Below are 144,179 nucleotides of genomic sequence, written 5' to 3' on the forward strand. Positions count from 1 at the left end.
CATCACAACACAACCCACGTTGAAGGGAATTTGGACAAGTAATTAGAAGGGTTTTACTGAATATTAGTAATATTTGTTGACCTCTAGTCGATCAAGAGGCTGCAAATACCGCGATATATTGTCAAAACTCAGAATATAGAACTACAGGAAATTATATGGTCGGCCCGTCCGTCTATACTGCCCCGCTCACTGGTTTTTTCTATAGAAAAAATTGGTAAGCCCGTAGAACTATTTTTTCTATAAAAAATTGTCAATCCTTCGGACTATTTACTATATTATATTTTTTTTTTTTATTTGGAAAACAATTCATTAGTCAGGACCATTTTCTATAGTAAAAAATTCGTCAATCCAATGGATGGATCCGATCTGTCCAATCCAGACAACATTTTGTACAGCTTACTGAAGTATGGGAAGTACTAATGTATGCGAAGTTTTGTTTAAATCGGTACAGATTAAGATATATCGCCCATATATAGTATCGTTCAATTTTATGTAAATGGTGCACGAAATTCCCAATATTTGTCCGATTGGGATACAATTGAATCATGAATGATTTGTGTTAAGGTTGAAATAGGTTCATATTTATATATAAGTCTTATGTATATTTTCGTCCGATTTTATGTAAATGGTGCACCGAAGATCTATTTTTTCGATTTACACGTAATTTGGCAGAGGATATTAAATTGAGTTTAGAGTGATGGGTATTAAAGTTGCAAAAAAGTATGCAATGGTTGCTCAATTCGGTCCATATTTACATATAGCTCCCATACATAATTTTGATCGATTTCATTCAAATGGTACACCAAAGACTCCAATCTGTCTGTTTTACATGCAATTTTTCATTGATTTCAGAATGGTACGTGTATGAGATTTTTTTTTATTGGTTAAAATATCTATGTATATAACACATTTCATTTCGCGCGATTCCATTTTAATGGTCCTCCAAAGATTCTATGTCTGTTCTAGGATATTAGCATCTCTTGTATGTACTCAAAGTGGTGAAGGGTATCATATAGTAGGCCCCATCCGATTTTTGAACTTTACTTACTGGTTTTTCTTTTAAAAAATTTCATCAGTCCGTCAGGATTATTTTTTTTTTTTTTTTTTTTTTGTAAAAAGTCGTCAATCCCTTAGGACTATATTTTTGTATTTTAGAAAAAAAAATACATCACTCTATTAGATACACAGAAAATTAGATAATGTTTCAAGTAGAACATTTCCTCGGTTATGAACAGAAGTCGTTTTTTATAAAACTAAAAAGGCCAACAAGGGATGTTTTATAGAAAATAGAAAATCAAAATTTGTGTAGGTGTTCAAAGGTGCAGAAGCACTCATAGAAATGCTGAAAATCCTCTTATGGAAGACTTAAAGATAATATAAGGCCTTTTTTGATCTAAGGAAGGAACGAAAGGATTTTTTCTCTAAGAGATCGCAATCGGATAGTCTAGTGAATTTAGAAATTACTATGGTTTTTGCTGATTGCTTAATTTTATTAAATTTTATACTAAAGTTTACATCATTTTATTAATAAAATTTAATAATATGATCAACAATTTCATAAAACATCATTTACACATTACAATGCTTTGCATATATGTCAAAGTTGTTGTTGCTACTGATGGTGATGTACTTCACAAAATAACAACAATCTGTACAAGTTTCTATCACAAACAGAAACAACAGCAACAATAAAAAAACTGCCTCTTTTAATTATGATTTAAACATTCAAGTGTTTTTAATTAAAACATTTTGTTAAACTATTACAACACGACGACGACTACCTGAACATTGTTACATACAAATAACAGCAACACATTTAATAAAAAAAAACATAACAAAGCAACCACAACATTAACACGCGACAGTGTTTTTTTGTACACTTTGTTTCCCAGTGGCAAGTGACGGTTGCAAAAAAGCAAAAAAAAAAAAAAAAATTAACAACAAATCTGAAGTGATGGCATCTGAATAAACAAAAAAGGTGAAAAATTGTAACAATCTCAAATGATTTATGAAAAACATAACTATGTAATGTGAAAGGTTTTTGTTTTACGTTAAAAAAATAAAAAAAATACTTGATTTATGAAAAAACAACTAGTGATATTGTACTTAGTTATTTCACATTGTTTGTTAAATATCTAAAATATTTATATCAATTGGGTCAATCGCGAAATCATGCTTAAGTAATTTTTTTATTTTATTTTAATTAATTTTTTTTAAGTTTAGTCGGAGTTTCTGATAGATAAATTATGAGATGTAGTATAGCTGGTAGTAGGAATGACTGGGTCATGTGCCCATTTTTTAATAGATCGATTTTAAGTTTTTATAAAGATCTATTGTTTCTATATAAAAAACATTTTCAGTACGTCAGAACTATTGTTTCTATAGAAAAAATTCAAATATAAAAGTTATTCTCAACAAGTGAAAAAGCGTTAAGTTCGGCCGGGCCGAACTTTGTATACCCTCCACCATAGATATACTGACAGGTACTAGAAATGAAAATAAAGGAAACATACCAAAAAGAGGACCTATACCGACATGTCTAAAATCGGATTATGTAAACCATAATAAAAATTTCAGAAATTTTTAATTGATAATTCAAATTCGAAGATGGGGAATATCGGTCCACTCCTTCTGAAACCTCCACAGAGGCTAGGTCTAAATGCGACTATAGTTCATTATCGAACCTTACGTTCTAATTTTTTACCTCGCTATCCTCTGCAGGTGAAATGATTACACTAGAGTCTTAGAACCAAACTCAAAACGCGGAACATATCAGATAACTATATTGATATAAAAAAAGGGGGTTATATGGGGACTACCCCAAAAAGGGGGCGAATATTAATAATTTTTGGTAGAGAGATTTGGTACCTATTAAGAACTCAAAATACTAAATTACAGCTAATTCGGCGGAAAAATACGATCAAAACTCCCAAAATTCTAAAAATTGGGAGGTACCATTATATAGGGGCTACCAGAAAAAGTGGACCTATATTTATAATTTGTGGAGACATTAAGGACCCAATAAGAACCCAATGTAGCAAAGTTCAGCGAAAAACGTGCTCAAAATACCGAAAATTGGGGGGTACCCTTATATGGGGGCTACCCGAAAAAATTGACCTATATACATAATTTTTTTTAGAGAGGTTTGGTACCTATTAATAACTCAAAACACTAAATTACAGCCAATTCGGCGGAAAAATACAACCAAAACCCCCAAAATACTGAAAATTAGGAGGTTCCGTTATATGGGGGCTGCCAGAAAATATGGACCTATACTTATAATTTTTTGTGGAGACATTTAGTATCCAATAAGAACCCAATGTACCAAATTTCAGCGAATTCGGCTGAAAAAGGCGCTCAAGAACCCTAAAATACCGAAATTTGCCGGGTACCCTTATATGGAAGCTATGCCTAAACGTGGACCGATATATCCCATCTTCGAACTTGACCTGCCTGCAGACAAAAGACAACCCTATGCAAAATTTCAGCACCCTATCTCAATTCCTTCAGAAGATAGCGTGATTACAACAGACGGACGGACGGACAGACGGACGGACATGGCTAGATCGTCTTAGAATTTTACCCTGATCATGAATATATATACTTTATAGGGTCGGAAATGAATATTTCGAGGAGTTACAAACGGAATGACAAAATTAATATACCCTCCATACTATGGTGGAGGGTATAAAAATATGAAATTTTGATTTTGACCTCACGCCATTTGTATATCGTGGCCCACAATGCTATAACATTTACTGGTGTAAAACTCAAAGTCCCCAGATTTTAATATATAACGTTTTATCGACTCTACCTGCCAAACTATTGGATTCCTGGCCAATAGTGCGACGAGACTTATTTTGCCTTATGCAAAATTATTTCTATAGAAAAATATCGTTTGTTTTCTTTAGAAACAAATTTTGATAGCAAAAAATGCGTGGGACGTTAGGCCACCATACGATTCAAATTTTGTTATTTTACACACAAAATTTTATTTCAGGTGACCCTCAAAATATTTCCGGACCATTTTTAAAACAACCCTTCTAAGTAGTTGACCAGATCTCTTATTCGTGTAAAATTGGTGATGTACAATAGAAGCCGCTATGACGTCTAGAAATCATACAATAATATGGCTTTAGGTTAATTCCTTTCCCAGAATATCATCTGATTGTCATTGAAATTGCATGCATTTTTTTATCAATTTAAAAAATAATAACAATTGTAACATAACATGTTCTTAACATACCTTACATTTACATCTGTTAAAATTACCCCCGCTTTCCATTGGATTTCCAATGTAAACTTCTTCGTGTTAATTCCAAAACACTTGTTGATTTATTTTGTTTACTTCGACGAGACACACTCCACATAAAGAGATAACCCGAAGATTTTCACCACAGTCCAATGCGCAGACTCATGTCCTGAAGTCACTCTCATCCAATCGTCGACAATTGTATAAATATCCATGATGTTCGTTGAATTCATGCATTCCGCTACTGGCGGGCAACATAGAGTAATGATGAAGCGTTAAATATTAAAGTAGGATATATTGTTTTGAAAAAATCCTCAGTGGGAATATAAAATATAACTTCCTCTATTTAAAAAATAGGCTGTTTAGCTTCGGAAACTGATTATTTATTTAAGATACTAATGAAACATTCAAATGTTTTGTTGTTAATTAAACATCTATATAATTTATTTATATTTTCAGTTATAAACTATGCGGACGAAATGTATTTCTACTATCTATCATAACATATAGAACTACACAGACATTTCAGAACTGTATAAATAAAGGTAAGCATCTATTATAATTTAAGCAATGAAAAAACCACATATCATTATATTTTGATTTCAAACTTAACCAATGACAGGGGCATATCGTAAGTTAGTTTTTTTTGCATACACTTATTTTGGAAAACGCGATTGCGGTTATCTATGAATTGTAATAGAATCCTATATTCTGTACATATATATTTATTACATTCGATTTCAAAATCTTTTAGACAGGATTTTACTTTTGGCAATAGAATGAAGCTCATTTTCGGGGGTGAAAATTCCTTATTTTTGTAAAACATCCGCCTTCTATCTAGACTCCATGAAATGCTTTTTATAATGCGACCTACAATTTTCCACGATAGACCCCGAAATGTGGTTTCGTAAATATATTACATTGTACGAAGTTTTAAAAAAGATATGATACTCTTTTCGCATAATATCCGATATGTGTTTTATACCTTCCACCATGCGATGGAGTGTATATTAAATTTGTCAATATTCACCGGAGACCCCATAAAGTATATATTCTTGATAAAAGTAAAATTTTGTGTCTGTTGAAATCACGATAGAGACCGCAATATTTGATATACAGCTTTGCACTGACATTTAGTTATAGCCCCCATGCAACGGTACTCCCAAATAGTATTTCTCACTGGGTATCAAATCTTCCTACCGATTATCAATATTTGCCCAATTTGTAAGGTACCCCCGGGATTTTCGTGGGGTTCCAGAAGGTTTTTAAACATAACCAGCTGCAAATTAGTATTTTGGATTTAGTTTGGACATCAGATCTGCCTACGAAAAAAAATCAATCCATTATTTTTATATAACCTTTATTTGACATGATTCGGAATGTCCGATTTGGACCAAATGTGCACCGTTTTGTTGTACGATTTCTTGCCATTTTAAAGGTGACTTCATAATGCCTTTCTCATAGAAGTCCTGCTCTCTATTTGCAGAAAAACTCTATAAGTCGATTTTCATAATACGAAATTTTATCATTAAAGAAATTTTGCAATGCAAGAAAAATATGATAATAGCTTCGTGCCAAGTCCTGACTGTATGGCAGATGCATAAAAACTTCCCACCAAGCTCCCGAAGTTTCTGGCGAGTCACTGTAGATGTGTGTGGCCTAGCGTTGTCCTGGTGGAACACGACACTTCTCTGGTTGGTCAATTCTGGCCGTTTCTGGACAATTGTAAATGGTGTAAAAAAGTTTTATGGTAAATTTTTAGCTCCTGGGCGATGTTACGATGTTACTAACATGCCGGTCAACTTCGATCATTTCTCCGATTTTATCGATATTTTCGACGACCGGCCTACCTGTGCGAGGTGCATCTTTATACGAATTCCTTTATCAAAAATTCCTGAACGGAAATCAAAATTGCAGCACATAATTGGCTGTTACAGTATCGGAACCATAAACACCGTTCACAATTTTAGCAGCTTGGCTTGCATATTCGCATTTGTCAAAGAAAAACTGTAAAATATACGCGAACCCTATTGAAATAGGGAAACATCGGTTCAGATTTAGATATAGCTCCCATATATATTTTCGTCCGATTTTATGTAAACGGTCTCTATATATCTTTCGAATTGCACGAAATTTGGCACAGCGTAATGAATTAGGTCTAGAATGATGTGCGTAAAATTTCATAAAAATCGTTTCAGATTTAGATATAGCTCCCATATACATTTTCGTCCGATTTTTCGTAAATGGTGCACCATAGTCCCTATATATCTTTCGATTTGCGCGAAATTTGGCACAGCGTAATGAATTAAGTCTAGAATGATGTTTGTTAAGTTTCATGAAAATCGGTTCAGATTTAGATAAAGCTCCCATATATATTTTCGTCCGATTTAAGGTAAATGGGGTACAAAAGTCCCTATATATCTTTCGATTTGCACGAAATTTGGCACAGCGTAATGAATTAGGTCTAGAAGGATGTGTGTAAAATTTCATGAAAATCGGTTCAAATTTGGATATAGCTCCCATATATATATTTTTGTCCAATTTTAGGTAAATGGTGCCCCAAAGTCCTATATATCCTTCGATTTGCACGAAATTTTGCATAGCGTACTGAATTAAGGGAACCCCACCCATTCTCGATTTTAATTTTTCAAGATTTTCAATGGGTTGGTGTTCACGTAGCGAACATGGTTTTTAAATAATAAAGATAGTGAACGTCTTGCTGTGGCTCTCTTGTGTAAAAGAGAGAACATTTAGTTAAGCAGGGATCTATTTTTGTATACAGTCCGCTTGAGATAAGAGCATTTTCTTGTTGAATATTTGTACACAATAATAAGATAGAAGTTTTCTATTGCCACATGTGGTATGTTTGGGTGAGATTACGGGGAGTAATCTTCACTACAGACTGATAAGCATGTGTAGCGTGCTTGCCACATGTGAGATAAAGAATTGTGTGTGTCTACTCCATGGGTTATGGCAGATGCACTCTCTCTCTCTCTCTCTCTTTTACACATTAGTCTAAGATAGGTTAAGTCATATTGTACTACTTAGTTCTAAAGGATCACATTTTAGTTCAATAAATTAGTGTGTAAATGCACCACATACAAAGAAGACGTGCTTTCACTCCGCGGACAGTATCCGCGTAAGATCCCTGGTTAACATTGGTCCTTCGAGCCGGATCAGTGACCGATTGTGGAGGAAATTGATGCTGAAGAATTTGCCTTAAAGGTCAAGGAAATTCTCTCAGATTGGAGGAAATCCAAATAGAAAAAAAATTTAATTGAAAACAGAATGCCGAGTCAAAAGGAGACTGCGGTGAGGAAAATGGCGGTGACGGCGAGACATTTAGCCAGTGAAGCTTCAAGTCTGAGCATAGCGGCTACAAATGAAGATAAGCTAGGCAGAGCCTCGGCACCGACCCTGGAGTGGGAGATAAACAATCTCCTAAATAATATTAACATGTTCGCAGAGAATATCGATCGACTAGATGCGACTGTGGTACCGAGCCTATATGACTTTATAGAAGGTCTAGTGAGGGACGCATCCGATGAAGTAAAACGCGATCCGGTGGTGCGTGATCGGTGGATGGAAATATTGGAGAAGAAATCCAATATGGCAGGTGGTTTTAGGCCAGTCCAAGAACAAATGGTCAACCTTCAAAGAGCATTGGAGGAGAAAACCCGTGACGTGGCGGAGTTGCGCGCAAGGAATAAAGAGCTAGAAGTTGCTCTAAAAAGATCAGAAGACGGCAATGGTTGCCTTAAAGAAAGGGCGCATCCAAGTTATAGAGAGGCCAGTGATACATACATCAAATGTTACTATCAAGTAAGTAAGCTTGAAGGTGAATTGGTAGCGGCTGCAGAGAAGGCCCAGGCAGCAGAAAAATCCTGTGAAGAAGAGAAAAGGAATCTGTTGAATGAACTGGATCTTTCGGAGAAGAACCGTCGATTAGCAGAGGCAGAACGTGACCAGTTGGCCAGACGAATGGTTGCCAATACCAATAAGCAGCGGCAAGAAATAGCTCCAGACGAGTTGGCCATGGAAAAGAACGATGGAGTGGCTGATGCGGAGATACCTGTTATGGAACAGGATTCGGATGTGACGATGAATCCGATGAAAAAGCAAAGGAAAGAGGGAATATATACTAAGAAGAAGAAGCCGCCAGTGGATAATTGTTTTGCCGATATGAAGGTAAAGCCGACGGACAATGACTGTTACCCGACAGCAACAAATGATTGGGGCTGTGAGTCGTTGGTTATTAATGTTCCGACGAGGAAAATTACGGCTAGAAATGCAGATATGAAGATGAAGCAGGCGGACAATTGCGAGGAACCGACAACACAAGATGATTGGAACAGTAAGCGAAAGCCGAAAATTATGAATCTTCCGGCCAGGAAGATTGTCGATATAAATCGTGGAAAGGCGGCCGGGAAGTTGGATCCAGCAGTCACATTCAATGGTGCACAACGTAATAAAGATGACGTTCTGCCGAAGAGGGACGAATTTGATGCCAAGAAAAATGCTGAAGAAGAAGGGGAAGGTTATCCCACAAAAATGAAGTCTGCGGTCAGAAGCGGGAACAAGCTGAAGAATGAAGCCGCGGCTATGATGAGGTTGGCAAATGGCGCAGCCTGGAGAATGATGCTGCTGGCCAAAGATGTGGACAAGCCATTTGGAAGCCGTATGACCGAGAAGCTGAGGATGACTATGGCCAATGGTTCTGGATGGAAGATGAAGCCGGCAGACAAAGGTGGAGGTGCCGATATTAGAAGCTGGTTGGGGAGATGGCGGTGGTACCTGGAGGCGATCACCTAGCTGTTCTTTTATTTCTTTATAATTCATTTTATATATTTTATATTCATTTTCTGGCCCGCAAGATGTTCACGTAGCGAACATGGTTTTTAAATAATAAAGATAGTAAACGTCTTGCTGTGGGTCTCTTGTGTAAAAGAGAGAACATTTAGTTAAGCAGGGATCTATTTTTGTATACAGTCCGCTTGAGATAAGAGCATTTTCTTGTTGAATATTTGTACACAATAATAAGATAGAAGTTTTCTATTGCCACATGTGGTATGTTTGGGTGAGATTACGGGGAGTAATCTTCACTACAGACTGATAAGCATGTGTAGCGTGCTTGCCACATGTGAGATAAAGAATTGTGTGTGTCTACTCCATGGGTTATGGCAGATGCACTCTCTCTCTCTCTTTTACACATTAGTCTAAGATAGGTTAAGTCATCTTGTACTACTTAGTTCTTAAGGATCACATTTTAGTTCAATAAATTAGTGTGTAAATGCACCACATACAAAGAAGACGTGCTTTCACTCCGCGGACAGTATCCGCGTAAGATCCCTGGTTAACAGTTGGTAAATCAATACCAATGCTTGTTAAGGTTTGCAACTTTGCACATATATATTTGAAGATTTAAAAGAGAAGAAATATAATTAACAAAACATTTTTGTTATTGCTTTGTTGTTGTTTTTTGTAATTAAAGAAAAGTCCTTATTTTTGATGGCGGGCATGATAACTCCTCGCTGGAACATCGGAATCCGAAAATTCCAACGGTGTTAGAAAGAGTACATGTCTGGCTCTCGTATGAACTAGGATTATTGACTTCGCTCTAAAATTAACGAAATGGCGGACCTTCGAAAAAATATTTTTGGAAAATCGCCGATTTTTGACCAAAAACCAAGTTAAATAATAGGGAAGATCTTCACCGATTGACTTTATCCTAGTTCATACGATAGCTATACACTCACAGAGAAACGTCTAAAAATTTGGAATCGATTAGTTATTAGTTTTTGAGTTATCGTGCCCGCCATTCGCAAAAGAGGAAAACGCGTTTAAAGTTTGAGAAGCCCTTTAGCCGCCACTTGGTGTTGACACAATAAATCGGCAATATTTTCAAGAGTTCTTGAGATTTTCACTTGAAATTTTGTAGAGACATTCTTGAATTAGTGTAGAATCGAATTAAAAAAAATACCCCGAGAATGGGGGGGTCCCTTTAAGTCTAGAAATGTGTGTTTTTAATTCCGTAAAAATCGGTTCAGATTTAGATATAGATGTCCGATTTTAAGTAAATGGTGCAAAGTCCCAATATGTTTTTATATATTTTTTTAATGGGAAATGCCACCAATTGGGAATGAGCATAAATCTGAAATTGTTTGATCAATAATTTACCAGAAATATGTCATGTCAATACAGCCATTTGCCGAAAATAATGGATTTATTTTTCCCAAACCTAATATTTTTATGATCAAATGGACCAGCAACTTTATTTTGGTCTGTTTTTCTAGTCTCTCTAGAAGTCACAATCATGACCCGACATCACAAAACTTAACACGGAGAACTAGAGTAAGAACGTGTCAAAAGTCCGAAAAGCTTGCCAATAATTAAAATAAATAGTGTTGACTTTTAGTCTAAGTATTGAATTTAATCTTGACTTTTAATCTTTACTGATTAAATATGAGAGATATACTAAGATATATATTCGCATATGATACATTATTATGCTAGAAGTTCCAAATATCTCGGATATTTGCAGGATTTTGATTTTCCTTCACAGAAAATTAATGTTGAACAGTATTTGTGTAGGGTACCATATGGTCGGCCCCATCCACATATACGTTTAATCGGCTTCTTATACTTCCGTTTAATCGGTTTATTATATATCGTGACATCTTCCTTTGAATTATAATATAGACTTAAACGGCATATATTATTACTTTTTACGAGGTTAACCTGCTTTATGAGGATTTATTTGACATATATGCAAAGGAATTGACAATTGAAACCCACTGGGTTAACGAAATCCGGTTAAATGTAAACGTACTATTACTGATTTTTATTTTACTAAAGATCTAAATATTAATTTTATCTATTTATTTTTTTTTTCAAAGAGTATAAGAATTTCAAAATGTTCGTATGTTTGTCATACAATACCCCGCTTCCTTATTGTTACCAAAAAGCCTTTTGTTGAGGCTATTTTCTTAATATACCAAACTTATTAGTTTTTTTAGTTGTATTAAATGTTTCAGTTCTCCTTTTTTCGGAATTTATATTCATTCCTATCATTTTGAGCGGTAGTAAATTCATAGAACTACATGAGACCCTAAACAAAACGATAATAACAACAACGAGAGAATATTGCGAAGAACCTAGGAAAACTGTTTCACTTTCATTATCCTTTTTGGTAATAACAAAAAAAGCAACAAAAAAGAAGAGACAATCCATAAAAACGACTACTGCTTGCTAGCACTTGAAGTACGACTACCAACAACCAAGTACGATGATTACGTTCTGCTTTGTTACATTTTTTCTAATTTTATGAAGTTTACTACCACCACGTTCCACTATATCCTCGACGCATAAAAACGCACAAACACACACACATTGCCATTTTTTCCAAATCATCGTATATGAATGAACATAGTTTCTCTTTATGTGGGAATGTGTGTGTGTTTCTTACGAACTTCAATATTTTATATGATTTTATGAATATTCCCGTTCATATTTTTGCACCAGCCAACCGTCTGAATGAATAGCAGTTAAGCCATCCTAGAGAAGATGGTTCTGGTATGGGGTTGTGTAGATTGTTGTTGTTGCTTGAAAGGCGGATGTGTAGTTTGTCATTTATAAGGAAATTATTATTACCGTTGTTCGTTGGGCGAAAATGTGGTGAGGTAGGTTTATGCGTGTGGACACAAATCCCACACACACACAAGAACCCACCCAGACACTTGCACAAAAAATATGGGAAGGCATCTCGAGTTCTTCACGTACGTTTACGTATACGCGTTATTATCTCGTTAAAGGAATAGCATAGCATCGTAGTATAGTGTGTGTGTGTGAAATATAGGCAAAGGGATATTCATACTAGGAATTATGTTTTTTGCGTGTCGGTTGTCCCTTCTTTCAAAACTAGTTTGTTTTTCGGCTTCTCATCATATTTTCTGTTTGCTCTATGAGTTTTACAAAGCGTGAAATTAAATTTCATTTACTTATTCATGACAATATTCATAAGAATGCGATTCGGAAATCTTTTCGGAACAAAATTTGCCTTTATAGTGATTGTTTTCATTTTATGCATATACAAATATTTGATGTGAAATTTAGTTTTATATTTTTTAGGTAGAATCACTTTTAATAAACTAAACGGCTATTGTTGTCGATTTCAGTTCAGCTTTATGCGATTTTCGAGATCCTCTTCCGTTAATATTTTATGGTGATGATGTATTTGTTTGTAATAAAATTAAAATTTATTTACTTAAATCATTCAAGATTTTGGGTTTAAATATAAGTGTGGAAATTGATTTAATTTGAATATACCAATAGCGTCTCCTTTTTACATTTCATTTAAAATACCACGAAATAATCATAAAACGCTTTATTACGAATTGTACAATATTTTTATATTAAAAACTTACATTTCACCTCTTTGGTATTCTGAAACGATTCGAAAGGCTTTTATATAACTCACTAGCAAAGTGCCCGATACTTCGTATGCGGAAAGGGAATACAAAAAAATAATAATAATAATATCATATAGAAATGAAAATCGTGAATAAGGTATAATTTGTTGTACCATAGTTTTGAATTTTACCTCTATCCCTACATCTAATATCAAGTTTATAATCATTTAGTATCCTTCATACACATAAGCACTTATTTCCGAAATCTCTTTCTTATTTCCATTACACAGATTAAAAGCATATCACAATTCCTATTATATATTTTAGCAAATACAGAGAGGTTCCAAATTTAGTTCCATTTAGCACGTTTTGAACACAGACTATCAAAAACCCTTTGGTACTTCTTTATAACTCTCCGTCAGTGACCCATATTCACTTCGACAGTAATATAAATTCTAAATCTAAGGATATAACCAAATCCAAATTGTTCCAAATTTAGTACCATTAAGTACTTTTCATAACCATAAGTAAAAATTTCAAAACTACTTTAATCCTATACTGTAACATTAATCTTAATTCCACCAAAGTCCAAAATGTAAAAAATGTAGTACTTTTCGTACTCGTAAGTACAAATTTACCTCAATCCTGCTTTCAAATAGTAATCGTAAGTTCAGATTTAAGAATTGCACCTCCCTCTGTTCATTAAAAACCAGATTATACCAGCTTTGGTACCATTCTGTACTTTTTGTAACCATATTCCAAAACCTACCTCAATATTCCAATCCGGCTTTCAAATAGTAATCATAAGTCGCCATTTAAGAATTCCAGCTCTGACTCTTCACTAAATTGTACCAGATTTGGTAACATACTATACTTTTCCTACACTCGCACAGTAGCCTATGTTGCAACTTTCAGGTTTCGAGTTCTATCCGTTTACTATAGTCCAAATTGTACCAAATTTTGTGCTTTTCGAACCCATAAGTCCGAATTTCCCGCTCACACAAACTGATTTGTACTATATTTAGTACTATTATCCATAAGTACGAAATTCCAATAATACTAAAACCTGTAATTTTCATTCCAAATTTAAGTTTTCCATCTCTATCCGTTCACCCAAATCAAAATCTAAATTGTGCCAAATTAAAACCATTTAGTACACATAATTAAGAATTTTAATACTACCGGCATATTTCAATCCTGCTCTCCAACTGTTATTTAAATTCAAAATTTCACACAAAATCAATTTGAAACTATTTAATACCATTATTACTTTTTGGTTCTATAATTAAGAATTTTCTAAACTACCTAGTCCTACTCTCCAACAGTAATTAGCTGTATCTTTATTCCAACAGCAACCATTATTCCATATCTAGGGTTTCCAGCTCTCTCCGTTCTCCCAATTCAAAATTGTACCAAATCTAGTGGTATTTAGTACTTTTCGTACTCATAAATACGAACTTCCAAATATTTTTCTATAGCTCAATCATCAACAGTAACCTTAATTCCAAATTTCAGGTTTTAAGCTCTATCCATTCAAGCAAAATCTAAATTGTACTAACGTTTGTACCATATAGTACTTTTCGTACCAATAAGTACGAATTTCTTAAATTACCTCAAGCCGACAGTCATTTTAATTCCTAATTTGAAGACTCCAGCTCTATCTGTTGACCTAAATCCAACTTGCACCAAATTTAGTACCATTTAGTACTTCTTGTACACATTAGTACGATTTTTTAAAGCTACCACAGTGCTGTACTCAAATTTTTAGGATTCCATCTCTATACACTCAACTAAATGCAAATAGTACCAAATTTAGTACTTTTGTACTTTTTATACACATAAGAACGAATTTCTTAAAACATTTCCATATATCCTAACCTGCATTGCATATAAAATTTCAAGATTTTAGCTATATATGTTAAATATATATACAATTAGACCTAAATTTAGTAAAGTTTAGTACTTTTTCGTACAATTTTAGGTCGCATTTCCAAAAACCCTTTTGTACACCTTTCTAAATTTCCACCAGTGTCAATATTTAGGGGGACAAATGGACCCAGATTTTTGTGTGAAAAGCGTATATATTTACCCCTGAAGGACATATACCCGAGAAGTGATAGAATATCCAAGAGGAGCGGTTTATGTTGATACCAATTATTTATTCAATATATGTACTTGTTAATACATTTATCCATGAGGATCCAGGTATGGTCAAGGACCACGCCTATAATTTTCGGTGATGATCAGATAATAATTTTGGGAAGAATTGGGCCGAAAACTTAATTTTTGTGTTTGAACATCACAACATAACCGTGTAGGTAATCTGAACCAGCAATTCGAAGTACTGTACTGAATATTAGAAGATAGTCGGCCTAGATGGTGCAAGTATCGCAAAATGAAAACACAGAAGGTTCGATTTTCGTGGAAGTTGTGTAGGGTATCATACGGTCGGCAGTCAATGGATAACGTGGAAAGTGGCGGACCTCGCACTTGTAGAAAAGCTTTGTCTGCTGTTACACCCTCTCTGGTAATTATATACAGGTAATATGATGAATTTGGGCCCTGATGCTGGTATATACTAATAAATCGTAGCATATTTCAAGCGGAAATATGTTCAATCAATATAACTGTAGAAAAAATTATCGGACTTAATATCAGCAAACACTTACTTACAATAGTTCTCTCGATACAGAACATTCTTTCCATAAGCCGAACATAAAAAGAATTCGAGGCTATATTGTGCGAATTTTTTTTAATTTTTTAAAGACCATGTTTTATGATACATCATAAACTTGGTCTTTCCATCGAATTTTCGATCGCATCAATAGGCTCGCTTTTATATGCCTTTTGGGCTGGGGCATCCCCATCCATTCGCAGCCCGATAAAAATGACCAAGTCCATGTCCGTGTACTTATGATATAGCTCCTGGTAAATTCGACACCAATATTCATCATCGACACAGATCGACCCATAGATCTTTCGGATAAATTTTCTCTCAAACAATCTAAGAGCTGTCTCACCTGCTTGCGCAATTACCCATGCTTCGGATCCATATTCCACCAAGTAGGTAGTATCAACGTCTTGTTTCGGAATTTCTTATTTAGACCATAATGCAACTGTTGGTCAATATTCCTCTTCCAAATCTCAAATATGATGCCATTTGTTTTATAAATATAGATAAAATCTCTGACTACTTCCGAGTCTATAAGACATCTTGTGCGTTGATACCTCGGCATTTACTGCCAGGGCCACTTTTTACAGACTCCTTGGTTTCCCATTATGGCGATGTCATAAGCATAGGAGGGTAAAATATGCAGTTTTGTGTACAGAGTATCATTTGTATTTACCTTTGAGTGACCTTTTCCAACAAGATGTTTGATTGACTGCTACCATGTTTGAACACTCGTTAGGTATTGAAGGGCTCCGAGAGGCCCCTTCCAACTTTATCTAATGATCTTGTACCTGCATAGCCGTATCGGCAAATAATATTACTATATATGTCCATGGTAGGGAGAGGATACGGCGAAAAAACGGGTATTAGTTGACAAACGAAAACTTGTTGGGGGATTTCCAATACCATCTGATCGGTGATCTTTTGTCTTAATAAATCCTAGATCTAAGTCACTGTGGTTTCATCGCTGGTCACTGCGTTTCCAAATGGCAATTATAAATTTCTACCTCCGACCTTTCATTCTGTACCATAGGTACGGATATTGAAGAAATGAAACGGATGTCCTCTTCTCCCATCATCAGCGAAATTTATGTAATATCCGTACCATTTAACTATAATATTGAAAAAGGTATGTTAAAAATTGTTTAAATTAAATACAAAGCTACTCACACAAATGTTTGATATAGCACGGTTAATGACTAAAAATATAATCTGCCTTATTATACTGCTTTAACTATTTGCATTCTTTCAAAGTGCATTCAAATAATTCTGACAACATCTACCTTTGTTTTAAAGTTCATCATTAAAAATATATAGTCAAGAAATGGGACAACAGCTATTTACTATGAGGTACATATGCAAAATGCCAACAAACAATTAACATTTTTTTGTTACAGAGAAAGAACAGCATTCTATTGTTTTTCATCAGATTACCAACAAGGATAAAAACTAAAAACAGTTTACTGGCCTTAACTTTTAATAAATTGCCTGCTGTAAATGAAAGGTCCCTCACAAAACATATTTCATTTTTTCGTTTATTTTCCTTTTTGTGAAAATCCAAAAGAAACCAAAACTGCCACTTATATTGTCCCCCCAAAACCCAACACACATCACACTGTCATCTACTGCACCTCTTTACACCTTCTTTATGGCTATGCTGATGATGATGATGGCCTTTTGCCACAACACTTTGCTTAAGTACAATACATCTAAGTAAATTTTCAGCCACTTAAGAATTCAGCAAAGGCAAGAAGTAATTCAAGTACTTACTCACCCAAAACCCAACCCCAGAAAAAAAACTGAAACACTCTCATTGCTCACTTTAGATTTTGTCGTCTCGTTTTTTTTTTTGTTTTCTCTTGCTCATCTACTTTTTAATTTACCTAGAAGGTTCTTTTGAACATAAGCCGGAAGTCATGATGTAAAACAGTAGAAAAATATATTTTTTGGTTTGAAAGGAAGTCTTGGTGTTGTTTCCAAAATTATTTCTTACCAGGAGTGCTACTGTTTTGGGCGAGGAAGAAAATTAAAAATATTGTTTGCAGTTATGCAAAATGTTGAATTAGAAAAATATTTATTGTTGGTTGTGAAAGTAGTTATATGAGTCGTCTTTAGAAGTATGTCAGTATTTTACTTAAATTCCAGTCCAAATTATTTAAATCGCTTCGTATTCGAAATGTACAAATTCTGCCATCATAATTATTATTAATTCTTTTAAAACAGAATATAGAGAATAATTTTTTCGTCGATTTTGCTTTTGGTTTTCTTGATATTGGGCTTTTATTTTTCAGAAAGAAAGTACTGTATCTCCCGAAATCAAGGATGTAGCGATGTCAAATTTTGTCCATATCCTATCTAGGATAGTTGCATTAAATCTGTGAAAAGAAAATTGTTCTATGAATACGGAAAAAAATTCGGGGCTCAAAGGGTTAAAAACTCATAACTTTACCAAAATTTTGATTTTTTGGATTTTTCTTTTCATATGTGTCATCCATAATCTGGTCTTGACATATGAAATCCAAATAATATATATTAAGTAGCTGTATATTAAATATAAGCTCTGAAAGGGTTAACTCGTCGTAATAATCATTTCCGACCCTATAAAGCAATTTTTTGATCACCGTAAAATTCTATGACGATTTAAGCATGCCCTGTTGTAATTACATCAAAATATTTCATGGAATTGTCTTTAGTCTGCAGAGAGGTCAAGTTCGAAGATGAGCTATATACCCCCAATTTTCGATATATTGGGGGTTCTTGTGCGCGCTATTCAAGCGAATTCGTTGAAATTTGCTACAATGGGTTCTTATTGGATACCAAATGTATCCACTAACCAGTAAGAAAAGTAGTAAAGTCGGACTGGGCCGACTATATGATACCCTTCACCACTTTGGGGATATTCTGCATCATTCGTGCAAATATATAGGGACTTTGATGTCTCATTTACATTAAATCGGATGAAAATATATACGGGAGCTATATCTAAATCTGGACCGATTTTCGCGAATCTTAGCACACATCATTCTAGACTTAATTCAGTACGCTGTGCCAAATTTCATGCAAATCGAAAGATAAAAAGGGACTTTGGTGTCCCATTTACCTTAAATCGGAGCTATATCTAAATCTGAACCGATTTTCTCGAAACTTGGCACACATCATTCTGGACTTAATTCAGTACGTTGTGCCGAATTTCGTGCAAATCGAATGATATATAGGGACTTTGGTGCACCATTTACCTTAAATCGGACGAAACTATATATGGGAACTATATCTAAATCTGAACCGATTTTCTCGAAACTTGGCACACATTATTGTGGAACTAAGTACGCTTTGCAATTTACCCATTTACCTTAAATCGGACGAAAATATATATGAGAGCTATATCTAAATCTGAACCGATTTTTTCCAATTTCAATAGGGTTCGTCCTGGGCCAAATAAGTGAGCTGTGCCAAATTTCATCCAAATCGGATAATAAATGCGACCTGTACTTTGTTTACAATTTAAATGGACAGACGGACGGACAGACAGACGGACGGACATGCATAAATCGACTTAAATAGTGATTCTATGCATATTCTCAAAAGGAACCATGTGTCTATCTCGTTTTCTTTTGCCTGTTACAAACATATGCACAAAGACATAATACCCTGTACCACAGTATGGTGAAGGGTATACAAATGGTGTATGCAACGGTTACTGAATTAGGTCCATGTGTTTATATATAGCTCCCAAAGAATCCCAGTCTGTCCGTTTGACATGCAATTTTTTATTGATTTGAGTATGGTATGTATTGTTTTTTATGGTCCTCCAAAGATGTCTTGCATGCTGAAGGGTATCATATAGTCGGCCCTGTCCGACTTTTGAACTTTCATTACTAGTTCTGGATGCATTAGTGGGTTGCTGACCTTCCCTCCAAAATGGGCAATTCTGTATATTTACGTACCGATTGAGCCCAAAATAAGCTGTCCATAAAATGGAAGAAGTGGACGATGACCTTTATTAACAATACATGCATTTTGATAAAAAGGAGCATTGTGATGGTTAACTTTTTCGCCAAAATGAAAAGTTGAGATAGTGAAATAAAACAAGAAACGTGAGTGAGTTTTTTAATCCACTGTTGCCAGAAAGAGAATACCCTAAAAATCACCCTTTAACTGGATTAATAATTATACTCTTCAGGTACAGTCCATGATCCAAAAAAAAAAATATAAATTTTTTCCCTTATTTCATATACCCCCTTTGCTTCAATCAATGGTCTATACTGGTCTTGATAAATCTTCCCCATAGAATTATTCCTTACAAGCAAATTTTAACATAACAATACCCAATATTCTATTAGAAACCTTACCAGCAAATGGTGGTAATAAGGAATTCCTGTTTTCAGGATATTTCATAAATATCCGCTTATTTTCGATTTTTTCTTTTCATTTTTTTGGCCACAAGCATTTTCTAGCAGACCACACCAAATTGATGTAAATTCTATACAAAAAAGGCAACCACGTAGTAGCCTAAGTGCGAATATGCACGTGTTGCAAGACATTTTCTATGCGGGTGTGTTTTCATGTCCGACAATACTGCCAATGTTGCCTCGCACTCAGCCATTGTTGTTATGTGTTCTCTTTTCGACACGTATTTTTATTATTCCTTCAACTTGTTTCACTACCAGGAACCATTTGCCTTCTTCTATTTCTACCATCTTGTAGACACATTTTGATGCAAGTCATTTTCGCATTAGCAGCATACTTTAAGTTTTTCATTGTTGCCACTTTGATAATAATGACTTGGCTGATGTTGCAGCTCCTGCCAAGCAAAGTTGCATGTTGAGTTGATGTTCGGTTGGTTGTGACGACCATTGCAGGTGGCGCTTGGCGTTTATTCATGGTTGCTCGCTTTGTTGATGATGGCCGCCGCACTCAAGAAGTTACATTAATTTGTGGCTCACCATTGTGCGATGTGTGGGTGTCTGTGTATACATTTCTTCCTCATTCCACCTATTACCGTGTTCGTTTATACAAAACATGTTGTTTCTTTTTTATTAAGATATGCAACAAAGGCATCGCAGTGAAAGTTGCGAAAAAGGTGTAAAAGTATAAATAGAAGGCGTTGGTAGGAAAAAAAGTAGTATTCGTGTTTCTGTTTTGTTGTTTGCTTTACTATTTTTCTGAACTTCTAATGAGTTTTTATTCCTCAGATTGAATGAAGTTAGCTTGTGGAAGGTACTCGCTCGTTGTAACATATTTTTAAGTGGTGCAATTAAATGTTGATATTTAAACGTTTAGTTTTGAGTTTATGAATAGCCCAAAGGTATGCTACAATTTATGTTGGATACATATTTATAATTAAACAGTGGTGTTCAGAAGATTGTTGATTTTCCAATAGTAATCAACAGTGAGTTTCATATTTGCGTGTTTGTTAAGTGATGTTGACTGAGTTTAATTATCGTCCAGACGAAACAAATAAAGCTAGAATCTTGAAAATGCATAACATATTTATTTTAAACTATAGTATGGTCCAAATGTAGTCCGTACTGCGTCTCAAATGGCCCATCCATTATTTCAACCGGCACAGCTCACGATTCAGTGTTACGTTACGATTCCAGCCCCTTTGAAAAAGGGTTTTGAATCCTTCTGTCTGATCATCACTCCAAAATCGGAAATTTAGCTCAACACAATTTTTCTATAAAAATTTTATCTTTAGCCATCTTTCCAAGCCAACTTTAAATTAAAGACCAATTTGCATATGTTTGACAGTTAAAAAAAGGATGAAACAATTAAAAAATCACCCTCTGTTTAAGTCTGTTGAAATCGCAATAGAGCTCCCAACATCTAGGATAGAGCTTTGAAACCACGGTTACGATGTTTGGTTTTAAAAATGGTCTCATATAACTGTCCCTCCAATATATGTATTTCGAATATTGTAAACATTATATTAAAGTCATAGTATTCATCATGAAATTTGGCCCAACTGATTTTTTTTTTTTTTTTTTTGTTACAAGAATGGTTATTGTTGAACTTGGAAGAAATCGATTCAAAGATATAGTTCATATATATTTTTTCGTCCGATTTTATGTAAATGGTGCACCAAACTGTCTATATTTGTCCGATTGAGACAGCGAACTGAATTAAGTACAGATTGGCGTACATGAAGTTTTTTTGAAATCGGTTCAGATTTAGATATATTTTTATATAAATATCTCCCTTCCATTTTATATAAATGGAGCTCCAAACTTTTCTCCGATTGAGACAAATCACATATTTTATTTAGTCCGATGTCAAGTTCCTTCAAAAATACTACGTCTGTTACAATAGAAAGCTTAGTAGCATCTCTTGTATGTTTTCAAAGTGGTGAAGGGAATGAAATAGTAGGTCCCGCCCGACAACTAATACTTACTGTTGTTTTTTGTAATTGAGACATATCGTTCCGAATAGAATGTAGAATGACGAGTTTTCAATTCTGTGTAATCCGGTGTCATGTAAATTTAAAATCGGTTAGCTGTGCGAGATATAGATAAATAACAGGGTCTGCTAATGAATGAAGTTAAGTTTGAAGTCTCCACATAATTATAAATATTTTCGGAACATAAAAACATATTGGACGAATCCAGTGAACCTAATCCAAAATAATCGCAATTTTTAAAAGGAAAAGATATTTTGTAATAGGTTTTTTATTTGGAAAAAGTTCTGACTGCAATATTTTTCGTGACTATAGAAGATTTGTTTCACCATTTAGTGTGTCACTGTAAGCTTAACAATGACTCGGAGGTATGTACTAATTTCAGCAGATGTAGGTCTTGGGTCGAACAAATAAACTCTACGCTATACAGATGTCTTGCCTTTGTCCCGAGTATGCGCAGATATCGAAAGCAACCAGTTTATAGTGAATTACAGTTTATAGTGAATAACAGTTTATAGTGAAATTTCAAGTCACGATGAATATGTGTAGGCGGTGGGGCTTTACTCATGCGCACGTGACTAATTGACATAATGTAATTTAATAAAATTAAATTTTAAGAAATTGTATTGCACCCGATAAAATTTTCATGTATGGGGATGTAGCTCAGATGGTAGAGCGCTCGCTTAGCATGTGAGAGGTACGGGGATCGATGCCCCGCATCTCCAAATTATATTTTTGTACTACACCATAAGGATCTCAGAGCATTGTTTCTGTTTCATACAGAGTATTCAATTATTACTGTTATTATTGAAACGACTCATAGATAAGCAAGTGGGAGGGTAAGTCCACCAGAATGTGTCCAGAATCTTTTTTGAAAGTTTCGCAATCATTACAAAATTTCAGCAATAATCCGGTTGTTATATGTGAAGTATGTCAAATCCATAACTATATCAGACTCCGATACAGGTCTTTAAGGTAGAGGTTGTCCTCTTAAAACTGAAATTACAATATTACAGAAAATACTTGTGGATATTATGTTTTAAATCCTTACTATTACAATTGAAATCGGGACTATTAAATATTTGTGGATATTCTATTTCCGGTTTTCAATTATGCAAATTTATGCAAATTTTCTATGTTAGGGTCATGGACGGTATGACAAATTAAATATACATTCCATTTGATGATGTAGGATATAAAAACCTGGAGATGCGGGGCATCGATCCCCGTACCTCTCACATGCTAAGCGAGCGCTCTACCATCTGAGCTACATCCCCAATTACAAATAGATTTCATTTTTAACATAATTAAATTTATTTTGTGTAAAAATTGTGTATTGAAAACACGCAACAAGAAATGCAAACACAGCGATATTGAAAACAAAGTATAACTACGCTATGGTATGATGACAATGAGTTCATGACGTTCATGGTCGTAAAAGAGAACTACGTGATATCTGAAAATAATATCAAGTAGTAATATGAAACTTATAAAAGTCTAAGGTTTTAGTCAAACCGTAGTCTTTAATTCATTAGTAACCCGAAATGACATCTTGTAACTAATTTGCAATTAGTACCTGGGAACTTGAAAGTAGAGGGAATAACTTACATGTTGGGCCATATAAAAATGCGGACCCGAAAATGCTAAACTATAGTCGGTGTTCCAATTATATTATGACAACAAAAATATATAACAGGACAAGCACTGTGAGCATAATAACTGAACTCAAAAAGTAGCTTAGCATAAAACCTTGGACAATTTTGAATACATGGCACGATGACTTGGTATAGGCGGTGCATGGTAATATTTATGCGTCCATTAATAGTAAATATACTGAATTGTTTATCAAATTGGATTGCACCGACATGCATATACGTATATGGGGATGTAGCTCAGATGGTAGAGCGCTCGCTTAGCATGTGAGAGGTACGGGGATCGATGCCCCGCATCTCCAGAAAACATTTTGGATTGATTGAAGATATATGGGCAGTAAAATCCGATGTACATTGTGATACGTCAAATTGCAGCGAATATGCAGTAAAGAACCTGCAAAATATCCACAAGAGATGTCTCATCAACATACGAGGACCTGTTTGGAGGATATATGTGCGCTAAAGGGTCTTTAGATATTCGGAAGAAAAAAAACAAGGAAGGGACAAACGGTGGGCGGGTACCGGCTATGTCATACCCTACATCACATTGTGTGTATAATATGGGAGCTCTACTTAAATTTGAACCCATTTCAATAAAACTAAGATCCTTCTATTTGGGTTATTTTATATGATAATGTCGTCTATTGAAGAAACCCTAAAACTCGTAAATCTGAGATTAATTTGGTACCCTCTGCAATATTTTGTCTCAATTGGACACAATCTTTGATGTCTTTGATGTCTTTGATGTTATCTGCGTCGTTCGCGATATCTCAAAGTTCGACGAAAGTATACTCACCTATTTCGATAGAGTGAGTGAAAATGGGAACATTTTATAATCAAATATATTGTTTAAAATTACGATAACTTTCATTGTAATGGTGTATTTTATTTAAACTGGTTATAAATTGACATTCCTGGTTACAATCTAGCACCACCACATAACGAAAGACCGGCATAAATCCAAAATCATGATATTTGAAAAAATGATGCAGAATAGTTCGCTATATTAGACTTGTGCTAAACAGTCAGATTAATATTGCTTACACCCTTTAATTGATAAACTGTAGATTATCCTTTTAATGTGTGAAAAAATTGAGAACTTAAAACACATTTTCTGCAAAATCATTTTTTTATATATTTATGACGGTCTTTGAGCAAATGAACGATATGTGGACAACGCCTAATTATGGAAAGTTTACGAGTCCCAATTACATGCATGGTGTCATTTGACATTTCAGAAAGTTTTAGCTTCCAATATATCTTTGATCCGGTCAAAAGATCGTCTGGAGATGCGGGGCATCGATCCCCGTACCTCTCACATGCTAAGCGAGCGCTCTACCATCTGAGCTACATCCCCATATATACATAAGGAATGATATCGAAATTGATAAGCAATTTTAATCATAAATTCCTACCATTAAAGACAATTTGACACTGGCGCATGCGCATTACAATGCAATACGCAGTCATCGTGACATGAATGTTCAAATAGTCCAAGGCCTTACGCCCAGGCCTTGCTGCGCTATATACTTTTAGTTGTCATTATTTTGACCGTATATTTGGAGTACTTCCTCCTATATTTGGATTGATTCCCCCAATATTGGGATTACTACCCCTTTTATATAATTCGCTGGTTAGCTGTAATTCATTATTTGGGTATAATGCAGGAATAGAGACTAAGATTTTTGTATTTGAATAATATCAGAAGGCATTGAAAATCATTGATTTCAACAAAGTCTTGTTAAAAAAAATACCTATACGTGATATGCATTTCTTTGACCGAATAAACAATGAAGGTAACGAACAATGAGTTCGAACATACCATTGCATAGTTGTAGCTTATGTCCACTATTGCTGTGTCTTTGTTTTTGCTGCACATTTCAATTTCATTATTGTGTTAATGAATGAATTAAATTAATTTTGGTAAAAATAAAATTTATTTTTAATTGGGGATGTAGCTCAGATGGTAGAGCGCTCGCTTAGCATGTGAGAGGTACGGGGATCGATGCCCCGCATCTCCAGATTTTTATAACTTTCGACATCAAATAGGAGGAAGATATATTTTAATTTTGTTGTTGTTGGAGACCTTTATATATTCTTGATATATTCTAGATATAGCTTTGAAAATTGGAGTAATTATTGAAAACCCGGTAATTAAATTTACGATTTTTGTGTAGCCCCAATAAAACGGTATAATCAAATTATAAACAGTTTTGAGGATTTCAACGACTATTTTTAATAAAATTAACTCAGACGTCGCAGTTATGGATTTTAAAGAAATTACATACCACACGGACGTGTGTTCAAAGTTTGGCATATATCCATAGACGGATTGTAATATGGCAAGTCAAAATAGAGTATTTTAGAGATTTACCTTTTAAGGGCCGGTTTGTGGGTATACTAAACAATAAAACCATAAATTGAAAGATACTCCCAGAACGGATTTGAGTTCTCACCATAAGTAATTTGGGGCTACACAGTCCAAATTCTGTATGGTACAGAAATTGCGCTCTGAGAGGCTTACTGGAGCGTTCCAAAAGATCTTCTGGAGATGCGGGGCATCGATCCCCGTGCCTCTCACATGCTAAGCGAGCGCTCTACCATCTGAGCTACATGCCCACTTATGTACGTTTTATAAACTGCAAACCAATTTTATAAAATTAATCTTATTCAATTGACAATAATGTAACTAGTCACGTATGCATGGGCATTATAATGCGCCACCTACACGCAGTCATCGTGACATGACTTTTCAAGTGGTCCAAAGTCTTAGACTTTGCTTCTTCAATTGAAGAATGGTTGGGTCATTGGTGAACAATTTAATAAAATCGATCGAATATATATATATATATATATATATATACTAGCGGGCCCGGCAAACGTTGTCTTGCCATAACAATATTGTTAAGGAATAGTTTTCGGTATTCCAAACTTGTTTTTGAATTTCTATTCATATTTGAATAAACAAACTTTCTGAGTAAGAAATATCTATGAAAATTGTTGGTATAGATAAACTTTTTCTATTTCTTCCCATATACCGATCTTGATCGTTACATCGGAAGCTATAACACATATTTTAATACAATTCTTTGCAGTATAGAGTTCAAAACACTTCGTTTATGGTAGCACAATGTTAAGTAAGCTATTTATACCTTTCACCATATGGTGAAGTGTATATTAAGTTTGCCATTCCCTTTGCAACCTTGAGCCCCAGAAAGTATTTGTATATATTATTGATCAGAATAAAATTCTATGTCGAAATCACGATAGTGATCGCAATATTTAAGATATATTTGATTGATTGTTTGGTAATGAAAATGGGATATATCGGGGATGTCGAGCACGTTTTTCAACGCATTGTCTGTAATTTGGCATTTTGGTTTTCCATATATAGCGAACCTTATTACCAAAGACATTAATATTGACCCAAGTTTAGGAGTAATCCCACATATAAAGGTGCCCCCAATATTCGGTATTTGGGGTTTTAGGTCACATTTTTCAACCGAATTGTCTGTAATTTGGTACTTTCAGTTTCCATTGTGTAGCAAATCTCCCTACAGAAAAATGGCGTCTACTCTCTTTTTACAATAGCCCCAATGGTACTAATTATAATTCGTAATTCGGCTATCATTTCTTATTTTCAATTCTCATATGGTAGCAAATCTTTCTACCAAAAATTAAGAATAATGGTTCACTTTTTGGGATTCTGGGAGTTTAGCCAATTTTTTAACCCAATTGGCTGTAATTATATACATTGAGTTCCCATTGGGAACAAACAACCTTACCAAAAGTTATCGATATCGGTCTATTTTTTAAGATATCCTTCATATAGTTGTACCCCAGTCCCGAACGACTACTTGTATAAAAGTTTGGTTCGGTAGAACTTAGAGACGTCTTTACTTGTTAATAGATTTCCTCATTTTATAAATCGGTGAATGACATGTAAAACATGTATTTTTAAAACAAATTGGCAACATCACATCATGAGACTCTATGTTATGTTTTTTACGGAATTTTTGGTATTTCCTTCACATTAGGTATTATGCCTATTATGCATTTTTTATATTGCTAGTTTACCAATATATCCCATTTTCTATACCAAACATCCTCGGAGTAATAGCAATGTATGTGCTAAATTTCAAAGATTCATATATTTCGAGCTCTTTCGTTTTAAAGATGTGACAATAAAATTACAAACATGTCAACTACCGATATACTGAGGACATCCTATAAAATCCTTACTTAATATTTGGCTACCGTTATCAGAAAGTCTTATAAATATATTTGTGAAAAAATTTGATTAAATTCATATCATGTAATATTCAGTAATTTGGGCTTTTGAACATATGTGTGCTTTTCATATATAAAACGGAAAAAATCATTTGGAGGACCGTTAATGGCACCGGCAAATGATGTCTATTATGCATTTTTATATTCATGGTTTATAGTTAGTTGTTCTCATTCAAGTTTAATAGTCCAATTTTGCAATGAAAAGATAAGGCAAATAATATTTTTAATTCAAAATGTCTTCTTATATTAGTTTTCTCTGTGATTCATATTACCAATGACATAGCAACATTCAATGATATACTTCTCAATTATTTTTTGTATTCTGAAATATTTTCAATACAATGTCAATCCAATTGAAAAAAAAAATAAATAAAATATTTTAATACAAAATGAACAAATTCGCTGTTGCAAACATAAATTTACTTTTAAAAAATTTCATTTGTGGGGGGGGGGGAGTGCCCGGCCTCCCCCCCTGCGTACGTCCCCGATATATATATATATATATATATATATATATATTTATAGAGGGCGGCAGGGACGTACGCAGGGGGGCGGCCCGGGGGGCCCGGCCCCCCCCGGGCCGCCCCGAAATGAAATCCTGTGTACGTTGCTGGAGGGCGGAAATGTCGCGCTGATGGCTAGGAAATGTTGCTTGAGGTTCCGGTTATGGTCAAGACAACGACATAAATGATGATGATAACCTGGAGATATAGATTCCCAGGAAGTTGTGTAGTTTATCATATGATCGGCTCCGTCCGATTACACTGCTCCACTCACTGGTTATATTTGGAACTGACCGTTATTTGACACTCAGTCTTCTAGAAGTGTGTTGTTAATCAGATGTTATTTTTTTGTATTCGGTTTCTCACTACCTATTAAATATGATTACAGGGCGTTCACTTTTTTGATTAGCCTCCAGTTTGGGCACATTTTCCCTAATGGACAGTAATTTTATATTTTGGACTTTCATTGATTTAATTATCTCTACCAAAAATTCTTAATTGGGTCCAATTTTGCGGTACGGGTATGGTAATCTCATTTTAAACATTGGTTTGGGTTTTTTAACAGCTCAAGATAATGGCACCGACATATTTTTGGTATTTCGAAGGTTTTAGCCGCATTTCCCGTCCATTTCGGGTATTATAAAGTTGTTAACCCAATTTTCACATTAATGTTCGCATCTTCTTCAATCTCAAAATCACATATACATAGACACATAATGCTCATTCTTCCAAGGGTATATATGTGGGAGGTCGAAACACACTGTTCTACTTAAAACATTATACATTTTTAAAACTTAACATTTCCATCGATCAAATCAAGGCATTGCTTGTTGAAAACTGCACTTTCGGGTGGAGTTTTAAATATTTGAACCAATTTATTGTTGATTTAATTCCACTAATAATTTATTCAATATTTTATTCAGATTACTATTAAAATTATTATTGGAGATGCGGGGCATCGATCCCCGTACCTCTCACATGCTAAGCGAGCGCTCTACCATCTGAGCTACATCCCCATGCAATTAAAATGAATGCCGTTTTATACAACTTCAAAATTATATATGTATGTGAATGCATACAATTTACAAAAAATCGAAAATTTAACCTACATATGCATTTAAAAAATTTTAAACTTTGTCCAAAAAGATAGGTTACCCAAATTGTGTGTTGTCAGTACCATTGACATTAAAAAAGTCATGAATCTGCATTTCAATAAAATTTCAATAAACATATTCGCCGACGTCGTCATCATCGGATGATTTGTTCGTCAACGGCTCAGCGACACATTCAACTTCAGCATAAATAATCAAATCAGATAAAAATGTTTTTTTTTATTATTGTTTAAATGTGCATAAGGTTGAAATATTAAAGTAGTGAAAGTATTTATTTAATGGCTGTCTTTAAAGTGTTGACGAACTTTATGAATGAATGAATATTTGTTCAGATATGTTGATTAAACCGATGGTTGTTGTGCATTGTAAATATATACAGTATATTTACAATATTTCAATATTTTCGAAAAAATTCGAAAATATTGATCTGATTATTGCAATTAGTTTTACGTGCACCACAAAAACCATTGAGGATTTCAGGGGATAAACAAAAGGATTATTCGAAGGAAGTTGGATATGAAATATATATATATATATATATATATATTTATAGAGGGCGGCAGGGACGTACGCAGGGGGGCGGCCCGGGGGGCCCGGCCCCCCCCGGGCCGCCCCGAAATGAAATCCTGTGTACGTTGCTGGAGGGCGGAAATGTCGCGCTGATGGCTAGGAAATGTTGCTTGAGGTTCCGGTTATGGTCAAGACAACGACATAAATGATGATGATAACCTGGAGATATAGATTCCCAGGAAGTTGTGTAGTTTATCATATGATCGGCTCCGTCCGATTACACTGCTCCACTCACTGGTTATATTTGGAACTGACCGTTATTTGACACTCAGTCTTCTAGAAGTGTGTTGTTAATCAGATGTTATTTTTTTGTATTCGGTTTCTCACTACCTATTAAATATGATTACAGTGCGTTCACTTTTTTGATTAGCCTCCAGTTTGGGCACATTTTCCCTAATGGACAGTAATTTTATATTTTGGACTTTCATTGATTTAATTATCTCTACCAAAAATTCTTAATTGGGTCCAATTTTGCGGTACGGGTATGGTAATCTCATTTTAAACATTGGTTTGGGTTTTTTAACAGCTCAAGATAATGGCACCGACATATTTTTGGTATTTCGAAGGTTTTAGCCGCATTTCCCGTCCATTTCGGGTATTATAAAGTTGTTAACCCAATTTTCACATTAATGTTCGCATCTTCTTCAATCTCAAAATCACATATACATAGACACATAATGCTCATTCTTCCAAGGGTATATATGTGGGAGGTCGAAACACACTGTTCTACTTAAAACATTATACATTTTTAAAACTTAACATTTCCATCGATCAAATCAAGGCATTGCTTGTTGAAAACTGCACTTTCGGGTGGAGTTTTAAATATTTGAACCAATTTATTGTTGATTTAATTCCACTAATAATTTATTCAATATTTTATTCAGATTACTATTAAAATTATTATTGGAGATGCGGGGCATCGATCCCCGTACCTCTCACATGCTAAGCGAGCGCTCTACCATCTGAGCTACATCCCCATGCAATTAAAATGAATGCCGTTTTATACAACTTCAAAATTATATATGTATGTGAATGCATACAATTTACAAAAAATCGAAAATTTAACCTACATATGCATTTAAAAAATTTTAAACTTTGTCCAAAAAGATAGGTTACCCAAATTGTGTGTTGTCAGTACCATTGACATTAAAAAAGTCATGAATCTGCATTTCAATAAAATTTCAATAAACATATTCGCCGACGTCGTCATCATCGGATGATTTGTTCGTCAACGGCTCAGCGACACATTCAACTTCAGCATAAATAATCAAATCAGATAAAAATGTTTTTTTTTATTATTGTTTAAATGTGCATAAGGTTGAAATATTAAAGTAGTGAAAGTATTTATTTAATGGCTGTCTTTAAAGTGTTGACGAACTTTATGAATGAATGAATATTTGTTCAGATATGTTGATTAAACCGATGGTTGTTGTGCATTGTAAATATATACAGTATATTTACAATATTTCAATATTTTCGAAAAAATTCGAAAATATTGATCTGATTATTGCAATTAGTTTTACGTGCACCACAAAAACCATTGAGGATTTCAGGGGATAAACAAAAGGATTATTCGAAGGAAGTTGGATATGAAATATACAAAGACTAAAAGTCAATTTGAATATAGGTAGTTTTCAAAGATTTCTGACCTAGAATACGCCCATTTTAATCATCGCAAAAAGCCTTCACATTAATATGTTACTTGATTTTTTAAAGTCACGGTATGTGCATGAATCGGTGCATTTAAAAGCTCATACGTATCTATTAATTTCAATTTTTGAAACATTAATATAAAATGCATTTTATGTAAGGGGATGTAGCTCAGATGGTAGAGCGCTCGCTTAGCATGTGAGAGGTACGGGGATCGATGCCCCGCATCTCCAAAAATTCTTTTATATAAAAGAAAATGGGATGTATCACCATAGTCCAAATCCATTTCATATTAAAGATGACATATTGATCCTGATCATACATATATCTAAAAAATAGAGAAGAATATGATATTCCTCACCCCAGTCCAGTCCATTCGACTTTGATTCTCTTTTATCTGGTTTCACATTGAAAATAGTGGGGAGGTATTTCCTATTGCGGAAGGGACCCATTCTGTGATACTCTCTACAATTACTACTACACTTTAGTACTCTACCGGACTAAAACCGGAGTCTTTTCCACTAGTCTTGTATAAGCGTACTCAGTACGTTTTGACGTACGACCAAGGGTTGTGTCATTTGCCACCTCCTAAACAACTGTATAATTGTGTAGTACTTGGGTCAGCACCAGGTTTTTATGTGTAACACTTATAGACTTGGGCAAACTCGAACACGTCAGTAAAATCAGTCAAAGATCTAGAAGTAAAAAGAACCAAGTAAGCACGAACACAAATACCCTACAGGACAAAAAGGAACTACATGAGCGAAATAACCGGCACTATTGCCGACCATTCCTTTTGAGCAGTTATTATTTGAACTATACTACTATATATATGAACCAACCGTTAAGGCATTTTTTCATATAAGTCGGGTTCTGACTAAAAACGACACATATTATTTATGATTCTAATTAACATTATTCATTACGGGAAAACATGGCCCGGTAAGTTAAGATTCAAATATAGCCGATAAAGCTTACAACTACGTATGCCACTATTGCTTTAAGGGGACCCTCCCTAATTCTCGGGGTCATTTTTTTATTATTTAATTCGAATCTACACTAATTCAAGAATGCCCCTACAAAATCTCAAGAACTCTTGAAAATATAGCCGATTTATTGCGTCAGCATCAAGTGACGGCTAAAGGGCTTCTCAAACTTTAAATGCCTTTTTCTCATTTGCGAATGGCGGGCACGATAACTCAAAATCTAATAACACAATCGATTCCAAATTTACACGTTTCTCTGTGAGTGTTACACGTTTCTCTGTGAGTGTATAGCTATCGCATGAACTAGGATAAAGCCAATCGGTGAAGATCTTCCATATTTTTTTTAACTTGGTTTTTGGTCAAAAATCGGCGATTCTCCAAAAATATTTTTTCAAAGGTCCGCCATTTTGTTAATTTTAGAGCGAAGTCAATAATCCTAGTTCATACGAGAGCCAGACATGTACTCTTTCTACCACCGTTGGAATTTTCGGATTCCGATTTCCAGTGAGGAGTTATCATGCCCGCCATCAAAAATAAGGATTTTTCTTTAATTACAAAAAAAAAAAAAAAAAAAAAAAAAAAACAACAAGAATTGTTTGTAAATTATTTTTCTTCTCTTTTAAATTTTCAAATATATATGTGCAAAGTTACAAACCTTAACAAGCATTGGTATTGATTTACCAGCTCAATGAAAATCTTGAAAAATTAAAATCGAGAATGGGTGGGGTTTCCTTAAGTCGGTTCAGATTTAGATATATTTCCAATATATAATTTCGTTCGATTTCATGAATATGGTGCACCGAATCCAGACTAGAATGTTCAGATATAGCTTCAAGAGACCCACGCATGTCCGATTGACACAAAATTTTGCAAAGACTTCAGACTTAACTCTAGACTGATAATTATGAAGTGGATGTTAAATTTGTTAAAAATAAAATATAGTTTCACTTAAAATATTTTTTATTAAATAGTTGGCCTCCTCTGGAATCTGGTCCTTTCCATACTTGTTATAGTTGACACTATTGACTGCCCCCTAATTGAAAGATTGATGTTCTTGTATTAAAATAAACATATAATGCTTTCAAAATAAAGTTGTGTGTGATATACATTTTGGTTTAAATCATTCACATGTTCTCGAACCTCCTATTTCTGACATTCCAAACCCACCGGATTTTATTTTATACAATTCACACATTGCAATTCATTATGTAAATGTTCCTTTTAATAAAATGCTATTTGAAACCGTAGTTGTTTTCTAAGCCAACGGTTTTATCGAAGAATTAAAATTGAACACCAAACCTATTTAATATCTTAAATTAATTTCATTTTCATGTCACGGAGCGCAGTCGGTTGGCGGTGCATTGTAATGTTCATGTGCACGTGACAAATCGAAATTGTGATAGTAAATTAAATGTAATTGTATTAAATTATATTGCACTTTATAAACACATATATGGGGATGTAGCTCAGATGGTAGAGCGCTCGCTTAGCATGTGAGAGGTACGGGGATCGATGCCCCGCATCTCCAAATAGACTTTTGGAACACTTCAGGAGAAAACATCGACTTTATATCCTTTTAAAGACTTGAAAAATTATACAATTAAAAAAAAATTAAAAAAATCCGCACTTATCGAAGTTCTACAAAACATTAAAAAATCCAGGCTTATTGAACACTTAAAAAAGTATTTTTAAGAAGCCCACGCCTATTGAAAACTGGAAGAACGAAATAAGTACTTTTAAAAAATCAAGGCCTAAAATAAGAAATTTTTAAAAATATACTTCAAAACCCTCCCTTTCGTGTCATAGTTGTGTTATCACGATTCTGGTCTGATTTTTGTCCATTTCATTCTTCAAACATTAACTAATCATTATCAAAAAAATTGGGAGTGTTCTTTGGCTAGAACCGTCCTATTTGCAAAATTTCGTGACAATTGGTTCATAATGACGTAAACTTTAAAAACGCAGATACACGTGTCTTCTATTTTAAGATTGTAAGATTGAAAAAGATTTATGTTGGAAAATTCGATATGCAATTAAGACTTCGATGTTTTTTTTCGCTGATCAAGAACATATTTAATTTGTTGGACCTAAAATTATTATTTCGTAGTGTTATCATTTAATTGTTTTGTTTCATTAATTAAAGGCTCTTAAGAATTGAGTAGGAATTCATATTTAACTTCGTGAATTACAATTGTCAAGGTCATAACTTGCACCAATACAATTATAATTGACATCACGTTATTTGAGCTTAGGCGATGCATTGCTTGGCGCATGCGTACGTGTCAAACATACTTCAAATAATTACTTCATGAAATTGTTGATAGTCAAATAGAATTACATTTAATATAAGGGGATGTAGCTCAGATGGTAGAGCGCTCGCTTAGCATGTGAGAGGTACGGGGATCGATGCCCCGCATCTCCAAATATCCTTTTATATCCATTCCCAAATATACTCCAGAGGAATTGGATTTTATATAGGTTTTATAGAGTTTATTATAAACCTCTAAGAAATTATATCATAAAAGACATAATCATTTTTCTTCCTGAAATGATCACTGCTGCGAGCAAGTATTAAAAACCAGGAATACAGAGAACTTCTGAAATAAATTGTATCCTCCACTGAAAGAGATGCCATACATAAACCCTATATTAAAAAGTCAACAAAGCTCAATCGCCTAACATTTAACCCGCTCTTGTTAATTTATTTTTAAAATTCTATTCCTTGAACACTTGGAAATTATTAGTCTATCCATTCAGTATATCATCGCACATCACAACTACATTCATTCATTTGCCTCACTACAGGTATAAACCTCAAACTAAGTAAATTTACACTTGAATGTTGTCTAAATATCCGCCGCTGCATCGTTGAATACCACCATCCATTGCTCCAACACTTCATGTGGATATACTCGGATTATTCACTACACCTTAATCGCCACCACTCCTAAGTCCTTTAAACCAACAGCAGTGGCAGCAACACCGACGGTAACTGTAAGACCATTTCAATCATGGTACGCGTTAAGAGCTTTTATTGTTGTTGCTGCTGTTGTAGTTGTTAGTGTTAGCAGTTTGTTGTGGATTTTCAAGTTGTTTTCGAGAGTCAACTCTATAAAATAAAACAACTGCCGGAGAATATGAAAAAAATAACCGGAAAACTTAAATTCAATTTTCACATTTTGAAAAACATAATTTAAGCGTTTTGTTGTTCTACTTAACATAACACTGTCGGGGGTAGACACTCGAAGAAAAAAATCAGGAAAACTTGTATGATGTTATTAAACAAAAAGTGAGCAGCTGGGGTGACCAATGTCGGGCTGGACCAAATATGTTAATCTACAACAGTGGCGGGCATAACTATGTGAGAGTAACTGAGAATTCATCACCAAAAATGACTGAAGAAAAGAGAACAAATGTGACTGTGTTTTTTAACATTTACGCTAACGTATGATTCTGGGAAGTTTTGAGCATCAATGATCTACAGTCAATAGAGAGTTGCCCTTGGCCTTTATTAATTTATGTATAGAAGAAATATCCATATGAGAGCTGCTTTGAACCGATCGAATGGACATTTTGTTCATACTATGTCTTTTCAAAATTCGTGAGTTAGTATTTTCGATTTCCGCATTTTTGTTGGAAATATGTTTGGATTGGTGGAGTGTACATTTAATTTGTTACTCCGTTTAACCAGAGATCCCATAATATATATTTATATTCATGATCAAAATTAAATTCTATGTCGATTTTACAAACCCAAAAGACTAAAGCTTTAGAAGTTAGGCTTTGTAATTTGATCCTTCGAGTTATCATTGGGTGACACATCTTCTTATCAAAAATCCAGTTTTTATGGTAGACTCCTTATAAATTTTTATAACTGTTACCCCATTTTATATTGTATTTTTGAAACTATGGGTTCCTTGATATGCGAACGGGCTCTACGAGGGCAGTTCGGAAACTTCTTAGTTAGTTTTTTCAAAAATATTTTTATTTCTCAATATAATGTCCTGAAACTACAGTACACTTAGTCCAACGCTTTTATAGAAATTCTCTCGCTTTATTGAAATAGTTTTCCTCGAGGCCTTCAAAATAGTGGGTCACAAATGAAATTGCATCTTCATTTGCGGTATAACGCTTGCCAGAAAGGATTTTTTTTAGATATGGGAACAAGTGAAATTCAATGGTAGCTTAATCAGGAGAATAAGGTGGGTGGTGAAGGAACTCGTACTTTAATTCGTTGATTTTATCCACTGTTGAATAACTCTTGTGGGCTGGTGCGTTGTCTAGTTGAAAAAAATAGTTTTTTGTGTTGTAAGCCAGGACTTTTTTCTTGAATTTATACATTTAATTGATCCAAAAGAATTTATTGTTTTACTCTTTTGCAGATAGTCAATCAATAAAATACCTTTGAAGGCCCAAATCCCGTTGCCATAACAGTACCAGCCGTTTTAATTGTTTTTGCCTTCTTTGGGGGCAATTCTTCCAGCTTCATTCCACTATTTGGATTGTTCTTTGGTCTCTGGAGCACTTTCATCAAACACATTCACCATATCATTATGAATTTCTTGTCCAGATAAACCTCTTTTATGTAAATATTTATTTTTGAACACACACTGAGGGAGTTGCCAGATCAAAGCAAAATTTATCATGTGTTCATAACAGATATGGAAGTTTCCAAAACACTTAACTTTTTCTGTTTACACCACGTTTTTGTGCTAGGCTAAGATGTTTCCGAATTGCCCTCGTAATTTGATATTTTTGGTTTTCATTGGGTGTCAAATTTATATGTCCATCTCATGGAAGAGGAACAAAAATTTGGACGCAGGAGCTATTGAACATCGTCATCCAGATTACCTCAAACGATCATATCAGGTGCGAATCATGGGTGTTTATCTATGACTGGAGTCGTCCGGTTAAATATAAAGGTTTTGGTCAATATTTTCTTCGATTGCACCACGTCGTTGGTACATCATGAACTCTTGCCACAAGTTCGTAAGGGCAATAATGAATATTACCTGTGAATATAGTTATTCATGAATAAATAAACTGAATTAACATTCATATTTTTTCTTGTATATAGCTACTATTCCTTGGATATAAGGGCGCTATATATATAAGCGCCCGAATATCCAAGATCCATTTTCCAAAGGAACTAGCTACAATTTTCCATTAAGGGTTAGTTGTAGGTAAATAATTTTTTGACAGTTCATTTTTTAATTGCTTACTTCTCCTCCTAGAATATAAAGGTTTTGCCCCAGTTTTTTAGTACTGCTCCAACCGAACTGACGGTAATTTCCAATTCCGGTTTAGTGGTAGTAACAATATGTTCGACAGTTTCTATTTTAATAAGATCTTGTAGATAAATACTACTTTTAAAATATAAAGTTCCTAGCCCATTTTGTTGTTGTTTTGAGCTAGGCGGATTTTACAACCGATCTCGCTTTAGTTTTCCCATTCAAGTTTGGTGGTGAGTTAACAATTTCTTATTTGACAATCTACGAGGTCTTAAGATTACGACTATTTTGGTGTTATAATGAACCTAGGCGGATTTCACAATCCAATAAGCTGATATTTTCCACTAATTATTTGAAAATTCTTTTGGCATAGCCCCCAAATGAATGTTTTGCTATATTTATGATATTTAAATCAAAAATCGTCTTCGCAGAATATTGTCAATGTAGGTTCATGTTTTCACATAGATCCCATATAAAGTACATGTACATGATCTTTGGTCTGGTATTTTGAAAATCTTTTTAGGTGTGCTATGACATACAAGTTCTTGGTTTGTCCATGCTTAGACACAATTCTGCAGTTAAAGGTTCCGCCTTCTTTTCGGTGTGTTCCGTCTTGCGGAAATTAACAAATCTTTTACTAATTTTTTGGTCGAGTGTAATTCCAAGAATTCCCACCAAGTTCCACGATATACTTTATATACCATTCAACTTGTTCAGGAATTTTATTTACACAAATCCGAAACAAGAAAAAAAGCAAATAAACTGAACACCACACTTACAACTTAGATACAATTTCAATTACATTAACGTACTCTTTAAAGTTCTATGTTGCACTTTTTTTTTGCTTCGCTATGTTTTGTCGAAGTGCCGTGGCGAGTTATTATATTTTATGGCCTTATGAAATTTATTATTTCCAACTACCGAACATGAATGTTAAAATGATACATAGATATTTTCCAACTATTTTTGCACTTAACGTACAATACTCAACAAACAGAGGATGCAATAAATTTTGTGGTAGTAGCCACAGCGTGGCAGAATGCATTTTTTCTGTTGAGCGCGATGTCTAAATAATAATTGGTTATTATTTGGAAATGGAAGGAAACTATTAATAAGCAGTTTTGATTAATAAACAAAAATGGACAGCAGTATTAAATTATTTCTCTTTATATATTTTCAGGTGGTTTTTTAAATCGATTTATATTGGTAAGTTCACATTTTTATTATCTAAAATGAATAAAATTAAATATGTATACCATTTTGAAATATGTTGATAGTTTTTGAATTTAACAAGTTTGTTGATTAAACAATCCTGCAGTATTGTTGGTACTACAAAATAGAAACCATTGAAAAAATCCTCCTTGTTCCAAAGTCTTAGGCCCAATGTTAAACCGTTTTTGCAACAGAGGTCCTGTTTTTGAACACTTTTGTAGAAACTTTTACATAAAGGTCATATTTTGCATATGAAAATCCGCGTCCGTTTACGTTATGTTACTCATATTCAATTTAAAATACGTCAATTTGGCGTTCCCGGTTCTTGGAGGTAAAAATAATCCTCAAAGCTTGTTTTACATAGCTCTCATATAGAAGTCTCAATATATTTTGGTTACAATTTAGCATGTCGACTACTAGCGGAATTTGATCTTGAATTAGTAGTTGAACTTTACTACTCCAATGACCCATATTGTAAACTGTTAAGAGAGTCCCTAAGATATGAATAATCTGGAAGCCAAACAAATAGTTAACTAATTACTTCGACAATTTATTTCTTGATCAGATCTCATAGATTGCTTTTACTCCTAGAATATAAAAGTTTTGGTCCATTTTATGGTGTTTTAGTAGACTTAGACCAATGAACTGTATATAGTTTTCCAATCGGGTTCATATTTTTTTACCATTTCTTTTTTTATCAGACCTCACTCCTAAAACCTAGGCTACAACTCCTATAATATACCTAGGCCACAATTCCTTTAATAAGAGGTCTTAGCCCATTTTGGTGTTTGGACATAGGCGGATTTTACAACCAACTGGTTGAAATTTTCCATTCAAAGGTGGTGGTGGGTTAAAAATTTCTTATTTGATCAGACCTCGTAGATTGTTATTACTTCTAGAATATAAAAGTCCTGACCCATTTTCATACCCTTCACCACAGCGTGGTACAGGGTATTATGTCTTTGTGCATATGTTTGTAACATGCAAAAATAATCGAGATAGACCCGATTTATTCATGTCCGCCTTTCCGTCCGTCCGTCTGTCCATGTATTTTTGTTAACAAAGTTCAGGTCGCATTTATGATCCGATTTGGATGAAATTTGGCACAGGTCACTTAATTGGCCCAAGGACAAACCCTATTGAAATTGGAAAAAATCGGTCCACGTTAAGCCATAGCTCCCATATAAGGGTACCCCCCCAATTTTCGGTATTTTGAGGTTATTTAGCGCGTTTTTTAACTGAATTTGCTGAAATTTGGTACTTTGAATTCTTATTGGGTAGCAAATCTTCCCACAAAAAATTATAAATATATGTCAATTTTTTCGGATAGTCCCCATATAAGGGTACCCCCAATTTTCGGTATTTTGGGGGTTTTGATCGCATTTTTCGACCGAATTCGCTGAAATTTGGTACTTTGCGTTCTTATTGGGTAGCAAATCTCCCTACTAAAAATTATAAATATAGGTTCATTTTTTCGGCTAGTCCCCATATAAGGGTACCCCCGATTTTCGGGATATTGAGGTTCTTGAGCTCGTTTTATAACTGAATTCTCTGAAATTTTGTACTTTGGGTTCTTATTGGGTATCAAATTACTCCACAAGAAATTATAAATATATGCCCAGTTTTTCTGATAGTCCCCATAAAAGGGTACCCCCATATTTTTGGTATTTTGGGGGTTCTGATCGTATTTTTCGACCGAATTGACTGTAATTTAGTACGCCGAGTTCTTATTAGGTAGCAAATCTCTCCACTATAAATTATAAATATATATAAGGGTACCCTCATATAAGGGTACCCTCAATTTTCGGTATTTTGGGGTTCTTGAGCGCGTTTTTCAACCAAATTCTTTGTAATTTGGTTTTTTGTAGTCGTATATGGTAACAAACCTCCATCCCAAAAATTATAAATATTCGCCCCTTTTAGGGGTAGTCCACATGTAACCCCCTTTTTATACACTTCACCTCACTATGGTACAGGGTATTGTGTCTTTGTGCATATGTTTGTAGCAGGGAAAAAATCGAAATAGACCCATGGTTCCTTTTGAGAATATGCATAGAATCACTTTCTGAGTCGATTTATGAATGTCCGTCCGTCTGTCCGTCCATGTATTTTTTAACAAAGTACAGGTCCCATTTATGATCCGTTTGGATGAATTTTGGCAAATTGGAAAAAATCGGTTCAGATTTAGATATAACACCCATATATATTTTCGCCCGATTTTAACTTATTGATGTACCAAACTCCCAATAGTGATCCGATTGAGACAAAATTTTGCACAGAATATTGAATTAGGTCTAGATAGTTATATGCCAAGTTTTGTTGAAATCGGTTCAGAAATAGTGCACCAAACTCCCAATAGTGGTCCGACTAATGCAAAATTTTGCACAGAGTACAGAATTAGGTCCCGACTGATGTATGTGAAATTTTGTTGGAATCGGTTCAGATTTAGATATAGCTGCTATATATAGTGTCGTCCCATTTTATGCAAATGAAGCTCCATACTGCCAATATTTATTCGATTGAGACAAAATTTTGCACAGAGTACTGAATTAGGTCCCGACTGATGTATGCGAAATTTCTATATCTACAGGCTATTGTAGATATAAACATTACATGTACCCATAGTGGTGAAGGGTATCATATAGTCGGCCCCGTCCGACTTTTGAACTTTCCTTACTGGTTTGAGTTTTAATTGACCTAGGCTGATTTTTCAACCGAACTGGATATAATTTTCCATTCAGTGTTAATGGTGGGTAAACAATTTATTGTAACATAGCCGTCAAATGTAGTTGCCCCATATTATAAATGGTTAAGAGAGTCCCTAAGATATTTATAATCTGGATGCCAAAAAATAATGGATAAACAAATGAAATGATACGAATTTTTTTAATGGTTGAGGTCTACACAAAATGTTGGCCGATAGAGTTTGAGTAAACGTCAACGTTTGAGTTTGTGTATGACAATTGTTAAGGTCATGACTTGCAGCTATACGATTATAGTTGATATCACGAATCGTGATTCACGATATTAGTGTTGAAGCGGTGCATTGCGTGGCTTATGGGTACGTGACTAAAACACATAATTAATTACCTCATGTAATTGTTTAATATCAAACGGAATTAAATTTCTTACAAGGGGATGTAGCTCAGATGGTAGAGCGCTCGCTTAGCATGTGAGAGGTACGGGGATCGATGCCCCGCATCTCCAAATATTCTTTTAAATCAAATGGGAAAAAGCTGTAAGATTGAGTTTTGAAAGTTTGCATATACTACTACTCCAGGATGTTTGGCATTGAAAATAAGATATGTCGGTCCAATTTCTAGAGTAGCCGCCATATAATGGTACGGGCTCATATTCACCAAATTAGTGATTAAATTTCGGGGTAAGCCTCATATACCATCCACATTTGGTAGTTAAAGACGTTTTTCCAACGAATTTAGTTTTTTATTGCGTGTAAAATCTCCCTACCGAATATTTACCATGTATTTTGAAACGAGATAGACACATGGTTCCTTTTGAGAAAATGCATAGAATCACTTTCTGAGTCGATATATGCATGTCCGTCCTTTCGTCCGTCTGTAGATGTTAAATTGTAAACAAAGTACAGGTCGCATTTCTTATCCGAATTAGATGAAATTTGGCACTGCTGATTTATTTTGCCCAAGGGCGAACCCTATTGAAATTAGAGAAAATTGGTTCACATTTAGATATAGCTCCCATATATATTTTCGCCCGATTTTTGGTAAATGGTGCACCAAACTCCCAATATTTGTCCGATTGAGACAAAACTTTGCACAGCTTACTGAATTATGTCCAGTTTGATGTCTGTGGAATTTTGGCACAAACGAAAGTTTGCGGAAATCGCCATGTGGTTTCTGATGCCTATAGGTTTTTTTGTAAACGGACAAGAAGCGATGGGCCGGTTTTCGATGGAACACGAGGGATATGGGTCCTTCTAGTTGTGTTCAATGTATTTAATATTCAGAGAATTTATGGTATTGAAAACACTTAGGGGGTTGTTTTGAAGTAAAAATCTCTAGCGTTATCTGGGATATGTTGTTAGAATGTTATGATTTAAAAAATCAAGTTTCGGAAACCTTAAGTAAAACTCTATGGATTCGATGGAATTGTGGACCCAACTGTCTTGGACAAATTCATATGTTTTCCAAGTCATTACGTGGCGATGATCTCAAATTCGATCATTATAAATGAATATTTTTACGTAGCCCTAATATTAGGTTGGGGAAAAGGAAATCCATTAGGTCGGTCGTCGAAAATGTCGATAGAATCGGAGAAATGATCAAAATTGACCGGCATGTTAGCAGTCGCAACATCGCCCAGGAGCTAAAAATCGACTATAAAACGGTTTTAAACCATTTACACAAAGCTGGATTCGAAAATAAGCTCGATGTGTCACACTAATTAACAGAAAAAATGGATGGATCGAATTACCATCTGTCCAAACGAGATGATATAGACCCATTTCTTAAACGGATGGTGACTGAAGATGAGAAATGGATCACATACGATAACCCTGACTAACGGCCATGAAGGTTCTGCTATGCATTCGGTGGGACTGGAAGAAGATTATTTTTTATGAGTTGTTTCCATATGGCCAAAAGCTAAATTCTGATCCCTATTGCCAACAACTGGACCGTTTGAAGATAGTAATTGACCAGAAACGGCCAGAATTGGACAATAGGAGAAGTGTTGTGTTCCACTAGGACAACGCTAGGCCACAAACATATATAGTGACTCGCCAGAAACTTCGGGAGCTTGGTTGGGAAGTCTTAATGCATCCGCAACACAGTCCGGACTTGGCACCAAGCGATTATCATCTTTTCTTGCATTGCAAAGTGCTTTAATGATAAAAATTGGTATCTAGGGAGGATTGTGCAGTCGATTTGCACAAAACACTAGAGTTTTTTGCATATAGAGAGCAGGGCTTGTTTGAAACCTGTGGGAAAGTGGTGTCAAACAGGAACAGGAACATTTTTATACCATACACATCTACGTTGCCAGGTTATTATAGCTTTGTGCAGCCCCAAGAGTTTGTAACGCTGCGATCGTCATATCTCGACTAGCTGAGTCGATCTAGACATGTGTGTCCGTCCGTCCGTAGGTCCATTATAATTTGTAAACACGATACAGGCCACAGTTATGGACCAATCTTCGAAATTATGCATGTAGGATGGGTTCGGCCCAATGAAGACCATTATTGTTTTTGGTAAAGATCGATTAATATTTAGGGGATGAAATGGACCAAATACTTAATTTTTGTCGGTTTTTCTGGTCCCTCCAGAGGCCGCAATTATGGACCAAACATCTCGAATTTTTACTTGGAGAAAGGGGTTGGGCCAAAGAATAAGCATGCCCGTTTTGATAAAGATCTGTCAATATTTAGCGGGTCAAATGGACCCTGACTTTTGTGTGAAAAATGGCAAAATTTGTATTCTATAGCGTATATATTTACTCCTGAAGTACATAGAGCCAAGAAGTTGATAGTATATCCAAGACAAGTGACATTTAAATTGATGCAAATTATATTGTCGTATGTACTAGGATGTGGGAGTTACACGTAAATACTTACAGGTGCTTACGTATTCAGATACTATTTAATAAACCATTACCACACTAGAGGGGGAAATATAACGCTGATCCTTTTGAAATGTTCCATGAGGTTCCAGTTATGATCAAGTACAACGCCTATAATTTTCGGTGATCAGATAATAATTTTTGGATGAAATGGACCGAAAACTTATTTTCTGTGTTTTTTTTCTGTAGGCCACAATTATAAGCCTAACATCACAACACAATTGGAAATCGATTCTTTGAACAAGAAATACACTCTTATTTGAATGTCCGATATAACACTTCATATATTTAGATATAATCCCCTATATTGATGCGGATACTGCACAATATACCATTTTAAATATACAGCACATTTCCTGATTTCAATATTCAGACGGATGATTCGATTATTCCATATATCATAATCGTAGTTTAATATATCATATCCTACCATTAGTCAACATTTTTACATACATTGAATGTCAAACTCCCTTTATTTGACTCTTCCAGTACACCCCAATAGAAAAGCTATAGCTGTAAAACACAACACTAAAAAGGCTACCATAAAGTTATAATTCGTAAAGTGAATTCCATGCAATTGTTTTTCTTCTTGTTTCATTTTTTTCATGTAACGCCATAAACGATGACCGCTCCTGTTTTCAAGTTTCCTTGATTGCGTTCAAGGAGTTACAACTTGCCACAACTTTTTGCCTGCCCGGCTGGCTAGCAATAAAATAAATGTTGTTGTCCATATCTCCCCGCTTACAAGCACGAAAACATGGAAGTTATTCTGTTCTACGAAATGATCCTGACTTGGTTGTATTTTTGTTTGTTGCCACATTATAACAGCCCCTTAAGTGTTAAACTGTTAGTTGTTGCAGCTACGACTGTTGCTACTGCCATTTCTGCCGGCTGGTGCTGCTGCTACTGTTGCATTGCATTTTTCTGAATAAGTCTGTCTGCTAGCTAGATGTGTTTGGGTATGTAATATATATGTATATATGGTTGTATACGTGTTTGTCTGTTAGTGTGAGGGGTTTTTTTAGTTTATTAGTGTATATACAATTTTTTGCTGTCTTGCCATTGTTGTGTTTTATGATAAATGTAAGTTAGATGAGTTACGCTCAAAGAAAAATGTGTGTTAAATAACCGGGTGTGTATATTTCCAATTGCATAAATAAAATCGAACACTCTTCGAACTATTATAAGAAGAAAGAGTTATACGAAAAATGAAAATGGACCACTCCTTTATATCATCTCAGAAAAAGATGAATACGACCAAATTGCTTTTAAAATTGTCCACAAGGACATTGTTTTTTGTTCATCCGCCTTTTCCCCTCTATCGTTGCAAATACAGTTATTGAAGACCATTGACCATTTGTAAACATTGTCCTATTGCAAGATATTTTTCTTATCATCACAAAAACCGAAATACCTACTTTTAGTCATATTGCTTGGTAAATGCGGCTACAAGGAGGAGGCGAGAGGATCGCACATTCTGTACAGTACAGATCTATCTCGCCTGACATTAGTTCACTTTTGGATAGTAATTACCGTCTTCTTTGGCATCCCGTACAAGGTAATGATGCCCCCGCGACAATTAGAAGAGATTGGCACAGTTCGCCGGACATCAACATTGCGGCACCGGGTCTGAAAAATTATGTAGTCTGGCAAACTGTAATTTCTCTTGGTACGGCTTGCCATCATCGTCTCCGTAAATGACCACCCGATTTCATTACCTCTGAACGCCTAACTTTCCTAAACTATGTCAAATCTGATCGCCGCTTCCGAAATATGCACATTCCCTCAGATCCTCGCGTAGCTAAGAGGAATTTCCGAGACATCATCACTACTACAGTCGCCCTACCTATACACCGAAGTGAGACAAAAACATCCCAGCAGCGGCGAATCCCGAAAGGGAGGATGATATAACGGTTGTCACGTTTAGGGACGGTAGCAAATCCGAAGAGGTGCGAGAGATTTTTAACCGACAGTTTTCAAAGCACCCCGAGAGTGAGGTTCCACCGCAATTTACGAAGGATGATGTGGCAGATGTTATTTGGAACGCTAAGTCATCCAGTCATCCAAAGCGTTGGGTCAATGGTAATGCTTAAGCAACTGGATGAACCTGAAGTAGCGTCCTTAACAGCTGTACTCAACCTGTCTTTCCTGAAACCTGGAAAATAGGCAGGGTGGTCCTGCTACTGAAGGCAGGTGAATCGTACAGTCACTACTCTTGCTTCTGATGAGAATTAGATACAAATCACAACTACAGCATTACACGCCATAACCACATATTTAAGTTGAGGACGGGATGGCAAAGAGATCGTAATGTGACTGTACGATCATGGCATCGAGTTCCATTATCGATCGATTGTGAAAGGTTAAATGTCTATATAATCAGAGGAATAAGAAGATATCCCCCGCTAGTTCACCACAGGTACAGCTGAAATGAAGCTCCCGCTGAACATCATAGTCGATGGTATACTTATTCCGACAACAAACTACCCCAACATTATCGGAGAAACGTTCGATAACTTATTTAAGTCATCCGCGCAAGTCACAGATATTTCGGATAAGATGAGAAGTAGGAAAAACGTCCTCAAGTCGCTTACCAGCAGCTCTTGGTTTGCTTATAAAGAGACTTTGCTGACTTCCTACAAAGAAATAGGTCGGTCGGTGGTATGCTATACGTCGCCTATGTGGTTCGCGCAGTGGATGCACATTGAAACCTGTCGGAATGCCGCCCTGAGAACTGCAACAGGGTGCCTCCTTAATACTTTTGGAACATTTACAGGAAGAGGCAACGTTCTTAGCCTTACATCGTCACAACAGGATGCTATCGATGCAGTACCTGTTTGGGTGTTATCGCTGGAATCATTCATACCATTATCTTATGGGTAGGATTCCTCCACCCAGGCATATAAGGAGATACCTACATGACCTTGAGATAAAGTTCCAACGGTATAATAGAGAACCCCTATATCAGCAGGCACATCGAGCAGGAATTACCAACATTCACACGGAAGCAGTGACCCAGGCAATGGACAAATACCACGCGAATGCAGTTCTTGGAGTCCACCCTCAACATATAGCAGCAGAAGAACGATAACTGCCTAGACAAACGAGAGTAGTTTTAACCCAATAAAAATCATGATGGTGCGGCTGCCTTAATTCGTATTGGACCCGAATTGACCACATATGCCCTGCGTGTCGTCTTGAACCTCACGATACGCTTCATCTCTTCAAGTGCCCTGCAAAATCCACTCATCTGCCTCCGGACGCAGATGCAGCCGATCCAGATTGCAACCTTTTTGAATCTGGACCAGAACCAAAGCAATTAAAAATACAACAAACACAAAAACAAAAGTGACCCCAAAGCCAATTTCAATATTCAATGTTTAGGTCATGGTATAACTTTGGACCTCCACTCTAAACAGATACCCTTTAAGACACTTCTGCCTTATTGCAATGTCGGTTTTAGGTCCAGTTGGACAAATCCGCTGGTGCATGTGATGACCTTTAAAGGTTTAGAAGAAATATTACCCTTAGTAATATTTCTTCTAAACTCAATTTGATTTCGAAATATAGGTCCACTTCTTCCCAATCTCATCCACAAAATAATAATATTTGGGCAAGGAATATTTTGTTTTTAAATTACATCAAATTCGAAGATAAAACTCAGTCCACTTCTGTTACTTTCCTTAAAGTGTAAAAATTATGAAAAGCTGTAAATTTCATACGAAGGGTATTGAGTATCCAACTTTATATATATTGTTGGCACAGCGTTAAATTTTTAACGAAATTACATGGTATTTCCCCAAGGATGTTAACATTTTAAATCTATACAAACCGACTACCGTGTCCGATTTGCTTCAAACTGTGCACATGGCAAACCTAGCTCAAATCCGCATGTGATCTGGCCCACCTCTTCTGGAGGCTTCCATAGAATGATGTTTCCGACTCTAAGCTAGGTCAAATCAAATTCAAAATAAATGAATACTGCATATGCTATAGGCAGAATATATATAGCATTTCCACATTAAATGAAACCTTTTACAAATTAAATGAACCCTTTTCCAAATTAAATGAACCCTTTTCCAAATTAAATGAAACCTTTTCCAAATTAAATGAAACCTTTTCCAATTGAAATGAAACCTTTTACAAATAGAATGAAACCTTTTACAAATAGAATGAAACCTTTTCCAATTGAAATGAAACCTTTTACAAATAGAATGAAACTTTTTCCAAATTAAATGAAACCTTTATTCTTATCTAAGGAAATATAATATTTGCACTAATTTTAAACCAATATTTGAAAATTAAATCAAAGAATATTAACAAATATAGTTGTATGGCTATGTAATTAACATAAATATTCTTTAATTCGGTGTGATTTCATTTAATATCTTAACATAAAACTAAATAAATAGTAATACAAACTGGGGTATTTCTTGACATTTTAATAAATAAATATTTAAGAACAAGAATTGAATACCCGGTCCTAAATGCGAAATACATATTTGACTTAATAAATTGTTGATGATAAGGTAACTGCTTATCGTAATGAAGGGGTTCCCGACTTGCAGCTTGTGGGATTTTCAAAACCATGTCCATAACGTAGTTAGAACAATCTTGCCGAGTAAGCTTTTGAATACTTCGCTCGATTACATCAACAATGTTATGTTCCATTGAAACGTCACACAGCTCAGCTCTTGCACATAATTTTATTTTTGAAAATGCATTTTCGATTGGATTTAGCATTGGAGAATAAGGCGGTAAGAATTTAAGGTTGCATCTTTTGGATTCGATCAAGTTTTTTATGTCATGTCGCTTGTGTATTTGAGCGTTATTTTCCAACTCTGGATTGATTTTCTCAAAGAAAATTTCTATAAATCATTTAAATCTATCTGCATTGACACTGGAATTAGAAACGATTGTGTGATGTACAACTCGCGCGTTGTTTATTGCTGCAATTATAGTGACATTACGACCTTTGACCGTAGGCAACACAATGTGTGCTCTTGTTCCTTGTCTTGAACGGGCTTGGGTTCTTCGTATGTGAAAATTAAATCCGCACTCATCAATGAATATAAATTTTTCTCCTTGTTGGGGTATCCATTTTGTAAAGTCTTGAGCATATTTTTGTCTCAAGCCTAATGTTCTGGAGTCATTCTTTCGTTCTATTTCAATAGAGGCCATCTTCAACGTAATTTTTAATCTCCGTAATCCATATTCTATGCAGCTTGTGGAAATATTTATATCATTTTCTCTCAACAGTTTAGTTTTTATGGCTTTGAGGGTAATTCCAGGTTGACTTTCTATATAGAACTCGATCAGACTTAAAACTTGTGGTGTCAACAACTTAGTTCTATTTCCTCCACGCTTATTTTCCTTCAATGTTCCAAAATTTTGTTTGTATCTTCTTATAAATGTTTTTTTCGGAATTTATGTTTATGCAGGTTAAATTTGCAGCCTCGGAAATGGTTCTCCCCTCTTCATAGAATTTAAATAATAACAATTTCATGTCTTTTGTTATTTTGTTATACTGACCCAATTTGTTTCGGGGTCTTGTAGATGTAGCTTCGGTAGGTTCTGGAGCATTTCCACTTGTAATACTTGGCGAGGATATTGATTCTTCCTCAGGTTCCCAAGCTAAAATCAGGTTCGCATTTATTTTAAACGTTGCTATTTTTAAATACAGTGAACTCTCAATAATGTGAACATCCAAAACAGTAAACTCTCGACAATGTGAAGTAATTACAAACAAAATTTTGAACATTGAAGGAAAATAAGCGTGGAGGAAATAGAACTAAGTTGTTGACACCACAAGTTTTAAGTCTGATCGAGTTCTATATAGAAAGTCAACCTGGAATTACCCTCAAAGCCATAAAAAATAAACTGTTGAGAGAAAATGATATAAATATTTCCACAAGCTTCATAGAATATGGATTACGGAGATTAAAAATTACGTTTAAGATGGCCTCTATTGAAATAGAACGAAAGAATGACTCCAGAACATTAGGCTTGAGACAAAAATATGCTCAAGACTTTACAAAATGGATACCCCAACAAGGAGAAAAATTTATATTCATTGATGAGTGTGGATTTAATTTTCACATACGAAGAACCCAAGCCCGTTCAAGACAAGGAACAAGAGCACACATTGTGTTGCCTACGGTCAAAGGTCGTAATGTCACTATAATTGCGGCAATAAACAACGCGCGAGTTGTACATCACACAATCGTTTCTAATTCCAGTGTCAATGCAGATAGATTTAAATGATTTATAGAAATTTTCTTTGAGAAAATCAATCCAGAGTTGGAAAATAACGCTCAAATACACAAGCGACATGACATAAAAAACTTGATCGAATCCAAAAGATGCAACCTTAAATTCTTACCGCCTTATTCTCCAATGCTAAATCCAATCGAAAATGCATTTTCAAAAATAAAATTATGTGCAAGAGCTGAGCTGTGTGACGTTTCAATGGAACATAACATTGTTGATGTAATCGAGCGAAGTATTCAAAAGCTTACTCGGCAAGATTGTTCTAACTACGTTATGGACATGGCTGCAAGTCGGGAACCCCTTCATTACGATAAGCAGTTACCTTATCATCAACAATTTATTAAGTCAAATATGTATTTCGCATTTAGGACCGGGTATTCAATTCTTGTTCTTAAATATTTATTTATTAAAATGTCAAGAAATACCCCAGTTTGTATTACTATTTATTTAGTTTTATGTTAAGATATTAAATGAAATCACACCGAATTAAAGAATATTTATGTTAATTACATAGCCATACAACTATATTTGTTAATATTCTTTGATTTAATTTTCAAATATTGGTTTAAAACTAGTGCAAATATTATATTTCCTTAGATAAGAATAAAGGTTTCATTTAATTTGGAAAAAGTTTCATTCTATTTGTAAAAGGTTTCATTTCAATTGGAAAAGGTTTCATTCTATTTGTAAAAGGTTTCATTTCAAGTGGAAAAGGTTTCATTTAATTTGGAAAAGGTTTCATTTAATTTGGAAAAGGTTTCATTTAATTTGGAAAAGGGTTCATTTAATTTGGAAAAGGGTTCATTTAATTTGTAAAAGGTTTCATTTAATGTGGAAATGCTATATATATATATATATAGCAATTTTATACGAAAGTCCAACTATAAAATAATTCGTGCGTGGACTAATATTCTGTATAATTTTAATATAGTCAGATTGTCTAGAAACCAATATAGCATATTTATGCTTCATCTCTTTATTATCGATTATAAACTACCATGCACCCATTTCTTTCCCTTGAGTGTATCTTTATGGTTTATGTTATTCCATAGATCTTAACTATCAACTTGTTTCCTCCTGTAGTTGTAGTAGTTTGCAAATAATCTATGTTAAAAGTTGTTCATCCTTCTACCTCTGCCAAACATATTTATATATTTTTGTTACTTTTCTAAAAAAAGAAAAAAAAACAACAACAACGACAAAGAAATATCCTCAAAATCTACCTTCGTATTCATACACATTCATACATACAAACTTCAGTATGTCTGAAGGACTATGCACTTAAATGTTTATGGTAAGCCAGAATTGTACACAAAGAAGAGGGAGTGCTGTGTTTTTGTATTTTTTTATTGTTGCAAATTTTAATATTCGTAGCGATAGTAAATTGAATTTAATACATTTTAATTATGAACTTTGTAATTTATCATACTTTGCTATAAGTTGTAGTGGTTGTAGAAGTAGTGCAGTAGTAGTAGTGGTTATTGTTGTAGTTGTTCATTTTGTAATTGTTGGTTGGTGTATCGTTATTATTATATTATTCATGTTGTTGTTGTTGACTTTGTAATATATGCGTTATACTTTCTAAACTGCATATCTAAACTAAAATATAACATTCGGTTAGTCTAAGTGGGTGTGTGAGTGTGTGTGTCCGTTCATGTGTCGAAAATTTAGTTTAGTCTATATATTACATTCAAATATTTTTGTCTAGACGTGGTTTATACACGTCTCGCATAAAATGTAGATTTACTATATTAAGAGTTCAAAATGCAATTTGTGCATGGTATTTTTTGTATTTTGGTTTACAGGTCATTTACCAGGACTGTAATATTTAATTGAAATTTGTAATCATTTCAGTAGAATTAAACGTTTGTATAGGAATATTTTTGTGGTAATCGATAATAAGCCACGTTAAAGTTATTACATTCTCATCGTACCCTCCCCCATAAGGTGAGGTGTATATTCAAAAACTCGACATATTCCAAAGAGACCTCAATAAATTATATATTTTTGATCAGAAAAAATTCGATGTCGATTCAGACATGTCTTCCTGTCTGTTCAAACATATCCTCCTGTCTGTTGAAATCACGACAAGGTTCGCAATATTCAAGATAGAGCTAAAGATATTGTATATGTATCGCTACTAATCTTGGTTTGCTTAGTATTGAAAATAGAGTATATCGGTACACGTTTTGGAGTACGCTCCATTTTACCACCAAGTTTTTTAATATGTTGAAGATTTCAGACTCGGGTATCAACCAATTTTTATTTATTTTTTTTTTTTTTTGGTTCTCAGTGGGGGAAATTTTAGACATTCAGTTATGGACTAATATTCACGAAATTTTGCATGTAGGATGGGTTCTGGCCAATGAAGACCCCTATTGTTTTTGGAAAAGATCGGTTAATTTTTAGGGGATGAAATGGAGCAAAATCTTTATTTTTGTCGGTTTTTCTGGTCACTCCACAGGCCGCTGCATGGAGAAGGGAATCGGGCCAGAGAATAAGCATGCATGTTTTGATAAAGATCGGTCAATATTTAGCGAATCAAATGGACCCTGACTTTTGTGTGAAAAATTACAAAATTTGTATTCTATGACGTAAATATTTACTACTGAAGGACATAGACCCGAGAATTTGATAGTATATCCAGGAGGAGTGATTGACCTTTAAATTGGTCATTTATATGGACGTATGTACTCAGATGTGGGAGTTAAACATAAATATTTACACGTGCCTACGTGCTGAGATATTTAGTAACCCATTACCACACTAGAAGGCGGAAATATAGCTCTGATTGCTTTGAAATTTTCCATGAGGATACAGGTATGGTCAAGGACAACGCCTATAATTTTCAGCGGTGATCAGATAATAATTTTGGGATGAAGTGGACCGAAAACTTAACCTTTTGTGTTTTTTTTTTTTTTTGAGTCGTTCTATTGGCCACAATTGAAAGCCCAACATCACAACAAAACCCACGGTAAAGAGAATCTGGACAAGAACGGTTCTCGTCCGCTGAATATTAGTAATATTTGTTGACCTTTAGTCGGGTTTCAAGTTAGACTTTCGTGGAGCCACGTCCGACTATACTGCTCCGCTCACTGGTTTCATATTGTACATATTGTATATTTATAATACTTAAAAGCGAAGAACTTAAACATCAATTGCCATAAAGGAAAAGTCATTCTCTTTGACGACGGGGATGATTTCCAATAAAAATCGATAAAATGGCGAAACTAGTATTTGTTGTATTTAATTAGAAAATCGGCAATTGTCGAGAACAAACCAAGCTAAAAAATACAGAAAATCCTCAACAATTACGTTTGCAACAGCCCATTCCCTTTGAATTTGAATATTCTATTTTATGAAGATGTTATGCTTAGAAGCCTTTCAACACCAAGTGGATACCATGTTAGGGTTTTTTGTGTCCCACTAAATTAAAAACGAACACTATGACGGCGAACTTAATTATACCCTCCACGACACTGTGGTACGGGGTATTATGTATTTGTGCATATCTTTGTAACAGGCAAAATGAAATGAGATAGACACATGGTTCCTTTGGAGAATATGCATGGAATAACTTTCTAAGTCGATTTATCCATGTCCGTCCGTCTGTCCATGTTAAACTATAAACAAAGTATAGGTTGCATTTATGATCCGAATTGTATAAAATTTGACACAGCTCACTTATTTGGCCCAAGGACGAAACCTATTGAAATTGGGAAAAATATATTTATTTATATTTATATATTTATTTTTTATTTATTTATACTTTATACTTATTTAATGTAAATGGTGCACCAAAGACCCCATATATCTTTCGATGAAATGAAATTTAACATAGGCTGCAGAAATTCTCGGCAAAATGTAGAGTAACTTCGGGTAATGTGGACCACCATTTTCTTTTTTTTGATATTTTGGGCGTAAATGTTAAAGGTAGGTTGTGAATTGGTTGTGATAAATTTCAATTTATTGCACTCTTGGGTAACAATGAATGCAAAAATAAGTGGGTTTATGTTTTGGAATAGCCCCCATTTAAGGGTACCGCCCCATTTGCGGTATTTTGAAGGTCCTTGCTTCATTATCCAACCGAAGCACCTTTAATTTCGCATATCGAGTTTTCAGAGGATCGAATACTTCCTCGCATATTAAATGCGCCCATGTTTCGAACTCGTCCTCATATAAAGGCCCCAATTTTTGTAGTGGTCCACATTACCCGACATTGAATATTTGTATTTAAAAATAATTATCGGCTTCAAAAATGAATAAACATTAAAAATCGCCGATTATAATTACTGCTAAACGTATTTTTTTGTTAAAGAAAACAAGAAAACCACATAACTTCTTTATATTCGAGAAAAACCAGGACTGTTTTGCAAAAACGCCCGACTATTGTGCAAACAAATTTTCAAATTACACTTTTACAATCAGAGCTACATTTTCTACTACTAAATGTTTTAACTTTGCAATTATTTATTAAAAACCAAGCTTGATGTTTGTTTTCACTAATTTGGAAAACATTTTCTTTGATATGGGGGTGGTCCACATTAGACGCCTGGTCCACATTACCCGCAGTTACTCTACGGACACTTTTTTGTTTATTATATCCTTCTACTCTACTTCCCCTTCATCAAAATTTGTGGGTCAAAATATGACCTCAACATAACATACAGGAAGGGCAACCATTATTTCGGGTGATCCTATCCAGAACATTGCCTGACAAGAATATAACAATTTCTAGTCTTAAGATTTGCTAAACCTAATCATCACAACGTTGGCATATAAAAATCGTATCAGTTTTTGCCAGGTTTCATTATCAAGAGTTCGTCATATTTTCTGAATATTATTTTCATAGTAAAGCAGAAAGAAGAAATTATTTTCATAGGCCAGAAAGTTATATAAATTTTATCAAAGAGGGAAAAAGTGTTTTCTTATAGAAGTCAGAACGCAGTCACAGAAACTGTATTAAAAAATCAAAACTATTCTCAAACAAAAGGTATTCCAGAGAAAAACCGAAGAGTTTCTCATAATAGTCCTGACTGATAATTGGTCTGTTTTCGTACGGCAAGAATCTGCCAATTTTTACTATTTTCTTCAATATCATAAAGGAGCAATTTTTATAGTAGTAAAAAATAGTAGATTCTTGTAGTACGGGAACAGACCAAATTTGTTACCTAATATTGTTGGCATATTTTGATAAAATACAAAAAATCGATCTTAATTTCACAGCAATAAATCGGCAACTAGGCACAACACATATTTGTCTGTGCTAAATGCAATCATTTGTTACGTCAATTATAGTGTAATTATGTTGCATTTATAGCTGTCTCTCGTAATGCTGCATCGTGTTTGTATGGGTGTGCAAGGATTCCTTCATACATCCACCCGCCTATATGGCGGTACGTTATTTTACCATCGACCAAAATGTGATGCAAGTCTGTCGGCTGTGACTTTGCCTGCATTACAAACCATTACTACCGGTACGGATGTGGTTGTCGTATTTTGAGGTTTCATAATGTGGGTGAATTCGACGTTGTCTGTTGGCGTAATTATTTATACTTGCTACTTATGCACGCACACACATCCACATCCACCCGCACATATGTAAACATAAGTCGGAATACATGTAAATATTTATATGTATAACTTTGTGTGTGCATGCAAATATGTTGATATTAAATGGCTTGGCAAAGAATGTAAATTATTCACAATGATTGTGGAGTTTATTGAAAGTTGGAATTTTGATTAGAGGTTAGCTGATGTTTCCGCAAACACAGTTAGTGGTAATTTAATGGGGGTAGGGTGATGGCGAGAGCCCAAAAATTGTTATTAGCGCGGTTAATTTTATTTATTTTGAATTTTTCACAAGATTGTGATGGTGCGGCGATTATGCTTAACATTAATGAGGTTAATTTGTTATGCTATTCGTATTAGTCTATGCGAAGTGATGGTATGATCAAATAAAAGTTGTGATTGAATTATGGTTTTACATTAGTAAATGACAGGTTATTTCTGGTTGTGAAGATTTACAGGCTAATTTCATAAATGTGATCAATTATAGCTTATAGCAGCTTTAGGGAGGAATCGTTAAAAAAAAGAATCAGCTTCATTGGAGATGCGGGGCATCGATCCCCGTACCTCTCACATGCTAAGCGAGCGCTCTACCATCTGAGCTACATCCCCTGTTAAAGGTTCAGTTTGTACTGTTTTTGTTATGTTTATGAGCTATTTATTAAAGATTGGCACGTACGGAACTGCATTTTATCCATTCCTCATATGATATAATGAAATTCAATATATTTTTTGGGTTACACATACAATACTTATATACTCAGCCCAATCATAAATAGCAATTCATAAAAGTAAAGAAACTTTATATGAGATTAACAAATTTTCAAAATATCAGCCCTTTGAAAGAGGTAACAGAAGGGAGGGACCGAGGACTTTGGATATTACATAGGTCATCACATAAAATACCAGAAAGCCAAAGCGTCTTCTTATAGAAGACCAGATTATATTTACAGAAGTTATTATACACTCAGTCTTATAACGGCCTTAAATATACGTTGATACGGTAAAAATGTGCCTGATAGAAATATTGGTTATAGACCTCATGTTTCTTTGCATCAAATCCGTTTCAGACAATTTTGAGTCGAGACTTAATTATCGAAGGGAGTATAGATGTACAGAACGGAGTAAATAAATCCGATTATTACGCCTTGTATTACATTTGCCATGAACCGAGACATGAATTTGGCTGTGGATTTTTGGTTAACAGGAGAATAAAAGACCTCGTCTCCAGATTCACTCTAGTAAATTAGCGAATTGCTATAACCCGTTTAAAAGCGATGTTCTTCTACATCAGTCTTATTTGCGCCCATGCTCCTACGGATGACAAAGATCAACAGACTAAGGGAATATTTTACGATAGCCTAGAAACGGCATATGACCGCTGGCCTGGCCATGACATTAAAATTTTACTAGGAGAACTTAATGCAAAAATTGGAAATATTTTAGGTCCCATCGTCGGAAAATTCAGCCTCCATAATGAAACATCAACAATAGAAGAATAAGTCTCCTTCCCATCGCATATAAAGTGATATCCAGCGTGCTGTGTGAACGACTCAAGCCAATTGTTAATTAAATTACTGGAACATACTAATGCGGCTTCAGGTCTGGCAAATCCACCATTGACCAGATTTTGACTCTACGACAGATTCTGGAAAAGTCCCAAGAAAAAACACATCAACACATTCCACCTATTCGTCGACTTTAAATGCGCATTCGACAGCCCTATCCGTTCAGAGGTGTTTAAAGCCATGCCTGCGAAATATATACGGATATGCAGGATAATTTTAACTGGCACAAGGTCAGCAGTTAAAGTTGGAAAGGGCCTCTCAAAGCCCTTCAATACTGAACGAAGATTCAAACAAGGTGACAGTTTGTCGTGTGACCTGTTTAACATTCTGCTAGAAAAGGTCATACGAGATGCAAATGAGAACATAAATGGCTCTCTGCACACCAAACAGCATATGTTACTCGCCAACGCCGACGACATCTACATTATGGGTCGAACATTGCGAACGGTAATAGTCACCTTTGAACGAATTGAGAAAGGGTCTACCAAAGTGGGACTGGCAGTAAATGGCGAAAAGACCCAGATGATGGTATCAGTACGGATGACATCCAGTAGACTCGGACCAACTGTGAAACTTAAAAACTACAGCGAGGTTGTGAACGATTTTTTATACCAACAGTTGTCACAAATGTCTGCCACCTCTCTTGGAGTGTTTTAGAGAAAAACTCTCCGGAAGATCTATGGGCCGATCTGTATCGACGGTGAATATAGTCGTCGAATGAACCATGAGCTATACTATATAATCTCGGACATCCACATAGTCGGACGGATCAAGCTGCAGTGACTACATTGGCTAGGTCATGTTGTGAGAAAGGCCAAGTGTTGGTTCACGCAGAAGGGGAAGCCCACGAATCCGATGGAAAGATCAAGTAGAAGACAACACCTCGGAATATGGCCTTTCAAATTGGATGAGATGCGCACAAGACCGAAACGCTTGAAAAACTTTTTTAAGCTCGGCTAATGGAACAACCAGCTTTGAGTTCCTACATCTAGCTCAGATTATTTACAAAAAACCGCATGATAGTCCAATTAAATGAACTACAACGATATACTGATCTACGTATTATATCTTGGTTATTAGGCATAGAGTTAACACAGTTTCCTTTTGGGGCAGGCACGGACAGAGCGTAAAAAATTCTGTTCTCACGCACTTGTCTTTGTGAGTGTGTCGATGGTTTTCCAATTGGTTCAGTTGAATGTGTGTGAGAGAATAGTGATACTTACATTCGCGAGAGTTCACGCGTGCGGTGGTTCGCCCGACAGTGCTTTAGGGTTTGTTTTTTTGAATAGTAATATGCGTAAAAATACGGACGTTGCCAACTATATGATGCTCCTATGATTCTTGTTGCAAGGTACTGTACTATATACATATACCAGTTTAAACCAAAGGTAAACATAATTTTGGTTCAATATGTACAAAACCTTTCGATTCAATAGTCAAACATCGCCGGCAGGCGGTCGAACCTGCATATATCGAATCAGAAAGTGATTCGATGTATATCTTCAGACGTATATATTCTTCGCTTGCTTTTTTCTTCAATTGGTGGTTTAATTCATGGAGTCATTTTCATTAAATTGATGAAAAAAATGTGTTCTCTCAAATATAACATTCATATAATATTAATAAAATACAAAAATGTATTATTTTATATATTATTAGCTTATTCAAATAAATAAAATGTAAACTATAAAATAAAATTAAATATACAAAAGGAATAAATTTAACTTACATCTAAACAAATAATAATAAATTCTACTACAAAATGTTCAAGTCCTATAAATACAAATCACATTAGCCGAAAATTATTTTATAACTAGGTTTGCGACGACGGCGTCTCGATGACGACGATTGTACATAGGGTTTTTGAGATAAGGTGTCGAAATAAAAATCACCATGGGCCATCTTTTGTGAATGTATTCCAAAACGTCCATTACGATTGTTCGAACACAGACCTCTGGAATAACTCCAATAGCTATCACACTGATAACCCACAAAAGCATAGTCGGGATTCATTGAGTGTTTAAAGAAAATGGCAGCTGTCGAGTGGCTACAGGCAATGGGATCTGCAAGAAAAATCAAAAAGATATATAAGTTATCAAATTTGTTGTATATTTTTCAACTTACTTGTATTTTGCATATCTTGCAGTTGTATAAATGAATTGCAATTACGTTGTGGTGCTGTGCCACCATTTGGATAAAAATCAGCATGTCCCGACTTTACACCAACTCCCAGAGTACCACCGGAGGTGTGTAGAACTTGCACAAATTTTGCATCAGATGCATCCAAACGATAATCGGTTGACACCACCGCCGGTAGTGTGAATAATGGTCCGGCGGGATCTAAACCAATTATTTGATCTATTTGACCTTTCAACACCGACCCAGCATACCCCGCAGCATGAGCTCCCAAACTATAGCCGGCAATTGTGACATTACTCCTTGACATATATTTTGGATACATATTCTCTAAAAACTCTACAATTGCTGCCACGGTTAAGCCAACATCAAATATGGACATCGAGGCCGATTTATAATCATTTTGTGACAAATTACCCCAGTCCACAACACAAACAGTATAATCCGGTTGAAATCTTGTCCAGGCTAAAAATAAGTTAAAGAAAATGATTTTGTATTTTGTGGTTGGTATTAGATCGGATTTTCCAACATACTAAATAACATTTCATGTACCCAGTCTTTGCTGCCTTCATCATTCCAGCCATGCAGGAAAAATGCCAACTTCTTGTTGCGATCTAAACGTTGAAATCCTCCCAAATCCCCAAGTTGTATAAAGAAATGTGTCTCCTTGCCGTGGTATGTATTAGAACTGGAAAACAGGAAGCAAAATAAATATGATTAAAAAATGAGATAAATGTGTTTTCGGGGATAATAATCAAATAATACAAAAATATTATTTATTTCTGTCGTGTCGAACTTATTTAAGTTTTTGCGAAAAGGTATTTCCATTTGTATACACTTCACCATAAGTTGGAGAGTATATAAAATTGTCATTCCGTTTGCAACACCTCGAAATATGCAGCGGGTACCCCATAAATTATATTCATATATGTGTCGTTTATTTTGAATATGGTTTAAGCCAATTTTTTCTTATATTGAGATATATAAAGGTTTGGGTCTAATTTGTTTCAAAAATATTGTTAAGCGATATTTATTTTCTTTGTGGCTTTGTACCCATACACATGATATAACGTAATATGTTTTGTAAACTTTACTAGAAAACCAACATCGTGATTCATGATTCAGTATTTAGGGAATGTTCGAAACGTTTTTCAAGCTAATTCTCTCTAACAAAAAAAAAATCGTGACATAACGCTCATATAAAAAAGCCAGTATATTATAAAAATAGGTTATATAAAAGTAAAACTATAATTCCGAATTCCACCTCTATTCCTACCAAGTTTATTACAATTTAGTACTCTTCATACAAATAAGCACTAATTTGCGAAATGTCATTCTTATTTCCATTACACAGATTCAAAAGTGATCAGAATATCAATTACAGTCGAGCACGCTTATAACGAACACCGGTTATAACGAACTTTTTTCATAGCGAACTCATTCCCGGGTCCCGAAGTTTTAAGACATATTTTTCATACAAATCCTTACTCTTATTACGAACCACAGATATAACGAACTTTTTTATAATGAACTATTTATTCGGTCCCAAAACTCAGTTTTCATATATTTGAATTTGGTTATAACGAACTTCCTACAAATATACGTAATACTGACGATGAAAATCCGCACAAAAGTTAATTTTTACTGCACCGCTGACAACTTTAAAAAAATATCATCAGCATTTTGAGAATGATCAAAAAGGACACAAAACTTATCAATTTTAAAGCCCATTTAAAGCCTATATTTTGCCTTACCTTGGATATAACGAACTTCGTCTATAACGAACGAAGGATTCGAGTTCGCTATAACCGTACTCGTCTGCATATAATTACCAATTACCTACAAGTTCCACATTTAGTTCCATTCAATACTCTTGGAACACATAAGTACATATTTTCAAGACTACATCCACTACACTCCGACATTAATCTTCACCAAACTCCAAATTGTACCAAATTTAGAACTTTTCGTATCCATAAGTACGCATGCACTCCAATATTAATCTTAGTTCCACATTTAAGGATTCCAGCTCTATCCGCTCAGCAACATCCAAATTGTACCAAATTTAATACAATTTATTACTTTCCGCATCTTTCAAAACATGCTCAATTCCACAATCCAACAGTAGTTTTAATAATAAATTTCAGGATCCTATCCCTTTCCGTAGATCCAAATTGTACCATATTTTTTACCCTTTAGTTCTTTTCGAACTTATTTCCATTACTAACTCAATTTTGTACTCTAACAGTAAATTTAATTCCAAATATAAGTTCCCCATCTTTATCCGTTCACTCAAATCTAAATTGTACTAAATTTAGTACCATTTAGAGCACAACATTACGAATTTTCAAAACTACATCCATGCCTCAATACTGCTTTCCAACCATAACTTTAATTCCAAATTTCAGGATTCCGTTCACCCAAAATCCAAATTGTATTAAATTAGTACCTTTCGTACCAATAAGTACGAATTTCCTAAAATATCCCAGACCTACATTCCAACAGTCATTTCATTTCCCAATCTCAAGTCTCCAGCTGTATCTGTTCACTCAAATCCAACATGTACCAAATTATCTCACTTGTCTAAATTTAGCACTTTTCATGCACAAAAGTACGATTTTTTAAAGGGTACCATATTTAGTACATTTTAGTACTTTTTCTACCATTCTTTTTTGAATTTCCAAAAACCCAGCCTTAACTCATGCCTTCACACTAACAAAGACATAATACCCTGCGGTAAAGGGTATTATGTCTTTGTGCATATATTTGTAACAGGCAAAAGGAAACGAGATAGACACATGGTGCACCAAAGTCCCTATATAACTTTCAATTTACAAGAAATTTGGTATAGCGTACTGAATTAAGTCATAATATGAAAGAATAAATTCCATAAAATGTTATGTATGTCGATTGGCACATTTTCAATAAATTAAAAAAATATATATTTTGTAACATTTTATATTTATAAGTTATAGAGGCAAGAAACTTAAACATATATTTTAGCAAATTTTGCAACTGAACACATGATATGCGTACATTTCGAAGGAAGATATTTCCATTTAAATTTTGAAAACTGAATATGACTGCTTGAGACTACTTTGTATAATTATGCCATGCAGTTCGGCATGCCGAATAGCGTGTATTAATTTTGCTATACATCGTTTTCCCTAAATTTGTCCCATGGCACGCAGAAGACTCTAAATCCGCCCGAATGAAATTAAATTTAGCATAGATTGCAGAGTATGCATAGTCATGAGTATGTTCCTTCATATAGTTGGTCCAGTCCGAATTTACTACTTTCATTACTGGTTTATATTAAGATTTATTATTTCCTCTAGTACTGCATAGCTTACAACAAAGGGACGAACTAGCCCTTACTGGATCACCTTTAGAAACATTAATAAATGCCTGTGAATGAATTGTAATAACAATTTTTGCAAAGAGATCCACAACTCAACAATCTTAATTACAGTTAATTCAGAGCTTTTCCCGAAATCCCATAGCTTAATAAACTACGTTGGTCACTTATTTACTACAACAAAAAATCATTATGAAATAAACTTTAAATAATATTATAAACTAATATCATAGCGGAAATACTTTTAGATATTGCGCCCATTGTCACACCCTTTTTATTTCGAATTTAGTAACATTAACATTTTCTTAAAACAAGTATTTTTTATATAGACGGTGAATAAAGAAAAGGTATTGTGTTATTTCTCATACAATATCTACATATTGTTTTATTTTCATTGATACTATTTCCGAACTAGTTATCTTAAGGAAGACAATATATTTTTTGTTTGGCTTTGGCAACGAGACAGATCAAAAAATGTATTGGGGTGGAGAGAAACGTGTTAACTGTGAGTTTCTTTAAAATACTAACTATTATATTATTATCTTTGTTGTATAAAATTTGATTGTAAAATCAAAAAAAATTATGCCGATATTTATAGAGGTGCTAAATTATTCGAAATATGACTTTTGTAAAATTTACATTTATTTACATATTTAAATTTCACTTTTCATGGAAACTTAATTGAAGATGCTATTGACACAAATGGAGTGAAAAGAAATTTAGCATTTTATTTCTAATATAACGAATAGTTTTATATGATTTACAACACTTATAATTACATAAAATATTTATGATCCAAAAGCTCTTATTAACATTTTTAGCATAGCAAAGTGTATATAACCTCATTAGCCATAAGGCAGAGGGTATTGCAATGAATATTGGCGCCACCTAACAGTACCCAAATGATTTTGTTTTCTGAAAAGTTTGTATACGTTTTTTAAGCTAATTGCCTCTAATTTGAAATTTTAATTTATCGTTGGGTGTCAAATCTCTCTACCATAAAGTATTCCTTATCCAGTTCCTAAACATATTCGAATTTTGCTATAATTTTGCGAAATTGAAAATGCTGATAGATACGTTAAACGATTGGAAAACGTACTATTACCTTCTCAAAATTCTTGAAAGTTTAAAATTGTTAGTATTCTAATTTCACACATACATTTTGAAATAATATGTTCGATGTTCTGCCATCGAAAGTGTATCATATTGTGAAATCTCTTCCTTTGACCAGTTGTTCTGTTGTACAGTTCCTATTTTTCTGTTGTTCTGAACTAGCGCTAGAACCCTGGAACTTGAAATGGGGGTCACTGATGGAGTGAAGAATAGATGTACCAATTCGAATTATAAGTATCCGAAAAGTATTAAAATGTACTAAATTTAGTACAATTTCGTAATTTGTGAGCGGATAGAGCTAAAAACTCGAAATTTGGAATACGAATTAAGGTTGAGAAGCACTGTCAATATAAGAAATTTGTACGAAAATTACTAAATGGTACTATATTTGGTACAATTTGGATTTTGGTTGAACCGATAGAGTGAAATATGTAGTTTTGGAAATTTCGTAAGTTGGAGGAAGTTTTGAAATATTGTACTCATGGTACCAAATGCGGGTTTGGGTAAACCAATAGAGCTGGAATCTTGAAAATTGAAGTAACTTTAACTATTGAGGTATAGGATTGGGCTATGTAAGAAGGTTTGGAAATTCATACTAATGGTACTAAAATGCTACCAAATATGGTACGGTCTAGAATCCTGAAATTGGGAAATATGATTTTTATTGAATTTATAATTATGTGCACTATCACTGGGTGAACGTATGGAATAAGTACTGCAATAGTACGAAAGAAAGCAAATGGTACAAAAATTAGTATAGATCTTGATTTGTGTTACGATGACCATTCGAGTGTAGTATTTAGATATTGGTGTGTATGTTGATTAGCTCTTCTGACATATGCAGTTCTCTGTGAAAACAAAATAACTTATTTAGACATATTTAAATATATCTCACACCCGGTTACGAAGTAACGGGCATATGCCAGTATTAACAATTTCCATCTCTATTGTGATTTCAACAGACAGACTGATATGTCAATATGACTGATAGGTCAACATATAATTTTAATCTGATGAATAATGTATGTATTTCATGGGAAAATGTTTGAATTTTTACATTACTGCAGTTTCTGTTGAAAAATACTCCACTCTGCCAATTGCTGTCAATTTGGATAAACAACGTAGCCAGGACTTAAAATATTGATACGGACTTAAAATATTGAATGTCTTTTCTTACTTGACAAACTCCAGACTAATACAGTCATTATTTCGGAAATAGTTCCAAGGAACTATGCTGCAAAAATGATCGGATTATTTCGTTTATCTGTTAACTTTTGTTATAGTCGTTTGTCTACTTCATTAGACGACGTGTATCAATTAATGGTTGATTTTATATTTACAAGGTTTTCAATAGGCTGGTAAATGAATTCCAATGCATGTTATGATTTGTAACTTCATACATATATATTTGAAAATTTAAAAGAGAAGAAAGATAATTTGCAAAATTTGGTGTTGTTTTTGGTGATTAAGGAAAATTCCTTATTTTTGATGGCGGGCATGATAACTCCTCACTGGAACTTCGGAATTTGTAAATTCTAAATGTGTTAGAAAGAGCACATGTCTGGTTCTCGTATGAACTAGGATTATTGACTTCGCTCAAAAATGTACAAAAAGGCGGATCTTAGAAAATATTTTTTTATTTGGAAGTTCCCCTATTTTTTACCACAAACTAAGTTAAAAAATAAAGAAGATCTTCACCGATTGGCTTTATTCTAGTTCATGAAGAAAATGCTTGAAATATGCCAATGCCGCCTTGATAAATGTTTTCCAAATTAGTGAAAACAAACATCAAACTTGGTTTTTAATAAATAATTGCAATGTTGAAAATTTAGTAGGTGAAAATGTAGCTCTGATTGTAAAAGTGTGATTTGAAAATTTTTTAGCACAATAGTCGAACGATTTTGTAAAATAGTCGAACATTTTGTTTTTCTCGAATATAAAGAGGTTATGTGGTTTTCTTGTTTTCTTTAACAAAAATACACGTTTATCTGTAATTACTTTCGGTTATTTTTAAATTTTTATTCATTTTTGAAGCCGATAATTATTTTTAAATAAAAATATTCAATGTCGGGTAATGTGGACCACTATAAAAAAGTGGGACATTTTCATGAGGACGAGTTCGAAACAAGGGCGCATTTAATATGCGAGGAGGTATTCTATCCTCTGAAAACTCGATATCCGAAATTATAGGTGCCTCGGTTGGATAATGAAGCAAGGACCTTCAAAATACCGCAAATGGGGTGGTACCCTTAAATGGGGGCTATTCCAAAACATGGACCCATATATTTTTGCATTCATTTCTACCCAAGAGTGGAATAAATTGAAATTTATCACAATTAATCCACAACCTACCTTTAACTTACTGATTCTCATTACCCACACATACTGGTCCACATTACCCGCCAAGTTATTTTTATTTGCAGTTTAGAGTTTTTAGAAATATAATGCAATAACATTTTTATGGACAAATATATATAATTTTTGACCTGGAATATAATTAGCCAACAAATCTACCATGCTGTGAAAACAATTTGTTTTTATTTTTACCGTTGTTACGCCCACAGTATCAAAAAAAGAAAATGGTCCACATTACCCGAAGTTACTCTACGCCAAAAATCTTATAATTTTTTTCACATCGATGACTTTACATTTCACGTGTAAAAGTTTGTGTTGTTCTTCTATTATGGTTTTATAACATTTTCTCAGATCTAGATCAACTGGAAATTTAAGTCCCTGCTGACTGGTTTTAAAACAAACTCACTTGGCAACCCTGGTTGTGAATGAAAGTATATTTTATATTTGAAATGCCAATGTTGAAATCGCATAGCTACAATATATTTAGGCCGAAACAGTAAAATACTTGTAAAAATGCCATTAAAATTAGCATAACTTCGATTGCCACAAATGATTAACTCTCTTGTTTGTAAAACGGCAAATTCGTTTACAACTTTCAGCACTCCATTATTCATTTCGTTTAAAAATAATTATATGCATTCAAAATCACTTATATGGTAAAATTTATCCATTTCAAGAAGATGTTTAACATGTGGCTAATAAATACATCATTTTATATTTGTTTCACTTAATTCAGGAATTAGTTATGGCATTTGCCTTTATTTTTTTAGTCACGTATATTTTGCTCTGTGACGGTTATTAAATTATTTTGTTTTGCATAAATCTTCACTTCTTCACATTTTTGGCAGACACATTTATACATTTCATTTTATGCTATTATATAATTTTACAAATTATATATTTCAAAATATGATCGATATATCCGACTTCCGATGCACATGTACGTACACATACACACACTTACGTTGAACGACATTCGAAAACAATCCCACTATTCAGCTGAGCCCGATTTAAACTGCTACGCAGCATTGTTTCTTGAATATAACGAAAACTGTTTTTCATAATTCTTAACTTATGACCGAATGCGGAGCCGAGCTTGAACTTTGTGAATATCAGTAGCAGCAGCACACTTATGCGAAGTATGAAACGTAAACGTAAAAACTGCATAATATATATTTTTTTATTTTTAATATCAAATAAAATCTCCGAAATGCCACTATACACGCCGACACGTTTACTCTTCCGAAGATCTCAAACGGAATTAATACTCTTTCGAAAATTGTTCACCACTCCAGCGAAAGATCTTCGAGCCAAAGAAGAAAGGTTTTCTCTATCGAACGGAATTAAAACAATCAAATCGTTTGTTATGAACGGCTATCGTTGTCGTTATGCTGATGAAGATGACGTCGGCAGCAGCGGCGACGACGACGAAGGTTATGATGATGATGCCGAAATACTGGTAGTTGGTATGTAAGCAGAAGAAATTCAAATCGTTGGTTCTGCTACCGCCGATGTTGTTAGCCAACCCATCACACACATGCTCTTGTTTCCGATGCGGTAGCTGCTCTGCCGACTGCCGCTATTAACAATCAAAAGAATTTCTCCAAAAACATATTTAACTCCACTTTTCAAAAGTCAAAATATGTTGATTAATAATCAGCACCACCACACGATGTGCTATCAATGAGATTCCCTTTTGTTTTCAAGGTGGCATTCGTAGCAATGTCATGTGAATGTTTCCGGACACACGTCGTGCTCTTTCGACACGATCGAGATCTTAACATAACAACTGAACTGATGCTACTGAATGCTATAAAAGTTACAGCACCGGTTGAACTCTAAGAAATCGTCGATTTCGATGATTTTGACCACTTGAAGGTGTTGTGTTTTGATGTGAGAGCGAGAGAATCACTTGCCGCACCATCAACGAACTTTGGTCGTTAATGTTTGGCTAAGGGGAAAGTTAAATCATCATTGATATACAATGCCTATCATACGGAAAGTCATATAGATTAACTTAAATTTCGCGCAATGTAGAAGAGAGTATATATTGCGATAATAAAACATCTGGTGTTTGGTTTTACTATTTTTCATTAATTCCTCTGCAAATTTGATGAAATAATAAAATGGAAATACTTTTATAATTCGTACTTTTTTTATATTAACGTGAACAAGTAAATCATGCGTTAAATTCTGTCGAGCATAACATTTTAGACTTTAAACCACCAAATTTATGGTTGCCTGATTCTAATAAAATGTATACGTGATATTTGTTGTTTTTATAGACAAATAAAAGGGCACTGGCCCCTTGTGGTGCTCCACCATAAGGTGGATGGTATATTAAATTTGTCATTCCGTTTGCAACACATCGAAATATTTACCGAAAATCCCATAAATTATATTCTGTTGATATCACGATATAGAACGCAATATTTGAGATAGAGCTTTGAATTTGACGTTGATGCATTGATGTTTCACCCCCTATTATGCAGAATTTTGTTGTTTTTGGTTTTCATTGGGTTTCAAATCTTCAGAGGGTGTCCTCTGGCTACATAAGTGACACCATATGTAGTTGTAAATGACGGACCAGAATCCCAATTTTTGTCTGAATGAAACAAAGTTTTGCATAGAGTACCGAATTGAGTCTAGATTGACGTATATTAAGTTTTGTTGAAATCGATTAAGATATAAACAACTTCCTCGTCTTATTTTTATAACCATCACCATAAGTTTGACTGTATATTAAATTTGTCATTCCGTTTGCAACACATCGAAATATGCATCGGAGACCCCATAAAATATATATATTCCTGATCAGAATAAAATTATATGTCCATTGCAATGTTTAGTTCTCATTTGGTATAAAATTATCCTACCAAAAATTATAAATATTGGTCCACTTTTTAGTAATGGTAACCCCCTTATTCGGCATTTTGGGGGTTTTAGGCACGTTTTTCAGCTGTAATTAGGTATTTTCGATTCACTTTGGCTATCACATCTGCCTACGAAAAATGATCACGGTAGTAACGGTAGTAAATCTTTCAAATAAAAAGCGTGAATATTGGTTCTTCTTTTAGGGAACTCCCCATATAACGCTACAAACCAAAGATCGGTATTTTTGTGAGCTTGACTAGGCGTTTCAATCAATTTGGGAGCAATTTAAAATTTTTGATTATCATTTGGTAGCAAATGTTCCTACCAAAATGATCAACTTTTGCCCAAGTTTGCCCACCCCCCATTCACGATTTTAATTTTTCAAGATTTTTAATGGGCTGGTAAATGAATACAAAAGCTTGTTAAGGTTTGTAACTTTGCACATATACAATTGAAGATTTAAAAGAGAAGAAAAAAATTTTGTTATTGTTTTGTTGTTGTTTTTTGTAATTAAAGAAAAGAACTTATTTTTGATGGCGGGCATGATAACTCCTCACTGGAACATCGGAATCCGAAAATTCCAACGGTGTTAGAAAGATTACATGTCTGGCTCTCGTATGAACTAGGATTATTGACTTCGTTCTAAAATTAACAAAATGGTGGACCTTTGAAAAAATATTTTTGGAAAATCGCCGATTTTTTACCAAAAAGCAGGTTAAAAAATAAGGAAGATCACCGATTGGCTTTATCCTAGTTCATACGATAGCTATACACTCCCAGAGAAACGTTGCAAAATTTGGAACCGATTGGATAATTAATTTTTGAGTTATCGTGCCCGCCATTCGCAAAAAAATGTTTAGAGAAAAACGCGTTTAAAGTTTGAGAAGCCCTTCAGTCGTCACTTGATGCTGACATAATAAATCGGCTATATCTTCAAGAGTTATTGAGATTTTCACTTGAAATTTTGTAGAGACATTCTTTAATCAGTATAGATTCGAATTATATCAACAAAAATTTTGACCCCGAGAATGGGGGGGTCCCCTTAAATCGATTTTTCAGGTTTTCACTTTTCAGGAACATCCTTCATCGAAATCGAAAGATGTAATTTTATATCTCTGATTCTCATTGAGTAAATAAAATCTCGCTATCAAAAAAATATGAATATTCGCCCAAGTTTCCGGGTAGCCCCCATATAACGTTACATCACAAACTACGGTATTTTGGTTTGGTTATGTTTTCCAACCATTTTCGCTCTGATTTGTGTTATCAAATTCTTATGGGATGTCAAATTTCTTACCAAAAATTAATAATGTTACGGTTTGGTATAGCTCCCATAGTTTTTCAACTAGGGTGTCTGTAATTTGGACGACTATTTTTTCGTAGCATGTGCAACCTACTATCACATAACACTTTGTAAATATATGCACAAAGCCATATATTTACAATGATATTACTCCAGTGTAATGTATACAAGTCGGCAGGCACTTTTGTAACATTCTCTGTGGAAGAGGCCCTTACAGCTATTTTTTGAAAAAATCACAAGCCTCTTAGTGCAATATTTTTATAGAACAACATAGCTATATATAAAAATTCACTAGTCATTTAGGGTTAGTTTTTCCAATGAAAAAAATTACCAGCCCTTTAGGGTTATTTTTTCTTTAGCAAGAAATTCACAAAGTTTTTTACTGAAAAAAAATCAGAATCCCCTTAGGGCTATTTTTTGTGTAGAAAAAAAATCACAGCACGGTTAGGGATATGTTTTCTATAGCAAAAATTCTCAAAACCGCTGAGGCTACTTTTACAAAAAATTCAGAATACCGTTAGGTCTATTTTTTAATAGAAACAAATTCCAAGTATTCTTAGGGTAATTTTTTCGTAGAAAAGATCTCGGGACCCATTGTTACAAATCTGAGAACACTTAAGGCTATTTTTTTCCTATAGAAAAAATTGAGAAGGCCCTTAGATCCATATTTCTAAAACAAACAAAAAATTAAAGGGCCTATAGGGCATTTTTTTCTTCAGATTACATTCAGAAGGCCTTTAGGGACATTTTTCTATTGAAACAAAATTAAGGACCATTTGAGCCAATTTTTTTTATAGAAAAATCACTAGTTCGCTATGTCTATTTTCTTTATAAAAAGAATTTTCTATAGAAAAAACACAAACCTGTTAGGCTTTAAAAACATTCACAGTCCATATAGGCTCATTGTTTCCAATGATTACATTCAAAACATCATTATTAGTCACAACAAGAAATTTCAAAACCCCTTAATGGCCATAGAACAAAATGCACAGGACATTTGTAGCCATTTTCACATAGACAAACAATTCGGGCCAATTACTAGCATAATATTTAAATAGTTCCCACTGATGTTAGAAATCCCTTGCACAAAAATTAAATATATGGCCAAAAATTAAATATGAGATAAGATATTCTGAAAGATTAGCTTCCACTTATAATGATGTATAATTGTAGGGGAGACTGGGGCACATTCGGCACTTTTGTTTGGCATTTGAGGGGACACATAGTCAGATCCTGGTAATTATCACCGCTATCAGTCTTGGTGGAATTAAGATCCTCTAAAGGTTCAATTTGGTTTTAAGGGATCCCTCCCCCCATTCACTATTTTAATTTTTCAAGATTTTCAATAGGCTGGTAAATCAATACCAATGCTTGTTAAGGTTTGTAACTGTGCACATATATAATTGCAGATTTAAAGAAGAAGAAAAATAATTTACAAAAAAATGTTGTTATTGTTTTGTTGTTGTTTTTTGTAATTAAAGAAAAGTCCTTATTTTTGATGGCGGGCATGATAACTCCTCACTGGAACATCGGAATCCGAAAATTCCAACGGTGTTAGAAAGAGTACATGTCTAGCTCTCTAACTAGGATTATTGACTTCGCTCTAAAATTAACAAAATGGCGGACCTTTGAAAATTTTTTTTGGAAAATCGCCGATTTTTTACCAAAAACCAAGTTAAAAAATAAGGAAGATCTTCACCGATTGGCTTTATCCTAGTTCATATGATAGCTATACACTCACAAAGAAACGTGTAAAAATTTGAAATCGATTGGGTTATTAGTTTTTGAGTTATCGTGCCCGCCATTCACAAAACAATGTTTAGAGAAAAACGCGTTTTAAGTTAGAGAAGCCCTTCAGTCGTCACTTGATGCTGACACAATAAATCGGCTATATCTTCAAGAGTTCTTGAGATTTTCACTAGAAATTTTGTAGGGACATTCATTAATTAGTGTAGATTCGAATTATATCAACAAAATGTTTGACCCCGAGAATGGGGGGGTCCCTCTAATATGCGACTCAAAGTTTGACTTTTAAGGCTAGATTTTGTAGCGGCTGACGTTGACGTCTCAAAGCCACACTCACCATCAGTAATAGTTTCTCTCGCATTTTCGTCAATACCAGAACCTTTGGTATTATATATTTATTGTATTTTATTTATTTTTATTATTATTGTATCTTATTTTATTTTAAAGACAAACTCAAAAACATTTAAAAAATAATAATATAACATTATGCCGGCACTTTAAAATACCGAATCTTCCCCGAAGGTACATTCTTATATTTATCTTTTAAAGTTTTTCTATCAATCTTTTAAAAACGTTATGTTTTTAGTTATTTTTATACGAATATACATTGTTATTAACTAATTTTTAATAATACTGACTTAAAATATGAAAATTTTTATACACGAAGTACATACGAAATGGAATGGAAATATTACCATAAAGCTGTACATCTAAGTAAGTTTATTAGCCAGAGATTTCAAACTTTAGGACAGTTATTTATTTTGATATCCGATACCTATGGACTGAAGCTATTGTTGTACAGTGAGAGCTTCATATCAAAAACGCGATTGCCGAATGGTGCCGAAGGTGCCGCAGGCTCCCCTATGTCGCCCGAATTTAAACTTTTCTGAACATAACACTCAAAATAAATAAAATATCGACACTTTTGGCAGATTAATACCGTAGCAATCAAACATAATCCAAAAAATAATGCTTCCTTATTAACATTTCTTAATGCACCACCCTCGTTAACTAGATAAGTACTCTTTTTTATACGTCAATATTTATATTGATGACTTCACAAAAATCTACATAATCGGATATATTGAAATGAATTGATTGTATTGTCAGTAATTTACTCAACAAAAACAACTTCATTGAGTTTGGGACACATGAGAATGCATTTTATTCACACAAATGTGTGATTTTTTCCCCCAATCACTAGTGAAGTGTGTATAGAACTTGTTGAATATAATGAACGAACAAAAAACTTTCTTTAGATGATTTACTCAATGAAGCGATTGTTTGTCTGGAGATATTTTCGAAAATTGGGAAATACTTAAATATGATGTTATTTTCAACACTAACAATAAGAATATGTTTAGTTAGAACCCATACCAAAAGTATCATAAGACGTACTTTTGTGGTTAAGTACACAATGGTTCTTACAAAGAAAATAATAGTATAGGCATATTCCCCAATATTTTCAATAATAAAACCAGTTGTTTAAATATTTACATTAACAACTATTACAACACTTATCTACTACATTATTTTGTTAGTTAACGAACTGACAATTTTTTTTAATTTATAAAAAAATAAACGAATGACAATTGTAGGTATTTGTGTAGTATAACAACCATGTAGGAAATATTAACAGTTAAACTGTACTGACCTACTATTGACATTTTCCCTACTACTACAGATCAACCATGCTCTGGTATTTTTTCCAGTTTACTTTAAAAATATGATTCTTAGATATTCCCATATATATTTACCATTAAAAATGTCTACTCATAAGAAAATTTAATATTTTTTAAATTTCACCTATCATTTTGAATACTTTATTTTTGAGAATATACTACTCTACTACTTACACCCCCTCATATTTTCCTGCACATGCAAATGTAATAAACATCAACTTTTATTTGTGCGCAACATTTTCTACCTTTAATTCCCAATTCAGCAAAACGTAACCCTTTAATATAATGCACACATGAAAACGCCTTACAAAAAAAGAAGCTTAACTTTCTACCGAAACAGAACACAGCTCTTAAATTATCCTTTGGCAAAGGAGTTAAAATAATGTCACATGGAATATGTAATGGTTGGTTGTATGTGTGTGTATGCCATTTTAGGTAAATACGAACATCAGCATGAGGGTGCTGTGTGTGTGTATTAAAGATTCTTACTTTGAGCGGAGGGTAAATTCTACATCTTGCTGTTGGTACACATTTTTTTCATTTTACCACTTGAGTTTTAAAACAATTTTCGGTTTGGCTTTTTATCGAAATAAAAGGAATAGCAAAAACAAACTGAATAAAAAACGACATGCACACACACATCGACAGACAGACAACAGCAAAAAACTGCTGTCTTCATCATCATCAACATAGTCGAATGAATGTTCAACTATTTTACCGCTCAATTGATTTTGCAATTTATATACTCACATTACCTACCGATTGACAGAGGACAGCAACAACAACGTCCAATTCACGATGTCTACGTTTAAGAGGAAAGTTCATGAGCAGCAAATAGCACACAACTACGTACTGATGACAAAAAAGCTCTCCCAGTGACATTATATATTTAAAGATCCCAGTGAAGAATTTTGGCAAGAATTAGGAATTGATAATTTTTGAGAAATATTATTAAGCCATTAAACGGAGCATTGTAGACGGACGGGGCCGACCATATCATACTCTACATGACCACCAATGAAAAATAATTTTTTGTGGAGCTTATTACCAAAGGTGGAAAAAATTCGACAATATTTTCATCCTCTGGTGTGGTTATGGTAACATTTAACTTTATTAGAGTCAAACATAGCTATATAGGGTACACAAATTCATTCATATATGCGTGACATTATAGGCACACGAAAAAGGTGTTTAGTTCGGCTGGGCCGTACTTTGGATACCCTCCACCATAGTAGTTACTTAAAATGAAAATATAGGGAACATACCAAAAAGTATACCAATGTCAGGAATTGTACCAAGGAATTGTTGTAAACCATAATGTACACCAAATAAACATTTCAGCAATTTTTAATATATATTTTTTTTTAAATCGCAAAACCCCAAAACGTGGACGGATATTGGCGATGCATGGTAGGGTGGAGCACGTGTTTAAAATCCTAAAAATACTGCAAAGTTATATGGGACCATCACCAACGTACACAGAATTATATTTTGGGGGGTGGGGTGGAAGCCTTTGATTCAATACGAAAATTTGCAGAAAAAAAATTGTATGTGTACATCTCTGGAAGCTGATCCAGAGATGAAATCAATATTGATTACATCGTATAGGAATTACTATGCATAATTAATACCGATATAGCATAATTTCGGATAAAAAATACATTCCTTCACACGAAATATAAAAATTCGGAAAAACAGTAGGTATCATTATATGGAAGCTAGGCCTAAATGCTGGCCGATATTATGCATACTCGAACCTGACGTTATAGTCTTTTATCTCGATATCCTTCGAAGGTAGAATGATTACAACAGATGGTTACTTCCATACTTTCAAGTACAGAATATAGGGAACCCAAAATGCGGAACAAATCTGTTATCTTAATTATAGGTAAAAAAATTTACCTATAATTATAACGTTTAATTAAGAGAACTCAAGTGCTAATTAAGAACTCAAGTGCTACATTACAGCGAGTTCGGTCGCAAAATGCGCTCAAAACCCCAAAATGCTGAAAATTAACGGGGTGCCCCTATCTGAGGGCTACCCCAAAAAAATTTACATATATTTATAATATTTAATAGAATAACATAGTACCCAATAAGAACACAATGTACCCAATTTAAGCACATTCAATTGAAAAACGCGCTCAAGAACCACAAAATACCAAAAATTTTGGTTGTTATGCCTCAAAAATTTAAAAAGTGTCAAAAAGAAGTGCTAAAAAATTTATAGAAAGTACTTTAATTCTAGTTATTAATTAGATCTGCACTTCTTAAATTCCTTATACACACAAGGTGGCGTGAGAGCCCATTTATTCTTAATCAGAATAAAATTCTATGTCCCTGGATATAAAATCTTTTAATTTTACAAACGAATTCAAAATTCAATTTAATTCACTTTATTTCATAAACGAGAACATAGCCCAAAGGGCCATGAGCGATTCCAAAAATTCGTTACATGGACTACTTCAAAAAATGTTAAAAATTAATATTTTGGATTTTCATTGGGTAAGAAATCTGCCAACAATTATGAATATGGGTCCATGTTTCGGAGTAGCCCCCATAGAGCGGTGCATCCATTATTCGGTGTTTTGGTGACTTTAAGCACGTATTTCAACCGAAATGTCCTCAATTTTGTATTTTGAATTCTTATTGAATTCAACTGAGCTAAAACTAGCACTAAAAGTGCTAAAATTGCAACACTGGATATAGCCCATCTTCAGAAGACAACTCTATGCAAAATTTTGGCGATCAGACAGATGGACATTTTAAATCGTCATAGAATTTTACGCTGATCAAGAATATGGGTCGGAAATTTTTAGAAAACAAACAATCTTAATATACCCTCCCTCCTTGTCCTTAATTACAGTCCCTTCAGTAGCATTTCTGATTCGATTTGGATGAAATTTGGCACAGCTCATTTGTTTTGCCTAAGGACGCACCCTATTGAATTTGGAAGAATCGGTTCAGATTTATATATAGCTCTCATATATATTTTAGTCCGATTTAATGTAAATGGTGAGCCAAAGTCCCTATATATTTTTCGATTTGCACGAAATTTGGTACAACGTACTAAATTAAGACCACAATGATGTGTGCTAAGTTACTTAAGATCAGTGTAGATTTTCTTATAGCTCCCATATATACTTTCGTTCGATTTAATGTAAATGGTGCACCAAAGACCCTATAAATCTTTCGATTTGCACGAAATTTGGCATAGCGTACTGAATTGAGTCTATAATGATGTGTTTCGTGAAAATCGTTTCAGATTTAGATATATCTTCCGTACATATTTTCGTCCGATTTAATATATCGATTTGCACGAAATTCGGCATAGCGATTTATTTAATTTGCAATACCAAATATGCAAAATGTACTTTTTTCGATATTAAATATTGGGAGCTATATCTTATTTTAAATATGCGGACATGACTAAATTGACATAGAACTTTATTCTGAGGTATACGGAGAATATTTCGAGGTGCTGGAAAAAGAAAAACCAATTAGTACAAAGTTCACTTTATAATCGATGATATAAAAATTCGTGGTTATGCCCTAAAATTTTTAAATATCTTTTTATTGTCAATTTCACACCTGTCCCAAATAATATTCATACAATTATTCCGCAAATATTTCAAATAAACCATTCTTATTTAAAGCATATTACCACCTTACAATTTCTATTTAAATTTGCTTACTGGGTAATTCTGACATTCGATTCATTTACAGACATCCCGCACATTATGTGTGGGTGTGTGTCTGTATGTCAGTGTGCAAAATATTTTTTCTGTTGACAATTGCTCGTGTTTTTTCTGCGCCGCAGAGTTCTGTGAAATTTTTACACATTTTCAATTCTATTTACTCCCCATAATCATCATCAATGTCAATTTCATGAACTTAATACCGATAAAATGGCATTTTTTGCTGTGGCAGCGACAATGAACTCCATCCACCACCACATTGCGCTCCACCTCCCAAAGTCAATTCATATATGTATGTATGCATGCACATGGAAGACAAATCGAAACGGAAGAGTTGTTGATTGTATCACTATTTTTTGTGTCTGTTAGGCAAACTTTGTTTTCCCGAAAGTATTCCCCGATACACAGAAGTAGTAGCTAGCATCAGCAAACAAATATTCATACGACACACAGAACGACGGCAAATATCATACTCTCAAAACGAACGATGATGATGATAACATATCGAATTTATTGTTTCCACTCCCTTCGATCTGTTTATTGCCCTGATAGTATTACGAAGTTGACGACGACGGAGATGATGTGATGATTGTTTTCTGCTGCTTGCCAAGGTAAAATACTAGTGATGACTATCTTATCTTCATCGTCATCATCAGTAGATATCGGTAGCAATTGAATATTTCCAAGTTGAACTTTAATAGAACTAAATTGATAAGGAGTGACTTTTTGAATGACTGTGGGAGTTATGCATATCATATGAAATAGTTTAATATTGAATATATTGTCGTGAATTAAATTGTAATGTAAAATTGACACAAAATATTCAAATTAAAATACATAATAGAACCATTACACAATAGCAGATATACAAGCCACTTTTCACATATAATGGTACCGCCCAATTTTCGGTATTTTAAGGGTTTTAGCCACTTTTTCCCAACGAAAAGCTGTAATTAGGCATACCGAGTTTTTTAATACTACGCAAAAAATTATCAATACAAGGTACCAAATTTCGGTTTATTGTGGTTTGCAGCCGCATCTTCCAATCGAAGACTCACTGTGTTGGATTTCGGTTTCTTGGCATACATATGCGCTGAAAGTGTTTTAACATAGCACCCATATAATGGTCCAGCCCAATTTTGGTACTTTGACCCATTTTCCAACCGAGAAGCTGTAATTTGGTATTTCCAGTTCTTGGCAAAGAAAATACTTCTCCCAGAAAATGTTCTATATATGTTCGTAAATACATATAGGATTCCCGATTAATTTTTTCTATGTTAAAGTTTCTAAGAGTATAGAAAACCTACTAGCAGACATATACAATAAAATTGCCTCCATATAAAGGTCTCGACTTTTTAAAGAAATATGGTGGATGGTATACAAAGTTTTGCCGGGTCGAACTTAACCACTTTTTATTTGTTTTACATATTATTTTTGATGTACTCTCATAGTATAATCAACTCTAAGAGTTATAATCGTTACGATTATTTCTCAGAGATTTTTTAAAAACATAATAAATGGGGGAGGGTATACAATTTTCGAACGGACCGAACATAACCATTTTTTAAATATTATTGAGTTTTATGCCTTCTAGAGCGAAATATCATTTATGTGAATTTTGTTTTTCGATTTGGACTAATCTTTGCACAATCAAATATTTTAACAATGGCTGTATAATATTTAAAATGTGACTTATCGGTCCACTCTTTCTAGTACCTCCCTCACAGTACCTGACGGATCGGAACACCAATATCAACGAAATTTTGCACTTCTCAATATATTAACCTTACCTAGGTTAAGATGGGACACATCGGTCCACTTCTTCTGACAACTTTGCAAAGTGTAATAGTTTACCAAATATAGATCAAGTCCGTTTTCCAAAAGTATGTTTGGAGATGCGGGGCATCGATCCCCGAGCGCTCTACCATCTGAGCTACATCCCCATATATAAACTAATTCCAAATTAAATTAAAATACTTTTTATTTTAATACAACAAATTTTGTCAGTTGCGCATGAGCATTACTATGCACTCCATGCATGAATTGTGACATGAAAATTAATACAATTCAAGGTGAGCAGTATGTCTAGTCATTACAAACTTCCAATGTGATACAAAAGTCCCCAACCTACCATTGTAAAGTACATTTTTTACTACTTAACATAATTTATTTTCGACAAAATATATCTCTTCGATATAAAATTGGAGTTATTGTAATTATTTTCGATATATATAATTATCATAGGTACTTGTATGGATTTAAATTTTTTTCTGAGAAATTGTGCTATATTCGAAAGTCCGTCCTTCAAATTACAATACCGTCTTGATACTCCGGACTTTTTGTGAAAATGGAGGAGTACATGTCTGCATGCCGTATGTACTAGGATTATTGACTTCACACAAAAATTAACCAAAAGGGGGATTTTTGAATAATTTCTATTGAAAATTGCATAAAAGTTTAAAAAAAGAAAATCTTCAGCGATTGGATATTCAATAGCTAAATACTCACAAAGAATCGTGTCAAAATTTGGAAGCGAATGGATAGAGTTTTTGAGTACTCTAACCCGCCAGTTGTAAAAATACTGCTTCGAGAATAACGTTTAAAGTTTGAGAATCGTTCTGCCGTATCTTAATGCTAACATATAAAAGCGGTTATATTTTCAAGAGTTGTTGAGATTTTCTGTTGAAATTTTATAAGGACAATCTTGAATTAGTGTTTAGGTTTTTGAAATCGAGAATGTAGGGTTCCCCTTAAAGTTTATATTTTTGCAATGAATAAATTTATTTTTTAATAAAAACATACACCAATTAAAATTATCACTATGTTAATAACAATTTAAACCAAATTAAACTCAGATAATCAGGAAATTTTGGCAATCTGGATTGAGTTTGCAAATTGTCCGGATTAGCAAGATTTTACTGTACCAATATTATGATAGGTCCAAAAAATTAACTGGAGATGCGGGGCATCGATCCCCGTACCTCTCACATGCTAAGCGAGCGCTCTACCATCTGAGCTACATCCCCTTATATAAGTAATCCAATTTTATAAATTTAACAAATTTCAATTACTTTTCGATTTCAATTAGTCACATGCGCATGATCACTTCAATGCACCGGCGGCAACACCCATTTATCGTGACACGAAAGTTAAATTTTTCAATAACAATTTGTTGTACTCTATCCACTCATTGGCAATTCAACATGTCCACAATGTGTAAAATGACCGCACCATTTTTTTATGATTTTCAATCGGATGGAAAATGGATGTGAATTACATTGAAGACTTACATAAGCACTTGGAGACTTAAAGTATAGGAAAATGAATTGACATCATTTTGTTGTTGTTTTGTAATTAACGAAAATTCCTTCTTTTCGATGGCGGGCATGATTTCAAATCACTGGAACGTTCCACGACCATGGGTTCACGCCATATCGAATGTATGTATTTTAATAATATTGATAATGGAAACAATCACAAAGTCGACTTTTTATAATGCAATAACGGTACCGCCCAATTTTCGATATTTTGAACAAGGTGAAGGGGCTGTACTGAATATTAGTAATATTCGGAAAATATGTCACTGTAAGGAAGAAGCAAATATCAGAAAGCTAGAGTTCCGTGGTTATGTAGGTTATCGTATGGTCGGCCCGTCCGACTATACTGCTCTGCTCACTGGTTTTTAATTGTCCTGGTTAACCTAAAAAAGTTTATTTATCAGCCAGATAAAGAATAGAAAAGTGTAATTGTAGTATTTTGCTCTGGCCAACGTATCCCTTGACGATTCTGTACTTTCAGTTCAAGTACGACATCAATGTTCTGGAGCACTACGAAAGTTTTTCACGACCTTTATGACCTTTGACTTTGAGCGAGCGTTGACCATTAATGAATCCTTTCACAGTACTGTATGGATGTCACCTTCTTCACCATACAACGATTGAAGGACTCTTCTCGTAATAACCTCGTCGAATGTTGATCACATGCAAATTTTTACGTGTTAATTTCATTTTTATCCCAAATTGGTTTTTAAGTCACTGTAAACACCACAACACATGATCGAACGTCGAATTCTATTGAGTACATGCATGGCAAAAAATTTAAACATTCAGAAGTTGCCGGGGAATATCTAGTGCTCCCATCAAAGGGGTTGTAATTTGGTATTCTGGATGTCCAATTTATGGACTGGTTAATCGTATTGACTGTAATTGGAAATATCTAGGTTTGAGTGTGAGTGAATATTTAAATTGGAACAACTGTTGGTATAGCTCTTATATATTGAGGTTTTAAGAGTTGTATCTATCATGACATTTGACATTAAAAATTTGAATAGAGCTTTCTTTCGAATCTACGTAATGTTTTACCACAACTATGTACTTTTTTATGAATACTATATTCGCACTCCCATATTGAAAATATGATTATATTTGATGCACTAAGTAATGAGATTTCATAAATTACGTGTAAATTTTAATGCGGCCAACACGCTAACGCAAATGTTTGTAAACAAATGCATTAACACGCACACAATCAAGGGACCTAACTTGTCGTTATCTATGGAAATGGAATATGGACATTAGGCTGGACAGAAATACATAACTCTGCCAAAAGAATAATATAACATTTTATTTTTTATAGAGATTTTTCCATAGAATAAGCAAAATTTTAAAATTATTTCACAGGATATACACTGGTTGAAAAACGTCATACAACCTAAGGTGAACATATCGTATATACATCATAACGTTGTTAGCAGTTGTGTAAATATACCTATGCCTAATATATGTACATACATACATAATTTCCCTGAAATGCGTTGTGCGTATGTGACCATACATACTTACATCGTTGATGTATATATGTTCGTGCCATGGTTTACATTTTAGTTAGTCATTACAAAAACGCATAAAACGTGATGTGATGATGCAAAAAAAGTTTTACGCGAAAGGATTTGTTCAAATGTAACCACGATATGACGTTAGTCAAATATTTATTTTGTTGTTACCGCCATTGCTTGGGTTGTTGCTGTTTATTTTGTTTGCGGTAAGGATGCGCGGTAAAAAGTTCATTTGCATGTTTTTTCGGGTTTTTGTTTTGTTTTATACATAATAATGATCGCTTTACAAAATTTACTACATAAGTACACAAACACACACACAAAGATGCAACATATTTACAACTATTTAAATGAGTTTTAATAACAAAACGATATAGTACTCTAATAAATGAAAGAGATAATACACTTAGACAAATTTGTCGTGGAATTACAGAAAAAATTGACATTTATTAAAAGTTATTAATTAAAACTGGTATGGGAAGCCCTTTCATGTCAGTCGAGAGGTTATATGATACCCAACACCATTTTGGGTATAAAAAAGAGGTGCTCCTAAAATGTACCCTCTAATTATCCGAAATGCCAGTTGGAAGATGTGGCTTTAGGCCCTCAAAATATCTAAAATGAGCTGGACTACTCACGGCGTCTATGCTAAACTTAACATACACTGAATATCTTCTTCAATCCGATTATCTTAATTCATATACTTTGATTCAATGTTCATATATGGTGCCTATGTTAAAAATGGGCCCATACTGCAATTTTTTCAGCTATCATAAACTTAGCAACTGAAAATTCTATTAAAAAAAGAGTGAGCGGAGCAGTATAGTCGGACGGGGCCGACCATACCATACCCTACACAACTTCCTAGAACTCTAACTTTCTGCGGATTTTTATTCCGAGCCTGGGCAATATTTCGTGTTAGTTGCACCCTCTTCACCGACTTGAGGTCAACAAATATAACTAATATTCAGTACAGCCCTTCTAATTGCATTTCCATATTCCCTTCACCGTGGGTTCTGTGGTTATGTTCGGCTTATAATTGTGGCTTATAAAAAAAATAAGTTTTCGGTTCACTTCATCCCAAAATTATTATCTGATCATCGCCGAAAATTGTAGGCGTTGTCCTTGACCATAACTGGAACCTCATGGAACATTTCGAAGCGAACAGCGCTATATTTCCGCACTCCAGTGTGGTAATGGGTTACTAAATAATATCAGAATACGTAAGCACCTATAAATATTTCAGTGTAACTCCCACATCCGCGTACATACGACAATCTTGAACATACTATCAACTTCTCGGGCCTATGTCCTTCAGGAGTAAATATATATTCGCGATAAAATGCACATTTTGTAATTTTTCACACAAAAATCAGGGTTCATTTGACCCACTAAATATTGACCGATCTATATCAAAACAGGCATGCTTATTCTTTAGCCCGATCCTGTTCTCCATGTAAAATTTCGCCCGGTTTGGGCCATAATTGCGGCCTCTGTAGCGACCAGAGAAACGGACACAAATTAAGTATTTGGTCCATTTCATCCCCTAAATATTAACCGATCTTTACCAAAAATAGGGGTCTTCATTGGGCCGAACCTATCCTGCATGCAAAATTTCATGAAGATTGGTCCAAAACTGTGGCCGGTATCGTGTTTACAAATTATAGTGGACAGACGGACAGACACACATGTCTAGATCGACTCAGCTAGTCGAGATATGGCGATCGGCATACTTAAAGATGGGTCACAAAGCTATAATACCCTGACAACATAGTTGTAGGGTATAAAAATCTGCCCTCAACTTCTGAGTATTTTTCTCTGTTCAAAAAAATCGGGTTTTAACTACTTAGTCGGCCCGGAATATTTGTGATATTTGCATTGGTAATACTAATCCTTTATATCAGTATATCTCAAATATCGTCATCTTACATGAATAGAATTTATATCAGATTACAGATCAACCATACCTCATCATACACTGGAGAACTTTCCGGGTTATGTCTTGCCGAAGTGAACCATAATATTAGGTTGGGGAAAAAGAATTCCACCCGAAAATGTCGATAAAATCGTAGAAATTATCGAAGTTAAACGGCACGTTAGAAGTCGTAACATCGCCCAGGTGCTAAAAATCGACTGTTTCAGACCATTGCACAAAAATGTAATTCAAAACGAAGCTCGATGTTTGCGTGCCACGCCAATTAACAGCAAAATAGGATGGATCGAATATCCATCTGCGAAGCCTTGGCCAAATGGAATGAGATAGACCCATTTCTTAAACGGATGGTGACATGATATAAGAAATGGGTCACATGCGATAACACTGTGCGAAAACGATCGTGACCAAAGAGCGGTGAAGCACCTCATACGGTGGCCAAACCAGGACTAACGGCCTGAAAGGTTCTGCTATACATTTGGTGGGACTGGAAGGGGATTATTTATTATCAGTTGATTCCATATGGCCAAACGCTAAATTCTGATCTCTACTGTCAACAACTGAACCGCTTGAAGATAGCAATTGAGCAGAAACGGCCAGAATTGGCAAACAGAAGTGGTGTGGCGATTATCATATTTTTCTTGCATTGCAAAATCGATTACTAAAATTTTGTGCAAATAGAAATCAGGACTTCTATGAGAGAGGCAATATGAAGTTACCTTTAAAATGGCAACAAATCATACAAAAAATAGTGCATATTTGGATCAAACCGGAGCATGTGAAATAAAGTCCTATGTTCATATAAAAATAATGGATTTCTTTTTCCCCAACCTAATATGTTGAAATTTAACGGAGAAGATATTGTACTTTGCTGCGATATTTTTCCGTGTATAAACATTTTTATGTTAAACACATAAATACGCAAACTTTCAATAGTAGTAACATTAACAGCAAGTTCGAAACCCAAACTAAGCCAATTTTTTCGCAATCACACATCCGTCCGTTACTTTCAGCGTGTAATTATAATATAATGTTTACACATGTCGAGGATTATGACCGCGTGAGAATGTTTTGTATTTTTAGTTGTTTTTAAAAATAACGTTGCGTGTTTTAATGAGAAGAGCTTTACAACACACACACACGCATACACACATTTGCATATATACGAAGTGTGGTTTTTAATATGAACAATATAAAGATTTTGTTTCACGTCCGACACAAATTAATTGAAATCTTTAACAAGCGTTTTCCGTTTATATATATATATATATATTGGAAATGGTGACGATTTTATATATTTGCAAATAATAACAATTATATTTCTATAGAAAATCGCACAAAGAGGTGATCGCCGAAACACCAACAACATATTTGTAGTATAATTTGATCTCTACTACAAACTATCTAGCCCTTTTAGGCGTATTTTTTTGTTACTCACTAAGCACCATAAAAGTACAATTTTATATTTTTTTTTTATATCCGTTGTATTATCTGCAGGGGTTATAGCCCTCGTAGACAATACAACAGATTTGTCGATTTTATAATCGGTAGGTTGAACTGGGCCCAACAGTTTGTACTGGTAATAGGATATATTTATTCCCTAATCCAATATGTGAAATATTGGTCCTAGAACCACCTTTCAAAAAAAACGTTGTATTATCTGCAGGGGTTATAGCCCTCGTAGACAGTACAACAGATTTGTCGATTTTATAATCGGTAGGTGGAACTGGGCCCAACAGTTTGCACTGGTAATAGGAAATATTTGTACCCTAATCCACTATGTGAAATATTGGTCCTAGAACCACCTTTCAGTATACCAATGGTCATATCCACAATTATGAACCAATCGTCTCGAAATTTTGCATGTAGGACGTGTTATGGCCCCTTTTGTTTTGGGTAATGATCGGTTTATATGTTCGCAGGAAAATATCTTTGGAGATGCGGGGCATCGATCCCCGTACCTCTCACATGCTAAGCGAGCGCTCTACCATCTGAGCTACATCCCCTTATATTTATAACCAACTATCCAAATATTTGAATAAACTTTAAACGCACTTGATTAAAACGATATCTAAAAAATGACCAGGTCACGTACCCAACTGCAGCATAAGCTCACAATAATATTGATGTGCTTTGTGTAATGAATAATAATGCATTGTCGATATAATTACATACACACTAAACTACTATAGGTGGGTTTATGTTATTCGACCATGGACATATGTTACCAGGGCAGTTACAAATTATTATAAATTATCCATGGTTTTGTGTTTCGAAAAAATGCATTGTTTTAATTATTCAATTTACCAAAATTTAGATTTTTTAACAGGGGATGTAGCTCAGATGGTAGAGCGCTCGCTTAGCATGTGAGAGGTACGGGGATCGATGCCCCGCATCTCCAGGATTTTCTTTTTATATCCTGTGGTATGTAGGAGAATTCGGAAGAAGACTTGAAAATATATCCATATAATGGGATTTAATATGGATATTCCAATTGCAGAAGATCTCTAAAATGTCTTCAACATAATGATCTACGGACGTTTCCTAAAATCCATTCATAAAATATATTTATATAAGCCCAGAGATTTCCTTTACATCCAATGATTGAGGGAGCATTCAGACGAACATTAAAGCTTATACCACATATGTAGGAGGACTTACAGCAGATACTTTGCGAAAACTCTCTTTAAGGTCTGCCCATTATTTTTGATAAAGCAAATGGTAGATCAAATTTATAATGAAACTTTGCACAACTATGTCTAGATTTCGATGTAGCTTCCGTTGAATTTTGGTTTGGGAATGTACAATTTATTCCAAAATTTACTCGTCTTCGTAGATACTAGGCTTTCTAAACCACGATCAAATAAAAGTAGAAAAAGATGATGAAAACATTTGAATATCAATTTCTTGTCTATAAAACCACATCTAAAATTCTATTTAGTTTATGGTTCCAGAAGGTAAGGACGAGGATAAAAGGAGGATATATTCGGTTTTGGGAAAAATAAATCCATTATTTTTATATGAACTATAGGACTTTATTTAACATGCTTCGGAATGTCCGATTTGCACCGTTTTGTTGTATGATTTGTTACCATTTTAAATGTAACTTCATAATTCCTTGCTCATAGACTTCCAGTTCTCTATTTGCAAAAAACTCTAGTAGTCGATGTTGACAATCCTCCCTAGATACCAATTTTTATCATTCAAGAAATTTTGCAATGCAAGAAAAAAATGATCATCGCTTGGTGCCAAGTCCAACCAAGCTCCACAAGTTTCTGGCGAGTCACTGTAGATGAGTGTGGCCTAGTGTTTTTCTGGTGGAACTCGACACCTCTCCTGTTGGCCAATTCTTGCCGCTTCTATTCAAAGTTTTGTGGTCGATTTTTAGCTCCTACCAACATGCCGGTCAACTTCGATCATTTCTCCGATTTCGACGACCGTCCTACCTATGCGAGTTGCATCTTTAACATCAAAAATTAAAATCAAAAATCAGAACCATAAACACCATTCACAATTTTAGCCGCCTGGCTTGCATTTTCGACTTTGTCAAAGAAAATGTACCAAATTTTCTCTTTGTTCACTTCCAATTTTAACACCCTGTAAATCACAACTGAATGCACCAAACAAAAAACAGCAACATAATTTTTTATATATGCATAAATCTGAAATACCTTCAGCTATTACAGCCACCTGCTGAAAAAAATAATGGCTTTCTTTTTCCCCTTCATAATATATGTACATACCTCCAACTAGTCCTTTGATGATCCTCCACGACATCATTTGACCCACTAAATATTGACCTTCATTGTTATGACAGTAATAGTAAAAATAAAGTGTTCGGTTTATTTCATCCCCGAAATGTAATCGAAAATTACAGGCGCCATCCTCGACCATAACCAGATCATGCAAAATTTCATAACCATTAGCGCTACATTTCCGCCCTCTATTGTGATATTGGTAATACTGAACAATATTAGAATACGTAGACACCGATATAATTTAAGTACAACTCTAGCATCCGGTTACGTACATCAATATAATTGATGTCAATTTAAAGGTAACCAAACCTCTTGGATATACTATCAACTTCTAGGTATTTTGCCATTTTTATCATATTAGTTTGGGGCCATTTGACCCACTAAATATAGACTGATCTTCACCAAACTAGACATGCTGAGTCCATGGTCAGACCCTTTTTTTCTATGTAATGTTCGGTTCAGAGCGATCAGAAAACAGATAAAAATAAGTTGTTCGTCCATTTCATTCCCAATAATCTAACCGATCATCATCAAAAATAACAGCGGTATTGTGTTAACAAATTATAATGGACAGATCGACTCAGCTAATCGAGATATGACTATCGGTATACTAAAGGGTGGGACTAGGACCAATATTTCGCGGCGTTGCAAATTCCGAGAAATATATAGCACAAATATATAGCACAAAGGGTATAAATATATCAATATATTTATAATCACATAATGAAATATAACTACAATTTAATATTTCTTTATACATATGACATATCTTCATCTAAGTATACCCCCTTACAATTTAATTAAGAAAAATAAGAACTTTTTTGTGAAATCGTAGGAAATCAGCCGGTATCTGTTTAACTTAATAACAACATCTTTTCATTAATAATATTTCTATGAAAAAAAACATTTTTATTAAACAATAACTCCCATAGACATATGTTTTCGTCTACATTAACCACATAAAGACGAATTAAAATTCCTATAAAACACAAAAAATCACACATCCACACAGGCACACACACACATGTAACCATTGAAATAAATGCGTCGCGTGTGGTTGTCTATTAAAATTCATAATTGGTTATAAAGTCAAAACAATGGCAGAAAAACTTTTTAAATAAATCCTTTTGTTTTTACCACTACCACATTTGGTAAATAAACCAATTATAACTCATTTAGTACAACACACACACATCCACACATGTGTGTAGACAATGTTTCATTATGCTGTCTCCTTTTATAATGTCTCTTTATGAGTGTGTGCGTGTGTGTTCTTGTGAATTAGCATTTTTAAATAAATATCCTGATTTGTTGTTAACATCAACGACTGGCAGTGGCTGGCATAGGCGGCAACAGTCGTTGTGTTCGGATGTTTATTGCCCCTGATGTGGGTTTTAAAACGTACAACAATCACAAGTTCTTAAAAACATAACTTTGAATGTGATAATTAAGGCTGTTTTTAAAATGTTATTGTTATTTTTATTATGGGGAATGCTAAAATGAAATGTTTAATGTGAAGTATTTTGGGAATGTTAATAGGATTAGATTATGTTGAACAACTACACCAAATTATTATTATAATTGTTAAATGTCCTTTTTATTTTATTTTCAGAGATTTTGCTTAATTGGAGTGGTTATTTGATTGATATTAAATGTTAGTGTCACATCAAAAACTAGGTCCAGGATGATATAAATTGATAGCATGGAATTCAGATTCTGGGATTTCTAGGTAAGGAAACAATATGTATATTTTATTTTATTTTTTACTGATCATAATCTTTATCCAATAACACCAAAATCTTGACAAAGGTTTTTCACACAATACTTCAAAGTAAGCTGTAACATTTTACAGATTACATTTATGTTAAAAAAGAAGCGTTCGAAGACATCCAAATGATTAGATTTCTAAAGGACCTCGATTTCTGCCTACTGTCGAAATTACTACGGAGCGAGCAATATAGTAATATATACGATAGAGATTGGAAATTCGATACTAAAACCCACCACATTTATTACGGCCTCATATACGACATCGCTCCTTTTCGAAGGTATTAAACACATTTTTAACAGATGTAGTTTTAATTGGCTTTCCCAATATTTTTGACTATAATGACGTATATTGTGGTCCTTCGGGATATATTTGGTTAATTGAGTAAAGTTTGATGTAGATGTAACTTTACTTCCCCTTAAATGAATTATGATACCAGCAACCTACCCACCACTTCGATAACTATTATACAATTAAAATTCAATAATAAGCAACTACTATTTATATATTAAAAGATCCTGGAGATGCGGGGCATCGATCCCCGTACCTCTCACATGCTAAGCGAGCGCTCTACCATCTGAGCTACAACCCCTTACATAAAAATCTGATATTTCAGAAATATGCTTTTATTTGACAATTTTTATTAAATCGATCGACCGAATTTAATGACCCAACCACGTACCCAACTGCAATAGCAGCGTACAAAACCGCCGTGTTTTGTGGAATGAATAATAATGCATTCAAACCGATTTTATACGCCTATTTACCTCTAAGATTGTGCACTGGAAATTCATTACCCAAATGACTTTATTATGAAAGTTCCATTGTAATTTATTTAATCGGGGATGTAGCTCAGATGGTAGAGCGCTCGCTTAGCATGTGAGAGGTACGGGGATCGATGCCCCGCATCTCCATAAAGTCTTTTAAAAATAAATGTACATACATGCCTTGCTCTAGTTATGAAAAGGGAGTTTGGGGTTTGGCGGTGTCATTAAATAAATTTGAAAAGGTCCCCTCGACTAAACACCACGAGTAAAAATAAGCTGCTTGCTAAACTAATGTCTTGAAGTGATCGTACTTCAATTAAAAACAGTGAGGAAAGTTCCAAAAGTCGGACGGGGCCCGACTATAACAATACTCTTCGCCACTTTGGTGTGGATACACATACAAGAAATGCTATAATATATACAAATATTCTGTAGATAAAATTAAAATGGGGCGAAACTAAATATGTGATCAACATATCTATATGTATGTTATATATATTTGAGCCAACAAAAAAGCTCATGCGCTCATGAAATCTATGAAAAATTGCAATGTCAATCGGATTCTTTGGATCCATTTGTATCAAATCGAGCAAAATAATGTATGTGAAAATATAAATCTGGACATAATTGGCAACCGAGGTATGCTGCATCACAGGCTCCTCAACAGACCTAACTCCGTACATAACGCAAGATTTTGCCTCAATCAGACAAATATTGGGAGTTTTCTTCACCATTTACATAAAATCGGATGAAACTATACTATAAAAAAAGAAAAAAACTCCACACACTTTAAACCGGACTTAATTCAGTACGCTGTACAATCGGTTTCAATCGGACAATAATTGGTTGTTTGGATGACCATTTAGATAAAATCGTACGAAAATATATATGAGAGCTATATTTAAATCTGAACCGATTTTCTCCAATTTCAATAGGGTTCGTCCTTGGGGCAAAAAAGTGAGATGTGCCAAATTTCTTCTACATCGGATCATAAATGCGATCTGTATTCACAAAAATATATGGACAGGCGGACATGCATAATTTATGGAAAATCCTCCCTCTAAAAATATTTATATTGGTCCACATCTGTGGAATGTTTTGTTCTGCTATAGTAATACTTTTGAGGGAGTTTAGTGTTTATTACCAGAAAATATAGAAATAGATTTGATTGTTCTCAATGACCAATGACGTAAGTATATATTTTATGATCAGTATTTTATAAAATAAAAATCAAAGTAGTCTTTATTTTCTTCAGTAGCCAAGGATCACCATATAAGTCTTGTCATTTGTTCATAGATAGACTTTGAAATCCCCATCTAAAATCTTATAAGAACATTTTTGTAGAATATTTGGAGGTTAAAAACTCTAATTTGGAATACACAAGGGTTCGAAATAGAAGGTGGATATGTGTTAGAAAAATATTCCTCATTGGATTTGTTGAATCATACAAATATATAAAGAGTTATATTTTTGTATAACTTAGAAACATATATCATATGTATAATCTGGAATCTTAATATACTCGCTAATGGTTTCCATCCCATAAGGATTAAACCTTATGGGATGTGGAGAGTAGGTGGGTGGTATTTATTACATTTTATGCCATTTTCCATTCATACAGATTAAGTTTAAATATGCATTAAATTCTTCAATTTGTTTTGTCTATATATCTTGTGTCATTTGTGTTATTCAGATATATAGGCGCTGCTATTGATCAGGATCAGTAGTCGATCAGATTAAATCTGTACCCGTACCCTTTATCCTATATACATTTCGAAGCCTTTGCCTGCAGATATTACATTAAAAGATTTCATGGAGATGCGGGGCATCGATCCCCGTACCTCTCACATGCTAAGCGAGCGCTCTACCATCTGAGCTACATCCCCGGTCGAACAATGTTTGGCTCCCTTGAACTTTTTCAATGTAATTTGGATTATGCATTTCTATTATCAAACCAGTGAGCGGAGCAGTATAGTCGGACGGGGCCGACCATACGATACCCTACACAACTACCACGAACTCTAACTTTCTGAGGATGTTTATTCCGAGTTTGAGTAATATTTCCACAAATATTGGCCCCCTATTTGTCCGATTAGAGGTCAACAACACCTCTTCCTTACTTTTTTCGAATATTCAGTACAGTCCTTCTAATTACTTGTCCAGATTATTCACGGTGGGTTGTGTTGTGATTTTCGGATTATACTCTACTCGAAAACACACAAAAAATTATGTTTTCGGTCCATTTCATCCCAAAATTTTAATCTGATCATCACCGAAAATTGTAGGCGTTGTTCTTGACCATAACTGGAACTTCATGAAAAAATTTCAAAGCCATCAGCGCTATATTTCTCCCTCTAATGTGGTAATGGGTTACTAAATAATATCTGAATCCGTAAGCACCTGTAAATATTTGACTGTAACTCCCACATCTGAGTAGATACATCACTATATTTGGTATCAATTTAAAGGCCAACCACTCCTCTTGGATATGCTATCAACTCCTGGGGTCTACATCCTCCACAGTAAATATATATGCCATAGAATACAAATTTTGTCATTTTTCACACAAAAGTCAGGGTCCATTTGAAATGCTGAATATTGATCGATCTTTATCAAAACATGCATGCTTATTCTCTGGCCCGATCCCCTTCTCCATGCAAAAATTCGCGGTGTTTGGGCCATAATTGCGGCCTCTGGAGCGATCAGAAAAACCGACAAAAATTATATATTTTTTCCATTTCATCCCCTAAATATTAACCGATCTTTTCCAAAAACAATAGGGGTCTTCATTGGCCAGAACCCATCCTACATGCAAAATTTCGTGAAGATTGGTCCATAACTGTGGCCTGTATCGTGTTTACAAATTATAATGGACAGCACGGACGGACGGACGGACAGCAAATGGACGGACGGACACACATCTCTAGATCGACTCAGCTAGTCGAGATATGACGATCGGTATACTTAAAGGTGGGTCTAGGACCAATATTTCGCGGCGTTACAAACATTTGGGGCTGCACAAAGCTATAATACCCTGACAACATAGTTGTGTAGGGTATAAAAATAAAGTTCAAATTTACAATGAACAGACAATTAAATTCCGTATGTACGTATAAAAATTCATTCAGTTCGATGTTACAATTGGAATTTATTCCAAACATTATACGCATTGTGCATTATTATTCATTCCACAAAGGTCGGTATGTGAGCTACTATTGCAGTTGGGTACGTGACTGGGTCGGTTAATTTAGGGTTCGCTTTTGAAAATGTATTTAAAGTATAGAGACATTTTTTTCAAATATCTGACAACATTATCGCTCATTTGCTGCAAGACAGGCATAACTCAAAAAACGTGATTTTCGAGTTAATGATGCACGATTGTTCTCTATAGTAGACCACCGACCTAATGTTGTGTAAAAAATTCATATGAATTCTAATTGAGAAGCTGTAGAAGTTCCTCTGTCCCATATAAAGTGTGAATAAATTGAAAACTAAAAAAACATTTGTTGCAAAATCGCTTTTTGAGTTATGCCTGTCTTACAGCAAATGAGCGATATATCTCCGGCATATGGTTGATCACAAATAATTTTCCACATCATTGTAAGATATTGATTCTAAAATCTATGTTAGAGGTCGCGGAGGACAATAAAACCTATTGCTATATATTTTTTCCTTTTTGCTAAAATCAACAATAAAAAATTAAAAAAAAATTACAATGGCACTGCGAAAACATGTGAACTCCTCTACATTTTGTCGACATCTTAGAAAGATAAAGTTGTTCCCGCTGATAGAGAACAAGATTGTCAAATAAAAAATTGTTTGCTGGTTGGAAAAATGTTAAACCCAGATTCAAAGTTGCCCCACTTCCCTAGAGCACCTGAACAGAGAGCCCCATCATCGGTGTTTTGGTGCTGCAATTTGGGCTTCCGGTTTCTAAGAATTATTTCAAATGGTGTATTTGGCTATATGGTTACAGATCAGACTATTAGTTTGGCCCATATTTCCTTTACTTTGAGTCTTATTTAAAAATCTGCTTATCCTAATAAATGTCCTTTATTCTGGTCAATAATGCTTAAATTTGTGAAATTAGACGTTGGTCAATACCAGATATAATCAGAGATATAGGATGAACATGCTGAAAGAAAGAGCCGGTTAACTAAATTAACAATGAGAAATAAAATAATGGAAATCGGAATTTCAATTATTAAAAAAAACTGTGTTAAAGCATGTCGCGCAGAGCATTAAAAATATGTAGGTTACGTTGACCTGTAAATGGTGCATTATTATGTATGTCACAAAAGAGGTACGTGCTCTACTAATGCAAGGGGACGTGATATGATTTTGGGAATCACCTTTAAAAATTGCAATAGGAGTTAATACTTCGGAAAAATTAAACATATTATGTAAGGGGATGTAGAGCTCGCTTAGCATGTGAATATGTGATCCAAAATACCATTTTAGAATATAATATGATCACTGTCCTTCGAACAGTACAACACCAACCACCTATAAAGAACACTGTTTGAACACGTTAAACACACATTTTCAGGATTTTGTCATTGTATATATGTGATCAAAACCTTTGAAGTTTGAATTATCCAAAGTCTTAAGTCGATTACCCTTAAATTTTGGGATTATTTTACGATGTAAGTTTTTAGCTTATGAAATCGAGGTATCTAGTACTCGTGGAACATTTTCAGATATATTTAATGGCCCTTTTTTAGGATAAGCGCCGATGTCTGAGTTATTTGTAAAAGATTTTATGGAGATGCGGGGCATCGATCCCCGTACCTCTCACATGCTAAGCGAGCGCTCTACCATCTGAGCTACATCCCCGGTTAAACAAAGTTCGATTGGAGTATTTATAATTATATTTGGGTAATGCATTTGTATTACCAAAAATTGAAATTAAACATTGCAATGAACAGACGAATAAATTCCGTATGTAAGGGGCAACCTGTAGGCCATTGCTACAATTGGCTTTATAAACATGTTTTTTTGTGGAATGAATAATAATCATTCCACAAAAAAACATCGGTATGCACGCAGTGCATTTTCGTACGTGACCGGGTAAATTTTTTTTAAATCTTTTTATAAATTATCTTCAAAATTTAAACGAATTTCTGAAATACTAGGTTTATTTATAGAAGGGGATGTAGCTCAAATGGTAGAGCGCTCGCTTAGCATGTGAGAGGTACGGGGATCGATGCCCCGCATCTCCAAGGATTCTTTTAAAACATGTACTGACTTTCTGGTATTATAGATTAAATGTCCTTATAGAAATCCAGTATTATAGATTAATGAATTTATATTCGATTTGGGTCCACATAAATTTATCTATATATTAGGCTGAGGAAAAATAAATCCTTTTTGTCCAATTTTATCGACATACACATTCATATATATATATATATATATATACTAGCGGGCCCGGCAAACGTTGTCTTGCCTAGCATTATTGTTTATGTCTAATTTTCGGTTTGTTTTTATACCCTCCAACATATATTTCTACTTCTTATAAGATATTTGATATTGAAAATGTTCAACAGAATTGCTTCTAATTTAATATTAGGAATACTTATTGAGCAGAAGTATCAATATTGACCCAAGTATTCGGATGGCTCCCATATAACGGTATCCCTTAATATTCGGTATTTGTACCCCACATTTTTTGATGTTGTGAGGGATTTGGAAACGTTTTTAAATCTTATCAGTTGTAATTTGCCATCTTATTTGGTAGAATCAATCGCACTAAAATTATCTATATTGGCCCACGCTTTGAGGTAGCTCCCATATAACGGTACTCAAAATATTCGGCATTTTGGTGTTTCAACCATAGTGGTTGTAATGTTCTATTTTGGATGATCAAAACCTCTTTACTAAAAATTAGCAATATTGGTAAAATTTTCCGTGTAGCCCCATATAATGGTATCCCTCACTGTTTGGTATTTTCTCATCTGGTGTTAAATCTTCATTCCAAAAATTAATATATATCCATTCCCATTGCAGTAGCTATAATATACCATAACGGGATATTGAAGGGTAACACACATTTATGAGGAAGCATTTCAATTTAGGCCCAAGCTCCTACATACAGGTCCCACTCCATTTTCGGAATTGTGAAAACTTTGACCGAATTTTCTCATAGAGTATATTTCCCGTTTAATTTTCGGTACGTTGAAGTTCTTTCCCCCTTTTCCAACCTGAGTGTCTATAATTTTGAACATTATTGTTAAAGTTCATGGACAACGTACTACCTAATAGTGTTGTAACATTGTAGCAATATAAATGTACCGATAGATTTAAGGAATATACATATGAGAAGATATGAACAGTTCGATCTTAACAACATTTTTACATGTTATTAGATCTCCTGACATATTGAAGTATTTGTAATTTTATAGTCACAGGTTGAATACGAATAGATAACATCACTTTTTTTGATATTAAGTTCATATAGAATGTTGCGCAGAAAATACCATCGTACATATCGCTCATTTGCTGCAAGACAGGCATAACTCAAAAAAGCAATTTTGCAGAAAATGTGTTCTAAGTTTCCAATTTACTCACACTTTATATGGAACAGAGGAACTTCTACAGCTTCTCAATTAGAGTGTGTAAGAAAGATTCATATGGTTTTTTTACACAACATGAGGTCTATTATAGCGAGCAAGCGGTATTGAGTTTATAAGTTCAAAGATACTAACCAACGATTAGGCAAATAACCACCATATAATGGTGCCATCTTATTTCCTGTGGCATAGCAACATTTTAGATAATTTAAGAAATAAAATGTCCCGATGGAACTATTATTATTATTTTAAGAAAATAATCTTGGGTATGGATCTTAGAATCTGAACTCTATTCCGCATGTCTTCTGATTTTCATCCTTGCATTTGTTCCAAATGTACAGGCATTCTATGGAAAACGTGTACATTCAATGATACTTCTCAATTATTTGTAAAATTCTTACAAAAAATTTCAATCCAATTGAAAAAAAATTATTTTCAAAATTTTCAATTATTGACAAATGAAAGCTTAAAGGAATGATACGCTACCAAATTTCGCACAAAGTTTCTCAAAATAACAACTACGACGTGGTGCAATAAAAATAGCTCGATAATAAATTCGTGGAAATGCAAATATGTTTCAAAATATTTTTTGCAAATTTTTCGCGATTTTCAACACACAACAGTGGGAAAGGTGTGGTATTGTTTGTAAATGCCTTGTTAACCTCGAAGTGAGGCTCCAGCGAAATTCTCATGCAGTTTATGTCGTTGGTCAGCTAAGTACTTCGCTTTGTTACAAGAGACATTTGGGTATGAAAGGTTTTTTGTATAGAAGCAATAGCTTCTGGGGAGAATATCCCAACAAAAAACTAAGGGAACTGATGAGGATCAGTGGCGTGATCCGAAACTATAGTCTTCCCTGCCTTACCCCCACTAATAAATAGTTGTTTTTTATAAAAACAACAAACTGGGATTCAGCCTGACTATTTTGCAAATGTTATCCCAAATAAACCGCCGACACTACTGATTTTCAAAATTTCAAACCTTTTAAACCTTCCCTGGAGCTCCACGAACATTTCAAGTCTAATATAAGAAAAATCCGTTCAGCCGTTCTCGAGTTTTAGCGAGACTAACGAACAGCAATTCATTTTTATATATATAGATATAACTGACATAACTGACTGATATAACTGACATCTTCGACATCCTCGAACAGGTAGGCCGGACACCTGTTCGAGGTGCATCTTTAACATTAAAAATTCCTGAACTGAATCTACGAGACCAAAGTTTCGCATAATTGGTTGTTACAGTATCGGAACCATAACAGCCATTCACAATTTTAGCCGCTTAGCTTGATTTTCGTCTTTATCAAAGAAAAATTGTAAAAAATGTATCGAATTTTCCCTTTGTTCTCTTCTATTTTTAACACCCTGTAACTCACAACTGAAAGCACAAAAAACAAAATATTTTTTTACTGCGAGCATAAATCTGAAATTATTTGATCGATACTTTACGAAAAATCTGTCAGTACAGCCATTTTCACAAAAAATAATGGATTACTTTTTCACCAAACTAATGTATATAATTTTAAATAAAAATAAAAAAAATTTTCGACTTCTTGTTCTGAACTCATTTACCAACAGTCCATAACAAAAGATTTCACACTTCCATCTCTGTCAATTTCATATTGCAACTCTTTACAAAATGTTCAACATTTAGCACTTTATAATGTTAAGAACAACGGCATACTTTTAGGAGTTACATTTTAATACTAATTTTGATTAAACATTTTTACGTGACCGCCAAGAAGTATGCCTCATATATAATTTGTAAAATATGAAAATCTACCAAAGGGTTGGCATCACTAAGAAGATCTGCGTGGTATGTATAACAATTGGTTGATGGCAACACCAAATTCGCAAAACATCGTTCCCATATTTGAAATGGGAATCTCGATAATCCGTATTAGTGGATAATACGGATTATCGAGATTTTACTGTATTTAAATATGTAGTCCTGTACACTATTCAAACATCACGCGTGGAAATTAATACCCTTCACCACTTTGGGTACATAAAAGAGATGGTTCTATCTAAAGGATATTGTACAGTCGAATTCGGATAAGCGAAGCGACGGTTTATTGAAAAAATCGGTTAATTGAAACTAAAAATTTTAAACTAATATTTCGGATGAATTTTCAAACATTTTAATTCGCTTAAAAGAAAAACCGGTTACTTGAAAATCTGTATAAGAGAAAGAGGTTTTTATTGCAAAACCAAAAATATATGAAACGAGCACAATTTAAGAGAAAAAATATAATTTTTTTCTGAAATTAGGCGTTTTCACTTACCTGAATTCGACTGTACATATATCCTTTAGATAGAATAGACATAACATCTTCGGAGGAGCATTGAAATGTAATTGAACGAAATTAACTGCGTGAAGTACATAGATATTTGAACTAAATTAAAGCAACCCATACACAAAACAATCAGAAATTTATGAAAAATTGAATGGCAATCAGCGAGCAAAATATCTATAAGATATATATTTAAATTGATGTATTTGAGAAACCGTGGCATCCACCATTTGGTATGCTGCAACACAGTGCGCCATTCAAAATTTATGTCGACACAAAATTCCAACAAAACATCGCATACATCAATCTGGGCCCAATTCAATACTCTGTGCAAAATTTTGTGCCAATCGGCTTAAATTTGAGTAAAATTGGACGAAACTATAAATGGCATCTATATCTAAATCTGAACCGCTTCAAACAAACATAGACCTAATTCAGTACTCTGTGAAATATTTTGTCTCAATCGGACAAATATTGATAGTTTGGTTCACCATTTACATAAAATCGGACGAAACTATATATGAGAGCTATATCTAAATATGAACCGAATTTCTACAATTTCAATAGGGTCCAATAGGTCCTTGGGCCAAATAAGTGACATATTTCATCTAAATCGGATCATAAAATCGACCTGTACATTGTGCACAAAAATACATGGACGGACGGACAGACGGAATCGACTCAGAAACAAAAGGAATTCTCGATTCATTTTGCCTGTTACAAACATATGCACAAAGACATAATACCCTTCACCACGGTCTGGTGATGGTTTAAAAAAAGCCTGGAATATTTTTTTAGAACCACGCATAAAGGTTAACGCTTTGAAAAACCTCCAAAACCCAATGTTTATAGAAATTGTACAGACACCCTAACTGCAAAATCTAAAAAAACGCCTTAAAAATTCTAAAAAAAATTAAAAAAAATATTTCAAAACAAAAAGAGTAACATTAAAGCAAAGATTGGTGTTAAAAAATTTTCCATAAAAAGCAATTACCATGTTTTTCTTAAAAAACTAATCCTAAAAAAATATTTAAAAAAGCACAAAACCTAAAATTCTTTAAAAAAATAATATTTCAAAAACTTTTCATAAAAATCACGAACAAATTTCTTTCAACATTTATTTAAACCTTGGTAGAGTTCGTATAAATTGTAATAACCAACTTATTATGTTTATCTTGCTAGTATTCGTTATGGATTCTGTTGTATTCAGACATAACCTGCACGTGTATACCGTAAGCAGAGTGGCGCAGTGGAAGCGTGCTGGGCCCATAACCCAGAGGTCCGAGGATCGAAACCTTGCTCTGCTAACAAGTTTAATTATCGAATTATTTTTTGTTTGTTATTTTTTCAATGTTTATTTAATTTTAAATTTCAATATTATTTTAATAAAAACCCTGAAATAAACTTTTTTATTACGATAAGATATTCCATTCATCACATCGAAAAAGAAAAAAGTAAAAAATAGTAGTTTCTTGCAGTTCTAGAACCGATCAATATAAATAAAAAACATAAATATAAGAAGTTTACGAGATCTGCCTCAGTTATGAATACATGTTAAAATTTGTTGCAATCTGGCATCTCCTTCACATAGAAACAGGTGTTCAAAAAAGACGCATCCGTAATTTTTCTTCAATGGAAAAGTTGCAAATATGTGCTGTCATTAAAGATTTACATAAAAAAGGTTTATCTGCGGGACAAGAAAATCCTAATGATATGGTGAATGTGTTAGATGAAAGTGATCCTCTCATATTAGCGTGAAATTGCTAATATCAAGGGCATCTCAAATGGTCGAGTCTATTAATTTTGTATGAAGAACTACAGATAAAAAAGCTTTCTACAAGATGCGTGCCGCATTTCTTAACAGCCGATCAAAAACGCATAAGAATTAACATTTCTCAAGCTTTGAACGTAAACAATAAATGTATAGTACTCTTGCAACCTTTTGGATCAACTTAATACAAATTCGAGAAAGACGCCCTGGCTTACAACACAAAAATAATGTTTCTTTAAGACAACGCACCAGCGCACAAGAGTGTTATAACAATGGCTAAAATCTGATTTAGCTCCGTGTGACTTTTACTGCTTCCCAAATCTAAAAAAAATCCTTGCTGGCAAGCATTTTACTTCAAATGTAGATGCAGTTACAGTTTACCACTATTTTGACGACCTTGAGGAAAACCATTTTAGTTAAGGTATAGAAAAGCCTTGGACTAAGTGTATTGACGTTTCGGAAATTATATTGAAAATTATAAATATTTTTGAAAAACTAACTATTCTCTTTCATTGATAGGGTAAGAAGTTCCGAATCGCCTTCGTAATTCGTATTTTTCAAAATATTGTTTTCACAAGTGTATATTTGGACCTTATGTTTATGGTAATATTCTCTATTTTGAATTTTTTGAAAAGGCTTCTCTCTTTCTCCACATCTCTCCACATTTATTTTTTTCTAATTATATTAAAGATTTTATATTCAATACATTTATGTGTCCCCTCTTAACTGTATCTTAAAAATACATATCTCTTCAGCTACATTCCCATTCTTAAGGATTACATCTATCGTCAGATTCCTCCAACAGTGACTTCATAAAGGAAGCCGTACACCATTAAAGTATGTCATCACGTTCAAAACATACATTCATTTACACAATACAAACAGATATAATAATAACAGTTTATGATTATTGTAATAACAGATGTTAACATATTCCAAGAATAAGAAAATAAAACTTCTTATTCTTCTTGGTTAAGTTTCTTGGCTTTATAATTAAACAAATACATTTTGTTTATTTCATCATTAGCAAGTTTTTGCCAAAGAAAAGCAAACTGTTGCCGAGTAATATTAAGACGGAAAAAATATTCCATTTGCCTTTCGAAGACATTTTCAGGGAAAACTTTATTATTTTTTTTCTTCTCGCATTCTGTGAATATTAAAATCATAAGTTTATTTCAAGATAAATGTTTTTGTGTTTTTTTACGTACAAAACATTTAATTATCTTCTATGCATACATTGTTGAGTTAAGTATTTCAATTTTTCCAAAAAGTGATCGGGGTGTATTTATCGGGGATGTATTTATACAAATTGATATTTCTTCGACGCAATATAATAATAAATTCATTTGAATCGTAAATATAATGTTTTTAGTTTCAATAAAAAAAGTTTCCCCATACTAAAATGATGTCACAAGAGTATCAAGAACAACTTCCTAAGAATATCAATAGCATCCTTAAACGAATTGTGAAAATAGTTTTCCACATAATAACACGTACACAACAACAACATAAGTAAAAGTAAGTATATATTTTTGGGGCGACCTGAGGAAAACATGGCATATACCGAACTATTTACATACTTACATAAAATATTATGTATATTGAGTAAAACTAAGCGCAACTTAACTTTTTGCTTGAATTCAGGTGGACAAAAATTACTTTATAACGATTTATATTCGTTTATGTCTGTAACACGAAAACTTGGAAAAACGAAGCAATTTTTATAAATTAAAGATATTCGGTAGCAGACAGTAATAACATGTCGATAAAAATTTTCCTTATATCCACTTTTATTGAAGTAATATTTATCTAATATGGAATTAAAACTATATAATTATATCCTCCACCATAAGGTGCAAGACCTCGAAATATTTGGATAATTTGTTATGTTAGTCTGTCTGGGGAAATCACGTTAGAGCTCGCAATATTTAAGATAGAGCTTTGGAATTTTGCACACACACATCGCTAGTACTCCTACGATTTTTTGGTATTAAAAATTGATGTACCGGTCAACGTTTTGTCGAGTTCTCATATAACTGTATTCGATATTTTGGGCACATTTGTCGACGGAATTGGCTGCAATTTTGTATTTTGGGATCTTATTGTGTTGCCAATCTTCCTACTAAAAAGCATAAAATTTTGGTCCACAGCTAAGTCCGTCAATAAAACATGTAAACACATTACAGACCTGAGTTATGGAACAATCCTCACGAAATTTTACACGTATCTTCGGTTCGACTCAAAGAAGAAGGCAATGATCGGCAAATATTTAGGGGATGAAATGAACCAAATATTTTACTTTTATCTATTTATCTGGTAGCTCTATAGACAATAATGACCCGAACGCCATGAAATTTCACACGGAGAAAGGGATCTGGACAAAGAAACAAGTATGGCTTCCTGCATGATAATCGGTCAATATTTAGCAAAAGGACTCAGACTTTTGTGTGAAAATTGAAAATTTTATAAAAGCAATTTATATTGTTGTATGTACTCCGATGCTGGAGATATAGGTAAATATTTACATTTTACCAATACCCAGATATTCCCCAAACGACCTGACGATTTGGTGACTGTAGCGCCATCTATTGACGTAGTAGATTGAAATTTCGCAAAAGTATGGGTCGATTTTACTGCCAGTCGAAGCCAAGTCTGAACAAAAACCTTTGTGTAAATTTAAGGATCTGGATCTGCCTCTTACAAATAAATTTTATTATATTATTCGACTTGACTGAAGGCATATAATTTCAAAAATAATAGTGGCAAACAACGGTTATGGCGACTTGGGACCTTCTGGATTCATAACATCCTCACCAGGGCCTCTCGTACACATAGTCGATTCTCCACCCTCCCCAACATCTAGTTACTCAGTTAAATCTCACGGAGTGTGCAGAGTGTATGCAAAAAATCAGTATCAGTAGTGGTCTCAAGAGTTCGTAACGCCGCGAGATATTATCTCGAGTAGCTGAGTAGATCTACACATGTGAGTCTTTGCACTGTCTGTTCATTATAATTTGTAAACAAGGTACAGGCCATAGCTATGGACCAATCATCACAAAATTTTGCATGTACGTTCGGTTCGGTACAATTGCCCCTATTGTTTTTGGTTAATATTTAGGGAACGAAGAAGATCAAAAACTTTATTCTTTCTGTTTTTAAAGGTTTAAAAAAGGTTTAAAAACTTTATTTTTAAGCGGATCAGTATTGTCGGGCGGGCCGACCATACGATACCGCACACAACTACCACGGAACTCTAGCTTTCTGCGGATTTTTATTCCGAACCTGGGCAATATTTCGTAATAGTTGAACCCTCTTTACCGACAAGAGGTCAACAAATATTACTAATATTCAGTGCAGCCCTTCTAATTACTTGTTCGCATCCCCTCACCATGGCTTATTATGTGATGTTCGGCTTTCAATTGTAGCTTATAGATCGACTCGAAAAAACACAAAAAATTAAGTTTTCGCTTCAATTCATCCCAAAATTAATATCTGATCAACAACGATAATTATAGGCGTTTTCCTTGACCTATATTTCCGCCCTCTAATGTTAATGTGTTACTAAGAGGGCCATTTGACCCGCTAAATATTGACCGATCATTATCAAAACAGACATTTTTATTTTTTGGCCCAATCCCCTTCTCCATGTAAAATTTCGCGATGTTCGGGCCATAATTGCGGTCTCTGGGGCGACCAGAAAAAAACAAAAAAAAATTAAGTATTTGGTCCATTTCACCCCCTAAATTTTAACCGATCTTTACCAAAATACAATAGGGTCTTCATTCGACAGAACCAATCCAACATGTAAGGATTGGTCCATAACTGTGGTCAGCATAGTGTTTACAAATTATAATGGACGGACGGACACCATTTATATCGAAATAATTTGGAAACCACATATGCGAAATTTATAACACCAATGCTGAGGTAGGTAACAATGTGAGAGTGTAGAGACGGTTGTAAACAAGAAAAACAAACGATAGAAAAACCAACAACCATCACGTGAGAGGGGAGATACCAAATCAAAATACAGGCGAACAATGAATAGTGTTTTTTTATTTTTTATTTTATTTATTTATTTTTTTTGAATGGGAGTAATACATTTTTTTGTCAAGAGTGAGAGAGAGAGGGAGAGAGAGAAATGAGGGCAATTACCGGCAAAGTAGAGCGAAGTATGAAACTAATTCTGGTATTAATGAAAAATTTACATGTTTTGGAAAAAATAGCGAGGTACAACTTCAATATGGAAAATTAACAATATTAATTAAAAATAGTGTATACATCATCCAAAAATTATGACTGATGCTTAAAGTCAAATGTTAAGTTTAAAAACTAAATCTTGTGATTCATATAAATTATTACTTCGATAAAAAACAGTAGTGTAATTTCATATCCAGCAATAGTGTAGTGTACAAAAGACATAATCATTAAGAGAATAGCATAACGCGAAAAAATAACAATAGCAAAAAATCGAAAAGCGTTGCAATATTTGTTTTCTGCTAACAACAGCATAATTTCGATAATGATGCCAATACGAATATAAACGAAGATACAACAACGAAAACACCTAGATACAACAACGAAGATACAACAACGAAAACACCTTCAATACTCCTTGGCCCCCTTAAGAAGAAGAATGAGGAGAAAAACTAAAATTGTTTTCCATAAAGAAGACAAAAAATGTTCATAACCAAAAAACAAAAACTCAAGAAGGGACAAATAGAAAAACTATGAAAGTTTAGTGGAACCTTGGGACCTACTAAACATTTTTGCTCAACTTTAGAAACGAAAAACAACACGAACGACCATTTGCACTATCATGACCATTATGAGTTGCTTTAATGTTCTCACAAATTTTCTAATGTTCCAGGCGAGGTATGTGAAGGTATGTTCAGCAAAATGACATTCACTACATACATACGTATATGGGTTGTATGTATGTGCATGTACTTTCACAAGTACTTTTATATCTTTGCAAAAAGGGACAAAAGTGACCCTAAAGAATACATAGGTATCCCCATCACATTTCCAAGAAGTTATCTTTTTTTGTTTTGCTCCAAACGAAGTCACTTGCAGTCACTCGATTGGTTCGTGGAATAATTTCTTCTAGATATGTAAGCATGGTGTTACAGTGTAATCGTGTGTGCACCAATGTGTGTTGTTGTAAAGAAAGTTAATTGCTATTGACTGCACTTTTATGCTGACTATTTGCTTGGAGGATAGCAGTATGATCGTAAATATTATGGTAAAGTGAGATTTTACATTGGGGTATATAGGGGGAAATTAATGAAATAAAAACTGTTTAGGTTTGTCGTCTCGTATCAAACTCGTAGAACTGAAATATTCTTCAACTTGTCTGCATTGTGTTGGCAAAAGTTTGTGATTCTAATCATCAGTTTTGGACATATCGGCAAATTTTGCATGAAATTCCGTTCTAGCCAAACACGACACCTAATTTTTTGGTAATATTTAGAATATCAAATGTTTTAGTTTTGTCTGTCTTTTCCGATCGATTTAGAGGAAACAATTATGATTCGAACATCACAAAATTTCACTCAGGGAACGCGACCTTACCAAAGAATTACGAGGACGAATTTTGTGTATGGAAAATCTACATTTTCTAATACGGAATAATAGTACCAATACTGAACAAGAATATGCCAATATCGCAAAATTTAGCTAGCCTCAAGATTTAGCTCCTCAGAAAGTTACATTTTAATGGCACTATCACATCGTCAGTTACGTCTGACTGCACTACTTCGCTTACTGTATATTTTAGGATAGATTACTTAAGAAATTACATAGTTATTTCTTCAGGAATACAAATTTTATCAACATCGATGTAATGAAATATGATTTCGCATCCCATTTCATGCAGTTTTTATACCCTCAGCCTTATATCTAATGATAAGTCAAAAATGTTCCTCATCGAAATATTGGTGTTATATCCCGTATTTCTTTGAACCAAATCCATTTCTGACAATTTGGGGTCGATTTGCAATATCCGTCCTATGGCTGCCTGTCTTGCCGGCTGGTGCGCACAATAACTCTAGAAGGGAGTAACCGATTCCATCCAAACTTTGCAAACTTCTTCTGATACCTCCCACACAAAATGGTCAAAATATATGGACAAAATAAAGAAATAGTTCATTATATATTTCCTATATCAAGTCTTAATACACATTTTAGAATAATAAACTAGATTTCAAAATATCGGCGCCTCCGAACCATAGTATGCTAAGTCGACTTAGCATGTTTTAAAGTTCTTTACGTTTTTAGATACTACGGTCCTTAATTTAAATTCTCTGAAATTTTGGTAATCATCGTCCAATCCAAACCAAAGTTATAAGCAAAAATGTACTTAGCATGGCACGTAAGATATAAGAAACTTCCATACTTTGAGAGCTTCTACTGAAAAACTCAATTTTCAGACTTAGCATACTATGGTTCGGAGGCGTCGATATTCATGAACGTTTTTACCAACAGTTTCCGTGGTGTAGTGGTTATCACATCCGCCTAACACGCGGAAGGCCCCCGGTTCAATCCCGGGCGGAAACAGATGAATACATTTTTTTGCAATCATCATATACCGAAAATTTGATACCCTCAGCCATGTTTGGAAAATATACCAGCAAAACAACATTATACAAATACATTAAATGAGGCGGAACTATTATACGGGGACTTTATCAAAACACGGACTTATATTAAAAATTGTCTATGCATAATGGTCAATTGAATTGGAAAATATCTCTATTGCTATAAAACTACCTGAAATAGTGCGGGACCAATATATGGAAGATATGACTAAGCATGAATATATATATTGTAAATCCGAATCACTTCGATTACAAAAATACCGAAAATGATGAAGTAATTTATGCTGGGATAATCAATTCGGTTAAAATATTTAAAATAGATCGGGAAATAGGAATAGTACTGAAATGACTGTATTTTCCTAAGTCGATCTGAATATTATTTTATGTTTATATAAGTTAAAAACCATGTCGACATTTGCACTCATTTTCAGCGCACCTTGTATTTTATGTGGAATTTTTACCCTCAGCATTATGGCTACTGAGGGTATATACACTTTGATCCGGCAAAAATGTGCCTCATCGAAATATTGGTTTTAGATCGCATGTTTCTTTGGACAAAATCAGTTTCAGACAATTTGGAGTCGATTTACAAATGACTCTCGAAAGGACTAACCGAAATCATCCAAACTTTGCACATCGTAATATTTCTACTAAACTTAGTTCAAGTTCAAAGATGCGTACGTCGGTCCACTACTAATTTTCCTACCTACCAATTGTCCAAAAAATGCATTTTATGATATCATGGGACTGAATATTAGATTTTAACCAAAATTTTTACAACCTATTACCTTTACCAAGTCTAGATCAAGTCCAAAGATGGTTCACTCCTTCTGTTACCTCCCCCAAAAATAGTCAAAATTTCCAATATTTATAAATCCAATATCAGGCGTATCTAATGTCCGATTTCAACTAAACTTTGGACAACCTGTTATATTTAGCAAACCTGTGTGTAACTCCGAAACCCTAGGATAACTGTATTTTGCGTTATATACTCAGCATATAAAGAATGTTTCCGCCCGGGATTGAACCGGGGGCCTTCCGCGTGTTAGGCGGATGTGATAACCACTACACCACGGAAACCTATGTCCGTAGTTTGAAACAACACAAAAGTATGTGCAACTTTGGAGTTAGAATCTTAAAAATAACTGCAATCCGATTCCGAATGCAAAGTTTTCTCTTTTTAAAAATGGGCCAAACTTTACCTATTGTCTCCCCATACAGCATATTCGTAAACGTTATTAAGTTTCGATTTTAACAAAGATTGTTTTCACAGAAAATACGTGAAAACAACTTCAGTTTATTAGGTCTTCCTATCCACTTATAGGTTTTCATAGTGGATCCCATTACCCATAGATTATTTTATTTATTTATTTCAAGAACATATTTACAATTCATAATATAATAGCCCCAGATCCTCTTGGGCATTTTAGGGGCAACTAAAATACTATTTATCATACTATTTTTTATATTCATATTGCATTGATAATTTTAAATAACATTTCGAATTTTCGAACCCACGAACTATGGGCCAGAGATTCCATTGGGTGCAGTGGGTTTATGAAATAAAGGAATATCACATAAAGGGTTTCTGGGACGCTGATTACGATGAGTATTATTTTTATGAGTATTATTAACGAAATTGTTTATGATTATCTTCAACTAACTATTGTAAACATTTCCAATTTCATATTCAGAGAAAATTTCATATTCATGAAAATATGATATAAGATTTTACTGGTGTAAAGCTCAAAGTCCATAGATTTTAATTATATGTACAACTTTTACCTAAAATGAACTTTTAGTCAAAAAATTGGGTTCCTGGTCCATAGTGCAACGAGTACAAATATTATTACACACTATGTAATAATTTTACAGTAATATATTGTCAAAGTCGAATCCGTCGTCGAAGTCGTGAAAAAATGGCCTGGATAATGCAAAAATGAGCTACATGTTTCGACAAAGGCTCCAATTAGGGGTCTCAACCGATTTTAGGCATTTTGAATGCCTACGATATGTTTAAAGTATTTTGAGACAAAAAGATTCTTCCTGTTTCCGCCCGGGATTGAACCGGGGGCCTTCCGCGTGTTAGGCGGATGTGATAACCACTACACCACGGAAACCTCTATACCCAAAATTAACATTGAAATAGTTTGAGGAAAAATATTAAGTTGGGGAAATAGAAATCCATTATTTTTTCCGCAGATGGCTTGTAAAGTATAGATCAAATATTTTCAGATTTATTCTCGTTGGAAAGGTGACATTCAGTTGTGAGTTACAGGGTGTTAAAAATGAATGTGAACAAAGAGACAATTCTGTACATTTCACATTTTTTCTTGGACAAAGGCGAAAATACAAGCCATGCGGCTAAAATTGTGAATGGTTCGGATACTGTAACAGCCAATTATGTGCAGTTTTGGTTCAATAGATTCCGTTCAGGAATTTTTGATGTTAAAGATACACCTCGCACAGGTAGGTCGGTCGTGTTGCAATCGTAATATCGCCCATGAGCGAAAAATCCACCATAAATGTTTCGACAAAGGCTCCAATTAGGGGTCTCAACCGATTTTAGGCATTTTGAATGCCTACGATATGTTTAAAGTATTTTGAGACAAAAAGATTCTTCCTGTTTCCGCCCGGGATTGAACCGGGGGCCTTCCGCGTGTTAGGCGGATGTGATAACCACTACACCACGGAAACCTCTATACCCAAAATTAACATTGAAATAGTTTGAGGAAAAATATTAAGTTGGGGAAATAGAAATCCATTAATTTTTCGGCAGATGGCTGTATTGATAGATTTCTCGTAAAGTATAGATCAAACAATTTCAGATTTATTCTCGTTGGAAGGGTGACATTAATTTGTGAGTTACAAGGTGTTAAAAATGGAAGTGAACAAAGAAACAATTCTGTACATTTTACAGTTTTTCTTTGACAAAGGCGAAAATACAGGTCATGCGGCTAAAATTGTGAATGGTTCGGATACTGTAACAGCCAATTATGTGCAGTTTTGGTTCAATAGATTCCGTTCAGGAATTTTTGATGTTAAAGATACACCTCGCACAGGTAGGTCGGTCGTCGAAAATGTCGATAAAATCAGAAAAATTATCGAATTTGAGCGGCGTGTTGCAATCGTAATATCGCCCATGAGCGAAAAATCCACCATAAAACTGTTTTACACCATTAACAAATAATGGTTTTCTGTTTCCCCAACCTAATAATTATGTACTGAGAAAAATCTGATGGAAAAAAACTGATGGAAAAAAATATGATGTCAATAAAATAGGACCTGTCGAAATGTTACCCTAACATCACATATTTTTTATGATAATCGGTCAATATCAATAGGCTCGAGATATAGCTCAGCAGAAAGTAAAAGTTCAGTAGTAGTTATGTAGGGTATAATGTGGTTGGTCCGTCACACTATACTCTTCCGCTACTCGTTTTTGCTAGATTAAGGGCACTTTTGCCTAGGACCTTAAGCGGTGTCGTAAAATGAAGGCTGTACAACAGTCTAAAGTCGGAAATGTTCGGATATGAGCAACTCCATTAAAGAAAAAAAGTTCAACAGCTTTGGTTTACCTTTTCCCGGAAATTCCCATATATGACATCTAAAATCGGAATTTCATGATGTTTTTAATATTTTCAAATACTTTTATCTGAATAAAATTTTTTTTTTTTTTTTTTTTTTTGACGCAACCTTCATAAAACGTGAACGGCCACAGTTTTAATCCTATTTCGTCTGACATTTGGGACTTTTAATAAGTAAATATTTCTCCTACAAATATTAATTAATTTCAGTGCACTTAACCCTCCAACGGGCCAGTGTTTTACAAACTTCCTCTAAAAAATAATTCTGGTGCCCAATAATTTTTAACAAACTTTAAAATTCTCAATGTCTTTTTTCTAGAAAGAGTATAAATCATCTCTCAATTGATATATCAGTATTTTTTATTTTATTTATTTATTATTATTATTTAATTATTTTTTTTTTTGTTTTTTGAACATAGTACATAGTACGATTTTTTATTATATTTAAAGTTGTAAATAACATCATATAAAAACCAGTAAGGAATGTAGTAAAGTCGGACGGGCCGACTATATAATACCCTTCACCACTATGGGTATATTAAACAAGACTATTAGCATGAAATTGGATGAAATAAAATATGTGATATTTATCTAAATGTGAATCTACGTAGATCTATCCATAAAGTATGTTAATCGACTTCAAACAAATATAAATGGGTCATCCGTTGGGCTATGTCTGTACTTCTAGAAAACGCAACTACATAATTCTATGCTCAATTTTGTACGTTGTGCAAAATTTGATGTCAAACTGACTAACATAAGAAGTTTGATGCCCAATTTACTTGAAATCGGGCGAAAATATATATGGAAGCTCTATTCGAATATTACTAATTTCAGAACGTTTTGTTCCTATTGGTTCCTTGGTGCGTCAATTACTTAAAATCAATTTATAATAAAAGGGAGCTATATCTAAATCTGGACCGATTTTCACGAAACAACGCAATTCATTACCTTATGCCAAATTTTGTGCAAAACGAAAGATATATAGGGACTTTGGTGCACCATTTACATGAAATCTGACGAAACTATATGTGGGAGCTATATAGAAATCTGGACTGATTTTCTCGAAACTTGGCAGACATCACTCTAGGCTCAATTCAGTACGTTATGCCAACTTTCGTGCAAATCGAAGGATATATAGGGACTTTGGTGCACCATTTACATGAAATCGGACGAAACTATATATGGGAGCTATATGTAAATCTTGACCTATTTTCACAAAACTTGGCAAACATCATTCTAGACTCTATTCAGTACGTTATGCCAAATTTCGTGCAAATCGAAAGGTATATAGGGACTTTGGGGCACCATTGACATGAAATCGGACGAAACTGTATGTGGGAGCTATATCCAAATCTGGACCGATTTTCACGAAACTTGGCAGACATCATTCTAGACTCAATTAACTACGTTATGCCAAATTTCGTGCAAATCGAAGGATATATAGGGAGTTTGGGGCACCATTTACATGAAATCGGACGAAACTATATATGGGAGCTATATGCAAATCTGGACCGATTTTCACGAAACTTGGCAGATATCATTCTAGACTCAATTAACTACGTTACGCCAAATTTCGTGCAAATCGGAGGATATATAGGGATTTTGGTGCACCATTTACATGAAATCGGACGAAACTATATATGGGAGCTATATCTAAATCTGGGCCGATTTTCATGAATTTGGCAGACATCATTATAGGCCTAAATGATTAGCCTGTACCAAATTTCATGCAAATCTAAAGATATATAGGGACCGTTTACATTAAATCATTTAAATATATATATGGGAGCTATATCTAAATCTGAACCGATTTTTCCCAATTTCAATAGGGTTCGTCCTTGGGTCGAATAAGTGACCTGTGCCAAATTTCATCCAATTTGGATCATAAATGCGACCTGTACTTTGTTTACAATTTAACATGGACAGACGGACGGACGGACGGACATGCATAAATCGACTTAGAAAGTGATTCTATGCATATTCTCAATAGGAACCATGGGTCTATCTCGATTATTTTTGCCTGTTACAAACATATGCACAAAGACATAATACCCTGTACCACAGTGTGTTGAAGGGTATAAAAATATTCATCTGTTTCCGCCCGGGATTGAACCGGGGGCCTTCCGCGTGTTAGGCGGATGTGATAACCACTACACCACGGAAACATATAACCCATTAAAGCACAACCGCGTTCATAAATAACAAATACCATTCATTGATGTGTAAATATATATTTCTTGCATAATATTCACTCTCACTTGAAATCTCAAGTTCAATGCCATACGGAGTCAATCATAATAACTTATTTGAAAACATAAAAATATTTATTTTTTGTTATTAAAATATATTTTTATATATAGTACATAAGAACATTAATTATTCTTCATATTATTATTTATAGTTTCTTTTGAAGATAATATTGAAATTATTAGATAATTTTATTTTAAAGATTACAATTATCCTTAAAAATAAAATATGTGTTATACCGCATTAAATCAAAATCAAATAAACAAATAGTACGTCAGCAGTCTCCCATTATCGAGTATTTTTGTTTAGCTTGTTTGATTATCTAATAGTACGCGTGTCTACGAAACGTGTCTGTTCGGTAGCCACACAATTTGATAATAAAATAAAAAGACACCGATTCAATTGAAAGACATGTCGAATGACTTTGAATTAAAAAAAAGTGAAAGTTGTATTGTCACCTAAATGACATTGATAGTTTTTGTGTTATTGTTATAGGTATACATATTTTCGTATTGCTACTCCAAATATTCGAAATGGAAAAAATGTAAAAAAACTATTTAGTTGTATATATAAACCCTGTATAAGTTTCCGTGGTGTAGTGGTTATCACATCCGCCTAACACGCGGAAGGCCCCCGGTTCAATCCCGGGCGGAAACAGATGAAACTATTTTATTCTTTGAGATAAAATTTGTATATATTGTTGGATATAGATATTGAACATGATACATTTTACTTCAAGATAGTTATTGCAAAACAATGTGTGGAAAGAAAACAGAGTACCATAAAAGTATTTCAAAAAAAATATATATATATACCTATATATTAAAAAAACTAAAATTGGTACATGAGGTATTGAAGAAACTTATAAACTCGCAAGTAAAGCATATAACCTCTACCAAGTGATGTGCATTAAACATTGCAAAAAATGTACCCTTCAATGGGGAAATTAAGTAAAAACCTTCAAAATATTGACAAAGTGCAGGCTATATCAACAGATGGACAAAGTCCAGGCCTTTATTACAATTTGCAGCCACATCGGTGGGAAAATGCAACTACCGTTCTATGAGAGCTGTACCAAAATGTAAACTGACATTAATATTATTTGGTAGAAGGATGTGATACTCACAGGAATTTGAGAAATCAAATTTTAACGAAATTTGTGGAAGAAAAATGTCCAAACTCCAAAAAATACCGACATTTGGGATGTAGCGTTGTATGGGTGATTCCTTAAAAAGTGAACCAATATTGATGATTTTTAGTAAGAAGATTTGACACTCCATGATAGCCTGAACCTGAGCTAAAAATGTGCCCAAAATAATAGGGGTTACCCTTACATGGGGGTTACCGGAAACATGGGCCAATTTTCTACATTTTCTACTTAATGAGAGTTCAAACTCCCCAAAATACCAATCTTTAGGGTGTAGCGTAATTTGGGGGATTCACTAAAAGCAGGATCAATATTATTAATTTATAGTTGGAACATATACTTCCATACCATAACCCACAATCATCTAAATGGGGGTTATATCCGGACTGAAACATAGCCAGGATAGTGAATCCAAAATACCAATATACTGCTGATTCTTTTGAACAACCTGTTTAAAACGGCCAAAATACCGAATATGGGGACTACCCTAAAAACTGGATCAAAATTTTTCAGTTTCAGTAGGAAGATTTGCCAAAAGAAGTAAAATACAGCCAACTCGGTTGAAAAACGTGTCAAATACCGAATATTTGGGGTTACCGTTATATAGGGGCTATTCCAAAACGCGGACCGATATAACCCATTTGCAATACCAACCATACTAGGAGTAATAGCAATGCCAGTGCTAAATTTCAAAGCTCCATCTCAAATATTGCGATCCCTATAGTGATTTCAATAGGCAGGCGGACAGACAGATGGACATGTATAAATCGAAAATTCTAGTAGTCGATTTTCACAATCCTCCCTAGATACCAATTTTTTATCTTTGACCACAATCGTTTTCGCACAGGTTTATCGTATGTGATCCATTTCTCTTCTCCAGTCACCGTTTAAGAAATGGGTATATCTTATTCCGTTAGGCCAAGACTTCGCAGATGGAAATTCCATCCATCCTATTTTTTTTTGTTAATTGGAGTGGCACCCAAACATCGAGCTTCTTTTTGAATCCAGCTTTGTGTAAATGGTTTAAAAGAGTTTTTTGGTTGATTTTTAGGTCTTGGGCTATGTTATGACTGCTAACATATCGGCCAACTTCAATAATTTCTCCGATTTTATCGACATTTTCATAATGGATTTCTTTTTCCCCAACATAATATATATATATTATGGGGCATAGGGTAAATATTTCGATGTATTACATTATGGTTCTGGATGGTATAAATAAATAATTCTTGGTCCTTGAAATAATATTCTTAAAAAATCCATGCCTTGAATGATTTCTCCGCTTCTAGGTTAATATATACAACATATTTCTTTGAAATGTGGACAAAATGTCGTGTACCTTTTTGTTACCGAAGTTGTTGCACTGTCCACTGTCTGCGTTATTGTTGCACATATTCCTATACACATATAGACATTTATACTTACATACACGCATGTATGCACCCACATGTAGGTGTGTGTATACACCTACAACTCTACACAACAGTTTATGGTACATATGGGAATAGTTGATCAGAGAATATCATGGTTCCTCTTCAGAGTTTGTTTTGTCCTTTCGATCCTGCCCGCCGCCCGCCACACAAATATCCATAAATGTAAACTTTCTACAGAGTTTGTGTTGGCATTATGGTTTTTGTTTTCCCTTCCGTTGCCGCTTGTTTGGACGGTTGTTTGTTTGTTAGTTTATTCTGTGATACCAGTTCACAAAGAAACCTATCAGTGATAAGGATACACAGGAGTACACGTATTACTATCATTTACACCTACACAACAGAACAACGACAACAGTAAAGCTGAAAGAAACAGTTTACACAGGTTAAGGATACATGTGGGAACATCCATATACATATATGTGAGAGAATAGTTGTAAGTAACAGATATATGTATGTATGAGTATGGATGTACTTGAACCCTTTTTACAAAAGGTAACGTTTAAACATTTACTCTTGAGTTTGTATGTGAGTCAGTTTGTGTGTTTGTTTGCCTTTGTACTTCTTTTATTCATTCATTGTCCGTTCAGTATCGGTTGTTTGCTCATTCATTTTATTCATTCATAATACAAACTATGGCCATAAGGAGCTTTTGGGTATGGGTGATATGATACTATGCTTTAGGTGTACTAGTATTAGTAGTAGTTAGTAATTATTCAACTGAAGGAGTACTGGTAATTGATTTTTAAGTCCTTTCATAGAAAAATGTTACAGTATGTAAAAGGGAATTTCATTGAATTATAATTTGATTTTCTATAATGAAATAATCAATTAATAGGAAAATAAAACTCGCCGATGAATAACAGCAATATTTATTTCAATTTTTTTCAATATCGTAAGGCAATGCTAATAACAATTTTCCGAACACACAATAGTCCTGATTTACATCAGGCAATTTTACTTGCTGTAATTCTCACTTTGATATGTGGAAATTTGTCATCATTGTCAACATGTAAAATTGAGGCAAAATTGCCTAATGTATTTAAAATTTTTTTAAATACATTTTAAAATTTTTAATCAACAATTTTTTTGTGTAACAGTCGAAGTTATTAAATAAATACAAACAACATTCCCTTTTCAAACCACTGTTTCCTCTCTCATATCTTTTTGTGATGTCCTCATGTTCGAAGTAGTAAATTTACCTGTGCAAATATTTACTTGAAATTCTGTTTACACTAAAGAGATTAGAGTTAACAATTTTTGTATATTGGACGAACATATAGAAATTGTTGTTGTTTTAGTTTTTTCAAACAATTTATTTAATTGAGCATAAAACAAATTATTAATATTTAATTATTTGTTGCTAATAGAGGAAGTAAATTGAAACTTAGAGATTTATCAATTTCAAATAAGTGATGAACAATTGAGTTAGTTTTTTAGAATAGCAAGGAGTAAAAAATATATTTAATTGTTAATGACCGTAAGGATAATTTAGAAATTGCATGTAATGCAATGAGTTTGATTTTTAATTATTTTTTTAAACCTATATTACCGATTAATACAATAACTGATTATGTAGGGAATTATTTGGCTTATGATAAAATCTAAAAATATTCTCGATAGTTTATAACTCAAAAAGATTTTATATAGACATTTGCGACATGTTGATGGTACATAAAATTTTTGAGGTTTTAAATGTCCAAATGATGGTGAAAGCTACAAAAAGTTCGGCCTGCCTTAACATAACGATGTTTGACTTGTATTATTTAGAGGTAATGGATGTTATGGTTAGTATATAAATGTAAAGGTCTGAATGTTTGGGATTCAAAATTGGCTTCATATAATGGATATGTTTTTATTAAAGAGTTGACCATTTGTACGGATTTAATATAGGTTTGGTCAAAATATTTAAAACTTGTTATACCCTTCACAACTTTGTTGTCAGGGCATTATAGCTTTGTGCAGCTCCAAGAGTTTGTAACGTCATGAAATATTCGCTCTATAGCCACCTGTAAGTATACCGATCGTCATATCTCGACTAGCTGAGTCGATCTAGACATGTGAGTCCGTCCGTCTGTCCAATATAAATGGTAAACACGATACAGGCCACAGTTATGGACCGATCGATCGAAATTTTGCATTTCGGACCCGTTCTGGCTAATGAAGACCCCTATTGATTTTGGTAATGATCGCTTAAAATTAAGGGGATGAAATGGACCTAAAACTTTATTTTCTGTTTTTCTGGTCGCTCTAGAGGCCGCAATTATAGGAGAAGGCGATCGGGCCAAAGAATAAGCATGCCTGTTTTGATAAAGATCGGTCAATATTTAGCGGATCAAATGGACCCTGAATTTTTTGTGAAAAATTACAAAATTTGTATTCTTTGTCGTATATATTTATTCCTGAAGGACATAGACCGAAGATTTTTATAATATATCAAAGAGGAGTGGTTGACATTTAAATTGATATCAATTATGTTATTGTATGAACACGGATGTGGGAGTTATACGTAAATATTTAAAGGATTCTATGTGTTATGATATCGTTGAATATTACTATTACCCCACCAAGGTACGGAAATGTAGCACTGATCGCTTTGAAATTTTACATGAAGTTCCGGTTATGGTCAAAATTGACGCCTATCATTTACAGTGATATTGCGATAATATTTAGGGGTTGCAATTAATCGAAAACGTTATTTTTGTCAGATTTTCTAGTCGCTCTAGAGGCCATTATTACATTCAGAACATCACTTATTTTATACAGTGAAGGCTAGAGGCCATTATTACATGCAGAACCTCACTTATTTTATACAGTGAAGGGCAACTGACCAAATGCTAAGAACGGCTGTTAGGAAGCACTATTACTGTGTGCAAAGTTTGAATGAAATCGGTTACTCCCTTCGGAAGTTATTATGCGTCCATCAAGTCAGACATTTATAAATCGATTGAATATTATCGTAATCGAATTTGGTCCAAAGAAACTTTTGCTATAAAATCAATATTTCAATGAGGCATTTTTCACCGCTGTATTATTAACCATAATGCAGAGGGTATAAAACGTTAAGTTGGAGATGCGGGGCATCGATCCCCGTACCTCTCACATGCTAAGCGAGCGCTCTACCATCTGAGCTACATCCCCTCATAAATTAGAATTTACTTTACAAAACCGCATTATTGTGAATACCGACACCGATTTCAGTGATGGCGCTATTATATTGATTTTAATCACGTACAATGCACATTTTTATGCACTGTGTATTTTAATTATTTTATACTAAAATATTTTGCAATAATATGTTTTATTTTTATTTAAAATTGGGTGCAAATACGGATTATTGAACTCCATATCAATGAAATATTTAAGTCAACTAACATATACCGGCATATACGATGTAGTACTTTTCGTACACATAAATAAAAAATTCCAAAACTACGTATATTTGCCAATCCTACACTTCGACGGTAATGCTAATTTAAATTTTCAGGATTCCAACTCGATTTGTACCTCCAAATTAAATTATATGTATACTTTTCGTTACATAAGTGCACGCTTCCAAAGCCAGCTCCTTATATTGACCCTGCTTCTCATCCTTAATTTGTATTCCAAATTTTTAGCTCTATCCATTCACATGCTGCGAAATTGTACTAAATTTAGTACATTTTAGTATTTTTTGCATACTTATAGGTTGAATGTCTAAAATACCCTTTGCTATATCTATTCTACTCTCCATCAGTGACCCTCATTTAAAATTTAAGAGTTCTAGCTCTACCGGTTCGCCAAATACAAATGGCATCACATTTAGTACTTTTTAATACTTTTCGTATCGTTCTAGTACGAATTTCCTAAAACCCAGCCTTATCTGCCACCTTTGAACCAAGAATGACCCTCACCCAAAATTTCAAGATTCTATCTTCAGAAGTTTCGTCTGGGCCTTGATCGTTAAATCAGTCTGTCAGTCAATCACTTTACTCTTTTATTAGTATTTAATGCTTATATATAATTTTAATTTGTCTTTAATTTTTCATTCCAGGTTTTTATGAATTATATATGCTTATTTGAAAATATGGCAGGCCCGCCGATAACGATCAATATATTTTTTGGAATTATCCTCATCTCTAAAAAAAATTCCACAAGGAAGGATTACAATAGAATATAGTCCAAATACGTGGGCCAAGTTGTTAAGAAATGTATTTCTTAAATTTTATATTTAATATATTTTTTAAATGTATGTATATATTTTTTACAAAGAATATTGAATAAAAAATAAAGAATAATGAATTTACTAAAAATACTATTTGCTCTTATTTACGGATACAACAAATATATATCAGACATATCTTAGTCTGATGACGTCACATCTTTTCATTCACCTGGTTGTATGCAGTTTTTGCGCAAATTTCACAAAAATACACACTTTTTTAGTTTTTTTTTTTTAATTTGTTTTATTTCAATAAACGAAGAAGGTACATGAAAAAATAGCTCAACTACATACACTATTTACTTAATAGTACTTAATACAATGATAGTGTAGAGGAACAAATTAATGAACGATGTCAGACTAAGCTGGATATTTTCATTCAGAAATTGCTCAAACCTACCAGGCATCCAGAACAAGTAGATAGAACATTTAACTAATTAGCAAACTGCGGGTTTTTAGCCCCGTAACTTGTACTAGGTTTGATGTTCGGAACAACATTTTTGGGCTCATATCAGGAAATAGATTTCAAAAAATTCAGAATAACTGGTTTGGTGGCTGCTATAAAAATACACTAAGACTGCTTATGGTTCCAATTTTCATCAATAATCTTACCTCAGTTCAATGTTTACTGAAATAGCCGCATGAAACCAAACAAAAATATTAAAAAGTCCACAATTGTATATTTGAAACAAAAAAAAAAAAACAAAAAAAAAAAAAACATTTTTTTGAAGCTTTCAAAAGACTGATTTTGTTAAAAATATTTCATTCGGGAATTACATTTAGACTTTAGATAAAATTCTATTTTTTAAAGAAATATTTTTTCGAGTAACACATAAAGTCGTGAGTTTTTAAACATGTTTGTTTTGGGGACCAGATATGGGGGTGGATTCATTAAAAAATACCAGGGACCACAAATGTAAGTGGGTCTCAGGGCTGTCTTTCCTGACCTGTAAGGTATCATAATGAAGTAAAAAATTGGTCATTGGTAGGGAAACGGCAAATTTTATTTCGAAAAAAGATGATGCTGCGGTCGCTAAATTACCTGGTCGTTAAGTAAATTTAAATCGGTATATATGTATATTAATAAAAGAGTAAGGAATAGCTGCTTAAGTGGGTCGATTATACAGTCATAAATAACATTGAAGAAACGGGCTGTGAACCATTTTAACAGAGCATGCAGTTCGAGGTGCAATTTCTTGTTGCGTGATATGTAGGTGTGATTGTATGTGATTTATGCACATATGCAATGTAAAATATATTTACTTACACATACACACACTGTAGCTGTATGAAGAAAAAAATCCATTTTGCAAGATCGATTTTTGTGGTGTTTTTGATTTTTTTGGTAATAGGCGCCCAGCATCGAACAGAAAGTATATTTCGGAGCATACTTACTTAACCGATTTTTATGAATTTTGCAGCAATGGTTAGAGGAACTTCTGCAGTTTTATTACACAATGGCATTATATATTTATTACACCTATAAAGATAATTTTTTAGCTATTATCTTTTTGGCAACACTGTTTTTAACAATTTACACACATCTTGTGTTTTGTTTTTCTGTCATACATCTTCAGTTCGGTCCATAATTTAACGATGAATCGTCATACAAACGATCAACGCTTTCAAATAATTGAATTTCAATCCTAAAATACGTGCTTTGTTAAGAAAGTTCATTGCGCGTTTCTTCGAACTTATGGCTGTATAAACGATCCATTGAACCGGCTATTATTTAACCCCATTTCATATAGATATATACCGATTTCAAATTCCTTTACGACCATACAATTTGGCGAACGGATCGCCATATATTGATGCAGTAACTGGAAATTTCATAAATGTAGAATTTAATGTCCTGGTGAACTGGAGGTATTGTAGTAAAATTTATCTCATACGAAAGGTACTACCTTTAGTCTGACTATTTCGTGATCTATTCAAAATTTGAAATGTTTTATTTGAAAAACCAGTGAGCGGAGCAGTATAGTCGGACGGGGCCGACCATACGATACCCTACACAACTACCACGAACTCTAACTTTCTGAGGATGTTTATTCCAAGTCTGAGTAATATTTCGAGATATTTGCCCCCTCTTGTCCGATTAAAGGTTAACAACACCTCTTCCTTACTTTTTTCGAATATTCAGAACAGTCCCTCTAATTACTTGTCCAGATTACCTTCCCGGTGGGTGTGTTGTGATTTTCGGATTATACTCTACTCGAAAACACACAAAAAATTATGTTTTCTGTCCATTTCATCCCAAAATTTTAATCTGATCATCACCGAAAATTGTAGGCGTTGTTCTTGACCATAACTGGAACTTCATGAAAAATTTCAAAGCCATCAGCGCGATATTTCTCCCTCTAATGTGGTAATGGGTTACTAAATAATATCTGAATACATAAGCACCTGTAAACATTTGACTGTAACTCCCACATCTGAGTAGGTACATCACTATATTTGGTATCAATTTAAAGGCCAACCACTCCTCTTGGATATGCTATCAACTCCTGGGGTTTACATCCTCCAGGAGTAAATATATATGCCATAGAATACAAATTTTCTCATTTTTCACACAAAAGTCAGGGTCCATTTGAGCCGCTAAATATTGACCAATCTTTATCAAAACATGCATGCTTATTCTCTGGCCCGATCCCCTTCTCCATGCAAAAATTCGCGGTGTTTGGGCAATAATTGAGTCCTCTGGAGCGACCAGAAAAACCGACAAAAATTTAGTATTTGGTCCATTTCATCCCCCAAATATTAACCGATCATTTCCAAAAACAATAGGGGTCTTCATTTGCCAGAACCCATCCTACATGCAAAATTTCGTGAAGATTGGTCCATAACTGTGGCCTGTATCGTGTTTACAAATTATAATGGACAGACGGACGGACGGACACACATGTCTAGATCGACTCAGCTAGTCGAGATATGACGATCGGTATACTTAAAGGTGGGTCTAGGACCAATATTTCGCGGCGTTACAAACATTTGGGGCTGCACAAAGCTATAATACCCTGACAACATAGTTGTGTAGGGTATAATTATGTAGGAGAATAAATTTGTATGTTATTGGCTTTAAAACGTTTTCAAAATACAATTTGCCGATTCTATGTCAAAGCTATACAGCTAGTTCAGGCCATGAAAGACATTTCTGAAGCAAAATATTTTGCTGTTACCGATCATTCCTTTCAATAGATGGCGTTCATGTAGGATCTTACAGACAACAATAGATGGCGCGGACGATGGGTTTACACAAATTGCATACCTTTAATTTTGCTATAACTTTTTTCGTATTGAGATATTAAAATAAAAGTGATGTCATGTGGAAGGTATAATCGTATAATTAATTGTGAAATAAATAAAATTTCAAAATTAGTTGAATATTAATATGAAATTGGAGTTTCAAAGTTGGGTTTAAAATAATGTAATACTACTTTGTATTGGGATGCACCAGAAGGAGGGAACCGATATTCCCCATCTTGATTTAAGTATAGAAGAAATATTACAGTATGTAATTGGATGTAATTGGTTAATCCTTTCGAGATCTATCTCGCACACAAGTCAGACAGACGGACATTTGCTAAGCCACTCCAAATTGTGTGAAGCGGATATGGTCTATCGAAATATTGATTTTAGACTCCATGTTTCTTTGGACCAAATCCGCTTCACATAATTTGTAGTGGCTTTACAAATGTCCGACTGTCTGACTGGTGTGCGAGATAGCTCTTGAAGGGATTACCAATTACATTACAAATTGTATGGTCGTAAAGGAAATTGAAATCGCTTCAATGGATCGATATTTTTTTAAACCTATATTACCGATTAATACAATAACTGATTATGTAGGGAATTATTTGGCTTATGATAAAATCTAAAAATATTCTCGATAGTTTATAACTCAAAAAGATTTTATATAGACATTTGCGACATGTTGATGGTACATAAAATTTTTGAGGTTTTAAATGTCCAAATGATGGTGAAAGCTACAAAAAGTTCGGCCTGCCTTAACATAACGATGTTTGACTTGTATTATTTAGAGGTAATGGATGTTATGGTTAGTATATAAATGTAAAGGTCTGAATGTTTGGGATTCAAAATTGGCTTCATATAATGGATATGTTTTTATTAAAGAGTTGACCATTTGTACTGATTTAATATAGGTTTGGTCAAAATATTTAAAACTTGTTATACCCTTCACAACTTTGTTGTCAGGGCATTATAGCTTTGTGCAGCTCCAAGAGTTTGTAACGTCACGAAATATTCGCTCTATAGCCACCTGTAAGTATACCGATCGTCATATCTCGACTAGCTGAGTCGATCTAGACATGTGAGTCCGTCCGTCTGTCCAATATAAATGGTAAACACGATACAGGCCACAGTTATGGACCGATCGATCGAAATTTTGCATTTCGGACCCGTTCGGGCTAATGAAGACCCCTATTGATTTTGGTAATGATCGCTTAAAATTAAGGGGATGAAATGGACCTAAAACTTTATTTTCTGTTTTTCTGGTCGCTCTAGAGGCCGCAATTATAGGAGAAGGCGATCGGGCCAAAGAATAAGCATGCCTGTTTTGATAAAGATCGGTCAATATTTAGCGGATCAAATGGACCCTGAATTTTTTGTGAAAAATTACAAAATTTGTATTCTTTGTCGTATATATTTATTCCTGAAGGACATAGACCGAAGATTTTTATAATATATCAAAGAGGAGTGGTTGACATTTAAATTGATATCAATTATGTTATTGTATGAACACGGATGTGGGAGTTATACGTAAATATTTAAAGGATTCTATGTGTTATGATATCGTTGAATATTACTATTACCCCACCAAGGTACGGAAATGTAGCACTGATCGCTTTGAAATTTTACATGAAGTTCCGGTTATGGTCAAAATTGACGCCTATCATTTACAGTGATATTGCGATAATATTTAGGGGTTGCAATTAATCGAAAACGTTATTTTTGTCAGATTTTCTAGTCGCTCTAGAGGCCATTATTACATTCAGAACATCACTTATTTTATACAGTGAAGGCTAGAGGCCATTATTACATGCAGAACCTCACTTATTTTATACAGTGAAGGGCAACTGACCAAATGCTAAGAACGGCTGTTAGGAAGCACTATTACTGTGTGCAAAGTTTGAATGAAATCGGTTACTCCCTTCGGAAGTTATTATGCGTCCATCAAGTCAGACATTTATAAATCGATTGAATATTATCGTAATCGAATTTGGTCCAAAGAAACTTTTGCTATAAAATCAATATTTCAATGAGGCATTTTTCACCGCTGTATTATTAACCATAATGCAGAGGGTATAAAACGTTAAGTTGGAGATGCGGGGCATCGATCCCCGTACCTCTCACATGCTAAGCGAGCGCTCTACCATCTGAGCTACATCCCCTCATAAATTAGAATTTACTTTACAAAACCGCATTATTGTGAATACCGACACCGATTTCAGTGATGGCGCTATTATATTGATTTTAATCACGTACAATGCACATTTTTATGCACTGTGTATTTTAATTATTTTATACTAAAATATTTTGCAATAATATGTTTTATTTTTATTTAAAATTGGGTGCAAATACGGATTATTGAACTCCATATCAATGAAATATTTAAGTCAACTAACATATACCGGCATATACGATGTAGTACTTTTCGTACACATAAATAAAAAATTCCAAAACTACGTATATATGCCAATCCTACACTTCGACGGTAATGCTAATTTAAATTTTCAGGATTCCAACTCGATTTGTACCTCCAAATTAAATTATATGTATACTTTTCGTTACATAAGTGCACGCTTCCAAAGCCAGCTCCTTATATTGACCCTGCTTCTCATCCTTAATTTGTATTCCAAATTTTTAGCTCTATCCATTCACATGCTGCGAAATTGTACTAAATTTAGTACATTTTAGTATTTTTTGCGTACTTATAGGTTGAATGTCTAAAATACCCTTTGCTATATCTATTCTACTCTCCATCAGTGACCCTCATTTAAAATTTAAGAGTTCTAGCTCTACCGGTTCGCCAAATACAAATGGCATCACATTTAGTACTTTTTAATACTTTTCGTATCGTTCTAGTACGAATTTCCTAAAACCCAGCCTTATCTGCCACCTTTGAACCAAGAATGACCCTCACCCAAAATTTCAAGATTCTATCTTCAGAAGTTTCGTCTGGGCCTTGATCGTTAAATCAGTCTGTCAGTCAATCACTTTACTCTTTTATTAGTATTTAATGCTTATATATAATTTTAATTTGTCTTTAATTTTTCATTCCAGGTTTTTATGAATTATATATGCTTATTTGAAAATATGGCAGGCCCGCCGATAACGATCAATATATTTTTTGGAATTATCCTCATCTCTAAAAAAAATTCCACAAGGAAGGATTACAATAGAATATAGTCCAAATACGTGGGCCAAGTTGTTAAGAAATGTATTTCTTAAATTTTATATTTAATATATTTTTTAAATGTATGTATATATTTTTTACAAAGAATATTGAATAAAAAATAAAGAATAATGAATTTACTAAAAATACTATTTGCTCTTATTTACGGATACAACAAATATGGTAAGATATGTCTGATGACGTCACATCTTTTCATTCACCTGGTTGTATGCAGTTTTTGCGCAAATTTCACAAAAATACACACATTTATAGTTTTTTTTTTAATTTGTTTTATTTCAATAAACGAAGAAGGTACATGAAAAAATAACTCAACTACATACACTATTTACTTAATAGTACATAATACAATGATAGTGTGGAGGAACAAATTAATGAACGATGTCAGACTAAGCTGGATATTTTCATTCAGAAATTGCTCAAACCTACCAGGCATCCAGAACAAGTAGATAGAACATTTAACTAATTAGCAAACTGCGGGTTTTTAGCCCCGTAACTTGTACTAGGTTTGATGTTCGGAACAACATTTTTGGGCTCATATCAGGAAATAGATTTCAAAAAATTCAGAATAACTGGTTTGGTGGCTGCTATAAAAATACACTAAGACTGCTTATGGTTCCAATTTTCATCAATAATCTTACCTCAGTTCAATGTTTACTGAAATAGCCGCATGAAACCAAACAAAAATATTAAAAAGTCCACAATTGTATATTTGAAACAAAAAAAAAAAAAAAAAAAAAAAAAACATTTTTTTGAAGCTTTCAAAAGACTGATTTTGTTAAAAATATTTCATTCGGGAATTACATTTAGACTTTAGATAAAATTCTATTTTTTAAAGAAATATTTTTTCGAGTAACACATAAAGTCGTGAGTTTTTAAACATGTTTGTTTTGGGGACCAGATATGGGGGTGGATTCATTAAAAAATACCAGGGACCACAAATGTAAGTGGGTCTCAGGGCTGTCTTTCCTGACCTGTAAGGTATCATAATGAAGTAAAAAATTGGTCATTGGTAGGGAAACGGCAAATTTTATTTCGAAAAAAGATGATGCTGCGGTCGCTAAATTACCTGGTCGTTAAGTAAATTTAAATCGGTATATATGTATATTAATAAAAGAGTAAGGAATAGCTGCTTAAGTGGGTCGATTATACAGTCATAAATAACATTGAAGAAACGGGCTGTGAACCATTTTAACAGAGCATGCAGTTCGAGGTGCAATTTCTTGTTGCGTGATATGTAGGTGTGATTGTATGTGATTTATGCACATATGCAATGTAAAATATATTTACTTACACATACACACACTGTAGCTGTATGAAGAAAAAAATCCATTTTGCAAGATCGATTTTTGTGGTGTTTTTGATTTTTTTGGTAATAGGCGCCCAGCATCGAACAGAAAGTATATTTCGGAGCATACTTACTTAACCGATTTTTATGAATTTTGCAGCAATGGTTAGAGGAACTTCTGCAGTTTTATTACACAATGGCATTATATATTTATTACACCTATAAAGATAATTTTTTAGCTATTATCTTTTTGGCAACACTGTTTTTAACAATTTACACACATCTTGTGTTTTGTTTTTCTGTCATACATCTTCAGTTCGGTCCATAATTTAACGATGAATCGTCATACAAACGATCAACGCTTTCAAATAATTGAATTTCAATCCTAAAATACGTGCTTTGTTAAGAAAGTTCATTGCGCGTTTCTTCGAACTTATGGCTGTATAAACGATCCATTGAACCGGCTATTATTTAACCCCATTTCATATAGATATATACCGATTTCAAATTCCTTTACGACCATACAATTTGGCGAACGGATCGCCATATATTGATGCAGTAACTGGAAATTTCATAAATGTAGAATTTAATGTCCTGGTGAACTGGAGGTATTGTAGTAAAATTTATCTCATACGAAAGGTACTACCTTTAGTCTGACTATTTCGTGATCTATTCAAAATTTGAAATGTTTTATTTGAAAAACCAGTGAGCGGAGCAGTATAGTCGGACGGGGCCGACCATACGATACCCTACACAACTACCACGAACTCTAACTTTCTGAGGATGTTTATTCCAAGTCTGAGTAATATTTCGAGATATTTGCCCCCTCTTGTCCGATTAAAGGTTAACAACACCTCTTCCTTACTTTTTTCGAATATTCAGAACAGTCCCTCTAATTACTTGTCCAGATTACCTTCCCGGTGGGTGTGTTGTGATTTTCGGATTATACTCTACTCGAAAACACACAAAAAATTATGTTTTCTGTCCATTTCATCCCAAAATTTTAATCTGATCATCACCGAAAATTGTAGGCGTTGTTCTTGACCATAACTGGAACTTCATGAAAAATTTCAAAGCCATCAGCGCGATATTTCTCCCTCTAATGTGGTAATGGGTTACTAAATAATATCTGAATACATAAGCACCTGTAAACATTTGACTGTAACTCCCACATCTGAGTAGGTACATCACTATATTTGGTATCAATTTAAAGGCCAACCACTCCTCTTGGATATGCTATCAACTCCTGGGGTTTACATCCTCCAGGAGTAAATATATATGCCATAGAATACAAATTTTCTCATTTTTCACACAAAAGTCAGGGTCCATTTGAGCCGCTAAATATTGACCAATCTTTATCAAAACATGCATGCTTATTCTCTGGCCCGATCCCCTTCTCCATGCAAAAATTCGCGGTGTTTGGGCAATAATTGAGTCCTCTGGAGCGACCAGAAAAACCGACAAAAATTTAGTATTTGGTCCATTTCATCCCCCAAATATTAACCGATCATTTCCAAAAACAATAGGGGTCTTCATTTGCCAGAACCCATCCTACATGCAAAATTTCGTGAAGATTGGTCCATAACTGTGGCCTGTATCGTGTTTACAAATTATAATGGACAGACGGACGGACGGACACACATGTCTAGATCGACTCAGCTAGTCGAGATATGACGATCGGTATACTTAAAGGTGGGTCTAGGACCAATATTTCGCGGCGTTACAAACATTTGGGGCTGCACAAAGCTATAATACCCTGACAACATAGTTGTGTAGGGTATAATTATGTAGGAGAATAAATTTGTATGTTATTGGCTTTAAAACGTTTTCAAAATACAATTTGCCGATTCTATGTCAAAGCTATACAGCTAGTTCAGGCCATGAAAGACATTTCTGAAGCAAAATATTTTGCTGTTACCGATCATTCCTTTCAATAGATGGCGTTCATGTAGGATCTTACAGACAACAATAGATGGCGCGGACGATGGGTTTACACAAATTGCATACCTTTAATTTTGCTATAACTTTTTTCGTATTGAGATATTAAAATAAAAGTGATGTCATGTGGAAGGTATAATCGTATAATTAATTGTGAAATAAATAAAATTTCAAAATTAGTTGAATATTAATATGAAATTGGAGTTTCAAAGTTGGGTTTAAAATAATGTAATACTACTTTGTATTGGGATGCACCAGAAGGAGGGAACCGATATTCCCCATCTTGATTTAAGTATAGAAGAAATATTACAGTATGTAATTGGATGTAATTGGTTAATCCTTTCGAGATCTATCTCGCACACAAGTCAGACAGACGGACATTTGCTAAGCCACTCCAAATTGTGTGAAGCGGATATGGTCTATCGAAATATTGATTTTAGACTCCATGTTTCTTTGGACCAAATCCGCTTCACATAATTTGTAGTGGCTTTACAAATGTCCGACTGTCTGACTGGTGTGCGAGATAGCTCTTGAAGGGATTACCAATTACATTACAAATTGTATGGTCGTAAAGGAAATTGAAATCGCTTCAATGGATCGATTGAAGAATAGCATTGAAGAATCGGGCAATGAACTTTTTTTTACAAAGCACGCATTTTAGTTATGAAATTTAATGATTTGAAAGCGTTGATCGTTTGTATGACGATTCATCGTTAAATTATGGACCAAACTGAAGATGTATGACAGAAAAACAAAACACAAGATGTGTGTAAATTGTTAAAACAGTGTTGCCAAAAAGATAATAGCTAAAAAATTATCTTTATAGGTGTAATAAATATATAATACCATTGTTTAATAAAACTGCAGAATTCCCTCTAACCATTGCTCCAAAATTCATTAAAATCGGTTAAGTATTTCCGGAGTTATTCGAATTTCAATTTTACCATGGTCCGAAATATACTTTCTGTTCGATGCTGGGCGCCTATTACCAAAAAATGAAAAACACCACAAAACTCGGTTTTGCAAAAATGGAAATTTTTTCCTCATACAGGTACAGTGTGTGTATGTGTAAGTAAATATATTTTACATTGCATATATGCATAAATCACATACAAGCACACCTACATATCAAACAACAAGAAATTGCACCTCAAACTGCCCTTTGTCCCTACAAGTATGCTATAATTTTCATACAACAGCAGACATTATCAAAACTATTTTTGCCTTTTTTAAAAGACCAATTTTGTGTGGTTTTTCGTTTTCAGGTAATAGGCGACCAGAATCGAGCAGGAGGTGTATTTCGGACCATCGTTGAATTGAAATACAAATATCTCGGCAAATACTAAACCGATTTTTATAAAGTTTCCAGATATGATTAGAGGGAATTCTGTAGTTTTATTACACACTGCCCATTTCCATATTTCATATTTTTACAACTATAGAGGGTGTTCTTTTAGCTATTAAATTTTTGGAAACACTGTTTTTAACAGTATATATATATATATATATATATTTCGTGTATTGTTTCAATGCCAAACATCTTCAGTTCGGGCTATAATTTAACGATGAATAGTCATACAAACAAACAACCCTTTCAAATCATTGATTTTTTTATAAAACTGCATGCTCTGTTAAAATGGTTCACAGCCCGTTTCTTCAATGTTATGACTGTATAATCAACCCACTTAAGCGGCTATTCCTTACTCTTTTATTAATACAGATATATACCGATTTAAATTTCCTTAACGACCTGTTAATTTAACGACCGCAGCGTCATCTATTGTAGTTGAAAAAATCATAAATGAAAAATTTAATGTAGTGATTTTTTGTCATAACTGTTGATATTGTAAAAAGAAATGTGCCATATGATAGGTAGGAAGTCTACCAAAGACCAATTTTTTTACTTCATTATGATACCTTACAGGTCAGGAAAGACAGCCCTGAGATCCACTTACATTTGTTGTTTCCACGACAAAAATAAATACATATTTTTCGAAACGACCCGAGTCTTACTCGGCCAACGTCTGTCACCTCAGCCCATTGTGTAAAAGCAATAGGGCTGCTACAACAACAACTTACATTTGTGGTATTTTGTATTGAATCCTCGCCCATATCTGGTCCCCAAAACATGTTTAAAAACCCACGACTTTATTTGTTACTCGAAAAAATATTTCTTTAAAAAATATATTTTTATCTAGAGTCTAAATTTAATTCCCGAAAGAAAATATTTTTAACAAAATCAGTCTTTTGAAAGCTTCCTAAAAATATAGTTTTTTTTAATATTGTGGATATTTTAATACTTCTGTTTCATGTGGCTATTTCAGCCGAGGTAAGATTATCGATGAAAATGGGATAAATCACCGTTTTTTAACATTTCTTTAAATATTAAATCAGCAGTCTTAGTGTATTTTTATAACAGCCATCTTCCTTTAAGGACTACCAAATCAGTTATGCTGAATTTTTTGAAATCTATTTCCTGATATGAGCACAAAAATTTTGTTCCGAATATCAAAACTCGTGTTACGGAGCTAAAAGCCCGCAGTTCACCAATTGGTTCAATTTTCTATCTACCTGGATTCTGGATGTCTGGTAGTTTGAGCAATTTTTGACATCGTTCATCAATTTGTTCCTCTAAACTACCATTGTATTAAGTAAATAGAGTATGTAGTTATGTATCTTCTTCGTTTATTGAAATAAAACAAATAAACAGATTTAAAAAATACTAAAAATGTGTGTATTTATGGACGTCTAACAAATATCTCAGTGGGGGTTCACAATATTAGTTTCGTAGTAACTAACAATAACGCCCAATGTCAAAAAATCCCAAAAATTTGGTGCAATTTTGCGCAAATTTCACAAAAATACCAGGCGCCCAGAATGAAGTAGCAAGTTGTCCGACAAAAAAATAAAAATTTCGAAAAATTTTGGTCTGGCAACACCCAACCCGCGGAAAAAAAATTGAGTGCCTAAAAGTATGCTACAAATTTTGTAATTTTTTTGTACGGCATTGCCAGATGCAATTTTTTACTTTTTTGGCGGGCTACTTTCTACTTTCTTCTGGGCGCCTGGTATTTTTCTGAAATTTGCGCAAAAAATGCATACAACCAGGTGAATGAAAAATTACCATATTTGTAAATAGTATTTTTACTAAATTCATTATTCTTTATTTTTTTATTCAATATACTTTGTAAAAAATATATACATACTTTTAAAAAATATATTAAATATACATTTTAAGAAATGATTTTCTTAACAACTTAGGCCACTTATTTGGACTATATTCTATTGTATTCCTTCCTTGTGGAATTTTATGATTGAGAGATGAGGATAATTCCAAAATATATATTGATCGTCATCGGCGGGCCTCCCATATTTTCAAATAATTTGTATATCGTTTTCGATTGTCATCATACGGAAATTCGAGCATATATAATTCATAAAAACCTGGAATGAAAAATAAAGGACAAATTAAAAAATATATATAGGCATTAAATAATCTATACTAATATAAGAGTAAAGTGATTGACTGACAGACTGATTTAACGATTCATCAACGCCCAGACGAAACGGCTGAAGATATAATCTTGAAATTTTGGGTGAACCGATGGGATGAAGTTTTGGAAATTTGTACTAAATGGTACCAAATGCGGGTTTGAGTGAACTGATTGAGCTGGAATTATGAAATTTGACGTTCGGATCACTTTCAAGGTGTAGGATTGGGCTTTGTGGACATTTTTGGAAATTCGTACTAATGTACATTTAAGTGCACCAATTGTGCTGGAAACCTTGAAATTTGGAAATAAGGTTATTGTTAGAGTGTAGGATTGGGGTATGGATGTAGTTTGGGAAATTCATACTTATGGGTACTAAATTGTACTGCATATGGTACAATTTGAATTTTGTGTGAACTGATAGAACTGGAATCCTGCTATGTATAAAGTTTTGGAAATTCGTACTAATGTGTACTAAATGGTACAAAATTTGTATTTGGGTGAACCGATAGAGCTGGAATCTTTAAATTTGATGTTAGAATCACTGTTGGAGTGTAGGGTTTGGCTTTGTAGAAAGTTTTGGAAATTTGTGCTAATGTGTACTAAATTTGGTACAAATTAAATTTTTGGTGAACCAATACATCTGGAAGAATTTCCTACACTCCAACAGTAATTTTAATTCCAAAATTCTGGAGTCCAGCTCTATACATTCACACATAATCAAGTTGTACCAAATATAGTACCGTTTAGTACACATAAGAACTATGCTTCCATATTTAAATTCTATATTCCAACAGCAACCATTATTCCAAATTTAAGGTTTCCAGCTCTCTGAAAATTGTATCAAATCTAGTGCCGTTTAGTACTTTTCGTGCACATAAATACGAAGTTCCAAATATGTCTCTATAGCTAAATAGTTATCACAATCACACAATAGTTATCACAATTCCAAATCAGGTTTTCAGCTTTATCCTTTCAAGCAAAATCCAAATTTTACTAAATTTAGTACCATATAGTACCTTTCGTATCAATAAATACGAATTTCCTAAACCACCTCAATTCTACACTCCAACAGTCATTTTAATTCCTAATTTGAAGACTCCAGCTCTATCTTGCACCAAATTTAGTACCATTTAGAACTTTTCATACACATAAGTACGATTTTTAAGCTACCTCAATCCTGTACTCCAATAGTAGTCCTAAGTCCACTTTTCAGGATTACATCTCTATACGCTCAACTAAATGCAAATAGTACCAAATTTAGTACAATTTTGTACTTTTTATACACATAAGTACGAATTTCGCCTAATACAAATGGTAATATATTTGGTACATTTTAGTACATTTCATAAAAAATATTAGATTTGATAAATCTAAAATCATTTCAATAGTATCAAAAAGTGTGACTGGAGATGCGGGGCATCGATCCCCGTACCTCTCACATGCTAAGCGAGCGCTCTACCATCTGAGCTACATCCCCTGATATCGAAGTGAAAACAACTAACACACATCGGGTAGAGTTATTTTAGTCTTGCCAGACTTGTGTGTTATTATCACCAACAATAATTCTCATATTTGTGCACTGATGGAGTAGGTTTTCGTGGGACATGAAAATATGGAAATTTAGGTGATACCAACATTTGGGGGTACTATCTGGTCCATATTCGGCCCACAGAATTGGTTTAGAATTATTAATTTAGCACCCCAAATCAATGATTTCGAGAATATTGTACCACGAAGTGATCTCCTTTTCAAATTGTTGATTCTGTAATTTGGGTTTGTTGAAATCATAAACCCAACCCATTGGAAGAAGTTATATCTTCGAAGGCTCACAGCTGACATGATTCCCAAAATCTTTAGGTATCTTCAGTATGTTGAGACATCTCTTCATAGAGCTACAGCGAGCGAATAAAAAGTTTCTACTGTTTCCGCCCGGGATTGAACCGGGGGCCTTCCGCGTGTTAGGCGGATGTGATAACCACTACACCACGGAAACTCATGAAAGATCAAACACGTTATCTACCTATAATGTTTAACTATTTGAAAACATATAAATTTAAAGTCTCGAACGGATAGAATTTTCATAATTTAAAATAAAATAATTCATGTATTAAATAGACATTTGTTATGTATATTGGAAACCTAAAAATGAAAAAAATAATAATTCCGTTTGGAGATGCGGGGCATCGATCCCCGTACCTCTCACATGCTAAGCGAGCGCTCTACCATCTGAGCTACATCCCCAATGTGCAAATGGCAAATATCATGTGTTTCAAATAGAAAACTACTTATTAACCCATATAACGCCAGATATATTTCCCTTTTAAAATACAAAATGCAATTTTAAAAGGCATTTTTTACTACTCAAACTATATTTTGAAAATTTTATATGTCTGTATGTATAGATATAAATCGAGACCTCTTGAAGACCACATATATTCTGAATATTTCAGGGAACTTTCCGAAGCTTAAGTCACAGTAGTAATTACTTCCAATTTCAGATTTTTGAAACATATTTTTTTGTAAATAGCTTCGACTTTACATAATTTATATGATTTTGTCTGTACGAACTGTGATACTCTATAACTATTTAAGTGTACAAAAAAGTTGACTGGAGATGCGGGGCATCGATCCCCGTACCTCTCACATGCTAAGCGAGCGCTCTACCATCTGAGCTACATCCCCTGTTATATGTTAATATATTTTTTATAAAAATAAATTTAAATATGTCTTAACTAAAAATTTAATATTATAAATAAATTAATATATATATTAATATATTGCATTAACTGTTTATGGTGGAATACTATAACACTACCAACCTATATATTCAAACAATATATGTTTATTTCTATTTACTGAAATATTGATTTAATTGCTTATGGTCCGTGAATTGGAATTTTGTTTCCTTCTTCTTTTATATTATTCCGAATAAAAATAACAATTACGTTATTTGTATTACTTGGTGACTATTGTCGATGCTGCTCCATTGTACATAATTCACATATGAAATTTACAAAATTGAAAGATTTTATTTTTTTTATTTTTGCTATTTTTGCAAAATGTTAATTGGAGATGCGGGGCATCGATCCCCGTACCTCTCACATGCTAAGCGAGCGCTCTACCATCTGAGCTACATCCCCTGATAAAAAATTATAAATAGTCTAAAAATACGTTGTTAAATTAAACAAAATTTAAACAATAACTATGCATAATATGCTTATCACGTATACTCATTAATTAATTTGTATGCATTGCAATGCAGTGGTGACAATATTACTTGTAGTAAATACTAACAAATTTACTAAAACTAGTTTCGTGTGTATTACGTTCGTTTATCTTTCAATACAAAATCGTTTCACATAATTCTCATATGAAATTTCCAAGTCCAAATTATTTTATACATTTATTACGTTAACTGTTTAATGTACATGTTAATTAAGTAGGATAAAAACCAATATGCCATTGGTAATTTATGATTCGACACAGTATTTGGATTTAAATGCTATAAAATTAAAATGTCAATAGATTACACTGTATTATAATAAAATGTGAATTTCATTCCTATAATTCACAAGTTTATTTTTTACCAACACCTTAAATGCACAACCTAATTGGTTAACAGTGCAGAATAATGGAACAGCCATTATTTTGCGAGGTAATGTTCATGTATGAATTTACATGTTTTCAATTTAAAAAAATCATATTTGGAGATGCGGGGCATCGATCCCCGTACCTCTCACATGCTAAGCGAGCGCTCTACCATCTGAGCTACATCCCCAGTTGAAAATACCCATAGTGACCTTAAAGTGTTCAAACAGTTTATTATTTAAAATAGAGTTATTGAGTAGTTTCTCACGTACACGCATTACATTGGGTGACTAGCATGCATTTTAATTAAAGTTCAAGCTATACAAAAATTTAAGTTAGCTATATGTTAGTAACACATTTTACTACAATTTTTACAAAAACAAAGGTACAGTCGGAATTATTTATAAACACATATCGGTTGTAAAGTCGGTATCCACAAGTCAGAAAAAAAGTTCGCTTATAATGAGTATTTGTAGCAAAGACTTTAAAATTTATTTATGAACTAATAATGCATCCAATTATATATACAGTCGAAATCTTTTATAACGACATATCGCTTATAGCGACCAACAATAATACCCGGGTGAGATATCATCGCCCTTGATCGTCGTTATTTTATATGTGCATATAATTCTAAAGAGTTTCAATAGGCAGTTTTTTTTAAACATGCACAGAGAGAGCCTATATATTAGTACAAATGCAACAACAAAATCGAGTTGATTTTTTTCTATTCGTATTTTTTGACTTAATCTTTCACACATTAAATATTTTAATTTTCTATTCCGCATTGAACAACACCCCTTTTCTTGGCATTGAACACACGGTCTTTTGTTCTGTAGTAAAACATACCGTCTGTTGTGCCAAGGTCATGAGCACATGAAGTAGTATCAAAAGTTATTCTTGTATACAACAAAGCACACTACAACAACAAATATGGTATTTCTAGAATATTGAAACAAATTTGTGTAGAAAATGACTTATCACAAATGTGGAGGTATGTTTTTTAGCTTTAAATAAAATTTCATTTGGAGATGCGGGGCATCGATCCCCGTACCTCTCACATGCTAAGCGAGCGCTCTACCATCTGAGCTACATCCCCTCGTGAAAAATTGGCAGCATATAAATATGTAATTTTTTCTTAAATCACACACGTGATTCAGCAAAAAATTGATTTGAACTAAAATGGAAATGAAAATAATTAAATGCACAAACTGCTTCACTTTGCATTTTAATTATGCAGTAGATTTTAACTTCAATGACGCGAAAAAATAACATTAAATACACTAAAAAACAAGTTTTAAGTTATATTTTTGTTTTGGTTTTAAAATTTTACTCTTTTTTATTCACCTAAGAAGTGGTAAAAACGTCGTTATGTAAAACCATGAGATGGATATTAAAATATGTACCAAAAATCAATCGCGACTCTTATATGGGGGCTATACTATAATCATTGTTGGGATAAAAAGATTGGAAATTTAATGAAAATCTAAATGATATCGATTATCAAGAATATGTGCATATTTAATGGGGTCTACGAGAAATATCTCCAGGCATTGCAAACAAATATTTAATACACTATATGGCGATGGTGATTATAATATATAATATTTTTGTATAAAATAATAAAAAAATTACAGTTGGAGATGCGGGGCATCGATCCCCGTACCTCTCACATGCTAAGCGAGCGCTCTACCATCTGAGCTACATCCCCTGATAAAACGTGTGCTTTATAAGTCAAAGAATAAAATGGAAGCATAACTACACGTCCACATTTGTGCACCCTACAACTCACGAAATCCTTTAGTAGTTTCGCTACACAACTATGTTGTTAGGGTATTATAGCTTTGTGCAGCCCCAAATGTTTGTAACGCCGCGAAATATTGGTCCTAGACCCACCTTTAAGTATACCGATCGTCATATCTCGACTAGCTCAGACATGTGTGTCCGTCCGTGCGTCTGTCCATTATAACTTGTAAACACGATACAGGCCACAGTTATGGACCAATCTTCACGAAATTTTGTAAAGATCGGTTAATATTTAGGGGATGAAATGGACCAAAAACTTTATTTTTGTCTGATTTTCTGTTCGCTCCAGAGTCTGCAATTATGGACTAAACATCGCGAATTTTTACATGGAGAAGGGAATCGGCCCAAAGAATAAACATGCCTGTTTTTATAAAGATCAATCAATATTTAGCGGGTCAAGTGCGCCCTGACTTTTGTGTGAACAATTACAAAATTTGTATTCAATGTCGTATGAGTTTTCTTCTGAAGGAAATAGACCCGAGAAGTTGATAGTATATCCAAGAGGAGTGGTTAGCCTTTAAGTTGATACCAATTATATTTTCGTATGTACCCGGATGTGCGAGTTACACTTAAATATTTACAGGTGGTTACGTGTTCAGATATCATTTAGTAACCCATTACCACACTAGAGGGCGGAAATATAGCGCTGATCGCTGATCGGAGTCAAGGACAACTCCCATAATTTTCGGAGATGATGAGATAATAATCTTGGGATGAAGTGGACCAAAAATTTGTTTTTTTTTATGTTTTTTTTAGTCGATCTATAGGCCACAAATATAAGCCGAACATCACAACACAATCCACGATAAGGGAATCTGGACAAGTAATTAGACGATCTGTACTGAATATTAGTAAAATTCGCAAAATATGTCAGTGAAAAGAAGATATGCTTTTGACCTCTAATCGGAAGATGGTGCAAATATCTTAAAATATTGCCCAGGCTCGGAATAAACATCCGTGTGATAGTTGTGTAGGGTATCATATGGTGGGCCCCGTTCGACTATACTGCTCCGCTCACTGGTTTTTTAACTATTATTTCGCAAAATTTTCATGGATTTTCCTAAAAATGATCTTTAATTTTAAAGACTAAAATGTTTCAAAATGATTTAGAGACATCAAATTTCATTTATAAGTATTGTTTGTATCCACCAGGGATCCGGAATGTCAAATAAAATACCTTTAAATGGAATGAATCTTCATCGTACCCCTATTCCAAAACTATTTCAATCATACACTCCAAGAGTTCTCTTAGTTGCAACTTTCAGGCTTCCAGTTCTACCCGTTCAACAAAGTCCAAATTGTACCAAATTTAGTACTTTTCGTACCCATAAGTACGAATTCCAACATTATTTTTAATTCTAAAATTCTGGAGTCCAGCTCTATCCGATCACACATAATCAAGTTGTACCAAATATAGTACTATTTAGTAAACGTAAGTATAAACTTCCATATCGCAATTCTACGCTCCAACAGTCATTTAAATTCAAGCTCTTCCCGTTTGTCTAATACAAATTTTACCATATTTAGTACATTTTAGTAATTTTCGTACAGTTTTAGTCGAATTTCCGAAAACCCAGCCTTATCTCACGCCCACCAAAGCCTCTAACTTCAGCCGTTTCGTCTAGGCGATGATCTGTCAGTCACTGACTCACTTATCACTAAGCTTTTATATATTAAGACTAGCAAAGTACCCGCTACTTCGTATGCGGAAAGGGAATAAAAAAATATTTCATATGGAAATCGTGAATGCCGTATAATTAGTTGTACTATAGTTCTGAATTCCAAATCTGTTCCTACATTTAATATCAAGTTTTTTACCATTAAGTACTCTTCATACACATAAGCACTATTTTCCGAAATCCACACTTTATCAAAAACGTACAGGTTCCACATGTAATTCCATTTAGAACTTTTCGAACACATAATTATACATTTTCAAGACTACCTCTATACCGTCACCTCCACTAAATTTAGTACCAAAAACCCTTTGGTCCTTCTTTCCAACTCTCTGTCAATGACCAACATTCTAAATTTTAGGTTTCCAGATCTCTCCGTTACCCAAATTCAAATTATTCCAAATTTAGTGAATTTTCTTCCACCATAGTCCAAATTGTTCCAAATTTAGTGGTTTTCGTACTCATAAGTACAAATTTCCAAATGTACCTCAATCCTTCTTTCAGATAGTCCAAATTTAAGAATTTCAGCTCTGAGTGAAACCATTCCGCACTTTTCGTACCCATATACCGAACCAATCTCAATATTCCAAACCTGCTTTCAATCGTAAGTCCAAATTTAAGAATTTCTGCTCTATTTGTTCACTAAACTGTACCATATTTGGTACCATTCTGTACTTTTCCTACACTCCCAGAGTAACCTAAGTTGCAACATTCAGGAATCGAGTTCTACCCGTTCACCGAAGTCCAAATTGTACCAAATTTTTTTGTTGTCGTACCCAAAGTACAAATTTCCAAAAATACCTCAGTCATGCACTCCAATAACAACCTTAGGTCCACATTTAAAGATTCCAGCTCTATTCGTTCACCAACATCCAAATTGTACCATTTATTACTTTTCGTAGACGTAAGTATGATTTTCTAAAACTGCCTCAATTTCCCACTGAAACAGTAATTTTATTCATTAATTTCAGGATAACAGCAATATCTCTTCACATAGATGCAAATTGTACCATATTTAGTACTTTTCGTACTCATGAGTTCGAATTTCCAACACTGTCTCAATCCTTTGCTATAAGAGTAATTTTATTTTCAAATCCATCCATCTCTATCCTTTCACTCAAATCTAAATTGTATTAACTTAGCACCATTTAGTACAGATATTTACGTATTTTTAAAACTACCTCATCCTACACTCCAACGTTATTTTTAAGTCCAAATATTAGGATTCCCGTTCGCACAAAACGAATTGTACCATATTTAGTACCAATTAGGTCTTCTCGTATCCATAAGTACGAAATTCCAATACTTCCTTAATCTTACTTACTACTTACTTACTATCTCTATCCGTTAACTCGAATCAAAATTGTACCAAATTTTTTTACCATTTACCATAATGAAGAATTTTAAAAAATTACCGACATATCTCAATTCTGCACTCAAACTGTAGTATTAATTCAAAATTTCAGAATACAGCCCTATTCGTTCACACATTTGTAAGTTTTTCGGTACCATATAGTACTTTTTGTTTCTATAATTAAACATTTCCTAAACTATGTCAATCCTACACCCCAACAGTAATTTTAATTAAAAAAATCGGGAGTCCAGCTCTATCCGTTCACATGTAATCAAGTTGTACCAAATATAGTACTATTTAGTAGTAGGTAGGTGATATGCTTCCATATCTCAATTCTAAATTCAAACATCAACCATTAGCCCAAATTATTGGTTTCCAGCTCTCTCCGTTCACCCAAATCCATCTCGTGCCGTTTAGTACTTTCCGTACACATAAATACGAGTTTCCAAAGATGTCTCTATAGCTCAATCTTCAACAGAAATCTTAATTCCATATTTCAGGGTTTCAGTTCTATCCTTTCAAGCAACATCCAAATTGTACTAAATTTAGTACCATATATACCTTTCCTACCAAAAAGTACGAATTTCATAATCTACCTCAGTCCTACACTCCAACAGTTATTTTAATTCCCAATTTGAAGACTTCAGCTCTATCTGTTCACCTAAATCCAACTTCCACCAAATTTAGTACCAATTAAGTACTTTTCATACAAATAAGTGCGATTTTTTAAAGCTAATTCCGATTATCAAGATTCCATCTCTACACACTTAACTGAAGGTAAATAGTACGGAATTTAGTACCATTTTACACTTTTTATACACATAAGTACGAATGTCTTAAACCATTTCCGTACATCAACACCACTTCCCAACATGTTTTCCATTTAAAATGTCAAGATTCCAGGAAATAGGAAATAAATTCAGTAAAGTTTAGTACATTTAGTACACTTATAGGTCGAATTTCCAAAAACCCTTTTGCACATCTTTCTAACTTTCCATCAGTGACCAACATTCCAAATTTCAGAATTCTAGCTCTTCCCGTTCGCTAATAAAAAGGGTACCATATTTGGAACATTTTAGTACTTTTCGTACCCCTCTACTTCCAACAAAACTTCCTGCATACCCCGATCCTACACCCCCATAATGATTCCAAATTCAAATTTAAATGTACTAAATTTAGTACACGAATTTCTAATACTTCTTACTAAACCCACACACCCACAGTTATCCTAAATCCAAGTTTCAGAATTCCAACTCTATCGGTTCACTCACAATCCAAATTGTACCAAATTTAGTACACAGTAGTATGAATTTCCAAAACCTCCAACTTACCCTAACCCTACAACCCAACAGTGACCCTAAATCCAAGTTTCAATATTACAACTCTATCGGTTCACTCACAATTCAAATTGTACCAAATTTAGTACACTGCAGTACGAATTTCCAAAACTTCCTACAGACCCCAATCCTACACCCTCACAATGATCCTAAAT

General features: G+C 34.0%; 1 protein-coding gene and 33 non-coding genes across 34 annotated transcripts; 10 read left to right on the plus strand and 24 right to left on the minus strand.

The window, feature by feature from the left end:
• Nucleotides 1–22,929: 22,929 nt before the first annotated feature.
• Trnaa-agc (transfer RNA alanine (anticodon AGC)) lies at nucleotides 22,930–23,002 on the minus strand. The gene has a single exon. It is a non-coding gene; the product is annotated as a tRNA-Ala (tRNA).
• Nucleotides 23,003–24,661: 1,659 nt separating this feature from the next.
• Nucleotides 24,662–24,734, minus strand: Trnaa-agc (transfer RNA alanine (anticodon AGC)). The gene has a single exon. It is a non-coding gene; the product is annotated as a tRNA-Ala (tRNA).
• A 591-nt stretch (nucleotides 24,735–25,325) lies between these two features.
• Trnaa-agc (transfer RNA alanine (anticodon AGC)) lies at nucleotides 25,326–25,398 on the plus strand. Its single transcript has one exon. It is a non-coding gene; the product is annotated as a tRNA-Ala (tRNA).
• A 3,715-nt stretch (nucleotides 25,399–29,113) lies between these two features.
• On the minus strand, nucleotides 29,114–29,186 carry Trnaa-agc (transfer RNA alanine (anticodon AGC)). The gene has a single exon. It is a non-coding gene; the product is annotated as a tRNA-Ala (tRNA).
• A 1,570-nt stretch (nucleotides 29,187–30,756) lies between these two features.
• Trnaa-agc (transfer RNA alanine (anticodon AGC)) lies at nucleotides 30,757–30,829 on the minus strand. Its single transcript has one exon. It is a non-coding gene; the product is annotated as a tRNA-Ala (tRNA).
• An 833-nt stretch (nucleotides 30,830–31,662) lies between these two features.
• Nucleotides 31,663–31,735, plus strand: Trnaa-agc (transfer RNA alanine (anticodon AGC)). The gene has a single exon. It is a non-coding gene; the product is annotated as a tRNA-Ala (tRNA).
• Nucleotides 31,736–33,943: 2,208 nt separating this feature from the next.
• Trnaa-agc (transfer RNA alanine (anticodon AGC)) lies at nucleotides 33,944–34,016 on the plus strand. The gene has a single exon. It is a non-coding gene; the product is annotated as a tRNA-Ala (tRNA).
• An 821-nt stretch (nucleotides 34,017–34,837) lies between these two features.
• On the plus strand, nucleotides 34,838–34,910 carry Trnaa-agc (transfer RNA alanine (anticodon AGC)). The gene has a single exon. It is a non-coding gene; the product is annotated as a tRNA-Ala (tRNA).
• Nucleotides 34,911–42,065: 7,155 nt separating this feature from the next.
• Nucleotides 42,066–42,138, plus strand: Trnaa-agc (transfer RNA alanine (anticodon AGC)). Its single transcript has one exon. It is a non-coding gene; the product is annotated as a tRNA-Ala (tRNA).
• Nucleotides 42,139–56,903: 14,765 nt separating this feature from the next.
• Trnaa-agc (transfer RNA alanine (anticodon AGC)) lies at nucleotides 56,904–56,976 on the minus strand. Its single transcript has one exon. It is a non-coding gene; the product is annotated as a tRNA-Ala (tRNA).
• Nucleotides 56,977–59,723: 2,747 nt separating this feature from the next.
• On the minus strand, nucleotides 59,724–67,956 carry LOC133325154 (pancreatic triacylglycerol lipase). The gene is made up of 4 exons (XM_061533977.1): nucleotides 67,859–67,956; nucleotides 60,602–60,756; nucleotides 60,057–60,533; nucleotides 59,724–59,995 (listed from the first exon to the last, which is right to left on the minus strand). The coding sequence occupies exons 1-4, from the start codon at nucleotides 67,954–67,956 to the stop codon at nucleotides 59,724–59,726; spliced, it is 1,002 nt and encodes a 333-aa protein (XP_061389961.1).
• A 13,194-nt stretch (nucleotides 67,957–81,150) lies between these two features.
• On the minus strand, nucleotides 81,151–81,223 carry Trnaa-agc (transfer RNA alanine (anticodon AGC)). The gene has a single exon. It is a non-coding gene; the product is annotated as a tRNA-Ala (tRNA).
• A 5,674-nt stretch (nucleotides 81,224–86,897) lies between these two features.
• On the minus strand, nucleotides 86,898–86,970 carry Trnaa-agc (transfer RNA alanine (anticodon AGC)). The gene has a single exon. It is a non-coding gene; the product is annotated as a tRNA-Ala (tRNA).
• Nucleotides 86,971–87,292: 322 nt separating this feature from the next.
• Trnaa-agc (transfer RNA alanine (anticodon AGC)) lies at nucleotides 87,293–87,365 on the plus strand. The gene has a single exon. It is a non-coding gene; the product is annotated as a tRNA-Ala (tRNA).
• Nucleotides 87,366–91,331: 3,966 nt separating this feature from the next.
• Trnaa-agc (transfer RNA alanine (anticodon AGC)) lies at nucleotides 91,332–91,404 on the plus strand. The gene has a single exon. It is a non-coding gene; the product is annotated as a tRNA-Ala (tRNA).
• A 1,666-nt stretch (nucleotides 91,405–93,070) lies between these two features.
• Nucleotides 93,071–93,143, minus strand: Trnaa-agc (transfer RNA alanine (anticodon AGC)). Its single transcript has one exon. It is a non-coding gene; the product is annotated as a tRNA-Ala (tRNA).
• A 2,877-nt stretch (nucleotides 93,144–96,020) lies between these two features.
• Nucleotides 96,021–96,093, minus strand: Trnaa-agc (transfer RNA alanine (anticodon AGC)). The gene has a single exon. It is a non-coding gene; the product is annotated as a tRNA-Ala (tRNA).
• A 5,267-nt stretch (nucleotides 96,094–101,360) lies between these two features.
• Nucleotides 101,361–101,432, plus strand: Trnam-cau (transfer RNA methionine (anticodon CAU)). The gene has a single exon. It is a non-coding gene; the product is annotated as a tRNA-Met (tRNA).
• A 6,949-nt stretch (nucleotides 101,433–108,381) lies between these two features.
• Nucleotides 108,382–108,454, plus strand: Trnav-aac (transfer RNA valine (anticodon AAC)). The gene has a single exon. It is a non-coding gene; the product is annotated as a tRNA-Val (tRNA).
• A 1,048-nt stretch (nucleotides 108,455–109,502) lies between these two features.
• Trnav-aac (transfer RNA valine (anticodon AAC)) lies at nucleotides 109,503–109,575 on the minus strand. The gene has a single exon. It is a non-coding gene; the product is annotated as a tRNA-Val (tRNA).
• Nucleotides 109,576–110,542: 967 nt separating this feature from the next.
• Nucleotides 110,543–110,615, minus strand: Trnav-aac (transfer RNA valine (anticodon AAC)). Its single transcript has one exon. It is a non-coding gene; the product is annotated as a tRNA-Val (tRNA).
• Nucleotides 110,616–111,119: 504 nt separating this feature from the next.
• Trnav-aac (transfer RNA valine (anticodon AAC)) lies at nucleotides 111,120–111,192 on the minus strand. Its single transcript has one exon. It is a non-coding gene; the product is annotated as a tRNA-Val (tRNA).
• A 2,985-nt stretch (nucleotides 111,193–114,177) lies between these two features.
• On the minus strand, nucleotides 114,178–114,250 carry Trnav-aac (transfer RNA valine (anticodon AAC)). Its single transcript has one exon. It is a non-coding gene; the product is annotated as a tRNA-Val (tRNA).
• A 666-nt stretch (nucleotides 114,251–114,916) lies between these two features.
• Trnav-aac (transfer RNA valine (anticodon AAC)) lies at nucleotides 114,917–114,989 on the plus strand. Its single transcript has one exon. It is a non-coding gene; the product is annotated as a tRNA-Val (tRNA).
• Nucleotides 114,990–119,977: 4,988 nt separating this feature from the next.
• Trnaa-agc (transfer RNA alanine (anticodon AGC)) lies at nucleotides 119,978–120,050 on the minus strand. The gene has a single exon. It is a non-coding gene; the product is annotated as a tRNA-Ala (tRNA).
• Nucleotides 120,051–126,448: 6,398 nt separating this feature from the next.
• Nucleotides 126,449–126,521, minus strand: Trnaa-agc (transfer RNA alanine (anticodon AGC)). Its single transcript has one exon. It is a non-coding gene; the product is annotated as a tRNA-Ala (tRNA).
• A 9,146-nt stretch (nucleotides 126,522–135,667) lies between these two features.
• Trnaa-agc (transfer RNA alanine (anticodon AGC)) lies at nucleotides 135,668–135,740 on the minus strand. The gene has a single exon. It is a non-coding gene; the product is annotated as a tRNA-Ala (tRNA).
• Nucleotides 135,741–136,183: 443 nt separating this feature from the next.
• On the minus strand, nucleotides 136,184–136,256 carry Trnav-aac (transfer RNA valine (anticodon AAC)). Its single transcript has one exon. It is a non-coding gene; the product is annotated as a tRNA-Val (tRNA).
• Nucleotides 136,257–136,431: 175 nt separating this feature from the next.
• On the minus strand, nucleotides 136,432–136,504 carry Trnaa-agc (transfer RNA alanine (anticodon AGC)). Its single transcript has one exon. It is a non-coding gene; the product is annotated as a tRNA-Ala (tRNA).
• Nucleotides 136,505–136,872: 368 nt separating this feature from the next.
• On the minus strand, nucleotides 136,873–136,945 carry Trnaa-agc (transfer RNA alanine (anticodon AGC)). Its single transcript has one exon. It is a non-coding gene; the product is annotated as a tRNA-Ala (tRNA).
• Nucleotides 136,946–137,330: 385 nt separating this feature from the next.
• Nucleotides 137,331–137,403, minus strand: Trnaa-agc (transfer RNA alanine (anticodon AGC)). The gene has a single exon. It is a non-coding gene; the product is annotated as a tRNA-Ala (tRNA).
• A 565-nt stretch (nucleotides 137,404–137,968) lies between these two features.
• On the minus strand, nucleotides 137,969–138,041 carry Trnaa-agc (transfer RNA alanine (anticodon AGC)). Its single transcript has one exon. It is a non-coding gene; the product is annotated as a tRNA-Ala (tRNA).
• An 836-nt stretch (nucleotides 138,042–138,877) lies between these two features.
• On the minus strand, nucleotides 138,878–138,950 carry Trnaa-agc (transfer RNA alanine (anticodon AGC)). The gene has a single exon. It is a non-coding gene; the product is annotated as a tRNA-Ala (tRNA).
• Nucleotides 138,951–139,489: 539 nt separating this feature from the next.
• Trnaa-agc (transfer RNA alanine (anticodon AGC)) lies at nucleotides 139,490–139,562 on the minus strand. The gene has a single exon. It is a non-coding gene; the product is annotated as a tRNA-Ala (tRNA).
• Nucleotides 139,563–144,179: the final 4,617 nt, after the last annotated feature.

The sequence above is a fragment of the Musca vetustissima genome, unplaced genomic scaffold, assembly GCF_032173495.1.
Source record: "Musca vetustissima isolate MV318-11 ecotype Yass unplaced genomic scaffold, APGP_CSIRO_Mvet_v1 utg21518, whole genome shotgun sequence".
Taxonomy (NCBI): domain Eukaryota; kingdom Metazoa; phylum Arthropoda; class Insecta; order Diptera; family Muscidae; genus Musca; species Musca vetustissima.

Coding starts and splice junctions, on each gene's coding strand:
- LOC133325154 (XM_061533977.1), bottom strand. CDS start 67,956: ATGAAAAACAGTTTTCGTTATATTCAAGAAACAATGCTGCGTAGCAGT. Junction 60,757..67,858: donor GTTTTCGAATGTCGTTCAAC/GTAAGTGTGTGT, acceptor CCTGTTTTCCAG/TTCTAATACATACCACGGCA. Junction 60,534..60,601: donor GGTACATGAAATGTTATTTA/GTATGTTGGAAA, acceptor ACTTATTTTTAG/CCTGGACAAGATTTCAACCG.